Below are 144179 nucleotides of genomic sequence, written 5' to 3'. Positions count from 1 at the left end.
CGCTGAGAGAGATAAGAAGAAAACCAGGAAAGAGCAGAGTTCTGAAATCCAAGTGAGGACAGCGTGCCAAGGAGTAGGCTGTGATCAATAGTGTCAAAAGCAGCAGAAAGATCGAGAAGGATGAGGATCATACATTCTCTTTTGTACTGCCTTAATTTTTCATAATTTCAATTCTTATTTATGGTTTGAGTAATATTCTGCAACGGGGGAATATAAGAATTTGTTTTTATATTGTTTGATGGTTGAATGTGTGTATTTGGTTTTGTTTCTTGATGAATGGAGTAGTTGGTTTCTTTTGTATAATTTTATGGAGTTCTCTTATATTATATTTTATTTTGTTTTATATTATACTGTATACTGTAAACCGTTCTGTTTGCTTTGCAAATAGAGACAGTATAAAAATTCTAATAAATGATAAACATTCTTAATAAAATACACATTGTACAAATGTACATTTATACCAGCAACCAAACTGGTAGAAAGATTTGCAACTTCATTGTAGTTATCATTTTTGCTGCTCTAATTAAGCAATTTTGTAAAGATGCATAGCTGCCTATGTAGCTTAAAAGAGGCACCTGCTTACTTCCCAGACCAGGGAAACTGTTATAAAATTACTCTCACTATATCTTTTCTCATTAGCCAGACACTGATAAACTTGTGTGTGCTAAACAGTGAGGGGTCTGTTTTCAGAGTTGTTGTGTGAAATCTGGAAGTGAGGGGTCTACATTTAGAAGAATTTTCAGTCATAAACTGAAGAGACTAGCTTCAGTGGAAACTCTTTTTTTTTTCATTTATCAGTATATACAAGCAAATATACTTGACAGCAAAGCACAAAAGTAGAAACATAACAAAGAAGAAAATAACAATTTTGAGACCACCAAAGTATGTGCTACTTAGTCCACAAATGCAGAGGAAGCAAGAAGGAAAAACATCCTTGAAGCAACAGGATTATTTAAATAAAGAATAAAAGGAATGTAAAGATGGGAGACAAAGTCCTAAGTAAGGACCCTGTTTACTAAGGCTTGTTAGCATTTTTAATGTGCCTACAATTAGCACGCGTATTAACCATGTAGGTGCCTATAGGGATATTGTAGGTGCCTACACGGTTAATGCCTACACGGTTAATGCGCATACATGTTTAATGCGTGTTAAAGATGCTAACGCGCCTATAACGCAGCTTAGTAAACAAGACCCCAAAATTCTACCGTTCCAAGTAGCAGTTATAAACCTCCAAAAGAGAATTGTACATATATATAAAAATTAAACAGTTAAACGCTTTCCAATGGTTTAGCATCTACCAAAAACCACACATAGTCTGGATCAAAGAAAGCATATCTAGTAGATGATAGGTCAACCATGTATTTACATGGATAGTGGAGATGAAAAGTGCCCCCTAAGGACTGGACAAGTTGTCTATATATCAATAACTTCTTCCTTCTCTCTTGAGTTGACTTAGTAAGGGCTGAGAAAAGCCAGACCTTCTGTCCCATAAATTCTCATTTTTAAACTTGAAGAACAAAACATGATCACAAACTTGAGAGAATGCGAATGTAACAATGAGAGTAGCACGACTGACTGCTTCAGTTTCAGAACTTTCCAAATACCCTGTTAAATCCAAACTATCTTGAGTTTGATTAGTAGCAACTGCAAAAGCGTCCCTTTTTGTCTGAGGTAAAGTTTTAGAAGAACTAAGCAAGTTTTTGCAAAAGGAAGCAACGCTTCTTTAGGAATGTGCAATACTTATTCCATATATTTTTTAAGAACATCTCCAGGCGGGGTCACGTGATGCTGTGAATAACAGCAGACGCACCTGGGATTGCTGCGAGGCCCGAACTCCCCCAAACACCTTGAAATTCGACTTTTAATACCCAGATCGAGAAAGAAAAAGGTGCAGAACGGTCCGAGAATATATGGACAAATTTCTGACTAACTCGCAAACGCTGATGGCTGCTAAACCACCTCGCAGAGGCGCGGACAAGGCAAAATCGGGAGAAGACAAAATGGCGCCTAACTCACCGCCCCGGTCGGCCCAGGCAAATTTAACGGCGGAACTGACGGAAGCTGTAGTTAAAGCATTAGACCCCCGACTGCAGCAGCTTTCTGAACAAATAGCAGGAATTGCGCAGTCCACAACAGATCTACAACGGCGCACCGGAGAGATCGAGTGCAGAGTTTCGGATGTGGAAGACACGCTGCAGGAGTACAAGGATAAAGTGGACAGTATGGAGGCCATAATTAAAACACAACACGACAAACTGGAGGAGCTGGAAAACAGGGCGAGGAGGGACAATCTCAGGTTTGTTGGCTTCCCTGAGTCGTTAGCGGAGACGTCGCTGGCAAAGACCCTGGAAACCTGGCTAATTGCGCATTTCCCTGAGGTGGCCATTCAAGGGGAGATAACAATGGACAGAGTACACCGGGTGGGCCCAGCGAGATCGGATGCCACGAAACCCAGAGTTATAATAGCAAAATTTCATAGATATGCTCAAAAGGCACAGCTCTTAAGTTCTTTTAAAAATAAGCGAGAGTCTGTGAAATACGAGGGGCAACAAATCAGGATGTTCCAGGACTACTCGGCGGAATTAGCATCCAAAAGGAGGGCCTTTTCAACCATATGCTCTCATCTAGTAGAAAAGAAATATCGTTTTATGGTACAATTTCCAGCCATTCTAAAGATCCAGCATTTGAACCGCTGGCATGCATTTACAGAGGCAACAGAGGCAGAAGAATGGGTGAAATCTCTGGAACCTGTGTGAAGGCAGTATTTATTGCAGGTGTGTAATGGAGGTCAGCCGGGAATGGAATTTTTGGTTATAAGTTGGATGGTTTAAGCATAAATGTTACATGAGGGAGAAGTCAATTGATGGGGGGGAGACGGCTCTCAAACACCAGGTGAAGACCCGGATAGGCTAATCCCTCAGAGAGAGAGGGGAGCCCAGAGCGAGACTGGGGAGGGGAGGGGAGAGTTATGGGGGGGGGAAAGAGGATCACAGTAATCGTGGAACAGTGAGAGGTAGGGAAGAACACGGGGGGGGGGGGGAAGGGGAGGGGGGAGGGAGCAAGGAAGAAGAACATTGAGAGTTGTAGTCAAAATAGTAAACAGTCAACACACATTGCGAATTAAGAGACAGAGAAAGGATAGGGTAGAACCACAGGGGATGGGCTGGGCCCCTGGGGCAACTTATCAAAAGGGATCAAGGGAGGATACAGAGAAAGAGCTAGACACATAAGTCCACTTTAAGAGTAATCTCGTGGAATGTTTCGGGCATAACATCTCCCGTCAAGAGGACCAAGATTTTAAATCAGCTTAAGCATCATAAGGCCTCGATAGCCTGCATACAGGAGACTAAATTAACAGACATAGAACATGAAAAGCTAAAACAAAAATGGGTGGGAGAATGCTATTACTCGTCTTCGGGGGCTAAAAGAAGTGGGGTGGCGATTCTAATTAAAAAAGGCTTGATGTGTGGCTCTAAACTGATATATAAAGATGGGGAGGGAAGAGTGGTACTGTTGAGTTTAAACATACAGGGACTGCGGGTTTACCTGTGCGCGGTATATGCCCCCAACTCCCATGCAAACACGTTTTACCAAAAGTTAATTTCTCTGGGCCTCCAATACACGGACGCGCCATGGATATGGGCAGGCGATTTTAATAAAGTCCTGGACCCACAATTAGACAGGTCGGGAAAGAGAGAACTTGAGGAGAGGGCTAGTTTGCAAGAGCTGGGAACAGAGTTGGGATTGGTGGACCCCTGGAGGTTACTGCACCCAACCACCTTAGATTACACGCACCAATCAAAAGCCCATGGGACGTGGTCCAGGCTGGATTATATTCTAGTGGACCAGTCATTATTTTTTAGAATTGAACGAGCAGAGATAGGCCCAGTGGAAGTGTCAGACCACTCACTAATTTGGATAGATGTGGTGCATGACATCCCTGGGGAGAAGGGCTATGCATGGAGCTTTCCCTCCTTCCTGTATAAAGATGAAAGATTTGCCATATACATTAGAGAGCAATGGGACCAGTACATAGCCACGAACGCAGGAACATGCACATCCCCAATTATACTATGGGAGGCCTCCAAAGCCGTAGTCAGAGGGGGGATAATAGCCTATATGAGTGCTAGAGGGAAGCGGATAGCGGCGGGCATAATCAACCTGGAGCATGAGCTGAAGAGGGTAAAACATAAATACATACAGCACCCAACAACTGAAAACCGAGATGCCTTAACGGCCACAACGGTGGCACTTAACTCCCTTATACATGACAAAACCCAAAAACAGATGACAGGGAGCCGGTTATATTTTCATAGGTTTGGGAATAAGGCGGGTAGACTGTTAGCCAAAGTGGCGCAAACGCAGAGGCCTAAGAAACTGGTAGCCTCCATTCTCCCTAGGAGGGGCCCACGGGTTCATAGTATAGAGGGAATCACAGAGGCCTTCCATAAGCATTTCACGGAGATGTATTCTAGGGGCGATAGCCCAGAGGAGCAATTAACCATTGACTACATAGTAGACTCCGGAATGCCGAAATTGACACAGACGGAGCGAGATTTGCTCTCCTCACCAATACAGGCCCAAGAGATTCAAAAGGTGCTCAAAACCCTCCCTCTGGGTTCAACACCGGGCCCAGACGGATTTTCAGCTGAATATTATAAGATTTTGCCGATACAATTTTGTGGGCCATTGGTTGAGTATTATGAAGCGGTGGTGCAGAGGGGCTTCTTTACCCCTGGAGAAAATGAAGCAATGATAACACTAATCCCCAAGCCGGGTAAACCGGAGGATCGAGTTGAGTCATACCGCCCAATATCACTTATCAATGTAGATTTAAAAATTTTGGCCCGAGTACTGGCAGAACGGTTAGCATCGCGACTAAAGGAGTTGATAGGGGAACATCAAGTGGGCTTTATAAGGGGTAGACACTCAGGAATTAATGTGAGGAAGATCCTTATGTCAATTGCCCAGAGTAAAGACACAAAGACCAGGATGCTGATGGCTAGTCTCGATGCAGAAAAGCTTTTGATAAAGTTAATTGGGAATATCTGTTTCGAGTGCTAACATATGTGGGGGGAGATGACTGGTTTTTAAGAGCAGTTAAAACTTTATATGAAGGCCCCTCTGCGAAGATTTTAGTAAATGGGGTCAAGTCCCCAAAAATTGAGATACAGGCGGGCACAAGGCAGGGATGCCCGTTATCCCCACTATTGTTTTTGATTTACTTAGAGCCTCTGTTGCGCACGATTGCAGTGGACCCGGACATAGAAGGGGTTCAGTTTCCGGGGCAGGTGGTGAAGGTACTAGCCTTTGCGGATGATCTATTTCTAACTTTGACAAAGCCACAATCATCATTACCGAGGCTGTTAATGACAATAGAGGAGTTTGGGTTCCACTCAGGGTTTACTTTGAACACCCAGAAATCCGTAGCCCTTCCTGTAGGCCCAGAATTAGTAACAGAATGGGAGGGAACGTTTCCACTACAATGGGCACAAGGGGCGGTGACATACTTAGGGGTCCAAGTCCCGGCTGACCTTAAAACACTGTATACCTTAAATATGGCCAAAATGAAGGACAGAGTGGGGAAAACACTTCACAACTGGCAAGCACTGCCCATCTCATTAATGGGACGAGTGGCTCTCTATAACATGATCCTATTTCCTACATGGATTTATGCGTTTCAAATGTTGCCAATGTATCTGAGTGGGAAAGATGAGAGATGGTTACATCAACAACTCAATAAATTCCTGTGGCAAGGCAAACGAGCGCGAATGTCCATCAAGCGAGTCATGCTTCCGCGAGATAAAGGAGGATTGGGCCTTTTGGATTTGAGGCTCTTTTCAACAGCAAGCTCAATGCGACACCTCTCTGACTGGTTTCGGAGCAAAGAATATTTTACAAACACACAAACAGAGACACAATGGTTTCGACACCAGCACTTTGCCAGCTGGTTACATATGCCCTCCAACACCAAAAAGACTGTTGGGGCGGCGGCTCCAATCTTCAGACCGTTGCAAAGGACGTGGAGATGGCTGACAAAGCATTACGAGCTGAGCACGGCGTCCTCACCATTATTGCCAATCAGAGGCAATCCAGCATTCCCTGTGGGGGACACATCCAAGATATTCAAGAACTGGGAAGACCATGGAGTTAGATATCTGTTCCACGTGGTGACGGAGCAAGGTACGATAAAGCCATTCGAAGATTTGTGCACGGAATTCAAGCTGGACAAGAAAGATGCATTTGCATTTATGCAACTACGGCACTATATCCAGTCACTTCCTAGCTCATCGCTTAGTGTGGGAAGCTGGGAGACATATAACGCAATGTTGGGTCTGGACGATCAAACACGGATACCACTTAAATGCTTCCACTGCCTTCTCCGGGAACGGACAAAGAAATATGATTATGAGAAAGAAGCGGGACAATGGACGACAGATTTGGGAGTACCTGTTACAGCGGAACAGCTGGGAAATTGTGTGCAACGAACCTATAAATTGACTGAGAATGCGTGCTGGCAAGAAACGCAATATAGGTTTATCCTGCGCCTTTATGTATCACCACGCAGGGCCTATAGAGCGACACTAAGAGACAATGATGACTGTGCAAAATGTGGGTTAGCGAATGCTCACTTAGGCCATATGTTTTGGTCGTGCCAAAAGGTACATAAATTCTGGAAATCCCTGGCAGAACAGGTGTCAGACATGTGGAAAGTAAAGTGGCACCACTCCCCGAGACAATTATTTCATAGATTTACAATACAAAGTCATAAACCGGCTGGCATGGAAACCTTTTTACAGAGGACAGTCTTAATGGGGAAAAAGGCGATCTTGCAAGTTTGGCTGTCTACAGAAAGTCCAACGATAGCCCAGTGGAGAGCACTTATGATCCACATGTGTTCCCTAGAACGGAAGAGAATTACAGACTTAGCTTCCCAAAAGGGAGATGACTATTGTAAAATATGGGCCCCATTTTGGGAGACTTTGACTGCAACGACAAAAAGTAGAATATTAAACTCTTGAAATAAAGGAAGGGAGGGAGGAGAGGGGGGGATAGAGGGAGGGGAGATATCAAAGGGGGGAAGGGGGGGAATAAAAAATGGAAATAAAGGGAACAGTTTTGGTTGTAAGGACTGTTATTAATATTGTAACCTACATGTATGTTTTAAGTTCCTTTGTGCACTGATGTGAATAAACAAGATTTATAAAAAAAAAAGAACATCTCCAGGCAATAATACAGGGTGTTTTGGAAAGTTTAAAAAACGCAAATTAAGATAGCGAAAGGAATTTTCCAAAGTCTCCAGATGTCTGTCAGCGAGTGTTTCTTTTACAATAAGTGATTGAACTTTCTGCATGTCAGTAGTCTGACATTTGAGTTTATCTAGTCTCATTTGAACACTTTTCAAATTCTCTGTAGTAGTTTTAGAAATATCTTGATTAGAGAGAACCACCACAATCAGGGTAGCAATATAGCTATATGTGCCACTATCGCATCTCATAGCGATCCAAAAGCTACAGTCTGTAGTTTCTCCAATGGAGGTATTACCACTTTGGGCTTCTGAGCTTCCAATACCTGGACAAGTTCAGATGGCCCCGCCATTATAGATGATCCTGGCATCTTAGAAGCCTTCTCTCCAGCTTAAAGTTCTTCCAATGGTGCGTCAACAATCGATGTGGAACTCCTCTCTGTGATGGGTGCACCATCCTAGGGCAGCTCTGACCACTGCTCGTCACTCAATGACGCCATCCAAGGTGGACCTGTTCAGGGCTCAGAGTGGTTTCAAGCATTCAGAGAGACACCACTTCTAGCACCTCAGCAGAACTCATCCACAGCAAACCGAGCAAACCGGACCTTGGATTGCCGATAGGGGGGAGCTCCCTGGGTTTCAGAGGGAAAATCCTTGGTCTTCTCCTTACGCTTATTCCCCATTCCTGAGGAAAATGTCATAGTAGTAGTAGTAGTACTCTGCAGCTGGGGATGCTATGAGCACTGTCAGGGGCCAACAGGCGCGAATGATCAAAGGAATATGTTTTGTAGGGATAGGCTGTCATTTGCAACAACACGGGAATTTTCAATGACACATCATCACATGTTAATGCACATCATTAGCAAATGAAAATGAGCATAAAAATTACATTTACCAGCTTTGCACATGCATAATGAGATCAGAAACATCAATAACTGGGTGCTAAAAATCAATTACTGGTGTTAATTTGCAGTCTTTTTTGTTTGTTTGTTTGTTTTTGTATTGCATTTGATATACCACTCAAGCCTACACATAGGGCATAAAGTTGTTCACATACAAATATCTGTACAGCTACTTTCTGTCCAAAATGGGCTCACAATCTTAAGCATTATTTGTAGCTGGGGCAATGGAGGGCTAAGTGACTTGCCCAGAGTCACAAGGAGCTGCCTGTGCCTGAAGTGGGAATCGAACTCAGTTCCCCAGGACCAAAGTCCACCACCCTAACCACTAGGCCACTCCTCCACTGTTGCTACTATTTGAGATTCTACATGGAATGTTGCTGTTCCACCAATGTGGCCGCGCAGGCTTCTGCTTCTGTGAGTCTGACGTCCTGCACATACGTGCAGGACGTCAGACTCACAGAAACAGAAGCCTGCGCAGCCTTCTACATGGAATGTTGCTAGCAACATTCCATGTAGAATCTCCAATAGTATCTATTTTGTTTTTGTTACATTTGTACCCTGCGCTTTCCCACTCATGGCAGGCTCAATGCGGCTTACATGGGGCAATGGAGGGTTAAGTGACTTGCCCAGAGTCACAAGAAGCTGCCTGTGCCTGAAGTGGGAATCAAACTCAGTTCCTCAGGACCAAAGTCCACCACCCTAACCACTAGGCCACTCCTCCACTGTTGCTACTATTTGAGATTCTACATGGAATGTTGCTGTTCCACCAATGTGGCCGCGCAGGCTTCTGCTTCTGTGAGTCTGACGTCCTGCAGGACGTCAGACTCACAGAAACAGAAGCCTGCGCAGCCTTCTACATGGAATGTTGCTAGTGGAATAGCAACATTCCATGTAGAATCTCCAATAGTAGCAACATTCCATGTAGAATCTCCAATAGTATCTATTTTATTTTTGTTACATTTGTACCCCGCGCTTTCCCAGTCATGGCAGGCTCAATGCAGCTTACATGGGGCAATGGAGGGTTAAGTGACTTGCCCAGAGTCACAAGAAGCTGCGGTGAGATTTGAACCCAGATCCCTAGGATCTGGGCCCACCACACACTATTAGGCTACTTCTCCACTCCAGGGGCAATGGAGGGCTTAGTGACTTGCCCAGGGTTACAAGGAGCTGCAGTGGGAATTGAACCCAGTTCCCCAAATCTGTAGCCTACTGCACCTAACCACTAGGTCACTCCTCCAGTCTTAAACATTTGCACACACATCTCTCTAGGTGCTATTCTATAAATCTCAATTGCACATATATTAATATGGGCATGGCCAGGGGGCGTGTTGGGGCATTCCAAAAAGTTGCAGGTGGATTTACAGAATTCGCCTGAAATGTGCCTAAGTTGGGTGCTGGCATTTACACGTGCTTTTAACAGTTGTAAGTACAGCGGCCAAAAGATAGGCACCAGATCCTTTTTGAATGCTATTCTATAAAGGGTGCACTCCCTTTATAGAATAGCACTTAGGGTCCCATATTTTTTGGCACCATATATTGAATTATTTTTTGTTTGTTTTTTTCTTTTTCTGATGTGCGCTCTTTTCAAATAGTGTTCACCAGGGGCGGACTGACCATTCAGGCAACTGGGCAGTTCCCGAGGGCCCAGAGGCTGGTGATCTAGTGGCCTCTGCAGGGGGAGGGGCGTGTTCTTTCCTGCCTGGCCCGCTGGGCTGCCGCTATCTCCTGCCCACCCAGCACCACCGTATTTTAAAAATGGTAGCCGAGACTTCCTGCAGAAGTTTTGCAAGACTGTCAAGACCCACGAGACTACTGCAGGAAGTCTCGGCCACCATTTTGAAAACATGGTGGTGCCAGCAGGTAGGGGAATAGTGGCAGCGCAGTGAGCAGGAAATAACATGCCCCCCTCAGAGGTCACCAGACCACCAGGGCCCCTCAGGTAGGACCGGGGCAGCGGGGGCATCAGCGGCAGGGGCAGCAGGGAGGATATCGGACAAAGGCTGGGAGGGGGGCCCAGAGCACCCCCAGTGCCCGGGGGCCCAGACCACCCCCAGTCCGCCCCTGGTGTTCACCCTCTAGGAAGTGTGTGTCCTCTTTACAAATATTGTGCACTCTTTAGAAAGAGAGTGCCCTCTTTGCAAATAACCTGTGCTCTTTAGATAACATTTTCCCTCTGCAAATAGTATGCAAACATCCAAAAGGGAAAACAAGGGACATGGACGTCTGTATGTGTAACCCATGGCTGTCATTAGGGGAGTGACTGGAGGACCCGGGAGGAGCTCAGAGGCATAGGCGGTCGGTGGCCCAACTGTTTGGGGAGGCTAAAGGGGCGGGGTCAGGGGCGGTGCCAGGGGGGGGCTTACATCCATAATTATCTGACAACAGAAAAAAATAAGTAAAAATAAAATAGTAACAAGTAATACCTTTTATTAAATTTAGATATTAGATATGTATCATATGTCAAAGAATAAAGTGGTTGCTCAAACTGTCTGAGAGCTTGATGGCTGAACAGTATAGTTGGAAGGAAAGTGCATTTCTATAGAATAGGCAGTCAGAACTTTTGGATGACACAAAAGCACCAGCACTAAGGTCCAATTTCCAGAGTGCAGAGATACCAAGGGTGTCCCATCCCAAATGTGAAAAGTATCACCCCAATTAGTGAGATTCAAGGTTAGCAAGTGAAAGTTGAGCTACTACTAAGAATGCTATGAGCTAAATTAAGTCCAAATTCTAATATTAGGCATATTGAAAAGTAATGCAAAACCTTAAAAAAGTCACTCAGGACCTATGAAGCAAATTGACTGTAACATAAGAATAGCCATACTGAGTCAGACCAACAGATTTAAATTTCGAAACTGACACATTCCACTCACCAGATTAAAAAATGAATAAATATTTGAAACAAAAATGTATAATAAGGTGATACCTTTTTATTTAACTAATTTAATAAATTTTTTGACTAGCTTTTTGGAGTTTACTAACCTGAGGAAGGAGGTTTAGACCTCTGAAAGCAAGTCAAAAATGTATTTAGTCCAATAAAAAGTTGTCATCTTACATTTTTTTGTTTTATTTTTATTTAGTAACCTGTAAAGTGGACTAACATGGCTACTTTATTCTACATTAAAAATAATTTTACCTTTGCTATCTGGCATCTAATTTTTCTAATTGTGCAGGTCACAGTCTCTGGTTACTTCCTTTCTGTCTTTTAACTCTTTCCATATCTCCTGTCCATTTATTATTTTTCTCTTTGCATGTCTTCTTCACATCTTCTATTACATCCATCTCCGGCACTGATATTTTCTTTTCTGCTTTCTTCCATTTTTCTGCCTCTCTGACCACTCAGACTTATCCATGCTTCAATTTCCCTGTTTTCCATCTTTTTCCCTCACCCAGGGTGTGTATGTGTATCTCAACTCCCCCTCAGCCATATCGGATCTGTTTCTCTCCCACCCCGCCATCCAGAATCTTGTGTGTGTGTGTGTGTCTCTCTCCCTGCCTGCCATAATCTCCTGTTTCTCTCCCTCCATCTAACTTTCTTCCCCCTCCCTGCCATGCAGCATCTCTTCTCTCTCTTCCCCTGCCCCAGGCACCCAGGATCTCCTCTCTCTCTCTCCCACCTCACATGCCATACAGATCTCTTCTGTCTCTCTCTCGCCCCATACAATGCACCTCTGTCTCTCCCCCACCTTCCAGCATTGCTCCTCTCTCTCTCTTCACTCTACACCTCAGCCTCTCTTCTTCCACTGCCTGTTTTTATTTTCACTATCCAGCTTTGCTCCTCTGTCTCTCCCCCCCCCCCCAATATCCAGCTTTTTGCTCCTCTGTTTCTTCTCTCCCCCTAATATCCAGCTTTGCCCATCTGCCTCTTCTCCCCCAAAACATCTAGCTTTGCTTCTCTGTCTGCCCTCCCCTGCCAATATCCAACATTGTGCCTCTGCCTCTTCCCTCCCCCATCATCCTCTCTGTTTCCTTCCATTTCCTGCCTCCTGCATTATCTTCCACCTAGCCGCAAAAAGAAAAAGAAGCTGGAACTTCCCTTCCATGCTGCCTTGCTGCCAAACCCGCTGCCTCTTTGATTCAGTGGCCATCGGTAAACAAACACCATAGAGCTCTGCACGGCAGCGCTGACAGCTCTTCTGGTCCCACCCTCTATGATGCAACATCCTGTTTGGGCAGGAACCGGCAATTTCTCAGCGACGTGCAGAGCTCTATGGCCCTGCACACAGTCTGTTTATTGATGGCCACTGAATCGGGGAGCAGAGAGTCTCAGGCAGAAAGGCAGCGGGGAGGAGAAGCTCCAGTTAATACCTTATGCTGCCGCCAGATTGGGAAGCGCTCCAAAAGAGATTACATTTGGACTGGGGAGGCTTAGCCTCCCCAAGCCTCTTATACAGGGCACCTATGCTCAGAGGTTATAAAAGGGAAACCCTGTGGGAAGGATTTGTCTCTGGTTCTGCCTCTTGACAGAGTAACTAGGGCTAGGCTCTGGGTTGCTAGAGTTGTGTGTTGCTGATAGCCCCCTGCCAGGTGACCCAGTGCAGTTAAGGGGGGTCCTGCAGTGCTGTAATTGATGGATTGAAGTTATAGACTGTGAACTGTTACATTGAATCAGACATTTGAGGAGCCAGAAACCTGGCAGATTGGGGAGTCCAGCCATAACCAGGGCTCAGGTGGAGTGTGGTCTACCCCTTCTGTTTCACTTTCAGGGGAGAGGGCAGGGGACAGCAGCCACTGAGGCAGTGGCATAGCTGGGGGTGGGGGGCTTAGGGGCCCAAGCCCTCCAATTTGGGTTTAATTCCCCCAAAATTGATGCGCTGTCTGCTGGTTTGGCTGGCGGCGGTCCCTAAACCCCGTCAACAGAAGCCCTCCTCCAGCCAACGCGTGTTTTCCTGAGTCACTGTGCTGCCTGCCCTGCCCCCCACCCCCCATGCACATGTTTGGTATTAGTGAAATTGAGCAAACACAAGGGAGGCACGGGGGGGGGGGGGGTGGCTTCCCTTGCGCATGCTCACTTTCATTAAAGCCAAACATGTGCAAGGGGGGAGAAGAAGGACATGAAGTGCGGTAGCTCAGGAAAACAAACATCGGCTGGAGGAAGACTCCCATTAGTGGGGCAGAGAGCGGTGAGAAGACAGGGCAAAATTTTGTCCCCCCCCCCCCCCCCCCCCCCCCCCCCCCCCACACACACACACACACCCACACTTTGGGCTCAGGCCTCTTCCCCCTCCCCCCCAAACCTGAGGTCTGGCTATGTGCCTGCATTGGGGGATTAAGACGGTGTCATGCTTTAATCCATCCAATGGACAGCTGCTCAATCAAGGCACCTAAAAAAGGTCTAAATAAGGCCATCCATCTTTTTAGACATGGCCGTTTCTTCCGCTTCAATAGTCGTCCAGATTTCAGGCCCTCTCTGATCCTGGAAAACACACCTACACATGCCCCCCTCGCTATGTGGATGTTCTGCTGTGTTGGAAATACCTTTCCTGCCTTTGCAAAATCAGTTCTTGGACGTTTCAAGCACATGGATGTCCATTTTGGCCTTTTGAGACCTCCATATGCTTCGAAACTAAGCAGTGTAAGTACTAAATTTGGTCATTTTTTTTATCCTTTACTTAAAGGATAAAAAGAAAAGGAAGGCAGCAGCAGCAGCTTTCCTACTATTACATAGTAACATAGTAGATGACGGCAGAGAGAGACCTGCCCAACAAGATAACTCATATGTGCTACTTTTTGTGTATACCTTACTTTGATTTGTATCTGTCTTTTTCAGGACACAGACCCTATAAGTCTGCCCAGCACTAACTCCGCCTCCCAACCACCAGCCCCGCCTCTGCCATCCAATCTCCGCTAAGCTCCTGAGATACATAGCACTAAGGTGTTGTTTACTCATTAGAGTGCCCTCCTCCAGCAAAATATGAAAATTATGCAGGTAAAGAAAAAGCAGGAGAATCAACAGTTAGTGAAAAGTTAGAAAAAGAGCACAATGAGGCTTGTACTTACAAATTATGAGCTTCATTTCTTGCAGCACAAAACCAGAATGATCAAAAAGAAATCCTTTGTTTACATCAAGAAGTAGATAGGCAGAGGACAGAAATAAAGGAGTAAAGGTGAGAAGCAGCTTGGTGCATGCATTGAATATCCAGGTCAGTGAAAGGACTCAGAAGTTATGCAGGTACAGCCAAATTTCAGTGCCATAATAGCATAGGGCACACTTGGGACTGCTATTTAAGTTGTCCTTTTTGCCCAGTTAGCTTTCTGGGCACCAGCACTGAATAAGTACATAAGTATTGCCACACTGGGACAGACCAAAAGTCCATCACGCCATCATTCTGTTTCCAACAGTGGCCAATCCAGGTCACAAATACCTGGCAAGATCCCAAAAAAGTACACAACATTTTATATTGCTTATTCCAGTAATTAGCAGTGGATTTTCCCCAAGTCCATTTTAATAATGGTCTATGAACTTTTCCTTTAGGAAGCCATCCAAACCTTTTTTAAACCCCGCCAAGCTAACTGCATTTACCACATTCTCTGGCAACGAATTCCAGAATTTAATTACATGTTGAGTGAAGAAAACTTTTCTCCGATTCGTTTTAAATTTACTACTTTGTAGCTTCATTGCATGCCCCCTAGTCCTAGTATTTTTGGAAAGAGTAAACAAACGATTCACGTATACCCATTCCACTCATTATTTTATAGATCTCTATCATATCTCCTCTCAGCCATCTTTTCTCCAAGCTGAAGAGCCCTAGTTGCTTCAGCCTTTCCTCATAGGGAAATCATCCCAGCCCCTCTATCATTTTCGTCACCCTTCTCTGTACCTTTTCTAATTCCACTATATCTTTTTTTGAGATGCGGCTGTTGGTGCCCACATAATTTCAGCAACCTCTCATATTCTGACCCTGGACTACCCTGGGACTGTCCAGACAGTGCCACTGCAGTCAGAGGGTACATTCTGTTGCACTGCCTGGTTAATTGCTACTGAGTATCCCCTCTTGGCCTGCAATTTAATCAGGTAAGAGCCTCTCCTGCCCAGTTAAATTATTTTGAATATCAGGCCCTTTGTGACCTGTACTTGGAAGTAAATGTATTTTCTAAATTCCAAGCTCTCTTCAAAATCAATATGGTCCCTGCAGTGGTGTAGCCATTCAAGGTAGGTGTGTTGCATACACATCCCCTCTCAGCTTCTCCTTTCTCCCTCCCGCTGCATCTCACTCTTCCCTTCCCAGCTCTGCAAAGCTCTTGCAATTCCCTTCCTTCCCCCACTGCCCCCCCCCCCCCCCCCGTGTAGGCTGCAGGTAGCCTAAGAGTGCCATTGGCACTGCCCGGGTAAACACTGGAGATGATTTTAAGGTAAGGGGGGAGTGACGGCAAGAGATACACCCCCTGTTCAAAATTCCTGGCTATGCCTCTGGGTCCCTGTTATCCAAAAACATCAAGAAGGATCTAATTGACTGTTCTAACTTCTATGCCCTGGATGCTATATATGGCGCTTTGAGTTTTGCAGGCAAATTTGGATGCACGTGCAACTAATTGATTAATGAGCCAATCAGTGCTGATAATTGGACAATAGCAAGCAATTAGCACTAATTGGTAATAATTAGAATTTTCACATGCATAATTTTAGGGATATTCTATAGTGTGCATAAATTCTAGTGCATAGATCCAAAAAGGGGGCGTGGCCATAGGTGGGTCAGGGACATTCCAAAAATTTATGTGCTCTGTTATAGAATTAGCAGGACCCATGCCTAATTTATACATGGGGATTTAGATCAGGTTTTCATTGGTATAAATGGTCATGCCTAAATGTAGTTGCGGTTCCCAGCACTACGCACTAGCCTATAAACCGTGCCTAACTTTAAGCCTGGTTTATAGAATAGGACTAAATGCTATTTTTTTCGGCACAGATTTTTTAGGCACCATTTATAGAATCTACCCCTATGTTTCTTGGTCTAGGAGGATAAGTGTCCTAAAAGTAAATATTTTTCCATGTCCCTATACTTTTTATCATTCCTGCTAAAATTTTCTTTCAACCCAATTTCTTAAACAATTCAGGTTTTAAAAAATCCTATTTTAATTTTTAACCCATTGTATATGTGCTTTCTGTTTGTAAGAATAGAAATAGACCAGCCATATCCCCCAATAAGACCTTGGACCCCCCCCCCCCCCCCCCCCGCCCCAGTACCTCCATCACAGCATGAACCTTGGAGGAATCCTCTCCCCCCACCCATGTAGTCTTCAAGTGAAAAAAATTGCCTACCCCTGTTAAAAATGATTTGAATGATCATAACTCTGTCACTGTGTTCAATCTGCAGATATACTGGGAAACTTAGAAGGGGTTAACATAATTTCCTTTTCTAGCTATTAAAAGGAATTAAGTATCAGCCACAAAATGTATTCAAAGATAAAATCCAAAAGCTGGAGGCACAGCATAAGGCATGTTGTTACAAGGATCTAATCTTAGCCAATGAGAAACTTAACACTCTTCCAAACTCCTAAACAGAAAGGTCTTTTAGATACACGAGGCAGTCATTTCACCAACATTGTAAAAAGTGCTGCTCCCTTTTTGGCAAACACTGCTAGGAAGGACGCATTCAGTTTTATTATTAATAGTACTTGAGATAAATCTGGAGAAGTTAGAAATGGATCTAGAGGAATCAACGTTCGGTTGGTTTTTTAGCATTTCCCTTCATTCTCTGCTCCAAGATTGAAGTGCTATGTCTTCTTACCAGGTCTTGTGCTTTATCTGGTTAAATAACTATCAGCTACATTTACCAAAAAGAGCTACTATGCCTAAGACGCATTACTTATTGCAGATCCTATTTTATGCATTGGAACCTATTTACTATAACACACATTATTTATGTATTTATTCATTCAATCATTTAAAACTGCTATAATACATACCATCTACAGTTCTGAGGGGAGTACAAAAGAAAGCAACACAATTGTAAACTGAGCAAAAAAAACAACACAGTTTTTCAAATCTGAATTGCCTATGTATAAATAACGTTAATCTGCTTCCTTGATTATTTTAAATATATGTGACATATGTAGGAAATGCTTTCTGAAATAAACATACTTTAGTGCATTTTAATGTGGTAATTAACTTTAGTAAATTTATCTCTATCTTTGAGATTGATAATGGAATCAAACTTTCACCTGGAGAGAAGTGTCCAGGACCAGATGGCTTTCAGGAAGCCATCTGGTCCTGGCCACTTAGGATTTCTATGTAATTATTGTTTGTTTTTTTCCAAAATATAAAATGATCTGTTTAACTTTGTTAATCATACTATTTCCTTAAACACTCTCTGAAACCACAATTACCTTGATACATAAAAAAGAGAAAGATTACATCATCAATGTATCTTTCCTGAGTAGTAGGTGTCAGCAGGTGTGTCTCAATGGGAATAGTATCCTTACCTGCAGGAGGTTTTGGCCTCTGAAAATGCATTAAATTTGTCTTATAAAAAGGCATCACCTTATTTTCATATATTTTTTTTGTATTTATTAAATTTTAACTTAGGGAGTGAAATATGTCAGTTTTTGAAATTTACATCTGCCATCTTTATATTTTGAACAGAGCAGGAGGGCATGCATAACTATCTCTGATGTTGCACTGTATGCGAATGTGGCTTCAGGTTTTAATTTTTGTCTACATATTTCCCATTTTTAGTGTGTGGTTACTTATACTTGGTGAGGATAAATCTGTATTCCACGTGTGAAAAAGGCCAAGCAATCTGTTAGCACTGACTATCTATAGAATTGATCTGTACTAATCTAGTGGTAGTTCCAGGTATGCTACATCTTAAGTAGAGAGGTGTGGTAGCCGTGTTAGTCCACTCTTAAAGGTTATCAATAGAAATCAAACAAAATAGAAATCAAACAAAATAAAACATGGAAAAGGTATGTTACATAAAGGGTTTACAATCTAAGGACCAGATTTACTGAAGTGTGCTGCCATTTTAAAGTGCACTAATGCTGTTAATGCTGGTTATTAGTAAACAGGACTCACTGTATAAAATAAGCCCTAGAGAAATAATGTTCTGTACCTGAGGCTATGGGGAGTGAAGTGGCTCATCTAAAGTCACAAGGAGCAGCAGCAGGAGAGGTAGGATTCAGAAGCATAGCCAGGTTTTAAGGTCAGGGGGAGCAGACCTGTATGTAAAATAGGCATCAATGTGAAACTGAAGGGCTGATCTGCATAGATGCAATTTTATTCAAAATCTGTTTGGGGGAGCAGCTGTACCCCTTTCACCCCACCTAACTAGCCTCTGGTGTGACTTGAAAACTAGGCTACTCCTCTACTCCTTTAGGAAAGGGGTCAAGGTCTTCTTACTTTCTGTCTTTTTTTTATTTTCATTTTAAATATTGGTTCTGGAGGTTGAGAACTATCTCCACCCCTACCCCACCCCACTCCACCCCCCTCCACCCCCATATTTAAACTTGGTGTTGCTTTAAAATGCTGACCAAGTTGTTTAAACTTTAACCTGGATGTTCAATGCCAAGTCGCAGTGTTGACTGTTCAGTATAAAGTGGCTGCCAGATGTTACCTGGTTACTTCAGCACCAGTTCTTACTTTGGGAAGCCAAAAGCCTGTTGGTAAGAGCAAGGAAACCCCTGACAGCTGCATCCTCTGGCTGGTTCAAACAGGTCCCAGAAAGTTAACTAACTCCTGGCTCGAGAACAGCACAGAAAAGCCACCTAGAGGTTCTCCACTTACAAACCTAGTTGCCATCTCTGTGGGTGCTATTTGAGCTCCCCCAGTATTGAGCAAACTCCTTCACTTGTAAGAAGCATTACTACTACTCATTACAGAACCTCCAATCATTTTGAAAAGTTTGCTTCTTTGCCTACAAAAGTACTCTCGTTGCAGAAACAAGATTCACGTTTAAACTGCAACGTGCAAGTGCCACGACTGCAGTGCTCCAGCCCCCTGCTGCCTTGCCCTTCACGCGCTCGCGCAGCTCCTCCGGGTTTTTGATATTCTGTGCTGGGCAGCACTGGGCTCCCACGCATGCGTCTCCCATTCAGCACGCGCTGTGCCCTGGCTGGCTGCTGAGTAGGGCAGAGGGACTCACTGGGGACTTGCAAGAGGATCAGTCGAAGGAGCAATGACTGAAGGAGAACAGCTTAGCAACCGCCGGCACAGCGGCACACCGCAGCAGCCCCCCACGCCGAATCAGCAGGCAGCAAGAGACAAGGAGCGGAGCATGGAAAACGTGACTTTAAAAAAAGAGATCAGGCTCCTCAGTGCTTGTGCCATCATTATAGGTGAGTTCCAGGGGGCAAACATTGCAACCAGTTTTTATTTAAAAAGTGTGCAATATTTTGTCTCCAGGACAACTTTTGTTTCTTTTAATGTGGTGTTTTCTTTCTATATACTTTATATCTTTGATTTGGAGCACTTTAAGACCTATTAAAAACCTGGTTTAAAAGTTTGTGCGCCCTTTAAGAGGTGGTAAGCACTAATGCATGCATGCATACCGTATGCTAAAAGGCACTACAGCGGGACACACTCAGGCATTTGGCTTCAGTTTTTAATTTTTTCCCATTTTTAGTGTGTGGTTACTTATACTTGGTGAGGATAAATCTGTATTCCACGTGTGAAAAAGGCCAAGCAATCTGTTAGCACTGACTATCTATATAGAATTGATCTGTACTAATCTAGTGGTAGTTCCAGGTATGCTACATCTTAAGTAGAGAGGTGTGGTAGCCGTGTTAGTCCACTCTTAAAGGTTATCAATAGAAATCAAACAAAATAGAAATCAAACAAAATAAAACATGGAAAAGGTATGTTACATAAAGGGTTTACAATCTAAGGACCAGATTTACTGAAGTGTGCTGCCATTTTAAAGTGCACTAATGCTGTTAATGCTGGTTATTAGTAAACAGGACTCACTGTATAAAATAAGCCCTAGAGAAATAATGTTCTGTACCTGAGGCTATGGGGAGTGAAGTGGCTCATCTAAAGTCACAAGGAGCAGCAGCAGGAGAGGTAGGATTCAGAAGCATAGCCAGGTTTTAAGGTCAGGGGGAGCAGACCTGTATGTAAAATAGGCATCAATGTGACACTGAAGGGCTGATCTGCATAGATGCAATTTTATTCAAAATCTGTTTGGGGGAGCAGCTGTACCCCTTTCATCCCACCTAACTAGCCTCTGGTGTGACTTGAAAACTAGGCTACTCCTCTACTCCTTTAGGAAAGGGGTCAAGGTCTTTTTTTTTTTCATTTTAAATATTGGTTCTGGAGGTTAAGAACTATCTCCACCCCCACTCCACCCCCCTCCACCCCCATATTTAAACTTGGTGTTGCTTTAAAATGCTGACCAAGTTGTTTAAACTTTAACCTGGATGTTCAATGCCAAGTCGCAGTGTTGACTGTTCAGTATAAAGTGGCTGCCAGATGTTACCTGGTTACTTCAGCACCAGTTCTTACTTTGGGAAGCAGGTCTGTACCTAGGGTCTCTAGTGCCCCCCTGCAGACTATCAGTTGGCGCCCCCTCCCCATGTGGCACAAGATGCAAAGGAAATAGGAGCTGAAAGATGGAGTGCATCTTTGTGGGATTGCTCCATCCATGCCCAGCATTTCTTCTCTCTCCCTTCCCCTCCATCCATGTGCATCTCCTTCCTCTGTCTTCCCTTCCCTCCCCTCCATCTATGTCCAGCAATTTCTACTCTCTCCCTGGGCCCTGCCCTCCTATCCATGTCCATCCTTGTCCCTCTCTGCCCTTCCCTCCTGCATCCATATCCAGAAATTCTCCTCTCTCCTCCATGTTCAGCAATTTCTCCTCTCTCCCTGGGCCCTGTCCTCCCATCCATGTCCATCCTTGTCCCTCTCTGCCCTTCCCTCCTCCATCCATATCCAGCAATTCTCCTCTCTCCCTTCCCCTCCATTTCCAGCAATTTCTCCTCTCCCTGGGCCCTGCCCTCCCATCCATGTCCCTCTCTGCCCTTCCCTTACCTCAGCTCCTCGCCGCCCTGGGGGCTTTAAATCTTTTACCTCCGATGGTCGCAGCAGCTGAGCAGCATCAGTGAAAGTGCTGCCGACGTCTCCAGCCTTCCCTTCGCACTCGCTCGTTCATTCCCTCAGTGTCCCGCCTTCTTCTGACGTCATTTCCTTGCAAGGGTGGGACACTGAGGGAACCAGCGAGCACGAAGGGAAGGCTGGAGACGTCAGCAGCGCTTTCACTGATGCTACTCAGCTGCTGCGACCGTCAGAGGTAAAAGAATTAAAGCCCCCTGGGCGGCATGGAGCTGAGGTAATCAGCGAGGGTAAGCACCGCAGCGGCGCCCCCCAGAGGTCGGCGCCCCCCTGCGGTGCTTACCCCGCTTACTGTGTTGGCACGGCCCTGTTGGAAAGCCAAAAGCCTGTTGGTAAGAGCAAGGAAAACCCTGACAGCTGTATCCTCTGGCTGGTTCAAACAGGTCCCAGAAAGTTAACTAACTCCTGGCTCGAGAACAGCACAGAAAAGCCACCTAGAGGTTCTCCACTTACAAACCTAGTTGCCATCTCTGTGGGTGCTGTTTGAGCGCCCCCAGTATTGAGCAAACTCCTTCACTTGTAAGAAGCATTACTACTCATTCCAGCAGCTCCAATCATTTTGAAAAGTTTGCTTCTTTGCCTACAAAAGTACTCTCGTTGCAGAAACAAGATTCACGTTTAAACTGCAACGTGCAAGTGTCATGACTGCAGTGCTCCAGCCCCCTGCTGCCTTGCCCTTCACATGCTCGCGCAGCTCCTCCAGGTTTTTGATATTCTGTGCTGGGCAGCACTGGGCTCCCACGCATGCATCTCCCATTCAGCACGCGCTGTGCCCTGGCTGGCTGCTGAGTCGGGCAGAGGGACTCACTGGGGACTTGCAAGAGGATCAGTTGACGGAGCAATGACTGAAGGAGAGCAGCTCAGCAACCGCGGGCACAGCGGCACACCGCAGCAGCCCCCCCACACCGAATCAGTGGGCAGCAAGAGGCAAGGAGCGGAGCATGGAAAAAGTGACTTAAAAAAAAGCAAGGCCCAGTGCCCCCCTCCCCCCTGGGTGCACGGAGCCGCTACTAACATGGCGCCGTGCCCCGATGGGGGGCATGCGCAAAGATCCCAGCGGGGTGCAAGCAGGGAGCGTCAGCACCCCGCTGGGATGGGTGGGGTAAGAAAAGGGGTATATAACCCCGAGACAGAGCCCGGACGTCCTCTTTCGGCATCCGGGCATTCAGCCTGCACCTCACCTGCATTGCCTTAAGTCCCAGAGGCGGCACAGGAAGTCGGGGCACGAGGGCAGGAGCACATGCTGCGGGTGCGGGCCGGTGCCGATCGCCGCGTGGAGTCGTAGGAGGTTGAGCCCATCCAGCCCGGGTCGGAGGCATCCTTTGGGAACCCGCAGTAAGTACAAAAAAAGGGGGGGGGGGGTTAAGAAGAAAAGTAGGGGGTGAACAGCCCAGCGCTCGTGCTGCAAGGTCCTTCCTGGTCTGCCGGAGTCATGAGGCCAAAGCGATGCGTGTTAGGTGTTAGCTTAGGGAGTCCTGACCTAGGATGGCCCCTCTCTCTGCCTTCCTTGCAGCTCCCCGTATGGTTTTTTTCCTTCATAATAAAAGCGGGCGCCCTGTAGGCAAATCTCTCTCTGCCTTCCCCACAGTGGCGTAGCCAAGGGTGGGCTTTGGTGGGCCCAGGCCCACCCACCCACCCACTTTGAGCTCAGGCCCACCAGTAGCAGCACACCTAAGATGTGGCTGGCAGAGATTCCCAAGCTGAAAACTCCCAGCAACTGTCCCTCCTGCATACCTTATAAATAGCAGATCTGCGCCTGCAGGAAGCAGCGATTGATACATACTGCTCACACCGGCCCCAAAGCCTTCCCCTCTGACTTATTCCCGCCTATGCAGAAACAGAAAGCTGCATCAGTGGAAGAATGTGGGCCAACATGAGTACTGTGTATTAGTTGCTGCTTACTGCAGGTGAAATTCTGCTATTTAAAAGGTATGCAGGAGAGGGGGGATATTTGAGAGACCATACAGCATGCAGGCAAGAGAAGGACAGACCACATCACCTGTGGGATGGGGTGGGGTTCTTCTGCCCACCCATCTTGGGTCCAGGTCCATCCAAAATTGGATGTCTGGCTACGCCCCTGCGTCTGGTTTCCCTTCATAATAAAAGCAGCCGGCCTGTAGGCAAATCTCTCACTGCCTTCCTTGCAGCTCTCCGTCTGGTTTTCCCTTCATAATAAAAGCAGACGCCCTGTAGGAAAATCTCTCACTGCCTTCCTTACAGCTCTCCTTCTGGTTTTCCCTTCATAATAAAAGCAGGCGCCCTGTAGGCAAATCTCTCACTGCCTTGCAGCTCTCCTTCTGGGGTCCCTTCATAATAAAAGCGACGCCCTGTAGGAAAATCTCTCACTGCCTTCCTTGCAGCTCTCCGTCATGTTTTCCCTTCATAATAAAAACCTGGATGTTCAATGCCAAGTCGCAGTGCTGACTGTTCAGTATAAAGTGGCTGCCAGATGTTACCTAGTTACTTCAGCACCTGTCCTTACTTTGGGAAGCCAAAAGCCTGTTGGTAAGAGCAAGGAAAACCCTGACAGCTGTATCCTCTGGCTGTTTCAAACAGGTCCCAGAAAGTTAACTAACTCCTGGCTCGAGAACAGCACAGAAAAGCCACCTAGAGGTTCTCCACTTACAAACCTAGTTGCCATCTCTGTGGGTGCTGTTTGAGCGCCCCCAGTATTGAGCAAACTCCTTCACTTGTAAGAAGCATTACTACTCATTACAGAACCTCCAATCATTTTGAAAAGTTTGCTTCTTTGCCTACAAAAGTACTCTCGTTGCAGAAACAAGATTCACGTTTAAACTGCAACGTGCAAGTGCCACGACTGCAGTGCTCCAGCCCCCTGCTGCCCTGCCCTTCACACGCTCGTGCAGCTCCTCCGGGTTTTTGATATTCTGTGCTGGGCAGCACTGGGCTCCCACGCATGCGTCTCCCATTCAGCACGCGCTGTGCCCTGGCTGGCTGCTGAGTCGGGCAGAGGGACTCACTGGGGACTTGCAAGAGGATCAGTCGAAGGAGCAATGACTGAAGGAGAGCAGCTCAGCAACCGCCGGCACAGCGGCACACCACAGCAGCCCCCCACGCCGAATCAGCGGGCAGCAAGAGGCAAGGAGCGGAGCATGGAAAAAGTGACTTTAAAAAAAGAGATCGGGCTCATCAGTGCTTGTGCCATCATTATAGGTGAGTTCCAGGGGGCAAACATTGCAACCAGTTTTTATTTAAAAAGTGTGCAATACTTTGTCTGACTCCAGGACAACTTTTTTTTCTTTTAATGTGGTGTTTTCTTTCTGTATACTTTATATCTTTGATTTGGAGCACTTTAAGACGTATTAAAAACCTGGTTTAAAAGCTTGTGTGCCCTTTAAGAGGTGGTAAGCACTAATGCATGCATGCATGCATACCGTATGCTAAAAGGCACTACAGCGGGACACACTCAGGCACTTGACAGTAGTTCTGGGATCGGCGCTCACCAGTCCCGTGCTAAAAAATATAAAATATTGGTTAGCGCGGGCAAATCGCCACTCGCTGCCGGTTAGTGCATGAGCCCTTACCTCCTACAAAATAGGTGGTGGTAGTGGCCACGTGCTAATTAGGAAATTAGCATGTGGCCATGCATGTGGCCATTAATGGAAAAAAATTAATTGTGGCTATTTCACAGTCATTTTACAGCTGGTTTCAGCCTGCAGGAAACCCACTCACTAAAATTAGCACAGGCCACTTTTTAGCACAGCTCTCTGTAAAAGGGCTCCTTGGTGTTGTCAGATTATTTTTCAATAACATTAAGTACTCTGATTCTGAAAATGTATTCTCTGATATTGGTCTCAGAGCTTCGTTCGTTGAAAGTTGTTATTCTGGGGAGGAGAGAGGGGCGAGACTATGAAAGTGTATATCCTTCCTGGAATTTCAATTTCTGAAGAAATATGTAACATTTTAAAATTTGCAATTAACATTTTGAAGAACAAATCTTGAAAGAGAGAAGTGTCAAAAAAGGTAAAGGAGGGAATAACAAAAAAAATGTGTAAGAAAAGACACCGAATAATGTTAATTTAGCCCATAAAATATGGAAGGACTCAGATCTCAAGTAAATTATACAGAGCAAACGTCACAAATAAAACAGAAGATCTTAATCAACAGACGCAATATTTGTTCTGAATAATTATTCTGGCATTGGGTTTTCATTTTATATTTAATAACTTTCCAAATCTGAGCTCAGTGTAAGGTGCAATTCGGTGCTTACTTGATTATATATAACTTTTTCAAATTCATTTGGCATTTGTTTTCTGGTCATCTCACTATTTTGTGCTGCAGGTGACTTCTGTGTAGAAGGATCTACAATACTAACAGATAAAGTCAACACACCAGGAAAATAATACCTGTCCCCTATAAGATATATTGTAAGCTCCTTTGAGCAGGGACTGTCCTTCTTTGCTAAACTGTACAGCGCTGCGTAACCCTAGTAGCGCTCTAGAAATGTTAAGTAGTAGTATTTGGACGTGAGAGGAACTTCATAAAGTTTTTTCTTTGTTTGGAGTTACGTGGAAGGGTATAATCGAACGGGGACAACCATCTCTAAGGGCATCCCGGCAAAGGGGCAGGGAAACCCGTATTATCGAAGCAAGATGGGCGTTCATCTTTCGTTTCGATAATACGGTCGGGGACGCCTATCTCCCGATTTGTGTCGGAAGATGGGCGCCCTTCTCTTTCAAAAATAAGCCTGTTAGGGGCCCTTTTACCATTTTAGGGGGGAGCACTTGGGTGACGGTAAGGACTCCCATACTAACCCGCGGTAATCAGGCAGTTCACGGCACTGCCCAATGGAAATACATTTCCTTTGTGCTGGAAATGGCGCACGCTGGGGGTAGAATTGCTGCCGGGCTGCTTCAGTAGCCTGGTGGTAGTTGCGGACTGGCATACAGCAAGCCTATTGCCGGGTACCAACCCTTTAGTAAAAGGGCCTTTTAAGTTTCCTGAGGATCTGAGAAAGAATGTAAACTAGTCCCTAAATTTATCCCAGGAGAAAATGGAATGAGTGTTGAATTATACATTATTGGAGATAAAAGTAAGGATCATTAACCTTGAGGATGCACATGGCTCAGTACGATTTTGCAAAGTAATTTGTTGCACTCACACTCAGAATAGGTAAATTAATAATGATACAGTTAATACTGGTTTGCAGACTCAACGGGAGAGCTCAGACAGGAGCTAATCTTGACAGTTTATGCTTGATGGACTCAAAGGAATTAAGGCATTTAATGGGAAAATTCAAATTATGGACCCCTAGAATGGGAAGAGGCCACCTCAACATACAGGAGCAGCTGCAAGTGGTACTGCCATGCATTCCAAGGGTTACTTGGGCAGAATTTACCCCACAATCAGGTCCGGGCTGAGTGCTTTTTATAGAATAATGCTTTGGGAGTGGAGTTACACTAACTAAAACCAGGTGTAAAATCCTGTAAATTAATGGAGTGGAGGAGTGGCCTAGTGGTTAGAGCACTGGTCTTGCTATCCAGAGATGGCCGGTTCAAATCCTGCTGCTACTCCTTGTGATCTTGGGCAAGTCACTTAACCCTCCATTGCCTTTAGATTGTGAGCGAGAAATACCCAGTGTACCTGAATGTAACTCACCTTGAGCTACTACTGAAAAAGGTGTGAGCAAAATACAAATAAATAAATAAGTTGGGTGCACAGCCCACAAATTCTGTAACACTGCATATAATTCTTTGGAATGGCCCTCACCCACCTATGCCCCTCCCATAGCCACATCCTCCTTTGGGCTGTGCATGAGATTTGGGCACAGATTCTTTACAGAATGGTACGCAGCCAGATCCTTGCGCAAATCCAAATTAGAGCCAATTAACATCAATAATTGATTAACAGACAGTTATTGATTGTTAATGGCTCATTAACTAATTTATTTGCATTCAGATCTTTTTGATGCTGCTTTTAACTCTTAACCCTTACTCACTTGTTCAGTACCCATATTTATTATTCCCACCTTAGTAATTCGCTTATCTCTTATTTGTCTGTCCTAATTAGATTGTAATCTCTGTCGAGCAGGGACGGTCTCTTCATGTTCAAGTGTACAGAGCTGCGTACGTCTAGTAGCGCTATAGATATGATAAGTAGTAGTAGTAGGATCGCGCACAATTTTAGACACCCCAATTGGGGCGCTATTTATAGAATCCAAGGGTTGGAGCTTAAATTTAGGAGCTAAGTTATAGAATGACGGGGTAAAGTGCAATCCTGTTAACCATTTATGTGTGGGGTACCTGTGTTTGGAATAATGGCATATATGGCCGTATGTCACACTTACACATGTAAATGAGAAGATTCTAAGCGCTATTATTTAAATACCCAGTTAAGGCTAGATTCTACCACGTTTTTCTTGGTGCAAATGGCGGTGCCTAAATTTACGCACAAGCTCTCCACTTAAGCATTTATTCATGGATTCTTAAGTGAACTTTAAAGCTGCACCTAAAGTTCACTTAAGAATCCATGAATAAATGCTTAAGTGGAGAGCTTGTGCGTAAATTTAGGCACCGCCATTTGCACCAAGAAAAACGTGGTGTAAATGCCGGGACCTAAATTTATGCGCAGTGCACTCATATTCTATCATTACTTGCATAACTCTAAACCATGCCCCCATTGCGCCCCAAAACACCCATGCCATGGCCCTCCCATTTCCACACCCCCTTTTTTGGACCCATGTAAATTTTAGGCATGGATCCCATGCCTAGATTTACATGCGTTAGTCCCCATTAAATCTAATTAATGCCAGTAATTGCTTGTCAAAAATTCAATTATTGGCACTAATTGGCTCGTTATTCTATTATATTGTGTGCAGAAATCGGGGCCATGCTTAAATTTGTGCACGCAATTTTTGGCGACCTTTATAGAATCAGGGGGTTAACTTACATAGTGAATATTTGCAAGGGGGGGAGCATGGTTGGGACATAAGGCTCCCACTTACAAGGGTAATTTACAGAATACTGTAAATTAGGCGCATTCCTGCTGCTCTATGGCTGATCTAAATGTAGATGCCTACAAGTGACTAGTATTCTGTAATGGAACGTATGCGCCTTGGTCCCACCACGCAGTCTCAAAGTACCTACATGGATGCGCCCACTTTTAGATCTGCCCCCTAAATGTCCCAGTTCTAACAGAGATTCCAAATGTTAAATCTGCCATGTCATGTCTCCTGATTTTAAAACCCTGTGGATCTCCTTCAAGAATGTAAACAGACAGTCTGAAAGAGCACTATCTTAATACTAAAAGTTCTCATTTTTGCCACTGTTTGATATTAAAAATGTCTAAGCAAATCATCTGTTACAGTGCATGAATTAGATAACTCATAATATCATACAGAAAATTAGAGGTAAAATCTATGCTTGATAAATGTTTCCGTTCCTCAAGTTAGGGCCAAACAAATCAGCACATTTTAGAATTCTGTTAGCTAAACTTGCTGCTCTGTGGCCTGAGGGCTTGTTGGTGGTGCTGAGCACTATGCAGAGAGACTTGGGGTTGGTTTCCAGCTCAAGTTTTTCTCACCCTGGATCAGCCGGGGACACTGCAGAGGAGCAGAAATTCATAGTCACGTGCAATGATGAGGCCTACTGCCTTCATGTGGGTCCCTGATTACAGTGTTCTGGTAGGAACCCTGGTGATTACCCCCATCCCCCTCCACTCCACCCCTGACCAAAGACTGTCACATCAGTGACTGAGCTAAGTTAACAGTGTTATAAAATAAGGGGAAAATCTTTGGATAGTAGCATAGGAAGGCTTGTGGTGCCAGATTCCAGTCATGGTTTAACTGAGCTGAAGCTCAAAGAAGCAGGAAAAAAAAAGCCCACGTGCTCCTCATTCTGTAATTACTAAACTTGCATTTTACTCTTCTCTCTCTCTCTCTCTCTCTGTCCTACAATAGCAAACAGTCGTGGAGAATATAAAAAGCGCACCAAGCACGATGCTCTGAAGTGTATTCTTTTGTCTGCAGCACATGAATCTGTGGATGTTTGCCTGGCTGCAGTTTAGGAATAGATATATTTGTACTGAGACAGTCAGATGACTGACTGTCAAAGTCAGTGCAGATCTGCCTCTAGGAAAGACCTTGTTTTGATTCTTAGTTTGATTGCCAGGCAAGTGCATTTGAGGTTAATGACCCGGTAACATTCACTTCACATCCCTGTGGGATACTTTCACTATTCTAAAGGTGGTATAATGTTTCACGCCAGTAGCATTCTCGTCATAAGAACATAAGCGTTGCCATACTGGGACAGACTAAAGGTTCCTCAAGCCCAGTATCTTGTTTCCAACAGTGGCCAATCCACGTCACAAGTACCTGGCAAGATCCCAGAACAGTAAAACTGATTTTATGCTGCTTATCCTAGAAAGAAGCAGTGGATTTTTCCAAGTTCATCAATAATGGCTTATGGACATTTCTTTTAGGAAATTATCCAAACCTTTTTTAAACTCTACTAAGCTAACTGCTTTTACCACATTCTCTGGCAATGAATTCCAGAGTTTAATTACACATTGAGTAAAAAAATATTTTCTCTGGTTTGTTTTAAATTTGCTATTTCGTAGCTTCATTGCATGCCCCCTAGTCCTGGTATTTTTGGAAAGAGTAAACAAGCAATTTGTGTCTACCCATTTCATTCCACTCATCATTTTATAGACCTCTATCATATCTCCCCTCATCTGTCTGTTTTCCAAACTGACGAGCCCTAGCTGCTTTAGCCTTTCCTCATAGGGAAGTCGTCCCATCCTCTTTATCATTCTTGTCACCCTTCTCTGTACCTTTTCTAATTCCACTATATCTTTTTTGAGATGCAGTGACCTGAAGATGTTAGCATCAAATACAGAGCCACTTTACTCCTTTGTGGTCATGACTTCTATATTTCCACAGTTTTTTATTTTTATTTTTCCTTGTGTACAGTTGACAGCTGGAGAAATTCACAGACTGCATCCCAGCTTGTCATTCTGCTCTGCCTGGCTTTCTCCTTAACTTTCTAAGGACTAAAGTATCAAGAAACTGTTACTAATTTCCTTTGGTCTCTGTTCATGCTGAAGTTTTAGCAAATGTGTTGGATTATTTGTAGTAAATAATTAGCAGATTTTAGTACACACAGCTTCAGCTTTAGAAATGTTAATTTCTTTCTTCATCTCTCTCTCATTCACCCCTGAATAATTCACTGCTGAGTCACTTTAAAGTTGAAGTAACAAAACATCTGTTTACTCACAGTTTGTAGTTAGATTATAATCAGACAGGCTTATATATACATATTACTATACATTTGTATTATCAGCTCCTTCCATGTGCTTAGATGGTAATGGATGCTCACACCACCATAGATCCTCTCAGGTTAGGAGAGATCATGAGCTCCATGTGCTCCATGTGCTGCATGTGCTGCATCTATCCCCCACAGGAAGTTGCATAGCAGTGTGACCTCTCTAAGTAATTCACATCAGAGGTCACAGAGTAATCACAGAGAAATAATAGGTGACAGGCAATGCATGTAAAATACAATTACATTCCAACAAACCCCTTCTCATGCATAACTGTCATGCAATTATTTATTCATACATAGTCCAAGCTTTATACGCAGATTCACAAAATGTTCTCTGGGTAACGGTTTGGTCATGATGTCAGCTGTCATCTCACTGGTGTGACAATAGTGTAGACTGATGACCCCTTCTTTCGCCAACTCTCGCACGTTGTGGTATTTCGTTGCGATGTGCTTGGTGCGTGACTGAACCTTGTCATTCTGTGACAGTCGGATGCAGCTCTGATTATCTTCCATTATCTGGATTGGTCTCTTTTCAGCTATTCCGAAATCCAGCAAAAGTTTTTCAATCCACATCAGTTCTCTGCACGCTTCCGATACGGCCACATATTCAGCTTCTGTAGAAGACAAACTCACAATACTTTGTTTATGACTGGCCCATGAAATTTGTACATTTCCATACATAAACACATATCCACTTGTGGATTTATAATCAGAATGATCCCCTGCCCAATCTGAATCACAGTAACATATTAGTTTTGGATTACTATTGGCTGAAATCTTTAATTTACAATCAATGGTACCCTTTAAATACCTTACCATCCTTTTAACTGCAGTCCAATCTGATTTGGTAGGTGAGCTGACTCTTCTGCTCAAAATTCCTACTGCATTTGCTATATCAGCCCTGTATGTGGTAGCTAGATATAAAAGCTTACCTATGGCTGATCTATATTGGATGTTATCTGGTAAAGGTTCTCTTACTGTTTCATCCTTCAGAAAATCAGTGATCATGGGAGTGCTTACAACTTGGGCATCTTGCATACCTAAACTTTCAATAAGCTCATTTATTTTCTGCTTCTGGCTTAGAAGATAAGAACCATCATTTTGTTTCTCAATTTCTATACCAAGATAGTATGACACATTTCCAAGTTCTTTTATCTCAACATTGAGGTTTAAATATTTTACAATGTCCTTGTACTCTTGCTCACTTTTGCTTGCAATGAGCAGATCATCAACAAAAGCTAAAATGTATGCATATTGTCCATTTGTGCACCTAGTGTACAAACATTTATCTGCTTCACCTTGCTTAAATCCTAAATTTGTCAATATTTCATGCAATTTATCATTCCAACATTTTGCACTTTGCTTTAATCCATAAAGACCTTTGTTTAATTTACACACTAGCTGTCTTTGTTTTGTATTTATGAAACCTGTTGGTTGTTCCATGTACAAGTCTTCAGTTATTTCTCCATGAAGAAACGCTGTTTTCACATCAATGTGGTTGACTTGCATGCCTTTTGAGACTGCAATGCTCAGAAGTGTTCTGATTGTCGTGTGTTTCACTACAGGTGCAAACACTTCATCAAAATCTTCTCCATATTCTTGAAGATATCCCTTTGCCACTAATCTGGCTTTATACCTTTCCACTTTTCCTTGTGCATTCCTTTTTAACTTGAATACCCATTTGCATCCTATAGCTTTCTTGCCAGGAGGTAATTTTGTAAGAATCCAAGTATTATTTTTATCCAATGCATCAATTTCTTCTTGTGCAGCTTTATGCCATTCAGCAGCTTCTTCTGCTGGCATTTTCTCAATCTCATCCCATGTTAAGGGCTCTTGAGCTTCTGCTGACTTTGTTAGGTAAGACAGTCTTGGGGGTGGAACACCTTTGTTTTCCCTGGATGAGCGTCTGACAACAGGTTGGTCTGACCTTTCCGCATCCTCTAAATCTGAGAGTCCTTCTCCAATTGATTCCCCTTCTCCAACTGTACTGTCTTCTTCAATGATCCTTTCTGTGTCTGCTTCCTCTGCCTGTTCCTCGTTAGATACAGATGAGTTGCTTTCAGACATCTGCCTTGGTATGGCATTTATATACACTGGCATGTCTATTATTGTTCTAGTTTCATATTCTGGATGATAAGGCTCATCTGGGATAATCCAGCCTTTATCAACCCTTTTGTTTTCATCAAAATATGTAACATGTCTTATGCCAACAATGCCAGTTTTCAGATTCAAAATTCTATATCCTTTGTGTCCTGGAGCATAGCCAACTAAAATGCCCCTTTCTGTTGTGGAATCCAGCTTATGCCTTCTTTGCTTTGGTACATGAGCATATGCTGTACTTCCAAATGTTCTTATGTGTGACAGGTTTGGCTTCCTACCATGCCATGTCTCATGTGGTGTGCGCTCAGCGCCTTTAGTTGGCATTCTGTTTTGTAGGTACACTGCTGTGAGAATGGCTTCCCCCCATAGTCTTTTAGGGAGATTGCTATCTGACAGCATACACCTGGTCATTTCCACAAGTGACCTAAATTTTCTCTCTGCAACAGAATTTTGCTCTGGTGTATAAGCTACTGTTGTGATATGCTGAATGCCTTCTTGTTCTAGAAATGTGCGCATGCTTTGTGAAGTGAACTCACCACCATTGTCGGTCTGAAGAACCTTTGGTTTTCTTTCAAATTTATTGCTCACCATGGCTACGTATTTCTTCAGCATGTCTGTGACTTGACTTTTTTCTTTCAGCAAATAGGCCACACAGTATCTAGAGAAATCATCCAAGAATATTAGCACAAATCTGTTATTTCCCAATGATGGGATATTAAACGGTCCACATAAGTCACTGTGTATTAAGTCCAGTACTTTATTACTCCTATTTCCTGTGTATGCAGGAAATGAGGGTCTCACACCTTTTTGAGTAACACAGTCTATGCATTTCTCCATTTTACCAGCATCTGCACTTATCTGAATGCCGGTGGCTAGTTGCTTACTGTAAAGATCCTGGATCACCTTAAAATCACGATGTCCCAGGCGGCGGTGCCAGATTTCCAGACTACATTTACCATCATTCTTCCTTACTTGCGCCATATGTGAGGCTTCACCTGAAATGCTCAGTTTATAAACATCATTATGCATAAAAGCTTCAGCATACACTTCATCATTTTTAGAGATTGTGCACTTACTGTTTTCAAAATGAATCACAAATCCCTTCTTATCTAATGTAGATACACTAAGCATATTGCAAACTGCTTGGGGAATATACAAGACATCACTTACAGGAATTTCTTTAACTTCATTAGACACTTTGCATTTTAAGAATCCAATACCTTTTGCTTGGATCTTAGCAGTCCCTGCGTTTGCAGTTTTAAGAATACCTTCTTCTGGACACATTTCCTGAAAGAAATCCTTACAATTGGTTAAATGGCATGTGCTCCCCGAATCCAAAATCCAAGTACTTTCATTTGAATTATTATTTACCATAGTCAAAGATTTTTCTGCCATTAGAAAGCCCTTGTGTTTATCTTTGTCCTTCATACATTTCCTGGTTTGAGAATTCTTTAGTTCCATTGGCTTAGGTGAGCTAGAGGGAGTGTTTTGTGTTTCCTTACACCATTTAGATACATGTCCCTCCTTTCCACATGAGTAGCAAATCAGCTTGCCCTTGGGTGGAGTTTTCCCATAGCTCCGCCTTCCTCTGTTCTTTGCCAAGAAATTTGTTTCATTTCTCTCTGACTTGCTTTGAGAACACATCTCCTCAGAATCATTTATTATGCATTCCTGCCTTAGTTTTGATGTTGCCTGTTCAAAAGATTGCCCTTCAATGGCTTCATTTACAGACCTAAAAACATCAAACTTCTTTGATAGTGAGGTAAAAAGAAATGCTCTTTTCAATGCATCACACATGGGAATTCCAGAAAGTTCTAACTTTTGAAATGAAGACATAAGATACATAATGTGATCATTACATTTACTTTTATCCCTTAATTTGGTTTCATTCAACTCTGCCAACCAAATTGGTTGCTGCTTTGCATATGTAGTTGCATACATAGTTCTCAGTTTATATAAAATGTCCTTTGGTGTATCTTTTCCCTCCACTAATATGGCTTGTTTCTCTGAGAGAGCTTCCAAAAGCATGCACTTCACATAATAGTTTGCATTGTCCCATTCAGCCATATTTTCAGCTGTTCTGTCTTGGTCTAAGCATATATTTAATCTTTTTGCTCGAAGGAGACATATGAATCTTAGTTCCCATTGCTGATAATTAAACTCAGTTAATCTAGGCACCTTGAGAGAATAGAAAAATGGTGAATTTCTTCCCTCAGCCATTTTCTTAGCCTTCTGTCTGCTGTGTGGGGGGAGAGAGAGACAGACTGAATCTTTCCTTTAAAACTTAAGAGAAAAATGTGGCCTTTTTTTCTGCCTGGTAATATTTCTCTTCTTTTTCAATTCCTGGACCTGGGCCCATAACCCTTTTGTTGGATTATTTGTAGTAAATAATTAGCAGATTTTAGTACACACAGCTTCAGCTTTAGAAATGTTAATTTCTTTCTTCATCTCTCTCTCATTCACCCCTGAATAATTCACTGCTGAGTCACTTTAAAGTTGAAGTAACAAAACATCTGTTTACTCACAGTTTGTAGTTAGATTATAATCAGACAGGCTTATATATACATATTACTATACATTTGTATTATCAGCTCCTTCCATGTGCTTAGATGGTAATGGATGCTCACACCACCATAGATCCTCTCAGGTTAGGAGAGATCATGAGCTCCATGTGCTCCATGTGCTGCATGTGCTGCATCTATCCCCCACAGGAAGTTGCATAGCAGTGTGACCTCTCTAAGTAATTCACATCAGAGGTCACAGAGTAATCACAGAGAAATAATAGGTGGCAGGCAATGCATGTAAAATACAATTACATTCCAACAAAATGGAGGTTGAGTCAGCTTACAGTTGAGAACTGGTTAGAAATCATTTTTCAAATACCTTGAATGTGAAAGATAAACACTTTGCTATATATAATTTCCTTAGTTTAAGAACAAAGTACAAAACTACATTCTGACCAGAGAGTTGACTGATTTCATAAAGTTGACAGTTATTTCCTTGCAAATATTAACGTAGAATTTTCCAAAAACAAGGTGATGGTCTATCAGCATCTCTAACATCCAGAGTCCTCCAACTTAAGACACTGTTGGTTCCTGAAAAGCTTAATTTAATTTGAATCATTGTAAGTGGAAACTAATTGTCCCATAAGAACACTGTTATTAGGGTTCCTCTTATCAAGATGCTCTAGCAGTTCCCTCACGGCAATGACAAGATATTGTAAGTTGGGTGGGTACTAAGCATCTCTCTTCCTCCCTGCCCCCTTTGCAAGTCCAGCATCTCTTTCTCTCTCTCCGCTTCCCTCTCCCCCCTCCCACCACCACCACTACCACCAATGCAGGTGTGGTATTTCTGCGTTACCCTTCAAATTTGCATGTTTTTTAATGGCAGCGAGGAAGCCAAACTACCACTGGCCAGCCTGGAGGCTTTCCCTCTGCCATGTTCCACCCACTCAACAACAGGAAGTTACATCAAAGATGGTGGGTTGCAGTAGAGGGAAGGCCCCTAGGCTCATCAGAGACTGTCTGGCTTCTTCATTGCTGGTGAAAAATAATTTTGAAAGGCAAGGGAGAGATACCAAACCCGTGGGTGTTGGGGGGGGGGGCAGTGGAGAGGGAGACAGAGATATTGGAGCTGCTAGGAGGGGATGGATAAAGAGAAACTGGACCTGTGCAGGGAGAGGAGGCAGAAATAAAGATGCCAGACCTGTATGGTTTGGTAATGGAGAGGCACTGAAGGAAAAAAGCATCATCTGATTGACTGTGAGACTGGATGGGCCTGTGCCCAAACAAACCAGATATGACCTGATGAATCCCTATCAGCCAATCATATGGCTGAAAACATTCTAGATAGCAAAATAAGCACCAAGAGCCTTCAAGATCGGGATACATTTACTTTAATCGTATTACTTGAACACCAACCTTGCATAAATGACCCAACACAGGCCGTGTTTCAGCGCACAGCGCCTGCGTCAGAAGTCAGATGTATTGTAACATCTAATTGATTTGATATGTAGTAATGGAGCTTTCTCCTGACTACAGCTTCTGCAGCTTACACTTCTGCGGTGTAGACATAGGGTCTCCAGAGGAGAGGAGAGGAGAAGCCTATGTCTATTCCACTTTTCACCGATTACCGGTGCACAGGAGAAGGCTTTTTGCTAGAGACCGTTTTTTTTCGCGTTGCAGCGGACATCTTGAACGACACTTCTGTGTTGAGGCATTTGACCTACATTATTTATACACTGCAGAATCAATACTCTAACCCCTGAGGCAGGCATCATTTGGCACCGAAACACGGCCCGTGTCGGGTCACCTGTACTCCTGTTGTCCTAGTCTTGAAGGCCCAGTGTTGCTTTTTTTGTTTGTATACTTTGGTTGTATGTTGTTTTACCCTCTCTGTCTGTACTGCATTAGCAGTATATCAAACTTCCTAATAAACTATAAGCAAATAAAATGAGCAGCAAAAGGTTCCTGTTGGAGATGCTTTAAGTAAACAATGCAATGTCTTACCTTAGTGGCATAGATTCAAAATGAAATTGGAAACCTTTAAAGGAACTTTACTGTATTTTGAGATTTGATTATTCGCTTTGATCAAGAGATCTCAAAGCAAAGTACAGACAAATACACATTCCAAAGTAATACAGTCATGTAATGCTACAAAAAATACTATCATACAGCATAAAAATATTATCAGTTTAATCTAATAACAGAGAACGGTAATTGCACATTAATGATGTTAACATGCATTATTAATAACTAGTAAAACATGCCCGTTTCTGGAGCAAATGAAACGGGCGCTAGCAAGGTTTTCCTCCCGAACCCCCCTCCCTACCCACCCCTTCGGCGTTGTGAAGCCACTGACCGCCATTGCTCCGCACCTCGTCAACGCACGCCACCTTCATCCACTGACGCCATTGCTCCGCCCTCGATTTTTGATGCCATTGCTCCGCCCTCGACGTCATCACGTTTGACGCGAGGGCGGGGCCCAGACACAGTGATTTCGGTGGCTTCACCACCACGAACCCTTCGAACCCGAAGGAAGTGCCCGCAGGAAGTGACACTGACGTCAGTGTCCTCAGAACGTTGAGGGTGAGTTTTATTATATAGGATGACTCCCATATAAGCACAATGCCCCTCATTAAGAGGCCCTTTTACAAAGGTGTGCAAGGGCCTTTGCGCACCCAGTGCATGCCAAATCAGCATTACCGCCCGGCTGCAGCGTGCCCCAGGCAGTAATTCTGAATTTGATGTGCGCCGAAAACACGCAGTACAAAATATTTTCTGTTTTCTACCGCATGGCGCTTACCCGGTGGTAAATGACAGCGGGCGCATGCCTACTGCCCAGGTAGCGTGTGAGACCTTACCGCTAAGTCAGTGGGTGGCGGTAAGGTCTCAGGCTGAAAACGGACGCACCCCCTGTTTTTATTTTGCCGCGTGTCCATTTTCTGGCCCCTTTCTTATTCCAGGACACAGTAAAAACTGGCCCGGAGCATGCCCAAACGACATGCTCGCACTGCGCAGGCCACTTTTTGCTGCGGCTTAGTAAAAGGGCCCCTCTATATCTTAAGTGCCTAAGTGTACGGGCCATTTAAATGCACACTAAAATTATAAAATACTAACAGCTGCACAGGGCAGTGTACACTTACACTCATGTACGCTATTCTATAATTTAGGCAGACAATTCACTTAGGGGCCCTTCTACAAAATGTAACCCAGAACAACCGCTGGCCCAACGCGGGAGGGGGGGAAAAGAGGGAGGCTTTGTCGGGGGACCGAAAGGGGTATCAGGGAGGTTAAAGCAAAAAAGGTTATGCAAGTGCTAGCTGATATTCAACTGCTGGCACCCACATAGCTTACCCACATAGGGCTAGATTCTATATAGCATGCCTAAAAACTTGGTGCCGAAAAAGACATGCCTAGGCATATTCTATAAAGCGCCCATCCACGCAACTAAATTTAGTTACGGGCAGTTATGCCAAGTAAAACTTGGTATAAATGCCAGTGCCTAAGTTAGGCCTGGACTAGGGTGTATTCTATAACAGCGCGCATAGATTTTAGAAATATCCATGACCCGTTCATTCCACACCCTTGGCTACACCCCCCTTTTCAACTTTGTGACTTAGAATTTACGCGCATCACGTTACAGAATATGCGTAGACAGTTCTGCACGTAAATTCTAATTAATGCCAATTAGTGTCAGTAATTGCTTGTATCGGCATTGATTGGCTTTTTAACTAATTAAGTTGCCCTCACAAATTCAGAGTACGACTGGATTTGCACATGCAACCTAAGTCGTGCTATAGAGTTCGGGGGATAACCCAGGGCTCCTCCCTGACACCACCCTTGACTTGTCACTCTTTTTTTTGCAGCGGTCAGAACAATATTCAGCGGCACTGGCTGCTTAAGTGCCGCTAAATGTAGGAGATTGGGCACCAAAAATGATTTAAGGAGGTAGGAGCTTCAGCTACCCGTGTAGATCACTTTGAATATTAGCTGGTAATTTTTTTTATTGAACTAACTCACCTTGGGATCCTTTTACCAAGCTGCGGGAAAAGGGCCTTGCACCAGCGGCGGAGGTCGTTTTTCTCACGCACCAAGGCCCTTTTTACCCCAGTGGGTAAAAAAAGCCCTCACACACATGGCCATGCAGTGAGAGAACTCTTACTGCATGGCCATGTGGTAGGGAACCCTTACTGCCACCCATTGTGGTGGCGATATGGGCTCCCGCACTAACCTGGCGGTAACCAGGCAATGTGCGGCAATGCCCGATTACCGCCGGGTTATTCCCCTGGAAATGGCATGCACTTGGGGCGGCTGCTGGCGCCCACATTGGGCCAGCGGTAGTCCTGGAAGAGTGAGTGGTAAGCCCTACTGCCGCTCTGTAAAAGGGCCCCTATATTTGCATTAAGTTAAGTGCTATCGAAAATAGCAGTAAACTCTATCAGGTTTTTTATTAAATGTAGTGTACCGGAAGTACTAAAGAATACAAAGCCTTGCATTTGTGGCATCAGTATAGGAGACCCAGGAATGATGAATGGGCTAAATCCACAGAGGGATTCCCCACAGGGTGTGGCTGCCCCCCCCCCCCCCTCCAGGTCCAGGGAAAGATATGGCAGGGTCTTCCATCTTTAGCGACCACCTTCCCATCAGGTTGAGCCTTCCGGCATTAGGTCTTCACTGCCCAAACTCAGAATCTGAGAAGAGAATGAGAAAACAGAGGAGCCCCAATCAGGAGCAGACTGAGAGTGGTCTCAACAGCAGATGCAAATTTCAAAAACTGACATATTTCAATCACTATACTATATGTTAACAAATACAAATAAAACAAAAAAAGTTGAAAATATGATACCATTTTATTGGACTAAATACATCTTTTCAATTAGCTTTCAGAGGCCAAAACCTCTTTCCTCAAGTCAGGGCAGTCTGCTGCTGTTAAGGTATTCTGTTCTCGATAAGCACAGAAGAACCAAAAGCCTCCGCGTCAGTACAAAGAGTCAAGCAACACAGCGAAGGAGACAACATAGATGATGAAAAGACATCCAACTGACTCGAAGACTTCACATTAGAAGTTTATTGCACAATAAAACTGGACTCAACACAAATCGTGTTTCGGCCATAAAGGCCTGCTTCAGGAGTCCCTGTGGTTTGATTTCTGAAAGTCCTAATGAAACTGTAAAAGTTGAACCAAAAGGGGGACATATTTGATTGTGCACGTCAGTGGACTGACTGTACATTTTGCGCTATTTAGACTGCATGCTGCTACTTGATTATTCTTTTCCGTGTCAAGTCCAGTTTTATTGTGCAATAAACTTCTAATGTGAAGTCTTCGAGTCCGTTGGATGTTTTTTCATCATCTACGTTGTCTCCTTCTGAAGGTATTCTGTTCTGACATGAGAAAGGAGGGTTAGGTCTCCAAACATTAGTCAAAAATGTATTAAAATTAGTCCAATAGAAATACTACTACACTACTACTACAAATCATTTCTATAGCGCAAATATCTCCTTATTTCTATTTTCTGTATTTATTAACACAGCCACCACACTACTTTATCCTAAACTAAAAATAACATTTATTTTTTCGTACCTTTGTTGTCTGGCCGTTTACTTTTTCTAATTGTGTTGGCCCCAGTCTCTTGTTTCTTCTTTCCTCAAACTCTTCTTAACTCGCCAGCATCTGCCCCTCTCTCTCTCCCCTTTCTATCCAGCTTCTTCTCCCTCTCTCTCCCTTTCCATCCAGTGTCTGCCCCCTCTCTCTCTTTCCCCCTTTCCATCCAGCATCTGACCTTTCTCTCTCCTCACTTACTTCCATTCAGAGTCTCTCCTCTTTTTCCCCCTCCTCCATCCAGTCAGGCCCCTCTCTTTCTCCAGTTCCATCCAACAGCTGCATCCTCTATCCCCCTTCCATCTGGCATCTATCCCCTCTCTCCCCTTCATCCAGTGTCTGTCCCTCCTCTCCCCATTTCCATCTGGCATACGTCCCTTCTCTCCCCCTCATCCAGTGTCTGTCCCTCCTCTCCCTCTTTCAATCTGACATCTGTCCCCTCTCTCCCCTTCATCCAGTGTCTGTCCCTGTCCCCCCCCCCCCCCACTACATCCAGCGTCTGCCACCTCTCCCCCCTCATCCAGGGTCTAGCCTTCCTCTTCTTCCTATAGCCACTTCTGTGGCAATACTCAGCGCCACGCTGCCTGCCCTGTTTTCCCACCCTGGCACACATGCTCGGTTTTAGTGAAGTTGAGCATGCTTGAAGCTCGCACATGCTCAGTTTCATTTAAAACCAAGCAAGTGTGCAAGGGAGAGGGAAGCAGGGCAGGCAGTGCAGTGTTGAATATTGCTTCTGCTGGTGGGGCTTGGGGACCCCCCGCCAGCCAAACCAGCAGAATTTTGGGGCCCAAACCCAAATTGGGGCGACCCAGGCTCCCCATGGCTGCACCACTGGGTCAGAAGGTCACCCTAGCAAAACTGTCCCAGGAGCTTAGCCCCCTCCGTGTTGGTGGCAAAACCATATAATACTGACCTCTTGCAGGCAACATAAATCTCAAACGATAGTGACAAATATATTCGAATAGTTCAATAACAGATATCACTTGCCACTTGTTTGCTGATCTTTATTTCTAATGCCTAAAATTAAGAGGATGAGATTACTCCATACCACAAATGACAGGCTGACCTGGTTTTCAGTTTCAATTTCTTTAAGAAAAGCAGGACTGCAAGTCCATCAGTGTGACAGTGCGATAAAGCCAGGAATACCTTAAACTGCCCATTATGATATGTGGTCCCCTTGAATTTAGCAGGCAGACACAGTGACCACAGTCGCACTACGTGTAAGGAAGACTCTTTGTACTGAACTTTCTGTGCCGGCATTGGATAAGGAGCTTATTTTGGATTCAAGGATAAAAATGGCAACTGTTTCTGCTGTAGACAAAATAAGAAAAAGTTAGGCAAAACATTTGAGGGGACAATAAAAGTGCTGGGCTTCCAGCACTAATGAGCTTATGTGAGGCAATGAAATTACACAGTGGATCTGGAAGACTGTAGAAAGCTTTGCAGACTTGTAAAAAGGTTTTCTCTGAATGAAATCCTAATTGCTCAGCTTTTGCACAAAGAAACGCTGGAAGGAAGGAGGAATGTGAGCTTTTAACCATTCATCTGTGTCTTTTGCACATTAAACAAAAATTACAGACTGCTAGATTTGTGTGCTTTCTGGCAGTAGTGTAGAGGGAAAGGGAGATAAATTGACAGAGAAGCAAACGTGGTAACCCAAATAAAACATTGTCGACAATAAGAGTAACAGTAGATAACTAAATCTTTGGAATGCAAGTGCTATGATACAGATTTTACATTTTTCTACTGTACTTTTAATACTATTTCACTGATCTTCAGCGTTCTTCAGATCTGCCAAGCTACCCAATTCCAGGAGAACACTTGGAGGCCAGGCCTGGGTTTCTCACCACCCAGGTCATGTTGCATGATGGGACCTGAACCACTAATTTCAATGGGTAGAATCAGGGACTACAAATACCACACCACTTTGTTTCCCTCCTGGAACTACTGGGTATCTTGGCACTCCTCCGCTTTTGGCTGTAATCACATGTGAGTTTAAAGTATGAGCAGAGGCAGTCTCTTCTAATCCTTTCTGCTGAGACTGAGAACTAACTTGACACAAGGCACCCAGTTCCCTTGCTATCTTCTAGCCACTAACTGGAGATATCGCTGGATAGCTGGTTATGGGGCATTTAACCAGCCAGGTGCCGACTCTGGGAAACATTTCACTGGTTACTCACAGATTTGTTTTTTGTATTATGCACATGGTCATTCATTGGGAGCTTCTGCAAACGCCAAATCTGCTTTGGATTTTACATGTGTATAAATGCAGCATAAAATCCGATTAGACACAACAAAACTCCAGTCCTAAAAAAAAGTCCACAGACTAGCCAACACTGAATAATGATAGTAATTATTGCCATGATTACGGTTGATACTCAGGGCCCAGTATTCAAACAGATCTGCTATCACCCAGTTCCAAGAGGAAGATTTTAGGCCAGTCCTGGTTTGCAGGCAATTCTGTCGTGTTGCATTATTGGAGATGTAGCGCTGATTTCAATGGGTTTAACCGACGACTCCAAATACTGTGCTGAGAATGTGCATTCAATACCAGGTCTGGCCAAATAGACTCCCTCCTGGAACTGGGTAACTTGGCAGCTCTGTTCAAATAATTTATGCTCCTGCATTTGAGAGTCAAGCTCCTAACTTGGCTTCTTTGAAAATTTACTAGGGTTGAGGGCCTACATTTATACTCAAAATTTCACTGAACTCCTAAATTTAGGAGCATAAAAAGTGGGTGGCAATGGGGTGGATTTAGGGTGGGGGAAAAAGTTTGGAGCTTAACACTGATTTTAAGCACTAAGGGACCTTTTAACCAGTGGCGTACCAAGGGGGGGGGGGCGGTCCGCCCCGGGTGCACGCCGCTGGGGGGGTGCCGCGCGCCTGTTGGCCGAGTCTGCTCATTCCCTCCCTGCTGCTCCCTCTGCACGGAACAGGTTACTTCCTGTTCCTGTTCCGGGGCAGAGGGAGCAGCAGGGAGGGAACAAGCGGACTCGGCCAACAGGCGCACAGCACCCCCCCCCCCCCCCCCCCAGCAGGTAAAAATGCACCCGGGGGGAGGGTGTAATTTCGCCGGGGGGGGGGGTGGCCGCGCTGCACCTGGGGGGGCGCATCGGCGAACCGCCCCGGGTGTCAGGCAGCCTAGGAACGCCACTGCTTTTAACTAAACTGGATTAAGCACTTAGGATGTGGGACAAGAGATGCCTTGGACATTTCCAGCTTCTCTTTTTGGTTTGGTTAACTGGTGGCCTGGGCACAGGTGGTGCCCATTGGTGCCTGGTATGAGAGAAACAAAAATGATTAGGACCCACATGATTAAACAAGATGCCCAGACACCAAAAGAAGAAAACCTTGTTATGTTGATGTTTTGTGATTGAAGTATGTCAGCTTTAGAAAAGTGTGTGTATTATGTATTTCACAAACTACAGGAAAAAGCGTATTTCTCTTTCTCTGCATGCAGAGTCTGGTTTTTAGGGTTTCCAGTTCTGTTTTTGTGTGCATATTTCTATTTCTAATTTGTGGTCATTTATTCTCTATTAAGTTAGGTCTGTCTGTGTTCTGCATGCATGACGAAGGTGATGGATTTAGTAGAGTTTATTTCTGAGTAGGGATCTGTAATAGTTTCACTTACTGGTATTCTGTGGGTCAACTTAATATTTGTAGTTTTGCTTTTCATAGGTATGATTTTTGCTATTTGAGTCCTGAGAGTACTGCTTCAATATGGCAGATTTATTATATAGGTTATGGGGCTCATTTTCGAAACAGAAAAATGTCCAAAAATGGCATAACAGACAGATTTATATCTTTTCACAGAAAAACATCTGAAGTGTATAATCAAACAAAGGGGAAAAAAAGTGCTGAAGACCATAGGAGCCAACTCTGTGGGTGCTGTGGGTGCTTGAGCACCTCCAATATTGAAAAAATTCCTTATATGTTTCCAGGGAGAGGTTATTTCCATTGGGCCTAGCACCCCCAATAATTTTGAAAAGTTGGCTCCTATGCTGAAGACCATTAGTCGTTTACAAGAAAACGTTCCCAGAGGGGGTGTTTTGTGGGCGTGACAGGGGCAATGTTACGTCGTGAACGTTTTCAGCCCATAACAGACAGCAAAACGACGTCTTAGGGGTGGGAAGAAAAATGTCCAGAATTAGACTTGCTTTAAAAGCAAGGCCAAACCTGTCTTTAGACGCATTTGTGATTTTAGTCAGTTGGAGAGTGGAGGGGTTGAAGTGGTCATTTGTGAGAAATAGTGGAGAGTTGCTGAGTGCTTTGTTACCTTTGTGTGTTTGCCCCAGTCTGAACCTTTTGACCCCAACATGACTTGCCTCCTCTGTATCTCACTTCCTCAAGTCCTTGCCCACACTTGCTAGCCCCCCAGCCATATCCATCCCTTCCTCTGTATCTCACCCCTTCCCCCACTAAATTCTCACTGTCCCCAAATCAGGGCCGTAGCCAGAATTCAGCGGGAGGGGGGTCCAGAGCCCGAGGTGAGGGGGCACATTATAGCCCCCCCCCCCCGGCGCCGCCGACCCCCCCCCCCCCCCCAGCCATTATCGTGGGCTACCTTTGCTAGCGGGGGACCCCAATCCCCGCCAGCTGAAGAGGTCCTCTTCTTCCCGCGAAGACTTCGTTCTGTTTCTGACGTCATGCAGGACGTCAGACTCACAGAAACAGAACGAAGCCTTCACGGAAAGAAGAGGACCTCTTCGGCTGGCGGGGATTGGGGTCCCCCGCCAGCAAAGGTAGCCCACGGCGACGGCGGGGGAAGGTTTGCAGCGAGAGGGGGGTCGAGAGGGTCGTCGGCAGGGGGGGTCCAGGGCCAAATATATGGGGGCCCAGGCCCCCCTGGCCCCACGTACCTACGCCACTGCCCCATATCCTCATAGCTCACATTCTATATCCCTACCTGTTTGTCTTCTGTCTCTCATTGTTCCTGTGTTTGTCCAGGCCCAGTTTGTCACTGTGCTCTGTGCTGCTGCTGTTTGTGTGAAGGCTGTATGCTGTTCCTGGAAGAGGAGTGCTTTGTGCTGCTGCTGTGCGTGTGAGGACTGTTTGCTGGTGCTGGGAGAGTGAGTGCTTAGGGCTGCAGTTGTGTGTGTGTCTGGATTGTTTGTCAGTGGTGGGAGAGTGAGTGTTTTGGGCAGCTGTTGTGTGATGACTGGGTGCTGGTGCGGCTGGTTATCAGGAGCCATTTTCAAACAATTCCACAGGGAATACTGGTTAGTCGGCAGGTCTGGGCCCACTCAGCACACCCGGGGGAGGGCCCCTGTATCTATCATGCTTAGGTGCCTTGTTTCCCCCCTACGCCTAGCCTGTCACCTCTGTGTTCCTCTCACTGTACTCTCCGCATGCCTTCCACAATCTTGAGTGGTGTGGAACAGGTGGAGGCAAATCCATTTTTCACTCATTCAAAAAGTACAAAGACCAGGAGAACACTCAATGAAATGATATGGAAATACATTTAAAACAAATAAGAGGCAATATTTTTTCACTCAAATAATAGTTAAGCTCTGGAACTCACTGCCGGAGGGTGTGATAACAGCAGTTAGTGAATCTGGGTTTTAAAAAGGTTTGGACAAGTTTCTGGAAGAAAAGTCCATAGTCTGTTATTGAGATTTACATGGGGGAAGCCACTGCTTGCCCCGGGATGGGTAGCATGGTATGTTACTACTAATTGGGTTTTTGCCACATACTTGTGACTTGGATTGGCCACTGTTAGAAGCAGGATACTGGGCTAGATGGACCATTGATCTGACCCAGTATGGCTATTCTTATATTCTTGTGTAGTTGCATACTCAGACCTTGATTGGGGACAGAAGTGTTATAGGGGTGCTATGTCTCTGGTACTCACTTTGGGCCCTGAGACATTCCTGCATTTTCCAGTTTAGGGCTGCGTCTTCACACCAGATACGCTGGTACCGATGCCGGAGCAACTCAAAGTCCCAGTGTATTCCAAAGCATCTGCAAAACACAAGTTGGTAGAGACACAGTTCATATGATGGGCCTTCTTAACCTCACATACATTATTATTTTTGACAACATGTGCAATGCTCCTCCCTTAGGCTGTGACAGATGGCAACAGGCAGATGGTGAGGTGGGGATGGGTATGCGTTACAGAGGCACAGGTACTGTGTGAGCTGAGGTGACCATGGGGACAGAGGATGGCATGGTGGTCTTTCTGTGGAGCATGTGCACTGTAGTTGGGAGGTGGGGGTGGGCAGCTGGGTAAAGCAAGTATGCCTTTGGGCATCTCAGTATACTTTAGTAAACTGTTGTCAATGTTCCCATCACTATGTAGGCGTGATCCAAGATGGGGGGGAGGGGGGATCCAGATATGTGCAGCCCCTCATTTTAGCTTTGCAAGGAGAGTGGAGGGACCCATAATTACTTGTCATCTCATATTCTGTACATTATGATTTCAGCAATGGATTTTTTGTTTCTTATGAAAAAGCAAAGGGACCTCAGTGCATGTGACCCTGCCTATGTAGGGTGCTTGCCAGAGGCGTAGCCAGACTTCGGCGGGAGGGGGGCCAGAGCCCAAGGTGAGAGGGCACATTTTAGCCCCCCCTGGTGCAGCCGACCCCCCTCCCCCGCCATTGCCACCGACACTGCCCGCCCACCAGTCATTGTCGACCCCGCCACCACCAACTTTGCCCCACCGACGATGACTCACTCGACCCCCCTCCCGCCGCCACAGGACGTCAGAAACAGAAGGAAGCCTTTTGCGAGGAGGACCTCGGCTGGCGGGGGGTTGGGGTCCCCCGCCAGCAAAGGTAGGCGACGGCGGGTTGGCGGCGGGAGGGGGGGTTGAGCGGGTCGTCGGCAGGGGGGGCCAGGGCCAAATCTACGGGGGCCCAGGCCCCACGTAGGTACGCCACTGGTGCTTGCACATGAGTGGTGTTGTGATCCTGGGAGTGCAATGCTTCACAGTCACCTTTCCAGCCTGTTCCTTATGGATCTCCATGCCTGCAGGCAGTGGCGATCCTAAGTCAGCTGCCACCTGGGGCGGATCGCCACTACGCACCACCCCACCCCCCGGGTGCAGCGGCGTCCGTCCCCCCAGGGTGCAACACGACACCCCCCCCCCCCCCGGCACAATGACACCCCTCTCCCCGGCGCATCAAGCCCTCCTCGGCGCAATGACACCCCTTCCCAGGCGAATCAAGGAAGTAACCTGTTCCGGGGCAGAGGGAGCAGGGAACCAGTCGCTTCACTGGCTCCCTATCCATTTTCGCATCCTGTTCAAACTTCTTCTACTAACCTATAAATGTACTCACTCTGCTGCTCCCCAGTTTCTCTCCACACTCGTCCTTCCCTACACCCCTTCCCGTGCACTCTGCTGCATGGATAAATCCTTCTTATCTGTTCCCTTCTCCACTACTGCCAACTCCAGACTTCGCGCCTTCTGTCTCGCTGCACCCTACGCCTGGAATAAACTTCCTGAGCCCCTACGTCTTGCCCCATCCTTGGCCACCTTTAAATCTAGACTGAAAGCCCACCTCTTTAACATTGCTTTTGACTCGTAACCACTCGCCTCCACCTACCTTCCTCTCCTCCTTCCTGTACACATTAATTGATTTGATTTGCTTACTTTATTTTTTTGTCTATTAGATTGTAAGCTCTTTGAGCAAGGACTATCTTTCTTCTATGTTTGTGCAGTGCTGCGTACGCCTTGTAGCGCTATAGAAATGCTAAATAGTAGTGGTAGTAGTAGCCGGCAGGCGCGCGGCTGCTCTCTGCACCCTCCAGCAGCATGCACCTGGGGTGGACCGCCCCCACCGTCCCACCCTTCCTACACCACTGCCTGCAGGGAGACTTTGTGGGGTGGGAGGCGGTGGTGGTACTTGAGTATTTGCCTCCTGTGCAGGAGGAGCAGGAACTCTGTCTCCTCCACAGAGAAATCTAGTTCCCTTCTCAAAGACATAGCTGGGCACTCTAAAGACGTTCCTCCACCCGCAGAGGATGGAAGGGCTTCAGTTTGTCCAGAATATGGCAGCCAGAATTATTATGGGTAAGCCAAAACGGTTGCCTGCCGCTCTTCTGTTACATCAACTGCATCAGTGGCTCATTCAACAGAGGTTACAATTTAAAATGTTGATGCTCATGTTTACAGATTTGCATGACAGTAGTCACTTATCTGTCTACATTGAGGGCCCTGTTTACTAGGCCGCGTTATAGGCATACTAGCAATTTTAGCACACGCTAATGCTAGAGACACCCATAGGAATATATGGGTGCCTGTACCATTTAGCGTGTGCTAAAAATGCTAGCGCACCTTAGTACTAATAAAAACCAAGACTCGTTGCTGCTTCATAAGCCTGGCTAATCGCAATACAGATCCAAATGTCTCTTGTTATATGCAGAAAGATAGAATCAAACGCTTATCTACTGATTGCTTAATACTTTTTTTTTCTTTTATTCTATTTTTAATAAAGAGAGTCCTCAGCAAAAACCACTTTTTTAGGCAATACATTTCTTTGCCAAGTGGTATAGCACTTCTTTCATCAGGCCTCTCTTAATTTTCTGTACGTGCTATTGCCCATCACCTTAGTGCTCTATGCAAAAATTAAATCAAAACGTGAACTTATCTGAAACAAAGTTATGACGACTTGTCGCTTCACTCTCCCCAGGTCGCTATCAACGACCGACTGATAGGCTTCCCCTTGAAACGCCCGACACCGCGGGTTTCATAAAGTCTTTCCTCAGGGACTCGGGTTAAAGCCGTGAAAAATTATGATGTGAAGTCATCTTCTCTGAACAAGAAAGTCTTTAGCACAACCTAAGCGCACCTTAGTAAGTAGGGCCCTGAGAGTTCTAACTAGTTCCCAGCAATAGACCAGATCTGCTTTTGTTTAAAAACAAAACTTTGTTTTCCTCTGCCAAAGTTACCTTTGCATATCTGTGCCACGTATAGGTCCCTTTTACTAAGCCAAAAGAAAAAGCGGCCTGCGGCAGTGCAGGCGCATCTTTTGGGTGCGCGCCAGGCCAGTTTTTGCCGTATCCTAGAAAAACAACCTTTTTTTTTTAAGGGGCTGGAAAATGAACGTGTGGCAAACTAAAACCCAGCGTGCGTCCATTTTCGGCCTAAGACCTTACCGCCACCCATTGACTGAGCGGTAAGGTCTAATGCGCATTAAGCGTGCAGCGCGCATCCACTGCCATTTACCGCTTTGTAAGCACCTCGTGGTATTTTCTACCACATGTTTTCAGCACGCTCCAAATTCAGAATTACCGCCTGGGGCACATGGTAGAAAGGTGATAATGCTGATTTGGTGTGTGCTGGACCCATGTAGGCCCCTAGGCGCCTTTGGAAAAGTGCCCCATAGTGATCTGTTCCAATAGTCCTCTTTAGTGGATTGAACTGCCTGACAACATACAGAATTAGAATAATTTTTTGTCACTTACAAAAGAACTTAAAACCTGGGTGTTTCAAAAATATCTTGAATTGGATCTTGGATGCACTGATTACTAGAGATTTTAGAGTTGAGTTGCATTCAGTTGGAGTTTGATAGGTTATAATTGTAGTTTACAGAATATTTTTGATGTTTGTACATCACATTGAATTTATTGGGATAAAGTGAGATATAAATAATTAAATTAAATTAAAGTGAAGTGATCTGAAAGATAAGTTGTTCTCAGTGTCGGTCACACTCTAGACAGGGAGTTCCATTTCTGTGGAATGACTTTCTGGGTGTAATTAGGCACGAGGCACATTATTTATGCTTTTCCTAAGCAAGTGAAATCATGATTATTTCCTTAACCTGGTAATGTACATCTGCTCGTGAGATCTGATGCTAATATAGAGGCAGATTTTAGAAAAAAAAACATGGAGAAGGAAATTCACACATGAAAGTCAGGATGTGTGGAATTCCCATACTATTTTACAAGAGGCTCCTCCAAACACCAAATCACTTGTAAAATAGGAGCAGAGCTGCACCCAGCACGTCCCAGTCCCTCCACATCCAGATGGAACAGTGATTTTAGAAAGCTGCATGTGGAAGGAAAAATATAAATATCTGTCCCACGTTGACAACTGGAGCAGCTTTCTAATATTGCTGCTCCCTCTGCTAAGGCTCCAGTTCCAGTGTTTCCCCCACCTCCCCCCCCCCCCCCCAGCAGTATAAACCCTCCTCCCTGGCAACATTAGCCACCTTGGCAGCAACAGTACTCAAACCTCCCCCCCCCCCCCCCGTCACATAAACCCATCTCCCTAGTAGCCTAACAGGGGAATTTTCGAAAGAGAAGGCGCCCATCTTCCAACACAAATTGGGAGATGGGCGTCCTTCTCTCAGGGTCACCCAAATCGGCATAATCGAAAGCCAATTTTGGGCTTCCTCAACTGCTTTAAGTTGCGGGGACGACCAAAGTTCACGGGAGCGTGTCGGCACCGTACCGAATGCAGGACTGGGGCGTGATTAAGAGATGGGCGTCCTCGGTTGATAATGGAAAAAAGAAGGGCGTCCCTGACGAGCATTTGGCCGACTTTACTTGGTCCATTTTTTTTCACGACCAAGCCTCGAAAAGGTGCCCGAACTGACCAGATGACCACCGGAGGGAATCAGGGATGACTTCCCCTTACTCCCCCAGTGGTCACCAACCCCCTCCCACCCAAAAAATAAATTTTTTTTAAACATTTTTTGCCAGCCTCTATGCCAGCCTCAAATGTCATACCCAGCTCCATCACAGCAGTATGCAGGTCCTTGGAGCAGTTTTTAGTGGGTGCAGTGCACTTCAGGCAGGCGGACCCAGGCCCATCTCCCCCCTACCTGTTACACTTGTGGTGGTAAATGTGAGCCCTTCAAAACCCACCAGAAACCCACTGTACCCACATATAGGTGCCCCCCTTCATCCCTAAGAGCTATGGTAGTGGTGTACAGTTGTGGGGAGTGGGTTTTGGGGGGCTCAGCACACAAGGTAAGGGAGCTATGTACCTGGGAGCAATTTATGAAGTCCACTGCACCCCCTAGGGTGCCCAGTTGGTGTCCTGGCATATCAGGGGGACCAGTGTACTACAAATGCTAGCTCTTCCCATGACCAAATGACTTGGATTTGGTCGTTTTTGAGATGGGTGTCCTCGGTTTCCATTATCGCCGAAAACTGGTGCCTGTTTCGCTGGTAAAGCTTTGTCAAGGGGGAGTCATAGCACCGGACCTGCAATGATACATAAAGTATACAACATTGACAAAATTCTGGGCCTGCAGGTTATAACGTGTCGGGGAATGAGAGCACACGGGCAGATACAGATAAGTGCTGTGTAGCCGCCAGTATTAACAATGTCACCTTAGAGTGATGATTACACGAGCAAATTGATAAGTAAATTATGACTGAAGTTAAAACTTAAGCAACTAGAGTCCACAGAGAGGAGGAGGGTGAGTCTATGATTAAAAACACACACATGAGCTAAGACTCACCGTGTAGGTGAAGTGAAATCAGCTGTGGTGGATATATGAGATTCCTCCTTGATCATTAAACAGAATAATATCAAAGAACAATCACCATAGAGGTGGCTAATCATTACTCCGAGTGAGTGCTCTACTTCCATAGAATTTGTAACTTAGGCATAGGCATTTACACCAAGTTTTACTTGGCGTAAATGTCCATGACTAAATTTAGTCATGCAGATCGGCACTAGGCGTATTTTATAAACTACGCCTAACTTTAGGAATAGTTTATAGCACACGCCTCCTAGGCACATTTTTTAATGCCAATTTTTAAGGTGCTATATAAAATCTAGCCCTCTATGTGTAGATTATCAATGTGTGCTGAAGGTGGATTTGCAGTTTCCCCAATCGCACGGAGGTAATTTCATTAAACACAAACATATACACAGAGGAACATGCTTGGAGATTTGGGGAGGGGGTATGGTATGTTAAAGGTTCATGTGTATAACCTGAATTATCGCAAACTCATGCATAGAAATTGAACTCCGTCTGTGTGCATAACTTTGTGCTTCATCTTGCGACAGAGTTACATGTGTTTATTTATTTACACCAGTGGCGTTCCTAGGGGGGGCAGTGGGTGCGGTCCGCCCCGGGTGCACGCTGCTGGGGGGCGGGGTGCCACGCACCTGTCGGCTCTGCTCATTCCATGCTCCCTCTGCCCCGGAACTGGTTACTTCCTGTTCCGGGGCAGAGGGAGCATGGAACGAGCGAAGCCGACAGGCGCGCGGCACCCCTCCCCCCTCCGCAGGTAAAAATGCACCCGGAGGGGGGTGTCCTTTCGCCGGAGGGAGATGTCCTTTCGCCGGGGGGGGGGGGGGCGCTGCACCCGGGAGGGGGGCGCAACGGCGATCCGCCCCGGGTGTCAGCCACCCTAGGAACGCCACTGATCTACACAGTAACTCATTTTCCAGTCGGCCTGTACATGTATCGCCTTTGAAAATTTACCTTCTACTGCTTTGTGATATGTGGCCATCCTCACAACTATCACATTTCAAACCTATTAAGGATGTGCTGTCCTTTTGAAACATGTGTCATTCCTAATCCAAAACAAAGCTAACAAAATATAATTTATGATGTTTATCTCTTTATTGTTTTTTTATTGAATATGACTTAAGAACTCATATTCCAATACAACTTTCAAAGCAAAGTACATTTTAAAACACACAATCATACATTTTACAAAACTTAAATATCTTTTAAAAATACAGCACTCATACCAGGCAACATTGCATCGTATTTGTCATTCTAATTATACGTACTAAAACATTTCAGTGCATGCTGCTTGCAAACAGTAGTAGTACAGTGCATGCATTGTAAAAATACGGGGCCTGGTATTCAAAGCGATTTAAACAGGCAGGAGAGCTTCCTGCCCCTTTAAATCACTTTTGACACCCAACCGTCAATACTCAGCAGCACTAACCGAGCAGTGCCGCTGAATATCGTCTCTGACTGCCCGTATTGAAAGTGAGCAAATCGGGTAGTACAGGGGGCGGCTCTTGGGAGGAGTCAGCGATTATGTGGATGTCAGCAATATTCAGTGTTGGGACCTTCATAGCTAACTCTGCCCTAACTTGGCCAGGATAGCTATGCAAGTCCCAGCACTGAATATCAACCAAAACCCGCATAACTTCTGTTTTTGTTTATTAAGCCCTCCCCCCCAATAACCCTGGTAGTCCAGTGGGGTCAATGGAGGCAGGAGAGATGCCCATTTGCTCCTGCCCCTTGTGGATGCCAAAAGAAAATGGCCGTCACAACCTCTCAAGGCAACTCGTGGTACTACACAAGGGTTTCACTCCTACTCCCATTGACCTCACTAGACCACCAAGGATGTCAGGTGCCCGGGGGGTGGCTGCATCAGGGGTAGGCGGAAGATTAGCAGGCTTAAAAACAAAAGTTATGTGGGCCCCAGCTGATATTCAATATATTAGTATATTGATACTAATAGGCATTAATTAGAAGTTACATGCAAAACTTGCTAGGTGTATTATGCAGTCCCACGCTGAATATTCCCACGCTGAATATTGGCTGGGACCCATATAAGCTCTGGTGACCAGGGCTCTTTCAGAGAGCCCTAAATATTCAGTGCTGGTTCCCAGACATGGCCCAGCACTGAATACCCGGGGCTAATCTAGCCAGCAATGGTTAGCCATTTAAAAAAAATATTGACTGCCACTGGTTGAATATCAGTCACACAGTATATATTCAGGTGAAGCAAATGATATATATTCTGGAAATTGGACCAATATAAACACAGCAAGAATGAGATGAAGACAATCCTAAAATCTACTTCTAAAAAAAAAGTGGCCATGAACATGCAGAATAGAATAGATAGATATTCAAGGGATGAATGAATGTATGGTTAGCATAGAAGCCGTTGTATCTTAATTTAAAACAAATTGAGCGGGTAGAATATTTGTACATAATAGAGAATTAAAGAAGAAAAGCCAAAGGCACAATGAGAACCTTAGTAAAGACTTGTATCAAAATGGAAGGCATTCTGAGGGGTGTAAAGGTGATAGAAATATGACCAAAAAGAAAATGAGATGATACCTTTTTTATTGGACAAATATAACATATTTTTGGCAGGTGTTCGAAGGCAGTCTTTATCCTCAGGTCAGGACCATATGAACAAAAGATGACAATACGAGAAGAGATGGTTAAAAGAAATGTAATGCCTCAATCTCCATAACTCATCAACAGATGGCAGCACTGACGTGCTACACATGTTCACTTGTTCTTTGAAATCTCTTCTTTCACCTCAGTTGGCGAGAGGTGTCGGTTTGAAGAGGCTATTGCTTGTGAAATGGAAGCCTGTAGTGAACACTCATCAGCACAATTAAAGTAAGGTGCTGTGATAGTGTTGAAGGAGTCCCTCCAATTGGAATTCGCTGCCGAATGCAGGTTGTTTATGGTGATGACTGTTGATGTGAGTACTGTGTATCACTGGGCCAAAAAATGTAAAGAACGTAGACCGGGAAGGGCTGGTTTATGTGACTAAAAATGAAGTGGATGACCCATGACAACAATGTTTTTGATGCACACTGAGGCTCCCTTTTACCGCAGCAGGTAAAGTTTGTGGGGGTTTTTTTTTTTTTTTAAGAACTGGCCATGCAGCAAGTAAACCACTTGCCTTGTGGCCATTTCAGGGGGGCAGCTCTTACCGCCACTCATTGAGGTGATGGTAAGGGCTCCCGCGCTAACCCAGTGGTAACCGGGCAGCGTGAGATACTGCCTGATTACCGCCAGGTAAAACCGGCACTACAAAAAGAAATATATTTTTGTAGCGCTGGAAGTGGCGTGCTCGGGGGGTGGGAACTACCACCTAGCTGCTGCGGTAGCCCAGCAGTAGTTCCGGATTAGCGAGCGCTATGCCTGCCTTGGATTTACCGCCGCTTCGTAAAACACTCCCTGCGATCCTTCTCCTGGATTAGAAGTGAGGTTCATTATCATCATTGTATGCACAAGACATTGGGGTGCATTCTACAAAGGGCACCAAAAATATGGACACTAAGTGCCAATACCGTAACAGCATTTGCTGTTATAGAATACGGCATAAGTTGGCGTGTGTGTCTAACTTTAGGTGCGATCATTTACGCCATGTCAAAGGCTGGTATAAATGCTGGTGCCTAAAGTTGGCAGTTGCGGGCATAAGGGATGGCATTCTGCAACTTACATGACACATGCCCCTGACCCATCCATGGGCACACCCTCTTTGTAGTTGCACGCTACACCATTTAGGCACTATCCCCTGGATTCTGTATAGCACGACCAAAATTGCGTGCACAAATCCGGTTGTATTCTTCATTTGCACGAGCAATTTAATTACTTAACAAGCCAATCAGTGCCGATGCCACAAAGCAATTATTGATACTAATAGGCATTAATTAGAAGTTACATGCAAAACTTGCTAGGTGTATTCTGTAAAGCGGTGCTTATAAATTCTAATGCATGCTGCCAAAAAGGGGGAGTGGCCATGGACATGGAATGGGTGGACCATGCGGGGCATGGCCATGAGCATGGAATGGGTGTTTGTTGGAGAAAGACGCTCAAATTGGAGCACACACGCTTTCAGGAGCTTGTCTTGAACCAAGAGCTTGGGAAGAACATTTGCCAGACTGGAAGGAGCAAGGAGAACTAGGGTTGTGGCTAGTCTTTTAGGAGACCTGTTGGGTGCTAAGCTGTGGATTTCTAGGAGGATCAACCTCTTTCCCCTGTTAAAAGAAACATACAGGCCTGATGCAGGTCTTACAGGCCGAAACACAGCTGTGTTGAGTCTTGTTCATCCTTCAAAAACAGTTATTTTTATCTGGAGCGTCGTCCACTTTTTGAGTCATCTTCGCTGTTTTGTTTTACGATATATACTTTTGCAGAGACTTGTTTCTTCTGTTTCACATCGATGGAATGGGTGGACCATGCTGCCAAAAAGGGGAAGTGACCATGGGCATGGAATGGGTGGACCATGGGCGTTCAGAAAATCTAGGCATACGGTTATAGAATACACTTGCTCTGTGCCTAACTCAGGTGCCAATTTTTACACCAAGTTTTACTTGGCATAAATGGACGCAGCTAGTTAGGCGCAGGCATGGCTACTAGGCGTATTCTATAAATCACGCCTAAATCTAGGCGTGGTTTATAGAATGCACCTAGGCAGAAATATTTTCAGTGCCGAATTTTCAGGCACAATATATAGAATCTAGTCCTATGTTTACAGAGTAGCGCCTAATTAGTGCCAACTACCACCAATTAACGCCACTTAAGAGCTATTATTGATACTTCATGCCAATTAGTGCCTAATTTAACAATCAAGTTAGGCACACAACTGACACTATTCTATAACTTGTGCACAGTGGTGGCTCTATCATTAGGCCAACTGAGGCAGGGGGCCTCAGACGGCACTCTCCATGGAGCAGCATCTCCCCCTTCCCTCCTCAACCATTTTCCTTGCGTTTACCTTTTATTTTTGTTTTCCAAAAGGCAGTAGTGTCAGCGACAGCAATTCCCATAGGCTTCCCTGCCGCAGACACTGGCCTACTTCCTGTTTCCTCAGAGGCGGGACCCACTACAGTGAAGAGGCCAGTGCAGGTGGAAGGACAGCCACCTGCCACCTTTTGGAAAAGAAAAAAAAGAAAGTAAATGCACGGAAGAGGGTTGAGGAGGGAAGGGGGGAGATGCCAGACAGGTGTGGGGCGGCATCTCATCCTTGACACAGGCGGCAGATTGCCTTGAGCCGCCCCTGCTTGTGCACCCAAATTTGCATGCTGGTCAGAAATTTGGGCACCCAACTTTATAGAATCCAGGGGATTGCCCCAAAGACTTAGGTAGTAGCACAGTGGTACGTTTAGGCTCATGTCATAGTATTCTGTCTAGTGGGATTCGTGTGGACTCTGATACATCACGGAGGAGATTCCCTTAAGCCCCTGAAGGGAGATAAGGTAATTGCTACTTTATTAGTACCCCCTACCAACACAGTGGATCAGACGGGATGGTCTTGGAGTAAACTTTCTCTATGGTTCCTAGCTGGTAAGGGAAGCTGAGTTGCCCAAGCATGCCAGCGTAGACGATAGGAGTAATGAAATGAGATAAAAGGAGGAAGAAAGAAAATGATACAATATGGCAATTCTATAATCAAATTAAGCCATTTTAGGTACCAAACTGAGTTTGGCAAGTTAATGAAAAATAACCTACATGTTTTATTTTGTAATTCTGCCAAATGGCTTGTAAACATCACAAAGCACTTAATCCATTCTGTTTTGCTCACTGTACAGACTGCTGTGTTTGCTTTCAGGATCTCAATGGATGTGTTGAACCAAGTGTGGGCAATTATAAAGACACCATAAAGAGTAGTAGTAGTAGTTGTATAAGGGTTTTCTTTCCTATGCTGACTCCTTTGTGTCATGCCTATTATTTTCTGTATATATTTGCTGAAAAGTTTAAATGAGAGTTTCTGTAGATAAGAGAAATGAATCCGAGGGTTGGCCAGTCCTTATTTACATTTTATGGTTTGTATTAATTTAGCATATTTGTATAGCATTTACACATAAATATCTCCAGGCATTCTGCCAACAGCTGTATTCTAACCGAGAGAATCTGTCTCTGCTGAGTCATATGAGGCATCAGCAGGTGTTGATCTGAACGACTCAGTCAACAGGTCAGACTTAACTTAAAAATGAATCACGCATTACCCGAGTGGTAACTGTCCGGTGCGTGCCAACTGCCGATTACCGGCGTTAACGCCCCGCAGTAGAAAATAGAAAATTATTTTCTACCACAGGTTTTTGGTGTGCGCCAAACTCGGAATTACAGCCAGGTGCATGCACTAGCTGGGCAGTAATTCCAGTTTTGATGCACGCTGCATGCGAGTAGGCCCTTACACACCTTTGGGGGTTTTGGGGGGGGGGGTTTGTTAGAAAAATTGTTGTTGGTTTTTTTTGGTTCCAAAATATGTTTATTAGATTTTAAAGATACAGCCACACAAACAGGAAATACAACAAAACAAAACACACAATACAATACAGAGAGCCGAGTTCAAAACCTAAAATTAGCCAGGCAGTAATTCCAGTTTTGATGCACGCTGCACGCGAGTAGGCCCTTACGCACCTTTGTAAAAGGGCCCCTTACCAGCTTATTTTCGAAAGAGAAAGACGCCCATATTTCGACCCAAATCAGGAGATGGGCGTCCGTTTCCCGTGGGCGGCCAAATCGGTATAATCGAAACCCAATTTTTGGCGTCCTCAACTGCAGTCCGTCACAGAGACAAACAAAGATCATGGGGGCGTGTTGGAGGCGTGGCAAAGGCGGGACTGGGGCGTGGTTATCAGCCGAGGAGAGATGGGCGTCTTTAGCTGATAATTGAAACAAGAAGGGCGTTTTTGACGAGAATTTGGTCCGTTTTATTTGGACCTGTGTTTTTCAGGTCCAAGTCCCAAAAAAGTGCCCGAACTGACCAGATGACCACCGGAGGGAATCGGGGATGACCTTCCCTGACTCCCCCAGTGGTCACTAACCCCCTCCCACCAAAAAAAACCCCACTTTACAAACTTTTTTTCCCAGCCTGTATGCCAGCCTCAAATGCCATACCCACCTCCATGACAGCAGAATGTGTTCTATCCTCTGACAGCCTTTCCCTGGTTCTGATGTGGGTCTCGGGTGATTGTGACACCTTTTCTGTTAAGGGCACTGCAGAGTCACATCAGCAATGCATTGTGGTGGGCGTAGGGTATTGGGCTCCGTGATTCCACTAGCTTGTGTTAAATGCTCACGATGTTGGTAGTTGGTAGGCTCTACTCCCATGGTGCTTTTCCCTCTGATTACTGGGTCAGAGTGTGCCCTGTTTTGTTTCCGGTAGTCCATGAGGTAGTGGCCATTTGTGTAAGACACTTTTAGATCCCTTTCATGGGTTAGCCACGTTACACACTTAGTTCTTACCTTGAATGTTGCTGAAAGAGGGCATTGTACACCATTCTACCTGCTCGAACCTACTGCTAATCTCAGTACCAGGGAGACTCGTTGCCAGTGGGGCACAACCTCTGATCTGCAGTTAACTGTGAGTAAACGTGCTTATTCAAATAAAGGACGTTTTCAGCGAGATTAGTCTTCAGGTGTGAACTGCTGTGCCAAGGTTATACACCAGCAACAAGTCCTGTCCCTGGAGCACTTTTAGTGGGTACTGCAGTGCACTTCAGGCAGGCAGACCCAGGCCCATCCTCCCCCACCTGTAACACTTGTGGTGGTAAATGGGAGGCCTCTAAAACCCACTGTACCCACATGTAGTTGCCCCCTTCACCCCTAAGAGCTATGGTAGTGTTGTACATTTGTCCCTCCCACGACCAAATGGCTTGGATTAGTACGTTTCTGAGCTGGACGTTTTTAGTTTCCATTATCACTAAAAAAAAAAAAAACACCCATCTCAGAAAGGACCAAATCCATGGCATTTGGTCCGTCCAAACCGTATTTTCGAAATGAAAGATGGATGCCCATCTTTTTCGAAAATACGGTCTGTCCTGCCTCTTCACATACACGTTTTGAGACATAGACGCCCATGGAGATGGGCGTTCGCGTTCGATTATGCCCCTCTTAGTGATTTAAGCTAGGTAATTGAAATATAGAGGAAAAAAGGTATGGGATGAGGTAAAAATTAATGCCATGAGTTTATCAGAGAAGAGTGCTTATTTCCTTAAAGGGCTAGACTGAAGAAGTGGGTTTTCAATAGACTTTAAAATAACAAATCATCATCGGTGCATTTGATGGTTTTAGGTAAGGAGTTCCAGATTTTAGTGCCTTGATATGAAAAGTTAGCAGTATGGATTGTTTTGTAGGTTACTTTCTGATAATTCTTATGAATTCTCGATAATTGATTGCTTAATCTACTCTCCTGCTTATAATCGAAAGAGAAAAACGCCTATATTGTGACCCAAATCGGGAGATAGACGTTTATCTCCCAAAAACGAATAAAGCGGTATAATCAAAAGCCGAATTTGGACGTTTTCAACTGCACTCCGTCGCGGATGCGGACAAAGTTGATGGGGGCGTGTCGAAGGCGTGGTGAAGGCGGAACTGGGGCGTGGTTATCTGCCGATCAGAGATGGGCGCCTTTCGCCGATAATGGAAGAAAAATATGCGTTTTTAGCGAGAATTTAGGGCACTTTTCCTGGACCCTGTTTTTTCACGAATAAGGCCCCAAAAAGTGCCCTAAATGACCAGATGACCACTGGAGGGAATCGGGGATGACCTCCCCTGACTCCCCCAGTGGTCACGAACCCCCTCCCACCACAAAATATGCCGTTTCACAACTTTTTATTTTCACCCTCAAATGTCATACCCACCTCCCTGGCAGCAGTATGCAGGTCACTGGAGCAGTGGACTTCAGGCAGGTGGACCCAGGCTCATCCCCACCCCCCACCTGTTACACTTGTGCTGGTAAATGGGAGCCCTCCAAACCGCCCCCAAACCCACTGTACCCACGTGTAGGTGCCCCCCTTCACCCCTTAGGGCTATAGTAATGGTGTAGACTTGTGGGCAGTGGGTTTTGAGGGGGATTTTGGGGGCTCAACACCCAAGGGAAGGGTGCTATGCACCTGGGAGCTGTTTTACCTTTTTTTTTTTTTTTGTAAAAGTGCCCCCTAGGGTGCCCGGTTGGTGTCCTGGCATGTGAGGTGGACCGGTGCAGTACGAATCCTGGCCCCTCCCACGAATAAATGTCTTGGAGTTATTCGTTTTTGAGCTGGGCGTTTTCGGTTTCCATTATCGCTGAAAAACAAAAACGCCCAGCTCAAAAAAAGATAAACGTCCATGTCTTTTCGAAAATACGATTCGGTCCGCCCCTTCACGGACCCGTTCTCGGAGATAAACGCCCATGGAGATAGGCGTTTCTGTTCGATTATGCCCCTCTCTGTCACTTATGAACTTTAACGCAATACCACTTTGTATTTCTCATCCCGGAAATGGGACTTTAGTGAGTAAGCGTTTGTTGTATGAGGTTTTTGAAAGTTTTTTATTATGATACTCAGTGGGAAGTGTGATGTTTGGAGCATTATGAACCAGGTATTGAGATTCTAGTTTAAATCTCTTTATTATTATACATTGTATACAAGCATATCACTTGCAAAAGAAAAATTCCACTATGGTAATAATTCTAAGGGAAATTATCTGTACACAGATTAAATAATTCTATAGTTTCATATAAGTCCACTACCAGAGTCCAATAGTCCTATAAAGGAGAGAAAGGAAAATAATCTTTACATCAAATTGAGTTTCAGACAGGTTTCTATTCGGTTTTTTCTTATATAAGAGCTCTTCTAGCTGTTATAAAGGAGGACAATTGATCAGGATCAAAATATACATATTTCACTGATTGGTAGAAAATTAAACCTTTGCAGGTATTGAGATTCTAAAGTAAATGGATTATTTTGGCATCTGGTAGGTTACCCATATGGATAGTGCCTAAGGGTATATATCACAGGGATATTATAGATGAATTCAAAAGCACTGGTGAAATGACTTGTGTGTCTTGATAGAAAGAGTAAGTAAAGTAACCAGTATAACAAGATTTTTAGCAAACTCATTATACAGCACTGAGAAAAGTGATTTCTTTTTTTAACTTTGCATAATGTAATGTGAAGTAAAGATGGTGAAGAAATGAGATAAACTAATTATACATAAATGAGTTAACAAATAGTAAACTCACTGACATCTGTGCAAGGCCAAGTGTTACACGAAATATTCACAGTTCTAATATCCATTAAAATGTTACAAAAATGTTACAGTTCTAATATGATATTTAAGAACAGGGGGAATTGCCCAGAGCATGTGGTCACAGCATGTGCTGTATTTCTAAGTTTAAGATATATTTTGATTAATTCTCCACCAATTACCTATAAGGTAATAAGATTTACAATTGCAAGATTAAGGAGGAATTAAATGCTATATTTATTGAATTACATTAGCCTGCATTGCCAGGTTTAAGAACATGTACTCAGAACATGGCACTAAGTTTTAAAAGCGACCGTATAACTTTAAAAGATACCATGTGCTCAGAACACAAAGAGACCATATATTTAGCTGCAGAAAAGGTTTATTTACAAAACAGATAATGTAATAGTGTTGCAAGTAAGAGGTAGTTTTAAAATCTTTACAGGAGAAATATGCTTAAACAAGATAGCAGGTTTAAATCATAAGAACAACTTACAAGTCTCTGTTACAGAAGATCACAGGAGTGCAGAAATTCTTACAGCATCCATTGGTGGGGGAGGAGGGAAGAGAAGAGCAGCAGAAGAAAAGAGAGTCTGTCCAACAGGAGCATGCTCCTGGCTTTTTATACTCTTAGTTTGCAGGGAAACATGATTGCATGTCCTGGTCAGTTGCTTCCTGTTTGCACTGGGTCCTGGGTAATTGCAAAGCATTATTGTCTTAGGGTCCACTGAGTTGTGGGTAATTTGCAAAGGCTCATGGTCTTACACTGAGTCTCGGGTAAAGTAGTTCATGGAGGAACATGATTACATCATATGCTAAAAAGCCCTTTTTTTCTGTACATTTTGCTGGCATCCTGTTGTCAGAGGTAGCCAGCAAATGGCCTGGCCTTCTGTTTATGCTTCCTTTTGTCTTTAATAGGTGTAGGTCCACCTCTCCAATCATTCTGTCTGTTGGTGTCTTTGATCTTTGTTGTGTTGATCAGCCAGGCTTTTGATCAGTCCTTTCAGGTGGGAGGGGAAGAGGAACTTGACGTCTCTTTGAAGCAGTTTTTCTGAATAGTCTTTTGTTGAGGGTTAATGGCTTTAGGTAACCACCCAGCCAAGCTTTTGTTATCAGTAGTTACCAAAGGGGGGAAAAGGGGGGAGTAAAATATTTGCAGCAGTACCTTTTATATGATTCAGATCTGATCCAGCAAAATATCCTGCTACATATTTCAATAATTCTAACAATTAACTCATATCATGCTACACAAGTAGTAGGAAATGATGCACTTTGATATTCTGCTATTGTTGACTGTCAGTTCTTAGGTCAGTGGAATACATTTGTCAAGTTACTCTCGAAGTTGCTCACGAAGGGTATCGACTAACAAACTTGGTTCAGAGTCCTTCCGAAGACGCTGCTGAATTCACACATGAAGGGGAGCAAGCCTCAGCAGTTGTAGACAGATTCAAAGTGGAGCGGGAGGTGATATCAACCGTTTGGCGTACCTTCTGATTGGTTTGTTGCAGTGCAGTGATAAAGAAAGGTCTGGTATAGCCTCCTAGGTGGATTTGGGGCTCTGAACTGCAGATACTAATGATGTTTAGATGGCGCAGAGTGGATTTCAATGATTCAGTAGTTGCATTCAAGTTCAAAGAGGATAGGAGACCTTATTAGGTACTAGAATGTGGACCCTTCTTCTGAGGTATCGCACCTCGATAAAGTTTGAAGTAATGCATGAAGGGACACACAAAGGCACGTGCCCCTTTGGCACGCCCCTTCAGTGCAACGTCTGAGGCATGACACCTTAGAAGCAGGCTGCCTGTTCTTGGAGGTGCTTGCTAGCATCACCAATGTCTGCCTGGTTTGAAATTATGTTGTGAAAGATGGTAAATGATGGATGAGGAAAGCCTTCCCCAAGAGCAATGAAGGTTGGAGCTCAGCAACTCTAATAAGAGTGTAGGCTACTTTAAAAACGGGAGCTTAGCGGTTCTAATAAACCAATCACAATAAAGGTTCTGTGCTGATATAATTAATATGCAGCATGAATAACCTCACCCAAGGTGAGGGTGCACATTTTGGCCCGCTTCCCCCAGCCGCCGACCCCCCTGCCGCCGACCCTCCCCTGCCACTTCCGACCCCCGCCGCCGCCACCACAAGGTACCTTTGCTGGCAGGGGTCCCAAACCCCCGCCAGCCGAAGTCTTCTTCAGCGCTGGTCTCCGGCGTGTTCGCTGATCTGTGCTGCTGTCTTCTTGAGTCCTGACGTCCTTCACATTCCTTTAAGTGAAAATAAGTGTGCTCAGTTTCACTTAATGGGACGTGTAGACGCGCCGCGTTTGCTGATCTGTGTTTTCTTCATCCTGACGTCAGCAAAACCAGGGGCCAGGACTAAATCTGTGGGGGCCCATGCCCCCCATGGCCCCACCTAGCTACACTCCCTGGTGTAGCTATGGGATGTGTACGAGCAGATCAGAGGGTGTTCCCAGATGCAATGTTATAGAATGATGGTAATAGCTGTGCCTAAGTTGGTCACCAGCTTTACACCAGGTTTCAGCAGACATAAATCCAGCGCCCAATGTTGGTTGCAAGATCTGCACTAAGCTAGTATTCTGCAAATGTTGAGCACCCTTTCCAGAATATTATTTTACCATGGATCTTTTCAGTGCCTAACTTTGGACGCCATGTACTGAATTTGACCCATAGTACTTTTCAGCTTGGAGAAAAGACAACTAAGAGGAGATATGATATACGTTTAACACCACCTTGAGTGAATTCCTTCAAAAAGGCAGTAAATAAATCCTAATAAATAAATAAAATATTAATGCTTGTTTAATCAGTCAAGTAACATAAAAACAAGAGGACATTCCATGAAACTAATGACCAACAAACTGAAAACAAATCATTCGCAGCCCTTGATTAAGCTCTGGGATCTGTTACCTAAGGATGTGGTCAAGGCGACCAACACAGAGGGATTAAAAAGAGGATGGGACAAGTTTGATGGAAAAGTCCATAAAAAATTATTAGCCAGATAGACTTGGGAAATCCATTGATCATCCCTGTAAATGAACTATGGGAAATAGATCTACCTTTTGGGTTTTGTCAGGTGCTTGCAGCCAAGACTGGCTACTGTCAGAGATAGGATGCTAGGCTCAACGTGGCTTTTTTTTACGTTCTTCTGTTCATATTCAGCCTGCAAGATGAAGAATGCTCCACTCCTAGGAGTCTCTGTTATTTATTTTATTTATTTATTTATTTGATGCATCTGTATCCCACATTTTCCCACCTCTTTGCAGGCTCAATGTGGCTTACAGTACATCTTGAATAGTGGAAATATATTAGAAAATAGACATTTAGTGTTACAGAAGGATCTTGGGTAGCATAATAATGATAAAACATAATAGTAGAATAACAAGCAGATATTGTAAGACATTTAGAGGGGCATAATCGACCAGAAACGCCTATCTCCATGGGCGTTAATCTCCGAGAACGGGTCCGTGAAGGGGCGGACCAAACCGTATTTTTAAAAAAAATAGACGCCCATGTTTTATTCGCCAAGGTGTGAGCTGGGCGTTTTTGCTTTTCACCGATAATGGAAAATGAAATCGCCCAGCTCAAAAACGAATAAATGCAAGGCATTTGTTCGTGGGAGGGGCCAGGATTCATAGTGCACTGGTCCCCCTCACATGCCAGGACACCAACCGGGCACCCTAGGGGGCACTTTTACAAAAACAAAAAAAAAGGTAAAAGAGCTCCCAGGTGCATAGCACCCTTCCCTTGGGTGTTGAGCCCCCCAAATCCCCCTCAAAACCCACTGCCCACAAGTCTACACCATTACTATAGCCCTAAGGGGTGAAGGGGGACACCTACATGTGGGTACAGTGGGTTTGGGGGGGTTGGACGACTAAGCATTAAGCAGCACAATTGTAACAGGTAGGGGGGGGATGGGCCTGGGTCCACCTGCCTGACGTCCACTGCACCCCTTAACAACTGCTCCAGGGACCTGCATACTGCTGCTTGGGAGGAGGATATGACATTTGAGGGTGAAAGTAAAAAGTTGTGAAACATCATTTGTTGTGGTGGGAGGGAGTTAGTGACCACTGGGGGAGTCAGGGGAGGTCATCCCCGATTCCCTCTGGGGGTCATCTGGTCATTTAGGGCACTTTTTGGGGCCTTATTCGTCAAAAAACAGGGTCCAGGAAAAGTGCCCTAAATTCTAGCTACAAACGCATCCATTATCGGCGAAGGGCGCCCATCTCTGTTCGGGTGATAACCACGCCCCATTTCCGCCTTCACCACGCCTCCGACACTCCCCCGTCAACTTTGTCCGCATCCGCGACGGAGTGCAGTTGAAAGCGTCCAAAGTTCGGCTTTCGATTATGCCGCTTTATTTGTTTTTGTGAGAAGAACGCCCATCTCCCGATTTAGGTCGGAACTTGGGCGTTATTCTCGTTCGATTATAAGCTGGTTAGTGTTACAGAAGGATCTTGGGCAACATGATAATGATGAAACATAATAGTGGTATAACAAGCAGATATTATAAGACAGTTCTGAATATATGTGAAGAAGTTGTGTATAATCACATTGGTTAATCTTTGTGGTATGCCTTGTTAAACAGATGGGTCTTCAGTAGTTTGCGGAAGTTCATTAATTCGCTAATCATTTTTAATTTGTGCGGCAATGCGTTCCATAACTGTGTGCTCAGGTAGGTAAAGTTTGACGCGTGCATTAGTTTGTATTTTAGACCTTTGCAGTTTGGGAAGTGCAGATTAAGGAATGTGCGGGATGATCTTTTGGCATTCCTGGGTGGTAAGTCTGTCAGGTCTGACATGTAGGCTGGTGCATCTCCGTGAATGATTTTGTGAACTAAGGAGCATATTTTGAACGTGCTGCGTTCTTTAAGTGGAAGCCAGTGTAGTTTTTCTCGTAGTGGTTTAACACTTTCATATTTTGTTTTACCGAATATGAGTCTAGCTGCAGTGTTCTGGGCTGTCTGAAGTTTCTTGATTATTTGCTCTTTACAGCCGGCTTAGAGTGCGTTACAATAGTCTAGATGACTGAGCACCATTGATTATACCAAGTTACGGAAAACAGTCCTTGGGAAGAAAGGTCTTACTCTTTTTAGTTTCCACATTGAGTGGAACATCTTTTTGGTTGTGTTTTTCGCGTGGCTCTCAAGTGTTAGGTGTCGATCAATGGTAACACCAAGGATTTTTAGGGTGTCTGAAATTGGAAGATTCAGATTTGGTGTGTTAATGGCGGTGAATTTGTTCTTATTATGTTGAGAGGTGAGTATCAGACATTGAGTTTTTTCTGCATTAAGTTTCAGCCGAAATGCATCCGCCCATAAATGCATGATCTGGAGACTTTGGTTGATGTCATTGGAAATCTCCTTTAGATCTTGTTTGAATGGGATGTAGATCGTTACATCTTCTGCGTATATGTATGGGTTGAGGTTTTGGTTTGATAATAGTTTGGCCAAGGATATCATCATTAAGTTGAATAAGGTCGGCGAGAGGGAGGATCCCTGTGGGACTCCACATTCAGGTATCCATGTGGCTGAAGTAGTCGAGTTAGATGTCACTTGGTATGATCGTGTGGTTAGGAATCCCTTAAACCAATTGAGAACATTACCACCAATTCTGAAGTACTCAAGGATATGTAGTAGTATCCCATGATCAACCATGTCGAAAGCGCTTGACATGTCAAATTGTAGAAGAAGTATGTTCTTTCCAGTTGCAATCATCTGTTTGAATTTGGTCATGAGAGTGACTAGTACTGTTTCAGTACTGTGGTTAGACCGAAATCCTGATTGGGAGTCGTGGAGTATTGAGAATGTATTTAAATAGTTTGTGAGTTGTTTGGTCACAAACCCTTCCGTTAGTTTGGTTATTAAGGGAATGGATGCTACTGGCCTGTAGTTGGTTAATTCACTGGCACTTTTCTTTGCGTCTTTGGGTATGGGGGTGAGTAAAATGTTTCCTTTCTCTTTCGGGAAGAGTCCATTTTGTAACATATAATTCAAGTGTTTCGTTATGTCTGTTATAAATTGTTGAGGAGCTGTTGTCATCAGGTTGTTTGGACATATGTCTAGTTTACAATGAGATTTGGCAAATCTTTTGAGCGTTTTGGAGATGATATCCTCTGATAGTGTCTCGAAGTTGGTTCAGGTTCTGTCTGCTGGGTAAATGCCAGGGTCTGGGTCAAGACAGTCAAGGAGTTCAGCATAGTCGATGGTACAGATAGGTATCTTAAGTCGCAGTTGTACGATTTTCTCGTTGAAGTATCTCGCGAGATTGTCTGCTCCTGGTGCGTCTTTGCTGTTGGTTGTGACTGGTGTGGTATCTAGTAATTTATTCACGAGTTGGAAGAGTTTATGTGTGTCCTTGTAGTTTGGTCCAATTACAGTTTTGTAGTACAATCTTTTAGTTTGTCTTATGGTATATTTGTATTTTCCTTGGAGTTGTTTCCAGGCGTTAAGTGTGGGTTCGTCTTTCTTTTTATTCCATGCACGTTCTAACCTTCTAACTTGTGTTTTGAGTTTTTTCAGCTCTTCATTGAACCATGGTATTGAATTTTTTCTATGTGAGGTTCTGGTTTGGTTTGGAACAATGTTGTCTAATGTGGTTCTGCATTTGTCATCCCATTCTAAGAGGAATTGGATTGTATCCGTTTTTGTTGTCCATTCGTTGTAGTATATCTGTTGCCAGAATATTACCGGGTCTATAAGTGGTATAAGTTTTTCGTTCTTGTTTATTCGGTAAGTCTTTCGTTCGCCATTGGAGGTAGATGTTTGCTTTATAGTGGTCGGACCACGATGCGGGTGTCCATTTTGTGTCTCTTAGTATAAGGTTTGAGTCGGGATCAAATTTGTGTGCGACAATGTCTAGTGTGTGTCCTTTGTTGTGAGTTGGTTGCGTGTTTGTCCTGTGAAGATCCCATAGTTGTAGGAATTCTTCGCATTCTTGGGTGCTTGTTGAGTTGTGATCTTCAAGGTGCAGATTGATATCTCCTATTATGATAAGATTTGAGGTAGAGACACAAGTGTTCAAGATAAAGTCCATGAAGTGTGTTTGGGAGTCTTGCCAGCTGCCTGGCGCTCTGTAGAGCAGGACTGCGTTAAGGTGTTCCTGCAGTTTAGGGTGATTAATTCTTACCGAGGCGATTTCAAGTTGTGGCAAAATGGATTCGGCTGTGGTTGTGATGGTGAACTCGGATTTGTATATTATGGCTATTCCTCCTCCTTTTTTTCTGATGTTCACTGGCCCACTATTAGCTGGGTCATTGGTATACATAGCGGCTATTCGTCAAGCCAGTAAAAGTGCCAAGTTCAGCTTTATTTCCTCTCAGCAGAATTTGTTTCTCCTGAAACTAATTAGCTTTCAGTTGAAATAGGCACTATTGCTAAAATAGGATTTTATTGGGGATTTTCTGATGACCTCGGATGTGTCATATCTAAATACTTTGTCCAGTTTTTGCAATGATATAGAAAAGGGTGTAAGGGGTCCTTTTACAAAGGCACACTGAAAAATGGCTTGCGGTAATGTAGGCATGGGTTTGGGGCGCATGCCGATCCATTTTTTGCGCGCCTGTAAAAAAGGCCTTTTTAACATTTTTGCTGAAAATGGACGTGCGACTAAGTGAAAATTGCCATGCGTCCATTTTGGGTCTGAGACCTTACCACCAGCCATTGACCTAGCAGTAAGGACTCACGCAGTAACCAGGCGGTAATGACCTATGCACGCCAAATGCCACTTGGCACGCGTCCGCTACACACGTGTATTGGACAGGCGCCAAAAAATGAAATTACTGCAAGAGCCACATGCTAGTCGAGCGGTAACTCCATTTTGGCGCACATTGGGTGCGCATAGACACTTACACGGTTTAGTAAAAGGGCCCCTAAGTGCAGCAGTCTTTATTCCACTGGGCGCTTTCATATCTAGAACCAAGAACTAGAAAAGCTTTACATTTCTTGAAGGATGTCAATTTTTCTTACTGTGCTCCTATAAGTAAAACAAGCTATGCCATATAAGGCTTCAGCATACATTTAAGCACTAATTTAGCTCACAGCTAATCTTGCAACAACATAACATTCAGCAAAACCTTTAACACTCCAAGAGCAAAAATAATGTACTTTCTTCTGCATTCTGCATATGATTATGTTTGCATACGCCATACACTCGAGTCTTTTGGTTACGTTGCAGGCTTCCCATATCATCATCAATACCAAGTTGTCTTCAAAACATCTCACAGAGTTTTATGTTCAAAGCCATGAAGCTGCTATTTCCTTTCTTAAGCCTTTCACATCATAAAAAATGGACTTTTATTGAGGCAATATTAAGTAGCTTAATTTTTTTCAATTGTCAAAGTTTGGCAGGGTGTGATCCGATTACAAGTTCTTAGTCTTGCAAAATCCAGTTGGAATGCTGGAATTATCATACATAAGGATTGGGTCGTGTTGTTACTTGCTAAGAATTTCAATGTAAATATTTTCCCGACTAATGCTAAAGTCAGTTGTTAAGGTCCATTTTATTCTCTATGGCACAAATTTGCAATAGGCATCACAGGATGGTGAGTTAAAAGATTACTGGCTCCGAGTATGAGAAGAAGGTAACGTGATTCCATTTAAAGTCTTAAAGATTTGCCTAGTCTAATTTCAAGAAGTTGATTTGCCCTTTGTACAGATTTTCCTTCTGGGTGGCACCTGCCAAGGTTTATTCCAAGATGGCCTAAACCAGAACTTCCCAAACTGTGAGTCAGGACCCCACAAAACCCACTTTGGGGTCACAACCTGGGTGGTCTCTCCATAGGTGCATAATTATTCTGCACCTCCGAGGGGTCACACAATTTTTATTGGCCGCTATCATGGAGTCACAGTCACAAAAAGGTTGCCAAGCACGAAACCAAACGAAAACACCAGACCAGCAACCAGGGGCACAGAAGAACCATTAATTAACTAGTCAACTCACCTGCTTCGTAATATAGCCTAATGATTAATGCAGTGGGCTGAGAAGCTGGGGAACTGGGTTTGATTCCCATTGCAGCTGCTTGTTACCTTTAGCAAGTCACTTAACCATCTATTGCCCCAGATACTAAACTCAGATTGTGAGCCCACTAGGAACAGAAAAAGTAAGTGTATATAATATATGTAAAACCACTCTGGTTTTACCCACAGAAAGGTGATATATCAAATCCATGACCCTTTACAATGTACATTTGAATAAAATGTTCTCTCTGTGCAATTTATTTCTATCTGACCAAGCTGTGGGTCATCATCTCCCCCACCCCCATCCATCTTGGGAGTAACTTTTTAAGCATTTTCCATGTATAAAAGGGCTTTTATAAAGTTACCCCAAGACAATGTGGTAACATAGTAAATGATGGCAGATAAAGACCCGTCCATCTAGTCTGCCCAACAAGATAAACTCATTTTACATGGTATGTGATACTTTATATGTATACCCAAGTTGATTTGTCCTTGCCATTCTTTAGTACTGTTCTTGTACTAAAAGTTCTGAGGCTAACGTCAAAGCCCCTTAAAATTTACACTCTAGCCCATCCCTATCTATTCATTCACAATCAGGGCATAGACCTTAGAAGACTGCCCAGTCTGTCCAGCACTGGTTTTGCTTCCCAATTAGCGATGTTGCCACCCAATCTCCGCTGAGATTCTATGGATCCATTCCTTCTAAACAGGATTCCTTTGTGTTTATCCCATGCATGTTTGAATTCCATTACCGTTTTCATCTCCACCACCTCCCGCGGGAGGGCATTCCATGTATCAACCACCCTTTCTGTGAAAAAATACTTCCTGACATTACTCCCAAGTCTGCCCCCCTTCAACCTCAATTCATGTCCTGTAGTTCTACCGCCTTCCCATCTCCGGAAAAAGGTTTGTTTGCGGATTATAGAATAGTACCAAGTGTTCTTTTTTTTTGGGCGCTTACAAAATCCAATCCTCTGTGTAAAATGGGACTTCACACCCATTAACCCTACTTAGAAACTTTTGGGGTCAATGTTCAAAGTGGTTTAATCAGGTAGGAGACGTGATGATGTGGGGTGATCCAGTGATATTCAGCAGCTCGTAACCAGACAGTGCCATGGAATATCAGCAGTAATCTATAAAAGTGAAACTGGCTGTTTTGTGGGAGGTCTGGGAGTAGAGTCAGGGCGGAGTTGGGTGGCTATTAACTGGTTAAGTGATGATATTCAGTCTTAACTGGTTAAGTTTAACCAACCTAATAGGACCACATATAAATCAGTCCTATCTTTGTCCAGTTTACCTTAATTATGACTATCAGCACTTAAACAGTTAAGTGCCAGCTGGCCACATATACCCAAATATTCAGTGCCACTGCCCATGCCCAGACATGAACTGGCATCTGGTCGTAATGCTGATAAGAACATAAGAGATGTCATGCTGGGACAGACCGAAGGTCCATCAAGCCCAGTATCTCGTTTCCAACAGTGGCCAATCCAGGTCATAAGTACCTGACAGGATCCCAAAACAGTGCACTTTATACTGCTTATCCTAGAAATAAGCAGTGGATTTTCCCAAGTCCATCTTAACAATGGCTTATGGACTTTTCTTTTAGGAAGATAGCCAAACCTTTTTTAAACCCCGCTAAGCTAACTGCTTTAACCACATTCTCTGGCAATGAATTGCAGAGTTTAATTACACATTCAGTGAAGAAATATTTTCTCTGTTTTGTTTTAAATTTACTAGTTTGTAGCTTCATTTCGTGCCCCCTAGTCCTATTATTTTTGGAAAGAGTAAACAAGTGATTCATGTCTGTCCGTTCCACTCCACTCATTTTATATACCTCTATCATATCTCCCCTCAGCCATGTTTTCTCCAAGCTGAAGAGCCCTAGCCACTTCAGCCTTTCCTCATAGGGAAGTCGTCCCACCCACTTTATCATGGTGGTGAAAAATTTGCTGACTGCCATTGGCTGAATGTTTACTCCTTTAATTCTTTTCCCTATTCTCCCCATATGCTCATTTGGCTTGTCTGTCTCTCTATCTTGTTTATGACTAGATTTCAAGCTCCACAGAACAAGAGTTCTCTTATGTGTGTCTGTGCAATGCCATATACACCTTGTAACAGTGCATTGTAGCGTTCTATCTTTACAAGACATACAAGTTTGATGTGCTTTTAGTCCCTCTTCCTCCTGAACCAGCATCTTCCGTGACTGTAATGCTCAGCACTGAAACGGTGTTGTCAGAGAGGACAATATTAACGTGCTCTGTGTCCCAGCCAGAAGTTTCAGACAAAGTGAAACCATAGAAAGCAAACTCTCGTAATACAAACTCCTCTTTCAGCTAGCTTTGTTGTCAAGCTAAAAATCTCACCCACTGCTTTAAACAAAAAAAAAAAAAAACAGACACCAGGCCTCAACAGCCGACAGCATCCTAGCAAGGCAGAATTTGAGCCAATAAGTCACCAGAAAGTTTAGTGTTGTGATGGTGTCCCTTTTGTGTTCCTCGAGGCTGAATACCTGGCTACGGGCCTGCATAACAAGGCAAGGGCATCATTTCTCCGAGCGGTTGCCTAGGGTAGCGGGATTGAAAATGTGGCAGAGATGGTTGGGTTGACCTTGTGCCACTGAGCTCAGAGACATTTGCAGTGTATAAAGGGCTCTACTGGATACTAGAGAGTTCCCTTCCGCTAAGGAAATCTAGGACAAGTTTCAGTGTTTATTCACAATGCCGATGCCACTGTTGCACTGTACTTCCCTCTTATGTCTTTTTTCCAAAAGGGTAATTATGTGTCGTCTGCGAGTTTAATGAGGTCAGGTTTGACCTCTCCAGTTTAAGTTATTCATTTGAGTTATGAAGAAACAATTGAGGCACCTGACGTGGAAATCCACTCAAGACATTCACTCGCCTGGTTACTCCATCTACCTTAGATGCTATTTTCTTTTAGGAAATTTTCCAAACTTTTTTTAAACCCTGCAAAGCTAACTGCTTTTACCATGTTCTCTGGCAATGAAGAAGCATCTTCATGTGGAAATAGCAGCATTTAAACATGCAAATGGTGATTTTAGAAAGTTGCTATTTATACTTGGAGATCTACCCCAACTTTCTTAATTTCAGTGTATTATTTGTTTTAAGAACGTTTATATCTCACCAGTCCACAAATTAGCTCCTGGCAGATGAAATTCACCTTGAACATAAAAACAAAGTAACATATAGCAAAGCTCCAAAAGGTTCCTCCCTCTTTTTGGCAATACACCTAATAATGGTATTTTTTTCAGAAAAATATCCCCAGGGCTGGACTTGAGTTTTCTTAATCCCAGTGTGATCAACCAGTCAGGGCAATGTTCCTCCACCCACCAGAATCTTTTTTACAAATTTTTGTGTATCCTCTGAGACATGGTAAGCTAAATTCTCCTTTCCAGCAATGAATGTGAAAGAACAAGAAACAGAACAATAATTTTAAGAAAAGGCATACCTGAATAATATATATTTTTTTTATTTTAAAAACCCAGACAAAAAAAATATCCACATAACATTACATAAGTACATAAGTATTGCCATACTGGGAAAAAACAAAGGTCCATCAAGCCCAGCATCCTGTTTCCAACAGTGGCCAATCCAGGTCACAAATACCTGGCAAGATCCCAAAAAAGTACAAAACATTTTATACTGCTTATCCCAGAAATAGTGGATTTTCCCCAAGTCCATTTAATAATGGTCTATGGACTTTTGCTTTAGGAAGCCGTCCAAAGCTTTTTTAAACTCTGCTAAGCTAACTGCCTTTACCACATTCTCCAGTAACGAATTCCAGAGTTTAATTACACGTTGAGTGAAGAAACATTTTCTCCGATTCGTTTTAAATTTACTACATTGTAGCTTCATCGCATGCCCCCTAGTCCTAGTATTTTTGGAAAGCGTAAACAGACGCTTCACATCTACCCGATCAACTCCTCTCATTATTTTATAGACCTCTATCATATCTCCCCTCAGCCACCTTTTCTCCAAGCTGAAGAGCCCTATCTGCTTTAGCCTTTCCTCATAGGGAAGTCATCCCATCCCCTTTATCATTTTCGTCGCCCTTCTCTGCACCTTTTCTAATTCCACTATATCTTTTTTGAGATGCGGTGACCAGAATTGAACACAATATTCGAGGTGTGGTCGCACCATGGAGCAATACAAAGGCATTATAACATCCTCATTTTTGTTTTCCATTCCTTTCCTAATAATACCTAACATTCTATTTGCTTTCTTAGCTGCAGCAGCACACTGAGCAGAAGGTTTCAGCGTATCATCAACGACAACACCTAGATCCCTTTCTTGGTCCGTGACTCCTAACGTGGAACCTTGCAAGATGTGGCTATAATTTGGGTTCCTCTTTCCCACATGCATCACTTTGCACTTGCTCACATTAAACGTCATCTGCCATTTAGAAGCCCAGTCTCCCAGTCTCGTAAGGTCCTCTTGTAATTTTTCACAATCCTCCCGCGATTTAACGACTTTGAATAACTTTGTGTCATCAGCAAATTTAATTACCTCACTAGTTACTCCCAGCTCTAGGTCATTTATAAATATGTTAAAAAGCAGCAGTCCCAGCACAGATACCTGGGGAACCCCACTAACTACCCTTCTCCATTGAGAATACTGACCATTTAACCCTACTCTCTGTTTTCTATCTTTTAACCAGTTTTTAATCCACAATAGAACACTACCTCCTATTCCATGACTCTCCAATTTCCTCTGGAGTCTTTCATGAGGTACTTTGTCAAACGCCTTCTGAAAATCCAGATACACAATATCAACCGGCTCACCTTTATCCACATGTTTGTTCACCCCTTCAAAGAAATGTAGTAGATTGGTGAGGCAAGATTTCCCTTCACTAAATCCATGTTGACTTTGTCTCATTAATCCATGCTTTTGAATATGCTCTGTAATTTTGTTCTTAATAATAGTCTCTACCATTTTGCCCGGCACCAACGTCAGACTCACTGGTCTATAATTTCCCGGATCTCCTCTGGAACCTTTTTTTAAAAATCGGCGTTACATTGACCACCCTCCAATCTTCAGGTACCACACTCGATTTTAAGGATAAATTACATATTACTAACAATAGCTCCGCAAGCTCATTTTTCAGTTCTATCAGTACTCTGGGATGAATACCATCTGGTCCAGGAGATTTGCTACTCTTCAGTTTGTAGAACTGCCCCATTACATCCTCCAGGTTTACAGAGAATTCATTACGTTTCTCCGACTCGTCAGCTTCGACTACCATTTCCGGCACCGGAATCCCACCCAAATCTTCCTCAGTGAAGACTGAAGCAAAGATTTCATGTAATCTCCCCGCTACGGTTTTGTCTTCCCTGATCGCCCTTTTTACTCCTCGGTCATCTAGCGGTCCAACCGATTCTTTTGCCTGCTTCCTGCTTTTAATATACCTAAAAAAAAAATTTACTATGTGTTTTTGCCTCCAACGCAATCTTTTTTTCGAAGTCCCTCTTAGCCTTCCTTATCAGTGCTTTGCATTTGACTTCACATTTCTTATGCTGTTTCTTATTATTTTCAGTTGGTTCCTTCTTCCATTTTCTGAAGGATTTTCTTTTAGCTCTGATAGCTTCCTTCACCTCACTTTTTAACCACGCCGGCTGTCGTTTGGTCTTCCGTCCTCCTTTTTTAATACACAGAATATATTTGGCCTGGGCTTCCAGGATGGTGTTTTTGAACAGCATCCACGCCTGATGTAAATTTTTGACCCTCGCAGTCGCTTCACTAAGTTTTTTTTCACCGTTCTTCTCATTTTATCATAGTCTCCTTTTTGAAAGTTAAACGCTAATGTATTTGATTTCCTATGTATACTTACTTCAAAGCTAATATCAAATCTGATCATATTATGATCACTGTTATCAAGCGGCCCCAGCACCATTACCTCCCGCACCAGATCATGCGCTCCACTAAGGACTAGGTCTAGAATTTTTCCTTCTCTCATCAGCTCCTGTACCAGCTGCTCCATAAAGCTGTCCTTGATTTCATCAAGGAATTTTACCTCCCTAGCGTGCCCCGATGTTACATTTACCCAGTCAATATCGGAGTAATTGAAATCACCCATTATTATTGTGTTGCCCAGTTTGTTTGCGTCCCTAATTTCCTTTAACATTTCTGCATCCGTCTGTTCATCCTGGCCATGCGGACGGTAGTACACTCTTATCACTATCCTTTTCCCCTTTACACATGGAATTTCAATCCACAGTGATTCCAAGAAGTGTTTTGTTTCCTGCAGAATTTTCAATCTATTTGATTCAAGGCTCTCATTAATATACAATGCTACCCCTCCACCAATTCGATCCACCCTATCACTACAATATAATTTGTACCCTAGTTTGTATCCCTAGGAAAATGTTTCTTGAAAGATAACAGAATTTCTTCACAATAATACTAATAAACTCTTTTCAAAAATCATCCAAAAGAATATCCTATACCTCTGACACCGCCCTGAACAAAAAAGCGGTAACAGAAAGGAAAGATCACAGATTTTTCCACACTGAGCGAAGCCTGTGGTAGGTCGCAAGGTATCTAGTGCAGATCTCCAGTAGGAAATGTCATCTCCAAGACAGGCTCTGAGGACCAAAAGGAGCTCTTTGGATTTCACCTGCCAGTAAAATTGGAAAGTAGCTTAGCTAAGACTGGGGTGATGTGCCAGGGGCGTAGCCAATTTTGGGTGGGCCTAAGTCCAAGGTGGGTGAGCACAGAATTCATGCCCCCATCCCTAGCCCCCCTCTGCTCTGCTTTTTGTCCCTCCCTCCACCTGCAAGCCCAAAATATTAAATACCTGAACAGGAGGGGGTCTACAAACCCCGCCAGCTGAAGATTTCCTCCTGCTCAGGCAGTCAGTGCTCTTCCAAACCAGGGCCGCCGAGAGATTGAGCCTGGCCCTGGGCAGGGCCACCGCTGCCGGGCCTGGGGCAGAATCATCATCGCCTCCGCCGCCCCCCCCCCAAATCGTCGACACCACCGCCGCTGCCCCCTCTCTCCCTCCCACCCGAAGTACCTTGGCTGGCCCCGCCAGCTGCAGGCAGCGCGGTTCCTTCCTCTGCCCAGCATTGCCAGCCCCTGCGTCTGCTTTCCTCAGGTCACACATGCTGAGTCTCAAAACTGAGCATGTGCGACCTGAGGGCCCAGCAGCTGCTAGGCAGGCAATGCAAGGGGGGCCCGGCGCCGGAGTTTTCTCTCTCTCCTGCTCCTGTTGGGACGCGATCACCCAGGTACCATCAGAAGCAGGAGAGAGAGAGAGAGAGACCCCTGCGCCAGGCCCCCCTGGAGGCCCAGGGAATTCCCCCCCCCCCCCCCCTCTTGGCGGCTATGTTCCAAACAGCAGCCAGCAGCACTTTCCTCGAGCTGATGCCACGGACAGCAGGCTGTGCACGCATGAAAACTAAGCATGTGCAGAGATGCTGATGTTGGTGTCAACTCGAAGCAAGTGCTGTCAGCTGCCGTTTAGATCCATCACATCACCCCCTTGCTTAAAACGATGGCCCAGTTCAGAAGAACAGCGCAGCCGCAGAGTTTGTTTGCTTAAGATTTACAGCTAGATGGTTTTGTTCCATCCAGTCTGTTTATAGCAGTCTTTGGACTTCAGCACTTTATTTCTAAATGCTGACTCCATACAAAAAGCTCAGCTTTTATAGTGCCACATGGTCAGTTCATAGTCACACCACTGAACATTGGAGTGCAGAGTCAGGATTTAGAAAACATTCTGTGCAATGCTTTTCTGCCTTTTCTGGTTACGGGAGTTAACCTTTGTAGTCTGTACTTTTTTTAACTTTAAAAGACAGTTATTTATTAGGACTTATTGTCTGCCTTTTTATAGTAAAGTGATGTGGTAGCCGTGTTAGTCCACTTTTAAAGGTAATACGGTAAATAGCAAGAAAACAAAACATAGAAAAGAAAATAAGATGATACCTTTTAATATTGGACTAACTTTACTAACTTTCAAAGGTAACCCTTCTTCTTCAGATCAGAAATAAGCAAATGTTGACAAATATCAGAATATATAAGTGAAACACAAAAGCATTCCAATGACACTTTCACAGGGAGAGGGTGGGGTGGGTTTTTATTTTTGTTACATTTGTACCCCACGCTTTCCCACTCATGGCAGGCTCAATGCGGCTTACGTGGGGCAATGGAGGGTTAAGTGACTTGCCCAGAGTCACAAGGAGCTGCCTGTGCCTGAAGTGGGAATCGAACTCAGTTCCTCAGGACCAAAGTCCACCACCCTAACCACTAGGCCACTCCTCCACTGTTGCTACTATTTGAGATTCTACATGGAGCGTTGCTATTCAATAGCAACATTCCATGTAGACGTCAGCCCTTGCAGATCACCAATGTGGCTGCGCAGGCTTCTACATGGAATGTTGCTAGTGGAATAGCAACATTCCATGTAGAATCTCCAATAGTATCTATTTTATTTTTGTTACATTTGTACCCTGCGCTTTCCCACTCATGGCAGGCTCAATGTGGCTTACATGGGGCAATGGAGGGTTAAGTGACTTGCCCAGAGTCACAAGGAGCTGCCTGTGCCTGAAGTGGGAATCGAACTCAGTTCCCCAGGACCAAAGTCCACCACCCTAACCACTAGGCCACTCCTCCTGAGAAACAGGGAGAGCTGGGTGAGTGAGTGTCTTTTATTTCTATTTATTATTGCCTTTTTGAAGAAAGTCACCCAAGGTCGTGCACCCCAAGAATAAGCCAGACAATAGACAATTACAGCAGTAAAAATATTCCTATTGTACTGACAACTTCATTACAATACACATTAAAACATCTTAATCAACAGAAAGGGGGACGAGCGGAGGTGAAACATAATATAGAGAGATAGTCTGAAAAGGTGGAGCAGAAGGTGGAGCTAGACTACTTGCAGTGAATACTACTGCAGTTGGATTTAGTCATTGTGGGGAGTGATTCTCTGTAGGTCTCCTAAAGTTAGTCACTGGGATGATGCAAGCTAAGCACAAATTCTAGATTGACAATTATGCATGTAAGTCTGCAGTCACGCCTAACTTTAGGCCAAGCAGTTACAGTAGCTCAATGGCTGGTGTGAAACTGATAGCATTCTATAACCTGAATGCATAAATGCTAGTCATGCCTTGACCCGCTCATGCACCTTGAAGGTCCACCCTCCCCCCTTGCAATTGTGTGTTATGGAGTTTGCAGGCTCAGTTTGTAGAATACTGACTAAGAGCAGTTACACGTGCAACTGCAAATTAGTTTGAAGTGGCACCAATTAACAAAAATTACTGCCAATTATTGGGTGTTCACACCAATCAGCATCTAATTTAACAATGAAGTGATGCGTGTAACTGGTGCTATTCTACAACTGCGCAAGCAACTTTGCATGCTAAGGGAGAGATACTATATATATGGCACCTAAATAATCCGCATGGAAAACAGTGCCGACTAAGCATATTCTATAAGCGGCACCTAGATTTAGGTGCAGTATATAGAATACACTTAGTTGATATTATCGCCTAAAACTATGTGCCTCCATTTACACCAACGAAAACTGACGTAAATCTAGGCACGCAGATTTACGCACACTGAGCCATATTCTATATAACTACACATGTAAATTTCGAAATGCCCATTTCCCCACCCATATCCATGCCTCTTTTTACCAGTGTGCATTAGAATTTAGGCGCAGTGCATTATAGATTACCCTTAGGGAGTTGTGCACGTAAATTCTAATTATTGCCACTTATTGCTCATTATTGCTTGTTAAGCGCTGTTAGCAACACTGATTGGCTTGTTTACCCAATTAACTTACGCACACTGTTACAGATTACACTTGGATTTTGGCGCAGATCTCTAGGCGCGTTATATGGAATCTAGGGGTAAGCGTTAAACTGTGCACATAAGTTTATAGAATTAGACTGTGTGTCTGACTAGCTAATTAGGCGCCTCTTCCATTAAAGGCTGCTAACATAGAGGTTCTTTTACTAAGCTGCATTAAGCATTAGCATGGGTTCACTGCAGGTTGCACTCAGGCATCCTACTGTAAGTTCCCAATCAGTGCTTGCTACCCGCATGCTAAATATACAAAAGAAAAGCAGAGACACACAGGGAGCAAGGAAACAATAAATTTAAAAAAAAGAGCAAACTATTTAACAAAAGAATCAAAAACCAATTCTTCAAAACTATATTAAACGTAGGCCTCACATTAGCGCACAATACCAGTAAACAGCGCAAGAGCCGCCAGTTAGCATACAATAATGCAAGCACACTAGCTGGTTAATGCTTCCAGGCCCATTTTCTGCCCACGACATGCCCCCTCCAAAAAAAGTATTTTTAAAAATTAGTAATGTTTTTTTTTATTACATTTGTACCCTTTGTTTTCCCACTCATGGCAGGCTCAATGCGGCTTACATGGGGCAATGGAGGGTTAAGTGACTTGCCCAGAGTCACAAGGAGCTGCCTGTGCCTGAAGTGGGAATCGAACTCAGTTCCTCAGGACCAAAGTCCATCATCCTAACCACTAGGCCACTCCTCCACTTTTGCTACTATTTGAGATTCTACATGGAATGTTGCTATTTCACTAGCAACATTCCATGTAGAAGTCAGCCCTTGCAGATCACCAATGTGGCCACGCAGGCTTCTACATGGAATGTTGCTAGTGGAATAGTAACATTCCATGTAGAATCTCCAATAGTAGCAACATTCCATGTAGAATCTCCAATAGTATCTATTTTATTTTTGTTACATTTGTACCCTGCGCTTTCCCACTCATGGCAGGCTCAATGCGGCTTACATGGGGCAATGGAGGGTTAAGTGACTTGCCCAGGGGTTAATATTCACTAACAGGCAAAAGAGTTTTGTGGTAAGCTATTTTTTTTTGCACACTAAACATGTGCTAGGGCCTAATACCCTTTAATAAAATGGCCCCCTAAGTCCACAAGTCACAATCCGCAATTTAAGGCTTCTCTTAAGACCTATCTTTTCAATAAGACTTTCTGTAGCATCACGTAGACCATGCGATGTGCTAGTGGTATTGTAGTAATGTTGACTCTCCCATCCCCTCCTTTATCCCTTCTTGTTTGTTTTTCATTACACGGAATTCCTAACACATCTTTTCTTTATAACAGGTAATATAATCGGGTCCGGAATCTTCATTTCACCTAAAGGAGTTCTCGAGCACAGCGGCTCGGTGGGACTAGCTCTGATAATCTGGGTGCTTGGAGGAGGAGTGTGTGTTCTTGGATCTTTATGTTATGCTGAACTTGGAGTTACCATTCCAAAATCAGGAGGTGATTATTCCTATGTCACTGAGGTCTTTGGTGGTCTAGCTGGGTAAGTACATCTGACCCGATTTTCATTTGATTTAGCTACTTTTGCTTTACTGTAAAGCAAGGGCATAGTCAGCCTTCTGTTTTGGGGGGGAGGCCTAGGGGTGACATGCATTTCCTCCTCCCTTGCATAAGATGTATTACCTTTGCTGGCGAGGATGCCGAAAAGCATCGCCAGCCAAAGAAATTGGCTGCCCGAGCCACTCCCCTCCTCCTCTTGGTGCTGTAATACAGAGGAAGTCGGTAGCCTGCCTCCAGCCGCCTACACCCAGGACTCCTCGCACATGCTCAGTTTGCGCAGGAACTGAGCCTGCTCAACAAGTGCCAGCATCAGTGGCTGGCAGCAGGTCACAGACTACTACAGCAGAACGAGGAGGAGGGGGCGGCTCAGGCAGTAAATCTCTTTGGCTGGCGAGGCATTGGCATCTCCACCAACCATTTTTTGTTGGTCCAGGCTCCCTGCCCCACGGTCCAGCACTTCTCTTTCCCTCCTGTGGGTCCTGCAGCCTTCCTTTCCCTTCCAGCTCCAGCAGCACTCCTGCCTCTCTGAGTGGAGGAGTAGCCTAGTGGTTACTGCAATGAACTTTGATCTTGGGAAGCTGGGTTCAATTCCCACCGCAGCACCAGGTACAAATAAGTACCTGTATATACTATGTAAACCACTTTGAATGTAGTTGCAGAAACCACAGAAAGGCAATATATCAAGACCCATTCCCTTTCCCAGTCCTATAAAACCATCAAGTCATAGGTAGCACTAAAGACTTGCTGCTTCCATCTGCCCTGGTGCTGCCTTTTTTGATGTAAGTTCCTATGAGAGGGACCAAACAGAAAGAAGCACCAGGGCAGTACGTCTTTAGCACTGGAGCTGGAGAGAATGGAGGAATGCAGGACTGCCTGATGAGCCGGAGGGAGGAAGGGAGGGCAGATGCCGCCGGACATGTGGTGGAAGAGAGGGAGAGCTGCCAGACCCGGGGTACATTGGTGGGGTGGGGAGGTGAGACAGGACTCTATCCATGGGATGGGGGAGAAGGAGAGATGCCAGACACTTGGGATGCGGGGAGAGGGAGAAGCCAGACCTACAGGATGGGGGGAGGGAGAATGGCCAGACTGCCCCCTTGGGGGTAGAGATACTACCCACCAGCCTGCCCGTTTGTCCAGAAATCCGGACAAACGGGCAGATTGGCAAAACCAGCCCGGTTTCCCGGACATGTCCTCAAAAAGAGGACATGTCCGGGTAAATCCGGACATATGGTAACCCTAATCTATCCCAGTATCCTGCTTCCAACAGTCACCAATCCAGGTGACAAGTACCTGGCAGAAGCTCAAATAGTAGCAACATTTCATGCTACCAATCCCAGGACAAGCAGTGGCTTCCCCCATGTCCATTTCAATAACAGACTATGGACTTTTCCTTCAGAAACTTGTCCAAACCTTTTTTAAACCTAAATTCGCCAACCACTGTTACCACATCCTCCAGCAAGTTCCAGTGCTTAACTATACATTGAGTGAAAAATATTTCCTCCTATTTGTTTTAAAAGTATTTCCATGTAACTTAATTGAGTGTTCCCTAGTCTTTGTACTTTTTGAAAGACTAAAAAGTCGATTCACTTTTACCCGTTCTACACCACTCAGGATTTTGCAGACCTCTATCATATCTCCCCTCAGCAGTCTCTTTTCCAAGCTGAAGAGCCCTAGAAGCATATTTTCAAAGGACTTAGACTTACAAAGTTACATAGAGGGGCATTTTCGAAAGAAACATCCAAGTTGCGATTTGGACGGCCTTGCAAAACGTCCAAATCCAGGGGCGGGGAAAACCGTATTTTCGAAAAAAGATGGACGTCCATCTTTCGTTTTGAAAATACCATCAGAGAGGTCCAAATCCATAAATTTTGACGTCCCTAGATTTGGGCATCCCTAGACATGGACGTTTCTGACTTTCGGTGATTTTCAAAACCAAAGACGTCCATGTCAAAAACGTCCAAATGCAAGCCATTTGGAGGTGGGAGGAGCCAGCATTTGTTGTGCACTGGTCCCCCTGACATGCCAGGACACCAACCAGTCACCCTAGGGGGCACTGCAGTGGACTTCATAAAATGCTCCCAGGGACATAGCTCCCTTACCTTGTGTAACAGGTAGGGGGGGTAAGGGCCTGGGTCTGCCTGTCTGAAGTGCACTGCAGTACCCACTAAAACTGCTCCAAGGTCCTGCATGCGCTGTCATGAACCTGAGTATGACATCTGAGGCTGGCACGACATATTTTTAAAGATGTTTTGTGAGGGTGGGAGGGAGTTAGTGACCACTGGAGGAGTAACGGGAGGTCATCCCTGATTCTCTCCAGTGGTCATCTGGTCATTTCGAGCACCTTTTTGTGCCTTAGTCGTAAGAAAAACACGTCCGGGTGAAAACATCCACGTGTTCGTCAGGGACATCCTTGTTTTTTTCAATTATGGGTCAAAGACGTCCAAGTGTTAGGCACGCCCAAGTCCCACCTTTGCTATGCCTCCGACACGCCCCCTTGAAATTTGGATGCCCTTGCGACGTACTGCAATCGGAGACGTCCAAAATCGGGTTTCGATTATACCGATTTGGACGTCTCTGGGAGAAGGACGTCCATCTTCCATTTTATGTCAAAAGATGGAAGTCCTTCTCTTTCGAAAATGAGCCTGCTACTCTTTGGAATGCAAGTAACCTATGGAATTTTATGTCTAAGTTCTTTGAAAATGAGCCTTCTAACCTCTTTAGACTTTCCTCATATGAGAGGAGTTTACATCCTTTTTATCATTTTGGTTGCTCTTCTTTGAACCTTTTCTAATTCCACTATATCTTTTTTGAGATACAGTAATCAGAATTGAACGCAATACTCAAGGTGAGGTCACACCATGGAGCGATACAGAGGTATTATAGTATTCTTGGTCTTTTATTTGCCGACCCATTTGCTAATAATTCCTAGCATCCTGCTTGCTTTTTTGACTGCCGCTGCCGCACACTGAGCAGAAGATTTCAACATATTGTCTATCAATAGAAATCAAACAAAATAAAACATGGAAAAGAAAATAAAACGATACCTTTTTTTATTGGACATAACTTAATACATTTCTTGATTAGCTTTCGAAGGTTGCCCTTCTTCCTCAAATCGGAAATAAAAAAGGTATCATTTTATTTTATTTTCTATGTTTTATTTTGTTTGATTTCTATTGATAACCTTTAAGAGTGGACTAACACGGCTACCACACCTCTCTACTTAACATATTGTCTTCAATGACACCTAGATCTTTTTCTTGGGTTCTGACTCCTAAGGTGGACCCTAGCATAAGGTAACTATGATTTGGATTATTCTTCCCAAGTGTATCGCTTTTGCATTTGTCCACATTAAATTTCATCTGCCATTTGGATGCCCACTCTTCCAATTTCCGAAGGTCTTCCTGAAATATTTCACAGTCCACATATAACAACTTTGAATAGTTTTGTGTCATCTGCTAATTTAATCATCTCACTTGTCATTCCAATTTCCAGATCAGTTGTAAATATGTTAAATAGCACCAGTCCTAGTATGGATCCCTGCGGCACTCCACTATTCACCTTCCTCCACTGAGAAGTGTTTTGAAGTGAGATTTTTAACGGGACAATTTGTTTTGTTTTATTTGTTTTAAATGACTGTATTTAGTTATGTTTTCTTCATGTTAAACCACTTTGGATGCCTGGATGCAAATAAAGTGGTATATGAAATATTGTAAATAAATAAAAGTTTCCTTCCATAAGCATGTAGTTCCCAGGGCTGGATTTCTCATTAGACAGAGTATGCACCTGCCTGTGACACTTTCTGTCTGGAGTGCACCATGCGCCCTTAAGGGGGGGGGGGGGAGGTCTGAGAGAGATCTGCAGAGGAAGAAGGAGGAATGCATGTTTGGAAAGGCCATTCAGCAGTTTCCAAAGCAATGCCCACCATTTCCACTCGGAGGAGCATTCCATTTCTCCAAAAAAATGTAAACAGCCAGATGTAATTCTATTTCAGGGCATGGATTTGTACAGGTGCAGTTCACATACGAGAGCAATTAATATAAAACTGGCTGCCCAGATGGTTGTCAAGAGACAACAGTGTGACTCCATAGAATAAACTGCTCCCTAAGAATAAGAAACAGACTTTCACAATTTTGAAATTGCTAATGAATACGATACGAAGCTATAACTGAGAGTTTCACCATCTTCTCCTTATTCAATAGTAGTAGGTGCTGTAACCCTGTGGCACACCTCTGACTCAGCTCCACCCCAGGGCTTCCCTCACACCTCTCCCAGATCCGGGGTCACACAAACAGAATACTTCTGCCAAACACACACAGCTCCAACTGGCTGGATCAGTCGAGCTGGGCGCAGGCTGGGGCCGGAATAAATCCGGTAAGCCATGGGTGCTCTTTCTCTGGGCACTTTCACTCAAAACATTAGTCAGCATTCTCAGCGTTGAACTTTAACTTGCTTTATTAACAGTAACTTGAAAAAAAAAACCAGTTCATGAACTTGTCATCTTGGTCTGTATAATTCAGGGTGTTTTTCTTCAGTTGGTCAGCACAACACAAAACATAGTTTCCCTGTAATATCAAGGCTTTCAAACTCAAAGTTCAGTTCAATTTTAAATCTCCTATATTTGCAGCCAAAACAAAGTGCTTATCAATCTCCTTTATTTGTAATCAGCATGTGGTAATCTCCACATTGATCCCCATTAGTCCTCAATCTTGTCCACGTTATTTCTTCAATTACTCTCTGTTCCATCCTGGAGCAGGAGTCATTCATACATGCCATGAATGTCCTGCCAGAAGTGAGGCACGCCTGCTCCCACTTCTTCTACCTGGGGTGTATTGTCCCCCAAGCAGTGGCGTTTCTATGGCTGCCACCTGGGGTGGATCGCTCCACCCCCCCTCCCCCAGTGCATTGCCATCCTGGTGCATCACCCCCCCCCCCAGCGCATCACCGCCACACCCCTGACGCATCACCTCCACACGCCCTGGCACATCACCTCCTGGGGGTGCAGGGAGCAGTCGTGAGGCTGTTGGCTCCAAAGGTTCCCTGCCCCGGAACAGGAAGTAATGTCAGAGAGACAGGGAACCAGCGGAGCCGACAACCATGTAACCATGTGGCTGCTCCCTGCACCCCCTTGCAGCATGCACCTGGGGTGGACCTCCCCCACCACCTCACCCTTGGTACGCCACTGCCCCCAAGCACTCTTACTTTGTTCCCAAGTCGGGAACACCCCGCAGGTGCCCACTGCTGTGTAGCAGAGGCTTCCAACCACCACTCACTGCAAACGTCTCCTGCTTTGGTTCCCAGGACGTCCCCCTCACTGCTACAGATCTTGACGGGGGTGGGCTACCCAAGACCAGAATTCTTTCCAAGAAGTCTCTTATACCAGCTCACGGTCCTGCCCCCTACAGCTGGACTTTTTTCTGATTCTCCACCAGAGTGTCAGCTCTGTTTCCTAAGTGACCACCCTGAAAATCCTTCCTCCCACCCTCCAAGCAGGGGCATTTTCTGAAGGGGGGTTCACACTAGCAAACAAGAAAAGATACTGTATCTGTAATATTTATTTGAGATCCTCATAATTTTACAATCCCATTACTCATTTCAAATTAATGTGTAATTATATATAATTTAGATAGTGGTGATATTCATTCCATTATACAGATAACTATCCAGAAAAATATAGACAACATGTAATTAGGACAAATGTTTAGAAATTCTATTACTTTGCAAGGTTGTTGCCAAGGTGCAAGTAGGGAAAATGATTAGAAATTCATAACTGTTTAGAAATTTGGCTGTCTGTCTAAGCTTCTGAAGAGGGGAGCTGGCATGTTTCCATTTTAGATACAACAACACAAAGAAGAGAAATCTCCTCAGGATATGCAAAGGAAACCAAAAAGCGGAGTGGCCAAAAATAGAGGCAAAACCACAGGTCCCAATATGAATACTTAATGACTGACCCAACACGGCCATATGTCAGTACAATGCCTGCAGGGTCGTTGCCTGTATAAGAAAGGGGGTATCTGTACCTCTTTCTTCAGAGTATGCCGTAAGGTCTGCAGTTTGCTTTTATATAGTGGGTTGGGATTTGAGGTGGGTGTTTCCCTCTGAAGGTGGGAGATTTTTGTGGGAAATTTGTTGGTCACAAATTTAAATTGTGGTGGGAAATTGAGGCAGGAAATGTCTTTGTTACAAATTTAATTTTTGGCTATATAAAGATAAACTGCAGACCTCGCAGCATACCGTGAAGAAAGCCACAGCACGATGGCTGAAATGTTGGTTCCACTTACTCGGATGCAGCAAGACCCCCAAAATCCACATCAATCATGACACCAGCTGCAGAAACCTAAACCTCATTAATGTTTGGAGGTTAAACAAAACAAAGTACAAAAGCCTATAAACCATTTTGGGCCCCTTTTACCATGCTGCAGTAAAAGGGGGCCCATGGTGGCATTGGCACACGGGTTTGCCATGCCCTGAGGCCCCCTGATATCACAGCAAGTAAAAGGCGTTTATTTTTTTTATTTGCATTTTCAATATAACAGCAGTACAATTTGAATTAGGATAATGAGCCGTATGCCAATAACATATATACATGAAATAAATTCAAAATATTAAACTAAATTAAATTACAGCTCAATATAATCCACTAAGAGAGGGGGACAAGAATCCCAATTATTCCGAGGAAGCAACAATTTAAAGAAACAACATAAAAAAATTAATCAACAGGGTGAACATCCATTAATTGTTACAGCACTAAAAAAACAGAGATAATTCAAACTCCGCAGCTCCTTTACCTTCTAAGAAAAACTGCAGTTGAGATGGTTCATAAAATATATAGGTATGATCGTCTAAACGAACTATATACATTTACAAGGATATCTCAACTGAAACTTAGCATCCAAATCAACAACCTTTTGACCAAGACTCAAGAACTGCCAATGTCTGGCTTGGGTAGACTTAGCTACATCAGGAAATATAGAAACTTTTCCATCAAAGAAATTAAAATCTTTAGTTTTAAAGTAAAGGTGAAGCAAAGCTTCTTTATCTTGATTAAAGACAAAAATTATCAGCAAGGTTGATCTCGACACGACCTCCTCCTGTGATTTCTCAAAAATCTCTGTCAAAATCCTGACGTTAACAGCGTCTCAGGTGTCACCATGCTACGGAGCGCTGGGTGAATCTGAGATCCATTGGGCTAAGCGATACCTTGCTCTCTTGTGCAGGGCTCTTCCCCACACCCTGCACAATGGATTCGCCCATAGTGGCGTTCACCAAAGCGAACTGAGTAATTTCTGCCTGCTGCATGAAAGATGCCGGGACACTGGAGGGAGCCTGGGTCTTTCCTTTCCACTTAGGCATTTACTAAAATTAAAAAATAAGTGCTAAAGAAATAACGGAATGGCAGTAGAGCTTAGCTCACCACATCCTTTCGGCAGCTATCTTGCCCCCGCATTCATGTCAGGCTTTTATTTTTTTTTAAAGGAAATGACTGTGCAGTAAGTTAAACACTTACCACACGGCCATTTCCCAGAGAAGACCTTACTGCCACCCATTTAGGAGGCGATAAGGGTTCCCATGCTAACCCGGCACTGCCCAATTCCTGCTGGGTAAACCCCTGGTGCTAACCCCCCCCCACCAAAAAAAAAAATTCTGATGCGTTGGGAATGGCGCATGATGGGGGCAGGCACTACCACCAGGCTCCTGTGGTAGCCCGGCGGTAGTGCTGGATCGCCACATGGCAAGCTTGTGGTGGACTTGCTGTGCTTTAGTAAAAGGGGCCCTTTGTTCATGTAGGTATGATACAGCACATCTTGGGGTTAGTGTATGACATGGTGAACAGATGAGAAGGCTGTAAAATGTGTTTTAATCAGACTTTAATCAAATATTTAAATGCTCCTATTTTAGTGCCAGTCTTGGGGACTGCGACATGAAATCATGTTTCACTACTGGCTGTATCAAGGAGCATCCCCTTAAAAATGCATTCATGCTATCTCTAAATACTTAGCTTGATTCAAGATTCAGTAACACAGTATGTTTAGAAATGAAGCATTAGTGAGGACTGTTGGTGCAGGCTACAGGTGAATGTTCTGTGGTGCACGAGCTGCAATATGGGGTTCCGCAAAAGTCTGTGTTTATCCCCTGATAGTGGAGTACTCACTGGCGATTTGGAAACACCATAGGACATGCCGTTTTATGCTGGTTTTTTTCTACGTTTTTTCCTTGAGCTGGTATGTAAGTTGACATTTTTTTAGTTGTTCTTTTCAGAAGGATTCAATCTAGCCCCTGACGCAGCCCTTTGTGGGCGAAACACGGCCTGTGTCGGGTAACTGTTTTACATACGGTATCTTTAATAAACTCCTTTTGATGTTATACTGATCTGCTGGCTTATTTTCCGCCCGCTATTTGTTGTAAAACAGGTCTACCTCAAAACGTCTTAAGTTTTAGTCCTGGACGGTTTTGTTTCGTTACACTCATCCTCTATTTTGGATGTTTTGCGTTTGGACGTTTTTTTGTTTGAAAATGGACCAAAAAATAAAACGTCCAAATCACAAAACGTTTTTCCAAACAGTATTTTCAAAAGGAAAAGATGGACGTTTTTGTTTGTTGAAAATGACCTTTTTTCCTATTCAGATTTTGGACGTTTTTGCAAAACGTCCAAATTCAGACTTAGACGTCGAATTAAAAATGCCCCTCCAGGGCACTTATTTTCAAATCATGCGAACATCTCAAAATGCTGAAATGGATGTCCATGTGCATGAAACATCCAAATTTCAATTTTGCAAAGGCAGGATTTGGATGTCCAGTACTTCCGTATGTTCAAATAGCAAGGGGGCATGTTGTGGGTGTGTTTTGGGTGGGACTAGGGAGGGCTCAAAATCAGGATATCCAACAATGATTACCGAAGGGAAGGAAACATCTAAGTCTTTAAAAAAAAAAGGGGGGGGAGCATCCTTAGTTAGACCCGTTTCAATCACATCTAGGATACAAAAAGGTGCATTGATTGAGTGGCTGGCCACTGGAGGAATTAAGGCATGACACCTCCATAATCCCCCAGTGGTTACTGTCCCTCTCCCTCACCCCTGAAAGTGAAACTGGAACAGAGTACCAGGCTGTATGATAGCTTTAGGTATTAGGGGCATTCTGAACGAGACACATGCAGATCTAAGGAATACCCTAGTGGTAGTGCAGTATAGTAAACCAAGCAACTCAGGTTCAAATTCTACTTTAACTCTTTTTAATTTTTTTAAATTCTGTGGCCTCCTGCAAGCCGAAGGCTATTGAAGTGGTGTATATTCATGTACAGTAGGTATTTTTCTGTTCCTGGAGGGATCACAGTTACAAAAGCAAAGAGTTAAAATGGAATTTGAACCTGGATCCCACAGTTCACAGTCCACTGCACTGATCACTAGGTTGCCCCTCTATTTTGCGTGGACATCTGTGTGGTAATTTTCAAAGACTGCTGCTATATAGATGTCCATGTCCCTTGTCCCCCACTACCCCCGATTCATAATTTGGATGCTCCAGTTTATAAAATGGATGTTTATGCTGGACGTCTCCAGCACACAGACGTCCGTCTCACGCATTTTTGAACAGAAAATCTCTACGTGTTTCCTGTTCAAAATTACACGTGACGTGGACGTCCCTGTTCTGACTGGGCGTCCTTTCAAAAATGCCCTTCCATGTTACTATTTATGAAAATGTTGTACAGGCTACTTTTATCATTTGAAGAACTAATTATTTTCTTAATGTGCTTACAGATTTTTGCTGCTATGGAGTGCCGTGCTTATCATGTATCCCACCAGCCTGGCTGTTATTTCCTTGACATTTTCAAACTATGTTCTGCAACCGATGTTTCCTAATTGTGTTCCACCCTACAACGCTACACGGGTTCTTGCCATGGTGTGCTTATGTAAGTGTCTTTAATGTACAAGGATGGAAAAAGGCTACTGTAGCCCATACTTATAACGATTCCCGTCTAATATTGCCCACAAATGTCAAACCAATCTAGATCCCATGGGTCAGGGAGCACAGAATGGCACCCTGACAAAATAGCCTTGTAACAAAATAACCCTTGACAAAATGGCCCCTCCCACAAAACAACCCTTGACAAAAAGTGAAAGCACACATTGGTGCCTGTTTTCTGCGCTTAAATGTAAGCTTTTCAAGTGGAAAAAAATTTGTAAAGCTTATATTTAAAGGTGCAAAAGAACAGCGCTGATGTGTGCTTCACTCCAAGGTATGTCTGGCTCATGTGCACAAGAGCTGTTCTTACTGCAAAACTCTTGTGCACATGCACCAGGCACATTCGTCCCCCTTATTTTTGGTCTCACAGTGCGCATATAATTTAAATGCCTTCAGCTTTGAGCATTGTAGGGCTATTTTTCTGGCACCTACATTCAGGGCTGCCGAGAGGGGGGGACAAGGGGGACAAAATTCCCTGGGCCCGGGCCTCCAGGGGGGGCCCGGCGCCGCAGTCCCGCCCGCCCACGGCTCCATCGTCTGACCATCTGCCACCGGGACCCCTACATTGAACTCACAGCACCTCACCTCTGAAGGCACAGCAAGCAGCGGCAGATCGCCTGCCTTCGGCCCTCCTTCCCTCCCTGCAGTGTCCCGACCCTCCCTCGTCTGACGTAACTTCTGCGAGGGCGGGACACAGCAGGGAGGGAAGGAGGGCCGAAGGCAGGCGATCTGCCGCTGCTTGCTGCGCCTTCGGAAGTGAGGTGCTTTCAATGCAGAGGGCTCAGCCCGGGGGGAGGGGAGCAGCGGCGGCGACCTCGTGGAGGAGGAGCAAGCAAGCGACGGTGACCTCGTGGGGGGGGGAGCGAGCAACGGCGACCTCGGGGGCGGAGTCCCGGGCCCGATCCAGTCTCTCAGCGGCCCTGCCTACATTCCCTTCATTACCCACCTGTACTTTCTGTTTTACGAGGTATATTATTTTCTTTATATCCATTTGCTGCAGTACCTGTATTATCTGTTTTATCCAGTGCTTCTGACGTGGGTGAACTGCTCCAGTGTTCGATGGGCAACTCGCATCCAGGACATATTTACAGCAGCAAAGCTTCTAGCTTTGGCTCTCATCATCGCCGTGGGATTCGTGCAGATCTTCCAAGGTACTGCTAGCTCACAGAAGTATATTTGGGGTATTTGAGACTTCCATTCTAGCTTGTTATATATACCCACAACACAAAACTGCATGGAAGGTGTGAGAGCTAATAGTTGTTGCAACGACAAAGAAGGCAGTAATGCATTTTCAGAGAAAAGCATAGCGCTGTGGGTTGGGGTGAGGGGAGGGAAAGGTTTTAACCCCTAACCTTTTACTGTAATAATTTATATCCCCTCTCCTCCAGATCCAATTGCAGGGGAAGAGAATATAGGCTCAGTGACTATGGCGCTCATATTTGAAGCAGATGGATGTCTCAAAACGGCCAAAAAAAGTCCATCTGCCGAAAACATACAAATCGCGATCTTTGAAAGGCAGAATTTGGATGTTTTCCACTGCAGTTCATCCAGATAACAAGGGGGCGTGTTTTGGGTTTGACTAGGGCTGGACAAAAAATAGGGCATCTTTCAGCGATAATGGAATGGAAAGAAACATCCAAGGCAAAAAAGGACATTTTTACCTAGACCTGTTTTATACACATCCAGGATGCAAAAAGGTATCCTGATTGAGCATCTGACCACTGGATAGATAAAGGCATGACCCCATCCCCCCCTTCATCTCCTAGTAGTTACTGACCCTGTCCCACTCCTCTAAGAAGTGAAAGTGACAGTGGATACCAGGCTCTATGACAGCTTCAGGTATTACAGCCATTCAAGCAAGTGTTAGGCAGGGCTGCCAAGGGGGGGGCAGCAGGGGGGACAATATTCCCCGGACACGGCGCCACAGTCCCACCCGCCCTCTGTCGTCAACCGTCTGCCACCAGGCTGGGCCCCCTGCATTGAATTCACAGCGCCTCTCACCTCCATGTGGATCGCCTCCCTTCGGACCTTCTTCCCTCCCTGTGTCCCGCCCTCATCTGACGTAACTTCCTCGAGGGCGGGACACAAGGAATGAAGGAGGGCCGAAGGGAAGTGATCCACTTGGAGGTGAGAGGCGCTGTGATTTCAATGCAGGAGGCCCGGCCCGGTGGCGGGCAGAGGGGGGAGCAGCGGCAGCGACTTCAGGGGGGCTGCGGGGGCAGACAGAGGGGGGTGGGTGGAGGGGGGAGCGGCAGCGACCTTGGGGGCGGCCTTGCCCCGGGCCCAGCCCAGTCTCTCAGCGGCCCTGGTGTTAGGGACATCCTAGTGATCTGTGCGGTGGACTTTGAACAACGGGACTCCAGTGTAAGTCCCACCTGTAATCTTTTTACTTCTGTACAAATATGTGAGCCCTCCTAGGACACAGAAATACTTACTGTAGCTGAATTTATAAGACACCTGCAAACGTGATGGCTATTTTAGTGGTATACCTTTAGGTACCGTAGGTTTTTATCTGTTCCTGGAAGGCTCAGAATAACATATAAGGTGGGATTTGTACCTGGGTTGTGTTGTTTAAAGTCCACTACACCGATCACTAGGCAGCCCCCTCGGGTCTGCAGAGACATCTGTGTGGCCATTTTTGTACAGATGATGCCAGACAGATTTTTTTGTGCCTGCTTTTTTGGCGTTCATATTTTGAGCATTTCATTTTGGAAAATGGCTGTTCATTTTGGATGTTTTTAGCGCAAGAACATGTATTTTCGAACAAGGAATACCAACATTTTTCCTGTTTGAAAATGATTGTGAGATGGATGGGTTTTTTTTGGATGTTATGAGCAGGACATCCCAATTCTGACTTGGATGTTCTTTTGAAAATGCCCCTCCACATGTCAACTGGCCTCTCCTTCTTTCTTCCCTCCAAAACGTATCTACAAGAAAACATCCATTTCAGAATCAGTTATTCTGGCTTCTACTGCAGAACTCTTTACAGACAATAACATAAGCTTAAAACTTAGAACAAACTAATTCAGTGAAGGCTAATTACTTCCTTCCATCTTCCATTCATGGACTGATTGTTGGAAGTTATAAAGTATTTTTTTAAGTCAGCAATTCCCAAATCTGTCCTGGAGAACCCCCAGCCAATCGAGTTTTCAGGATGCCCACAATAATATTCACGAGACAGATTTGCATGCCCTGCCTCCATTGCTTGCAAATTTCTGTCATTCATATTCATTGTGAGTATCCTGGAAACCTGACCACCTGGGGGTTCCACAGAACAGATTTGGGAACCACTGTTATAGGTGACAGCTCAGGGTTTTCTTGTGGAGGAAATCTTCAGTGAACTGTCATACTGGAAAGGCGATCGCCTCAAGGTACTATGTAAGCCACATTGAGCCTGCAAATAGGTGCAACAAATAAATAAATAAATAAACTCTGGATATGACATTAGAAGTTGCATCCTTCGACAATCACACAAGGTTTGGCAACAAACCCTCCTTCTAAATGCTGAACCACCTTGCCGTCCAGTCATGAGGTGTGTTTCCCATATCGAACAGTTTTTTTGATGCTTTTTATAGTAAAGTCATGAACATTTTTAACGTATAGATTCATGTGAACAAGTTTCTTGCATTGAAGAAGTTCTGACTCCTTTCAGCAGATTAAACTCTGTTCCATAATTTTTGCTTGCAGGAAATTATGAAGAGCTAAGCCAAGCAATTCATTTAGTTTTTGGATGACCCCCTCTGTGGGACAGATAGCTTTGGCCTTTCTTCAAGGGTCATTTGCTTTCAGTGGCTGGAATTTTCTAAATTATGTAACGGAGGAGTTGGTTGACCCTCGCAGGCAAGTATCTTATGTGAAGCACGTTCTACCTTGCTGTACCTTGCTGGTACATGTGAGATGAGGAATGGGTTGCAGTAGAACACCGTGAGCCCGAATTCCTATTCTTGCCTATGGGAAAAGGCCTGGATGGTTCAGACATTAGGTTAGAAAGTACATTTTCATAAGAACGGTGCTAGCATTTGGATTGGATGAACATGTTTTCTTGAGGGAAAAATATATAAAGGCATGCCACACTGTACAGAGAGTAGCATGCCTGGGATGAATAGATTATTTACATCCAAAAAGAAACAGGAAGTGTCCTCTATGAAAGTCCAAAGACAAGCTCAAAAAGTAGAGGATACCACAAGAACTTCCAACGAGGAGCGTAGTCAAGCACATTCTTTATTAGGCACCAGAAAAGACCCTCCTGGTGCCTAATAAAGAAGGGTCTCTTCTGGTGCCTAATGAAGAGCACACTCCCCATTAGAAGTTCTTGTGTTATCTTCTACCTTTTAGATCGGTTAAGACCATTCACATAGGCAATTTCATTTCCTCTGGCCCACTGTAATATATTGTTTTCCTTTTTATTTATTTTAGCAATGACTATGCCATCATTATGTCTCCAATAAGGTTGGGCAGCAAGACTTGACTGCTGCTCAGAACTTCCCCTCACCACCACCAACATTGTAATTTAAGCTCATATTCAAGACTTCACACCTTAGCCAAAGGCCAAATATCAAAACCGTATATCCTATATCAGTGTCCTTTACTCCCAGTCATTGATCAGATTTTCAGGACATCTGTAATCAGTATACATGAGATAGAACTGTGTATATAATCCCTTCATTGTATGCAAATGTCTCATGCATATTCATTACATTTTTTATGTGTGTATATATATACCACAATTCTAACCAAGGTTTAAACATTTCAACTGGTTTTACATGAAAATCATAAACTATCAAGCAGCCGTAAAATATGTATCAAAACAATTCAATCTTTATTAGATATCAAACATTATCAAAAATTCTTATAATAATACTAGTAAAAAAGGCCCGTTTCCGAAACAAATGAAACGGGTGCTAGCAAGGTGATTATTTTCTGCCATTAATGTTTTGAATTGTATTATTTTCTGTATTGTTTTTCCATATTGTCTTTTTTGTTGTTGTTGTTGTTGTTGTAGTATTGTGTAATATAATTTTGTAAAATGAGCTGTTACACATTTGCATCTGTGTGTTTTTGTGGTTGGGGGGGAGGGGAGGAAGTTCCTTTAAGCAGTTGGGTACGTGCCTGTGAAGTGGTTAATATGTATGTTCTGTATAGCTGTGTTTGCTTGTGGTTGGTGGGAATGTGTCTTTGGAAGCTTCTTTATGCACTTTGTAACCTGCCTGTTTGCTATGTTTAACTTCATTTGTATTTGTCAGGTTTCCTGCTTTTGTGGAAGTGTCCATTTAGAATTTGGTTGTTTGGGGGGGGGGGGGGAACGGGGGTGTGAGTGGTTAGTTTTTTGTGTGTGTTTGTTTCTTAGGGTGGCTGCACATACCTGGAGCATGGGCATGCAAATAGTTTTCTCCTTCCAGCAACGTCTTTCTCTGTGCTGCACAGAAAGTTAAGTGACTCGTTTGTGCTGAGTCTCCTCCTTTGTTGTCTTGCAGTTGCGTGTGATTGGTCCGTTCCATGATGCTTGTGTCATCACGTTTCGTTGCGTAGCAACTGTTTTGCGATCCTCCCCTCCTTTGTGCTATTGAGTGTCCTCCCTTTTTTCCATGCAGTTTCGCGTGATTGGTGCATTTGACGATGCTTCTCCTCCCCTTTTTTGTGCTGCTCTCCTCCTTTTTTGCCATGCTTTTGCGCATGATTGGTGTGTTCCATGATGCTGCTCCTCCCCTCTTTTGTGCTGCTGAGTCTCCTCCCTTTTTGCCATGGATTTGCGCATGATTGGTGCATTCTACGATGCTTCTGAGTTGACATTTCATCGCGTAGCAACGTTTCTGCGGTCCTACTCCTCCCCTTTGTCGTGCAGGTTTTTTTGTTTTTTTGCGCAATGCGTGTGATTCGATTCGTTCAGTGTGTGCTAGTTGCGCGTGATTGGTGCGTTCTACGATGCTTCTGAGGTGACATTTCGTCGCGTAGCAATGTTTCTGCGTTCCTACTCCTCCCCTCTTTTGTGCAGGTAGTTTTGATTGTTCCGCGATGCGTGTGATCCCATTCGTTCAGTGTGTGTTCTCCGCCCTCGATGTCATCACGTTTTGACGTGAGGGCGGGGCACAGAGACTGCGATCTTATAACTACAACTTTAGAACTTTGGAAAGAAATTTTTGAGGCTTCATTTAGGACGTTGGAGGTGCGTTTTATATATAGAGATTGTCCTATCATCCTATCACTTGCACTCAATCTCAGGTGACGTGGCGAGCCTACGTCTGTCTATGATGATATAGTAACATAGTAACATAGTAGATGACGGCAGATATGCTTAGGACCGCTGCATATCTTTATGCAGGTGCTTACGCATTTGATATATGTCTACTCTGCTATATGGTGTGATTTTAAATAGTGTATGTGGGTTGTGAATGAGATTGAGTGCAAGTGATAGGATGATAGGACAATATTATTATAAGAATTTTTGATAATATTTGATATCTAATAAAGATTGAATTGTTTTGATACATATTTTATGGCTGCTTGATAGTTTATTATATATATATATATATATATATATATATATATATATATATATATATATATATATATAATCTTTATTTCTCTTTACCTTTAACATTTATTCACTACAATGGTACTCCGTGCCTCTTTATCTTTCACACTTATCACACATACAGTCACTCATCCAATTTCTCTTGACAGCACCCCTTTCCACCATATTTTCCACATATTTTCCTCATATCTCAAAATTTCTTATCCATCTTTTCCCATCCACCTTACTTAATTTCACAAATGGATGTATAATCCTATATGTGGATAACAAGTCCAAAGTCTATTAATATAAACACCGTCTTGTGTCTTCTTCTTGATCTAAATCCACTTATCTGTTAGATGTTTTCTTATCAGTCCAATTTATGGTGCTTCGGGTGCTCCGTTGTGTTTATGCCTTACACGTCTCCAGTGCTAGTCTCTCTCCTCGCTGTTTAAATCTTGTCTTCTTTGCCACTGGTCTTAGCAGTTAAATCACTTGTTTCCATTCGCACTTGTAACGCTTAATCAACATGTCAAGGCCCTACGCATTTCACTCTTAGCATCTTCAGGGGCTTCAACTCTTACTGCTTGTTCATACTTTATTCTGTGGCTTCTGCCAGAGTGGGCCACTCTTCAGTCTTCAGGAAATGGCGTCTGCCTTCTTACTAACGCTACTCATGCGCAAAGGTAAAGAGAAATAAAGATTATATATATATACATTAAAAAAGTGTGGAACTGTTACTAGATGTAATAGAATATAATTGTGTAACCAGTTGAAAGATTTTACAACTCATTAGAAAATTAATGCATATTCATTAGGGATATCCTGAAAACCTGATCCCCTGGCAGCCCTCAAGGACTGGGAATGAATACCACTGCCTTGTAAATCCAATCAGCAAACCTTCATAAACTATCTTCATTTGGAGTGCACAGTGCCTTTAGGTGAGAGTTCTGAACTCAACTGCACATACTGCGTAAAGCCTAGTGCTTTAATATACAAGTTCACCCAACTCATATTATTAATTCTGCACCTTTATTGTAAATGCAAATTCTGCCTTTTTTTTATTAGGAATCTACCTCGTGCCATATTCATATCCATTCCATTGGTGACATTTGTGTATGCATTCACCAATATAGCATATTTCACTGCCATGTCCCCTCAAGAGCTCTTGGCTTCAAATGCCGTTGCGGTAGTAAGTAAACCATTAACATGCACATCTAAAATATGCTTTTCATTTCTGTTCTGTAATTTGCAATATATTTCAGTTTCTCTGCCTTTTGTTGCTTTAGACATTTGGTGAAAAGTTACTAGGCTATTTTTCCTGGATCATGCCAGCCTCAGTGGCCCTTTCAACCTTTGGAGGAATAAATGGATACCTCTTTACCTCATCAAGGTTAGATGAAGTCCGGTTGTTATCTGGCTTTTGCTTTTTGAGAATAAATGCAACTTGTGGTCTCATCAATTGGAATATGAGCAGAGCAGAGCATTTCATCTTGTGGGTCTCCCACACAGCTTTGTTAGATTTGGCCCATAGACAACTTCAAGCGACATATGTGTACTGATGTAAAAAGGACTTTCAGTTCAGGTTATCGAAGGACACTCACTGGAAAGTGTGATTCCATATCGTGTAATCAATTCTTGCTCTATTTGTAAGCTAGAATCGTCATCTGAAAAACATTTATGAGTCAAAGGGACAAATACACCAAAGTTCCATTCTAGAGCAAAAACAGTTCCAGATCCATCCATGGAAATATCTTGGCATTTTGAATAGGAAAACCCTAGTAGAGGGAGAAAGGCTGAAAAAGGGCCAAATTGAACACACTTTGCACACTGGGGCAAACGTAGCAAAGGTTTTCTCCAGTGCAAAATTTGGATTGAGTTTTTGGCCCCACTTTCACTCTCTCGACAGTCCCCATGATTTTTTAGTTTACTACTGAGAATGTCGAATATTTATTTTCAGCGATGGATCTGGAGCTGACTTTCTACGAGAGCAGAACCTGGGTTCATCTGTCTCACTGACTCATAACTATTTTTCTAATAAGAAATTTAGCTTGCGCATAAAGAAGTAGTATACAGATAGCAAAACCCACAAGATATGGACTTAGCTTTCCATGGAGTATCCTTTAATAAGATGAAAGTCCACCCTAAGGGGAAGGTTCTATAAACTAGGAACAGTGGTGTGCTGCTAAATTTGTAACAACGGGCCCTCTCTCTGGGCATAGCCAGCCCTGCAATTTGGGGGGTGGGGGGGGGGACACATTCCTCTCTCTCTTTCTCTCTCTCCCCCTCCCCTGTGAGGGTGTACTAGGCATACCCTTGCTGAGAGGGTTTCGAGCCCCGCCAACCAAAACATTGACTGCCACTGCTCCCCTTTGCTTGTTTCTGGCTCTGAGCAGCACGCTAGGACTTCTTGCACATGCTCAGAGCTTGTGTGAGAAGTCCCAGCATGCTGCTCAGAGCTGGAAATAAGCAGCGGAGACAACCAGTAGTCTATTTATTTGGTTGGCAGGGCTCAGCATCCCAGCCAGCATAGGAAAAAGGAGTTCAAGAGGGGGCCCTGAACCCAAATTTTGGGAGCCGGTTGTTAAAGTAGCCACGGGAGGCCTACTTTAACAACCGGGTCTGAAACTTCTTTAAAACGTAACAGCTCTCACAAGCCAGTGCCAGCCAGCTCCAGCACACCACTGACTAGGAGCCAGCATTGACTCATGTGTTACATACGTACATGTTTAGAATACTAGCATATACGGACATGCCTGTATATTCCAGCATGTCACCTGAACACGATTTTGCAAATACCCACTTAACTTGCATAGCACGTATTTGCAAGGGGACGTACAAAGGGGTGCAGCATGGCTTCCACTTATGTGTGTAATTTAAAAAAAAACCACTGGGGTCATAAGTACATAAGTACATAAGTACATAAGTAGTGCCATACTGGGAAAGACCAAAGGTCCATCTAGCCCAGCATCCTGTCACCGACAGTGGCCAATCCAGGTCAAGGGCACCTGGCACGCTCCCCAAACGTAAAAACATTCTGCTCAGGTCCTTCTGCTCAGCTGCCTTAAGCGGTAACGTGTGCTCACCACAGATTGAAAGGGCTTACTGCGGGACGCGCCGAAGCATCCTGCAGTAAAATCCCAATGCGCGGGCACAAACCAAGCACTAAAAAAATACCCGTATTTTTTTCAGAAGGAGGGGCCTCTGTCTGGGAGGGGAGAATGGGTGTGTCAGCTTAAATCAGTCAGTGCAGCCACATTACCGCACACTAACTGATTAGTGCAGGATTAACACTTGAGTCCTGACTATCTACAAAGTGCGTGGCATAAGTTTGCGTGCACTGCCTCCAGCGTATGCAAAACTATCTCATGCATATTCATTGTGGGTATCCTGAAAATCTGACTAGTTGGGTGTGTCCCGAGGATTGGGTTGAGAACCCCTGGTCTGAAACGAGTACAACATTTTTAAAAGTGCTCCTTAAAGCTAGGGCTTATCACAAGAGAGTGTTAATGTCCTTTATGCCCTATGTATTTTTTTTTGTCTTTAAGTTTTAAAAAATATATTTTTGCAGTTCAAGGGAAACTGCAAAAATATATTTTTTAAAACTTAAAGACAAAAAAAAATACATAGGGCATAAAGGACATTAACACTCTCTTGTGATAAGCCCTAGCTTTAAGGAGCACTTTTAAAAATGTTGTACTCGTGCCATATATACATGTGTTTTTGAAAAATTGGCACTATGAATACCAAACATACACATGGAAGCTGCAAACTCTCTACCTCTATATAGAAGTGATGGCAATTATACATGGAGGCTGTTGAGTGATGCCATTCTTGAGTTCTACATGCAGCTCTGGAAAATCGCTGCTGCCTCTGTGCATGTATTTACCAGCATCCTCCTATATATTTTACAGAAGGGTGTACGTTTGGCAGAGCCTTTTGTAAAATACCAATGAAATTGTGAACATTGAGACCTGGACATTCCAAATCCTCCCTTGACAACCTGTGCAAAATGGGGCTTCACGTATACTAGAAATAAGTTGAAAGAAGTTAGCAAGTTTTGTTTGCATGAGTGTCTAAGTGCTCTGGGTTTATTTCCTGATCATGCCGATTAGTACATCAACATATAGTTTACAGATCAAAATTGAATCTGCATATAAGATTCTCATGTCAGAATCAATTCTAACCGAATGGTCAGAATTGATTTTGGAGTGGCCTAATGGTTAATACAGTAGCCTAAGGAGTAGGAGCACTGGGTTCAATTCCCACTGCAGCTCCTTGTAACTCTTGTCAAGCCACTTAACCCTTCATTACCCCAGGTACAAAATAAGTACCTGTATATAATATGCAAACAGCTTTGATTGTAACCCCAGAAAGGCAGTATATCAAATCCCATCCCCTTACAGAGTTGAAGATGACTGGATATTTATGGGTCAGTATTCAAATGCTGTGGTCAGCATTTCTTTAATGCTAGCTACGGCATTTAAGCATTTTATATATATTCAGTGCCACTAATTATAGAAGCGGTAGGGCTGAATCTACAGCAATGAACACTACTGCCATATGGTTAGCTGGAGATATGCTGCAGTATGGATAAGTATAGGACAACCTTTATGCTGGGCTAAATGTATCCATATACCTATATGCATAGCGGTTCAATATCACTGACTATCTGTAGACTTGGGTGGTCTGCCCACATTTCACCTTTGCTCTCTCCCAGCTCTATCCATATATTGCCTGGGTTGTCTGTAAGAAATTTTGATGTGCTGCTGAAATTCACAGACAGGACGCTTATCTATCTAGAAGCTGGTGTTGTAAAGGGAAGAGCTTTTTAATTTCATCCTCAACCAGGCCTAAACTAACCAGGTATCTGCTCTGTCTGTGGCTGAAGGAACTGAATATCATGACTATCCAGTTATGTTCAGTCTATCCCAGCAAACCTCCTGGACCTCCTTCTCCTAACTTTAAATGCTGTGCAGGGGAGAATTTTCAGTCCAAGCTATTTATCCAGGTAATTCCTGAAGTTAACCGGATAAATGGCTTAGAATATCAACCACATGTGACCAAACCAGGGGCAGATTGACAGTGGTCGTGTCCCCCGGGCTGCACCGCCACCCCCTCCTGCACACTACAGCCCCCCCTCCTACCGCTGCAGGTGCTGCCCCCCTCCTACACACTGCAAACCCCAGAGCCAAGGTGAGCCCTTCTCGGCCCTATCTTGAAGGGCCCTGACAGTCTAGTGGATTCTTCGAGGGCAGAAAAGAACCCCACTCTTTCCTGCCTACTATTGTTACTATGCCCAGCACTGCCATGTTTTCAAAATGGCTGCTGAGACTTCCCGCGCTAGTCTTGCAGGTCTCAGCAGTTTTGGCAGCCATTTTTAAAACATGGCAGCATCACCAGGCAGAGTAGCGACAGCAGGCAGGAAAGAGTGGGATTCTTTCCTACACCCATAGAAGCCACTAGACCACCAGGACCCTTCAAGGTAGGACCGGGGAGGGCCCACAGAGGCTGAGGAGGGGGCTGTAATATACGGTGGCGGTGGTGGCAGCAGGCAACTGGGCAGAGCCTCTGGGCCCTTAGAACCTCTGGGCCCTCAGGCATTGCCTGGTTGCACGAATGGTCAGTATGCTGCTGGACCAAACGCTGGGATTTAGTTAGAGGAATAAGGCAGAATCATCCAGAATTAATTGGCCATTTGTGTCTTTTCCAGAGAATAAATCATAAGATCATAAGAATAGCCATACTGGATCAGATCAATGGTCCAACTAGCCCAATATCCTGCTTCCAACAGTGGCCAATCCAGGTTACAAATACCTGGCAGAATCCCAAACAGTAGCACGATTCATGCAACTGATCCCAGGGACAAGTAGTGGCTTTCCCCATGCCTATCTCAATAGCAGACTATGGACTTTTCCTCCAGGAACTTGTCCAAACCTTTTTTAACCCCCCTCTCTGTAGTCTTTCATTAGCTGTGCAGAGAGTATGAACCAGGCTCTAGATATTTCACATTGATATTTTTGTTCACTTTTACATAATAGTGTGATTAGTTACAATATTAACACTATGAGCCATCTAGATTCCAAGGAGATAGCACAGAAATATTTTTTAAACAAATACTTTTTACTTCTTTTCTTTAGGTTATGTTTTTCTGGAGCTCGAGAAGGTCATTTACCGAGCTTGCTTGCGATGATTCATTTTAAACATTGCACCCCAATCCCAGCCCTTCTTGTCTGTGTAAGTTACACTGTTTTCATGGTAATGTCTTTAAACTTCTTAGGATCAATAATGAAAGAATTGATGTGGTCAGTGGCATGTTTTTTGTTTGTTTATTTGTTTGTTTTTTATTTGCAGTGGTGGAATGTAGAACTTTGGATGAAGAAATTGTTATACACCCAAAATTATGCATCCATAAAGGAGACAGGATTTTGGGCATCTTGAGTGTGGCTCCACTTAATCATATAACTTATACATGTGAATTAAGGTTGGAGACAAACTATAAATCTGGTCATTATTCAAACTGATTTAAGCAAGCAGAAGAGGCTCCTTAAGTTGCTGTCAGCAGGCCAGCCACCAATATTCAGCAGCGCTTAACCAGGCAGTGCCACTGAATATCGGTACTAACTGGCCATTTACAAAATTTATTTATTTATTTATTTATTTGTTGCATTTGTATCCCACATTTTCCCACCAATTTGCAGGCTCAGTGTGGCTTACATTATACCGTAATGGCGATCGCCATTTCCGGATAGAGAAATACAAGTGGTATTGCATTGAAGTTCCTGAAAGATAAGGTGAATTATAAAATAAATTAGACAATCAACTATAGAAAGTTCATTTCCGGTATATGAAATAAAGTGGTAGTGCATATTGCTTAAATTTCATTGGTGGCTCGTAGGTTATCAGTCTAGTGTGCAGTTTTCGGTTTTGTCTAGTTCATGTAGAGTCTAGTTGGCTATTATTTAGGATGGATCATTATGGTATGCCTTTTTGAACAGGTTGGTTTTCAGTAGTTTTCGGAAGATTGCTAGGTCAGTAGTGGTGTAGAGGGCCACAGATGAAACAACAAGGCGGAGACAGGAGGTGGCAGTAATGCAAAAGTAGGGGCGGGTGGTTCCTGATGCATCAGGCCTTTAGTGATGTTCCTCCAAGGAGCATGAGGAAGCAGTTTTGGTGGGAATTTCCATCACTCTCGTCTTTCCACAGAGTAAGCTGAATGTGCCTTCCGTACTATGCTTGCAAGATGTAGGGGCAGGTGACTCTTTCTTCTCTCAGGAGTTTGTTTCACTGCCCATCAAGCCTTTGCCTCCCATTTCTAATAGAAGCTCCTTGACTTCAAGAGGCTGGCTGGCTATACATCTCCACATACTCCAGGCCTGTCCGATCCCGCTTGCAGTTGCCATACTTTGGTGTCAGTGGTAGCATCAGAGGTAGCGTACAGGCGGTACCGGTAAGGAGAAATGCTGGTCACTGTGGGGGGGAGGGGAGGGGCAGCAGGAGGGAACAGAAAGACATGCTGGCCATTGCAGAGGGAGAGAATGACACCTGGAAAACATATTGGACCACTCCCTGCACTGCCTGAATAGCAGTAAAAAGAAATGCCAATCACTGTGGGAAGAGGGGGGAAGAGAAAGACATGTCAGTCAATGCACGGGAGGGGAGGAAGACCAGAAATGTGTGCAGACCCAACTATAAGCCGAGATCACAATTTTGGGGCTTTTTGTTTTGGCCCCAAAATGTTGGCTTACCAAATGCTAGACCTGGCCTTATTTTCTCCACTCCACATAGAGGCTGCATCCTATTGCTAATTTTTTTTTTATAGTCTGCCAAAGAGCAGGCCTTTCCTACTAATCTCTCTTAATATACTTAATAGAAAAACAGACATTTTTAAATACAGTTACATTATCCCATATCTTAAACTTGGCCAGGCATAAGTCTACAATAATGGCAAACATTTCAACACACATGACAGGATCCTGCAATATAATTAAAGCAATGGCACATGTCCTTCAAACTTTGCTTTATAACAAATACCTGATTAAATAATCTTTGAAGTCTTTTCCCCTTCCTCTGGCTCTGCTCTTTATCTCCCTTCTGATGCTGACAAAATAAAATGACCACAGTGTGGCACATATCCTTCAACTTTGCATTATAAGAAATATATATGCCTTATGCTGTATTAATCATACATTTAAAATTTGGTAAATATACCTTTGAGGACTTCTTCCTTTTCTACCTACTGTGGATTTTGTAGCAGACAGAACATAGCTAGAATGTTTCCTCTTATAGCTTTCCATAGGAAAAATGTATTCAAATTCTGGTAGCACCTCAATAATAGCAACACAAAACCCCTTCACCGCCAGGTACTTCGTGAAGTAACAGTAAATTCTGCAAAGAAGCTTCTTAGAGCCTATGTTGCAAACCTTAACACCAATTCTGAATACCAATAACAGTACTCTTAAAAAGGCAGCAGTGAATATACACAACAGCAATATGCATCCTATTGGAAAGGCCAGACAAGTAGATCCCCCCCCCCACAGACTACATGCCAGCAAAATCTCTCACCTGCTCGCTCACATTCAGAACACAGACCAACCCTGATCAATTCCAGAATTAAAGACCAAAAATCTGAAATTGTCCTGTAGCCCAATACAGTTTTAAAGTTTAGGAATATTGAGTGAATCCTGGGTGATGGAAGGGAGTAAGAGGCAGATGCACTAAAGCTTAATGAGCCTTTAACGACCCTCCAACAAGGAAATTTTGATCCGTTGCATGCATCAAAGGGCTTTTATCGAGGAAGCTAGCAACTAACGAAAACGGAATGCAGATGAGCAATTAGTGTACAAACCCCATTGAAACGAGATGCACGAACCTTTTCCGATTGCCTTTACGCAGGAAAAAGGCAGGAAATCTAACGAGAGGTCTGTACCTCTCGTTAGGGCTGTCTGCTACAAGTTTACAAGTGAAATCTATTTAAAAAAATAACTAGGGGGCGAAAACGCGCGTCAGGGGCGTCCTTTATTGATGACCCAGGTCGCCGCTGCTCCCCTCTCCCTCAGCACCAAAAAAGAAAAAAAAATCGGGAGGGGGCAAGGGCGCTCGTCATGAGCATCTTGTATGGACGCCTTGCCCCCCCGCTGCTCCCCGCTCCCCCCCCCCCCCCCCCCCACCGCACGAAAAATCTCCAATTTTAGCAGCCCCGGGCCGGCCCGCCTCCCTTCCTGTGTATTCTCCCACGTCAGAGGAGTTTACCTACATCTGAGGAGGCCTGCTGAATCGCCGATCAGCTGTTATTGCCCGTGCAGCAGAGGTGAGAGGCACTGCACGGGCCGGTAAGGCAAAGGGGGGGTCGTTGGAGGGGGGGAGCGGCGGCGACGACCTAAGGGGGGCGGCGGGGGCGGGGCATGGGACCGGAGCATGGCGGGAGGCGGAGCAAGTGTGGGAGATTACACAGGAAGGGAGGAGGGCCGGCCCGGGGCTGGGGCTGCTAAAATTGGAGTTTTTTCGTGCAGGGGGGTGGGGGTGGGGGGGAAGCGGGGAGCAGCGGGGGGGGGGGCAAGGCGTACATACAGGACGCTCATGACGAGCGCCTTTGCCCCCTCCCGAAACACACGTTTGTGGGGGTTTTTTTTTGTTTTGACATCTGTGACATCTTTGTGGAATGCGCAGAGCAGCCAGCATAATGTTCGGCTGCTCTGCGCATGCTTTTGGTGCTGATTAACGACGGGTTTAACGATTCTGTGATAAATCCTACTTTGCAATACCGATCCGAACATTTCTGGAGCGTTTTTGTACTGCATTCCTCGTTTTTTTAAAATCGTTAAGCACTTTTACGTTTTTTATTTTTTAACGTTTGATTGATGCATCTCCCCCTAAGTTCCATAAATGAGGCACAAGGAGAGCGCGTGAAAATAAGAAAATGCCTGTTTCATATGAGGACCACAGAGAAGTGCCTGAGGAACCGAAGCACGGAGAAGGTAACAAGAGAGAAAGCAGAGCAGAACTATGGATGCATCTGCATGTTAGGAGGAGAATTTTGAAGTAGAAAGCAAAATCTCAGTGGAAGCTAATGTAAATCAGCAAGGAGGGAGAGTTGTGGGAGAAAAGAGGCAGCAGATGCCAGGAGAATCTGAAAAAGGTGGAGGGTAGAGTTAGAGAGACCTGCTAACAAGCTTGTGCAGTAGTTGAAATGGAAAGAGATTGGCAAACATTAAAGGCAGTGGCGTAGCTATGTGGGGCCACAGGGGCCTGGGCCCTTGTAGATTTGGCTCTGGACCCCCCTGCCAATGACACTCTCAACCCCCCTCCCGCCGCCAACCCGCCACCGCCGTCACCTATCTTTGCTGGCGGGGGACCCCAATCCCCGCCAGCCGAGGTCCTCTTCTTCCGGCGCAAGGCTTCGTTCTGTTTCTGTGAGTCTGGACGTCAGACTCACAGAAACAGAACGAAGCCTTGCGCCAGAAGAAGAGGACCTCGGCTGGCGGGGGTTGGGGTCCCCGCCAGCAAAGGTAGGCGGCAACAGGGGAGGGTTGGAGGCGGGAGGGGGGTCGAGAGGGTTGTCGGCAGGGGGAGTCAAAGTTGGTGGTGGCAGCGGGGGGGGGGGGGGGTTGGCAATGGCGGGGGGGCTAAAATGTGCCCCCTCACCTCGGGCTCTGGACCCCCCCCCCCTCCCGCCGAAGTCTGGCTACGCCCCTGATTAAAGGTAAAGAGAAGTTTCATTATCAGGTCAATATTCAAAGCGATTTAACCAGCCAGAAACAGCTCCTGGCTTGTTAAACTGCCTCTTCGGGGCTGACCGGTTGTTTTTGGCGGCACTTAACCAATTAGTGCTGCTGAAAATGTCCAGTTAGCACCTCTCTCAAAACTGGCTATTTTGGGGGCACAGTCAAGCACTTGGCTGATTAAATGCCAATATTCAGCACTTAACCAGCCAAGCAGGGGCGTAGCCAGACAACAGATTTTGGGTGGGCCTAGGCAAGAATTGGGTGGGCACCAAGTGTTCTTCCCCCCTTCAAAAAAAAATCTCAGCTGATGGGAAAACATTTATTTTCATCTTGGCAGCAGGAATGCACTGAAAACTGAGCATGCGCAGGTGTCATGGAGAGTAGCATTTTTGTTACCATCAGGGGAAAATCTTCCGCTGGCGGAGCTTGGGATTTCCACCAGTTACCACTAAACGTGTGCTACTGTTGGGTGGGCCTGAGCCATAAATGGGTGAGCCCTGGCCCACCTAAGCCCACCTGTGGCTACGCCACTGCAGCCAAGGTAACCACATCAATAGGACCGCATAAAATTCCTATCTTTATGCAGTGCCCCAGTTACCGGTTAAGTGCTGAATATCATATTTAACCTGCCATGCACACAAATTCAGTGCCAAACCCAGACGTGGCCTGGCATTCAATTTCCAGGCATTACGCCAGTGGCAGTCAGCAAATTGATAAGTGACGCCAGCTGAATATTTACTTCTATCAATTTAGCTGTTAAATTTCAGCTAATTAGGATGCAAAAGACAGGCGTTTGAGTTTTCACGGTGTGCAGACACTTTAGCTAGGTACGTTTTTGGGGGTTATTTCACAGTATTCTTCAACCATCATGTGAGATTTCATGCAAAATAATGATATGATGGCTTGTTCATCAGTGAAAGTGCCTTCTGGGTAGATCTGACTGACTTTCTGTATTAACATTGTTAGTGATAAGGCTGTTCCTAGCATGGTCGCAAATGGTATTTGAGCCATTTACTTTGTTGAGAATGTGGATGTTACATAAATATTTTGTTATAAGCAGACATTGGTATGTATTAATGGCCTATTGCAATGTTTATTTATTTATTGGGATTTATTGACCGCCTTTATGAAGGGATTCACCCAAGGCGTTGTACAATCAGTGGCGTTCCTAGGGGGGCTGACACCCGGGGCGGCTTGACGATGCGCCCCGCCCCCCCCGGATGCAGCGCGACCCCCCCCCCCTCCCCGGCGAAAAGACACCCCCCGTGAGAGAACCCCCCCCCCCCCCCGGGTGCATGCCGCTGGGAGGGTGCCACGCGTGCCTGTCCTCCGTTCGTTCCATGCTTCTTCTCTGCCCTGGAACAGGTTACTTCCTGTTCCGGGGCAGAGAAGAAGCATGGAACGAACGGAGGACAGGCGCGCGCGGCGCCCCCCCCCCCCCCCCCCCCCAGCGGCGTGCACCCGGGGCGGACCGCACCCACCGCCCCCCCCCCCCCTAGGAACGCCACTGTGTACAATAGGTACAGTTTGACATAATTTTGTTAACAGCATAACAAAATTAAATAACCAAGAATAAACAAATGAAGTAAACTTGGAAATTGTAACTTGAAACCTAATAATAGAATTACAGTGAAAAAGTATCTAAAATATATACATTTAACAGCACTGGAATTCAAATACCAGAGATATAATACAATGTTAGCATAATATTAATGATACACCTTAATAAGCATTCATTAGAACATTCAGTTGTCATATATATGAGGTTGAAGAGTTTCTACAATATGGCTTTTTACCATATAGCTGAGGGACCAAGAGCAGTTATATGATGGAAACAAGATGCATGGTACAGAGTCAGTTGAGATAATTTGATGGTTAGCTAAACTCAAGGCATGCTCACTGTATAGTTAAGAAAGAGATAAGAAACTGATCTACGTTACAGTGTGTGTAGCAAGCTAGTCCAGGTGAAGAATGAGTGTGTAGTCAGTCGTCCTACTTATTAAAGGCTTGGGAGAAGAGCCAGGCATTCACCTGCTTCCTGTAGTAGAGGTAGTCTTAAGTTATATGTAGACCCTCTGGGAGTAAATTCCAGAGCGTGGGGGACACTCCTGAGAAGGCTCGCTGGCAGGTATCACATCATACAATTTCTTTTGAGGAAGGTACAGATGGTGATGATCCTTGGGAGAACCTTAGAGATCTTAAAGGTGTGTAAAGGGCTAACTTATTCTTTAAGTACTCTGGCCCATTTTGTCTGAGGACCTTGAAAATCAAACAGAGTTTTAAATTTAGCCCTGTAAGGTACTGATAGCCAGTTTAGCTTTTGCAAGAAGGGTGTGATGTGGTCATGCTACTTGCAGCCTTCTATCAGTTGTGCTCTTGTTTGTTTCTTTGTTTACGGGATGGCGGTAATCTATTTTCTTATTGTTCAATAATTTCTTTTTATTATTTTAAAAAGAATAGATGGGGAGGGGTCAAGTGATGTGGTGAGCAGGGGTTTTATGTATAAGTAGAGAATTTTTGACTTCAAAATCCCATCAATAAACCAAGCTTCATGGAAGTATAGTAAATAGACTCTGGCTGTGCTGAAGCTACTTGTGAAGGTGTAGCCCAGTGCTATATCCATCTTATAATTGAAAGAGAAAAACGCCTAGATTTTAACCCAAATCGGGAGATAGACGTTTATCTCACAAAAACGAATAAATTGGTATAATGGAAAGCCGATTTTGGACGTTTTCAACTGCACTCCATCGCGGAAGCGTACAAAGTTGACGGGGGGGTGTCGGAGGCGTGGCAAAGGTGGAACTGGGGCGTGGTTATCGGCCGAGGAGAGATGGACGCCTTTTGCCAATAATGGAAAAAAAAGTATGCGTTTGTAGCTAGAATTTAGGGCACTTTTCCTGGACCCTGTTTTTTCCACGAATAAGGCCCCAAAAAGTGCCCTAAATGACCAGATTACCCCCAGAGGGAATCGGGGATGACCCCCCCTGACTCCCCCAGTGGTCACTAACCCCCTCCCACCACAAAAAAATGATGTTTCACAACTTTTTATTTTCACCCTCAAATGTCATACCCACCTCCCTGGCAGCAGTATGCAGGTCCCTGGAGCAGTTGTTAGGGGGTGCAGTGGACTTCAGGCAGGTGGACCCGGGCCCATCCCCCCCCTACCTGTTACAATTGTGCTGCTTAATGCTTAGTCGTCCAACCCCCCCCCCAAACCCACTGTACCCACATGTAGGTGCCCCCCTTCACCCCTTAGGGCTATAGTAATGGTGTAGACTTGTGGGCAGTGGGTTTTGAGGGGGATTTGGGGGGCTCAACACACAAGGGAAGGGTGCTATGCACCTGGGAGCTCTTTTACCTTTTTTTTTGTTTTTGTAAAAGTGTCCCCTAGGGTGCCCGGTTGGTGTCCTGGCATGTGAGGGGGACCAGTGCACTACGAATCCTGGCCCCTCCCACGAACAAATGCCTTGGATTTATTCATTTTTGAGCTGGGCGCTTTCATTTTCCATTATCACTGAAAAGCAAAAACGCCCAGCTCACAAATTGTCGAATAAAACATGGACGTCTATTTTTTTCGAAAATACGGTTCGGTCCGCCCCTTCACGGACCCGTTCTCGGAGATAAACGCCCATGGAGATAGACGTTTTCGTTCAATTATGCCCCTCAATATGTCCCTGGTGCAGTAAAAACTCTTAATTCAGGGTGACCTTGTACAGTGTTCTAATTAAAAAAAAATATTTGAAGGAGGTGTGCAATTGAGACTGGGGACTGATAAAAGTAAGTAGTAGTGATTGTTTAAAATCTGTAAATATTCTGACTGATTGAAAGTTTGTGCTGAGTATGTACACTGAAAGGACATCATGCCTGCAGGGAAGTATGCATGGCAATTATCAGGAGACAGCTAAAAGCCATTTGAGTGGCAGTAGTTTCAAAGAGGACCTTTAGCTGAGATGGTGTGGAAAGAGTTGGTGAGTGAAATTGATTGCTTTTTGGGGGGTAGGGGGTTAAAAGAAAAACAGGAGAGAGTGTGTGTGTGCTGAGAAATACTGATTCCTGAATAAAACATTCTTCTTGGATAGGAAGGGTGAGTGATTTGTGAAAATACATTTTGCTTTAGGGGTCCTTTTACTAGGGCCCTAGAGTAGCGGTAGGGGCCGTTTTTCCCGTGTGCCAGGGCCCTTTTTAGCAGAGCGGGTAAAAATGCTCCAAAAACAATGGCCATGCGGCAAGATAACTCTTACCGCATGGCCATGTAGTGGGGTGCTCTTACCGCTACCAAATTGAGTTGGCGGTAAGGGCTCCCATAGTAACCCTGCGGTAACCAGGCAGTGCACGGCGATGCCTCATTACCGCCGGGTTAGCGCCGCAATATAAAAACAAAATTTACGGCATGCCAGAAATGGCACACGCTAAAGCCGGAATATCGCCAGCAGCCGCATTGAGCTGGTAGTAGTCCCGAATTAGCATGCAGTAAACCCGTGTTGAGCTTACCAACACTTTCTAAAAGGGCCCTAAGTGATCTTGCCAAAGTTTAATCCTAATATACTGAAATCTGATGATTTAGCTGTTTCCTTCTGGCTTTAAGTCTGTTCTGACCCTGTTGAAACTGTGGGCTATGGAAAGGGGAGTGGGTTTGGGAAAGGTTGGAGGGGAGGGTGAGAGAAAGGGAGCAATGTTGGACCCGGAATTGGTGGGAAGGGAGAGAGAAGGAGCAATGTGGGACTCAGCCTTGACTTATACAGGGGTCACAGCATTTTTGGCCATTTTTAGTCCTAAAACTGCTCTCAACTTCTGCACATGATTGACTTATAGATGTTTATATACAGTATATCTTGCATCCATGCCAAGAGTTTTTAGGCAGGTGATGCTCTTCCAAGGAGTTCAGAAAAGCATCAAGAAAAATTTGTGTGAGTTTATCCATTCAACTGAGAGTAAAAGTGACCTTTGCCGGGGTTACAAGAGCAAAGTTTTAAGACTTGGAAGGAGAAAGGAATTGACCAAGTGGAATAGTTGATTAAAAAAGATGGAGTGGTGTGGGGCTTTGAGGCGGTTCAGGGGCAGCTTGGCTTAAAGGAGGTGAATGTATTGCCCAATTTGCAAGCTCAGAAATATATTTGGGGCCTGGGAAAGTAACATTTGTCAGATTGGTTCTGTTCAGAATTAGAGGAGTTTTTGCTGTGGGGGAGGTCCGTCAGAAGAAAGTCTCTCAGTTGACAGTAACGTTGCAGGATTCAGCGGTGCCTTCCGAAATTAGAGACTAGATTAGCCTTGAGTAAGGTGCAGTACAAGATGGTCCACAGGACTTTTTTCTTGCCTGCAAGGGCATTCAAGGCAAAATGTGCAGCATCATTGATTGATTTGTTAACCGCCTTTATAAAGAGATTTACCCAAAGCGGTGTACAGCAGGTACAGTTTAACATAAAACTTACAATTTTGTTAACAGCATAGAAATAATAAAAATGGCCAAATATAAACATGAATACAATAAATGAGGTAAACTTGAGAGCAGCAAATTAAAACCTAATAATAGGACTACCATGAAACAGTATCAAAAATATACACATTTAACAGCATTGAAATTCAAATAACAGAGATATAATATGATGTCAACATAATAACTAATGAAACACCTAATAAGCACACATTAGAACATTCAAATAACATATTGATATTAAAGCTTTTCTACAACACAGCTTACTGTGTAGCCAAGGGGCCAAGTGGAGATATATAGATGGGGACAAGATGGGTGGTACAGAGTTAGTTGGGATAACTAGATGGGTGGCTAAACTCAAGACAAGTTCTTTGTACAGTTAACCAGGATATAAGGAACTGGTCTAAGTTGCAGTGTGTGTGTAGCAAGCTAGACCAGGTGCAGAGTGGTGTATTAAAGGCTTGGGAGAAGAACCAGGCTTTCACCTGCTTCCTGAAGTAGAGGTAGTCTTGAGTTAGAAGTAGCCGCTCTTGGAGTAAATTCCAGAGTGTGGGGGCTACACCTGAGAAGGCTCATTGGCGGGTATCACATCTTGCGATTTCTTTTGATGAGGGGTACAGATAGTGATGCTCCTTGAGAGGACATGGAGATCTCAAAGGAGTGTAAAAGGCTAATGTTGCACTAATATGTGGAGATGGATACATCCCCTGCCCTGTGTTTTGGGCTTGCCAGAAGATGCATGACTTTAGGGAAGAAATTCAGGGATTTCTTGGTAGGATGTAGATTGGTAATGGGGTATGGGCAGTGCTCTTGAACAATGTAAGAGTCTTGGAGTTGGTAGGTAGAGGTAGGAAGTTGCAGGTTAAGAGAGCAGGGTTGCTAGCTCTTCGCTGCAAAGATCCGGTTAAATTAACTGTGCCTAATCTTTTGAGTCAAGGCTGCCACTGTTCCAGAAACACAACTCACAATAAGAGACCAAATTAATGAGCCGCATGAAATAACAGTGCATTGAGCTTCAGTGTACTGTTGCATGTGCTGATAAAAACATTTACTCCCGGTGCAATAAACTAATAACAGAGAAATGACCATGGTACTGAAAAATGTGCACTGACAGAAAAATCAGCATATACAACCACAGTGACACGCAGTTATTTAGGGATCGGGTTTAAGGTGCAGGGATTGGCTCATGCACTGATAGAAAGGAGACAAAAAATCCCAATGAAAAATTACTGGTGCCCCAATGGCCCTCATCCTGCCAATGTTATCCTGAAGTCCAAGAGAGCCCCTTGCCTGGAGCAGGATTAAGACATAGACAAATTAGGCATGTACCTAGGGTCCAAATATTTAAGAGAGGGCCTTCTCAGTTGTGCTAATTCAGTGACTCCCAAGGCAGATTCTTGCCCTGGAAAATCAGCTGCTGGTAGAAAGATAAATGTGGGGGATGGGGAGAGGGTGGTATTCAAAGCCACTGTCACCTGCAGAGGTCTCTCTATTCTCATTCTCCTTACTTACCACCCCCCCCCCTCCCCCACCATGCATTGTTATAAAGTACTATGTTTCACACAGGGCCCGCTGTGTGTGTGCGAGTTTAAAAGGTATTCGTATTATAATGGGGGGAGGGGGGGCAATGCAGGATTGCCTAGTGTGTACCAAAGAGTTAATCCTGTCAGTTGCCTCCCAGCTTGATTATCCTGGTGGATCAACAAACCCCTTTCACCCCCAGCTCCCTCCACAACCCTCCATTTTGGGGGAGGGGGGCAAGGAGAGGTTGAGGTATGCAGGGGTTCCAGTGGACCACCACGGTAATGTTTCAAGATGGAGATTGGGGTGGGTCACCAAGGAAGCCTTCCAGAAAGGGTCGCCCAGGGTGCACTTCCTCTCACATGAGCTTTTTGTTGCTGTGCTGGTTTTTACTCTACTCTTCACTCTAGTCCAGTAAAGATACAGTATTACCAGGTAAAAACTATGCCAAAATATAGCACAGTTTATTACATTGGGAGCAATCAAATAGGGTCCACTTAACTGACAACATTCTGCAGATAGATATGCCTTTCACGCTGAAGTGTCAAGATAATGGTCACTTATATGTGTAAGCACCTTAAGCCCCATTGTATAAGGGTGTACATACATACTATAGCATACAATTGCAAGGGGGGGGCACGTGTGGGTGGAGCATAGATGGGCCTGCAGGTTCCATGCGTAACTTACAGAATATTGTCAGTCACATTAAGCTAGGTCTGTGCCTGGGGCAGCTATGGGTGTATAAGTCTAATGCGGACGATACCAGGTTACAAAAGTGTTCTATAATGGAACGCTATTATAGAATAGATGTTGTCTATGCAGAATTGGGGGACCTAACAGGAGACACCACTTATAGAATTGCCCCGTTGGAGGGTGAACTGCCAGCTGCATGATTCAAGCGTACGTGTTTCCGAGCACATGAGAGTCACATGCATGAGGGAGGGCTGGGGGAGTAAAGCAATAAGCAGAGAATGCTCATTAGAACAGAGATCTTCTAATTCCTCTGAAGTTCTCACTAAAAGCCAGATTTGAAAACGCACGTAACTCTCTCCATGAATAAAGTTCTTAATACCTTATGAACATTCTTTATAAAATTCTATGGGTGAGGCCGTAGCTTGCCACCTTACAGTATTTAATCTGAGAAAAAGCACCAGCCCTGAAAAGGGAAAATTACTGAAGCCCATTCACAGAGATTTAGCAAAGCTCTATCAGTAAGGACCAGAATTTTATTTATTAGGATTTATTTATCACCTTTTTTAAGAAATTCACTCAAAGTAGTGTACAGCAAGAATAACTTGAACATAGGCAATAGACAATTACGGCAGTAAAAATATTCAAATAACAATAGAATTTATGGCATATTATATACTACATTACATTGTCAACACAATACACAGTAAAACATTTTAATAGAAAGCATAGTGTGTATGCAACGATGGAACCTATAGATAGATAAGACAGAGTTAACAGGAGTTATAAAATAAGGGGAATACTATAAAGAAAGTTGTACATGAATTCAGAAAGGTGCATGAATATAATCTCAGCTAGTTTAAAAGTGGATAAGCAAATCCTGCTACAGTTTGTGCAGCGCATGTGACTCCTTGTGTGTGCGACTAGCAAGTTAGTTACTTCTACCATTAAAGGTCCGGTTGAAGAGCCAAGCTTTCACTTGCTTCTTGAAATAGAGATAGTCTTTCAAATCAAGCATGGTACTGGAAGATTGGAGGGTGGCCAATGTAACGCTGATTTTTTAAAAAGGCTCAAGAGGTGATCCAGGAAATTAAAGACCGTTGAGCCTGACGTCGGTGCCAGGGACAATGGTAGAGACTGCTGCTTTTTAACATATTTATAAATGATCTAGATGGGAATAACTAATGAGGTAATTAAATTTGCTGATGACACAAAGTTATTCATAGTTGTTAAATCATAAGAGGATCATGAAAAATTACAAAGAGGACCTTACGAGACTGTGCATCCAAATAGCAGATGACTTTTAATGTGAGCAAGTGCAAAGCAGGAGCGTAGCCAGACTTCGGCGGGAGGGGGGCCAGAGCCTGAGGTGAGGGGGCACATTTTAGCCCCCTCCCGGCGCCACAGACCCCCTCCCCCCGCCATGGACCCCACCGCCACCTTTGACCCCCCCCCCCCAGCGCCCCTCCCCTCTCGACCCCCTTCCCTTTCGACCTCCCCTTCCCCCCGCCGCCGTCAGGTACCTGTGCTGGCGGGGGTCCCCAACCCCCGCCAGCCGAAGTCCCTGGTACAAAATAAGTACCTGAATATATGTAAACCGCTTTGAATGTAGTTGCAAAAACCTCAGAAAAGGCGGTATACCAAGTCCCATTTCCCTTTTCCTTCTCAGCCGGTCTCCAGGCCGGCGCGTTGCTACAGCTGATGTGGAAGCCTAGGATTTTGTTTCTTCTGTGTGAGTCGTCCTGCACGTTCAGGACGACTCACACAGAAACAGAATTACAAAGAACACTCACATCTGCAGTTAAAACTCAGCACACCTATTCTTCAGCAGCAGCTGACACAAAAGTGAGATAGAGAATGACCATTCTAGCACAAAAAACTAATCTTTCAAAGTTTTAAATTTCCTTCAAGGCCTCTGTGAAAAAGGCATTTGTGCAACCAACATATCCACACATTTACAATGACAGATACATGTCTAAGGCCAAGAGGTACTGAAGCAGTGATCTTCAGCTCGATCCTAGCAAATCCCCTAGCCAGTTGGGTTTTCAGATGATAAATATTCTTGAAATAAATTTCCATGCACAGCTTCATTATATGTACATCTCTTTGCATATTATTATTATTTATGACATTTATATCCCACATTAGCCCGAATAGAACTGAGGTTCAATGTGGCTTACCTAACAATTAGAAAATCATGAACATGTTCAAAATATATTAACAGAAAGTAAAGTACATCATATAATGTTAGACCAGTAAAACTTGAGTTAGGAACAGATGTAATTAAATACTTAGGGGGTCTTTTACATAGGCAGACTAGCGATTTTAGTGCACACATATTAACGTGAATAAAAACACTAGAGACGCCCATAGAACTATATGGATGTCTCTAACGTTTAGCGCGTGCTTACTTTTAGCGCTCGCTAAAATGTTACCGCCTTTGTAAAAGGTTCCCTTAATGATTTATGCTAGATAATTGAAGGAAAAGGTAAAGGGCTAGGACTTCCCTATGAAGAAAGACTAAAGAGGCTAGGGCTTTTCAGCTTGGAGAAGAGACGGCTGAGGGGAGACATGATAGAGGTATATAAAATAATGAGTGGAGTGGATCAGGTGGATGTGAAGCGTCTGTTCACGCTTTCCAAAAATACTAGGACTAGGGGGCATGCGATGAATCTACAGTGTAGTACATTTAAAACAAATCGGAGAAAATTGTTCTTCACCAACGCGTAATTAAACTCTGAAATTCATTGCCGGAGAACGTGGTGAAGGCGGTTAGCTTGGCAGAGTTTAAAAAGGGGTTAGACGATTTCCTAAAGGACAACTCCATAGACTGCTACTAAATGGACTTGGAAAAATCCACAATTTCAGGAATAACATGTATAGAATGTTTGTACGTTTGGGAAGCTGCCAGGTGCCCTTGACCTGGATTGGCCGTTGATGGGGACAGGATGGTGGGCTTGATGGGCCTTTGGTCTTTTCCCCAGTATGGCATTACTTATGTACTTATGTACTGGGATAGACAGGATGGTGCGAGGTGGGATGAGGTAAAAATTAATGCCATGAGTTTATTTGAGAAGAGTGCTTATTTCTTTAAAGGCTAGACTGAAGAAGTGAGTTTTCAATAGATTTCAAATGGCTTTAGGTAAGGAGTTCCAAATTTTAGTGCCTTGATATGAAAAGTTAGCAGTATGGATTATTTTGTAGGTTACTGCCTTACAATTCAACAAATGTAGGATAAGATATTCTCTAGATGATTTAGAGGCATTACCTGAGAGTAATTCAGTGAGGTTACTCATGTATATTGGGGCCAAACCATACAAAATTTTGTGAATGAACGTACATGGCAACCAATTCAAATCGTACAAAAGAGGGATTGCTTTGGCGAAGTGTGGTCGTCTGAATATGAGACGTGGCAGTGTTTTGAGCGGTTTGTAGTTTTTTTGAGGAGATCCCCTTTAACTCCTGCATAAATAGAGTTGCAGTAATCAAATTTTGTTAGGACTAAGGATTGAACTAGGGTACGTAAGACTGATTTTGCAAAGAATGGTCTTAGTCTCCTCAGTTTTCATAATGAACTGAAGACACTGAGACCTCTTTGGAAATTTGGTTATCTAGAATGAAGAATTGGTCAATTGTGACTCCTAAGATTTTCATAGTTGAGTCAACGGGATATGTGATGTTCTCAGTGGTAAATGATTTAAGATTTATAGTGTGATGAGGATTAGTAACTATTAAGAATTTAGTTTTATCGGTGTTGAGTTTTAATTTGAACTTGGTTGCCCAAGATTCCATTAGAGAGATACCTAATCTGATGATATGAGTAATTTCATTTATTTCTTTAGTGAATGGAATATAGATGGTAAACATTCACTGTGGATGTCACAAAAAAACCCAGTGGACCTGGGGGATCTTCCAGGAACATGGTTAAGGACCACTGCACTGCACTATAAGTTATCTGTGGTATTTATCATACTATATGGGGGTCAATATTCAAAAGGGTTTAAATGGGGAGGAGAGGCTCTGACCACCAAAACACTAACCAGCTAGGTTAGGGGCAGTCCAGGAACAGAGAATGGGCAGTTAGCAATGATATTCCGTTAGGACAGCTGAAAGGTTGGCCTAACATTATCCGCCAGGCTAACTGCACACCTGTCTGAATATAAGCCGGTAAGCAGTTAGTTCTGGGTTGCTGCACTAACCTGGATATTTAGTGCACAAGGCCTGATATGCCCCAGCATTGAATATACGGGGTTAACTCAGCCCACGACCAGGAGTGGCTTACAAGCTGCTTACCACCTTGGGCTGAATATTGACCCCCCCCCCCCCCATGTTTCTAATGTAGTTGTGTTGATAATTTAATCATGCAGCAAACTGCATTTTAAAGTTGCTTCTTTCTGTTGTAGTGTGGGACCACTGCAGTCATCATGCTGATTGGTGACCTCTACACCTTAATTAATTATGTGTCCTTTATTAACTTCCTCTGCTATGGAGTGACAGTTATGAGTCTAATTGTACTGCGTTTCAAGAAACCCAAGCTCTACAGACCTATAAAGGTGAAAATCAAGTTTGTTTTATATACTAGAGGACTTGCTTACTTTTGGTTTCTGGGTTTGTTTGGGGGTTTGTTTGTTTTTTCAAAAAATTGTTAAGCTTGGATGTTTTAATCATGTTTTTGTTGTTGATCTTAGTAGTATTATAGTTATTTGAAAGTGTTTTGAAATCTTGAATATACCTGAACAAAGTTTTCCACCTTTTACCTTGGTTTATTATGTTCCTGGGAAAGAATTGAACCAGACAACTGAAAAGCCGAAAGTGTTTTATTTACTTTTTATTTGATGTCTTATATTGTTCTGCAGGGGTCAGAAGGGGAGAGGTCATTCTCGGCGCTGGAATATGCGCACAGATCAGAGATCTGTGCACAACTTAATTGCATAATCAAGTCAATTATTTAATTGGTGCAATTATTACTGTTAAGCAATTAATTGCCACCAATTGGAGTTACATGCAGATCTTTGATCTGGGCGCTTCTCCACCCAATGCACTTAACTGGTCTTGTATGGATCTCAAAAGGGGGCGTAACCATGGGAGGGGGCATGGGCAGGCCAGGGGCATTTCTGAAAGTTAGGAGTGGTTTTTTCAGAATTAGGACTACCCACACCTAACTTTGGGAGCGGGAATTACATCTGCTTTTAAGAGGTGTAGGTCCATTTCTCACAGTTAGGCATAATTTGTGCACTGCACTTGAATTCTGTAAAGGTTGGATCATTTCCAGAGCCAGTCTTTTGGTGCCATATATAGAATCCGGCCCTAAATGGGGGTGAATTAGGAGTTATATACAATAGAAAGCAACACTGGGCCTTCAAGAAAGAGACAATGGCAGTCCTTTATTGTGAAAAAGTCCCGACACGGGCTGTGTTTCGGCGCACGAGCGCTTGCCTCAGGGGTCAAAGTGTGTCTTCACAATATATGAGCAGGAATGTTCAGTCTGAGTAAATTGCCAGCCATCACTGAGCGTTTGTTCAATCCTACCAGACGCTGTCTGTGTGAAAACCCATGTCGGGTCTTTTTCACAATAAAGGACTGCCATTGTCTCTTTCTTGAAGGCCCAGGGTTGCTTTCTGTTGTTTATATTGTATGCTTGTATGTTGTATTACCCTCTCTTTTGTGATTATGGTGAATTAGGAGTGCCATTTTTAAAGGCTTCAAGCACTGGTCTTCATGATTGGCATTTCTGCTCACAAATTTATGGCAACTGAACCCTTTTTTGTGTCTGTTACCCAGGGCTTAATTTCTAGCAGAACAACCTAGCACAGGCCTTTTTTCCAGGCCCCCGAAGAGCTAGCAGTGTAAATCAGTTCTGGCTACCCCAGGGAAACAGAGCAGATCCACCAATTAGCATGGATCATTTCTGACCCCACTGTCTCTCGGAGGATGCAGAACAGAACCGGAAGAGTGGGAGCTGATTATCCTTAGATGGAAGGAGGAGAAAGAGAGTACAGAGAATGGGTACCTTGATTTCCACTCACAGTTGAGGTGGTTGTAAGGGAGGACAGGCAAGGAGGGGAAAGCAAAAACTTTGGATTTAGCTCAGACCTTTTTCAGTAGTAGCTTGGAGCAAGTTACGTTCAGGTTCAGTCAGTTTTTTCTTGTCTCAGGAGGACTTACAATCTTAAGTTTGTACCTGAAGCAATGCAGGATTAAGTAACTCGCCTAAGATCGCAAGGAGCAACAGTGAGATTTGAACCCTGATTTCCCTGGTTCTCAGCACGCTGCTGTAACCATAAGTGAATGAGAGTATGTGGTGATAGTGCTGCACCTCCACAATGCTTCCTCCCTCTCCCCAACCCCTTGAAAAGGCAAAAAGCAGGCCATGCTTCCAAAGTCCAGAACCTCTCACTCATCTGAGGAAAGCAGGCCATGTATCCAGCCTGCCCTGTCCTCTGTGGCAGGGGAGAATTGACTGATTCCAGCTTGAAGAGGATGTGTCTGCTGTACTGACTAATGAGAAAGAGGGTTGCTAGAGAGGACGAATTTCCAGGGAGGTGAAATTAGTGACCCTCCAAGGGCTCTAGAGCAGTGGTTCTCAAACCTGTCCTGAGGGACCATCAGCCAGTTGCGTTTTTCAGGATATCCAAGTTTGCATGTCTGTCACCGCCATTATATGTAAATCTGTCTTATGCATATAATGGAGGTGGGAGTTGACAGTATGTATGAATGAGGACGTTGAGCTCAAGTGACAGCGAGGAAGAGGGCTGTTTTGTAAGCTTTTTCTGGTGGCGCACTTCAGATTGACAACGAGTTGCAAGGCGTAAAACTGTGACGCAATGGTGAATTGAAAATTTGTGCACAATTTGGGATTTTGAATTAAAAATCCAGCGATTCTGTATTACAGCTTTGAATGGATTAACACCTTCCAATGAGATGAAGATGGGACTTTTAAATGTTGAGCTGGACTATTTATTTAGCTTTAATGTTTGATTTTTTTTGTCAGCTGGAAATGAAGAGATACTGAAGCTATATATATCTGAATTAGAGAGCTGCACGGCTTCCATCCCCGCGGGAATCCCACGGAACCCGCGGGATTCCCGCGGGGACGGAGGCAGTTCCTGTGGGGTTCCCGCGGGGATGGAAGCAGTTCTGCGGGGTTCCCGCGGGGACGGAGGCAGTTCCTGTGGGGTTCCCGCGGGGACGGAGGCAGTTCCTGCGGGTTTCCAGCGGAAGTGTAAGCTGCACCTGCACCAGCCTCTCATCTACCGAATACCAATTTATTTGAGTGCTTTCTCCTCCTCCTCTTCTTCCTTGCTTTAACAGCATAAATGTGGAAAGCCTTCCATTAAGGAGGTGGTAGAGTCACAAATGATGACGGAATTCAAAAAGGCGTGGGATGAACACAGAGGATCTCTAATTAGAAAATGGAAGTTATATGAAAGCTAACCTTAAATGGCTGCATGTGTGTGGATATGTCAAGTGACACTTAGATGGCGACTCTGGCTGTGATGAACTAGAGCTGATACCTGGCAGACTTGTATGGTCTGTGTCTCATACATGGCAATCTGGTGTAGGATGGGCTGGAAAGGGCTTAGACAGCAACTTCAGTGGCTAGAACATGAGGACAGTGCTGGACAGACTTTTACGGTCTGTGTCCCACAAATGAGAACATGAATAGGCTGGAGTGGGCTTCGATGGCAACTCCAGCAGTTGGAACATAAGGATGGGGCCAGATAGACTCCTGTGGTCTTTGTTCCAGAAACACGAAAGAAAGACCATAATCAAGTATATAATATCACACTCGTTGATTTAATGATGAATTGATCATGAGTGTGACTATTGGGCAGAGTGGATGGACCGTTCAGGTCTATTTGCTGTCACTTACTTTGTTACTATTAATCCTCTTTGCTCCCAGGCTGGTGCATAGACCTCAGCTCTGACACAGGCACAAGAATCAGATGTCACCTGACCTACTGGCGCGTGCATGTGGCGGCCTCTCAGCACACACTGCCAGTGAATCAGAGACAAATCTTACATGTGCGCACCAGAGTGTTCCAAGTTCCAACTTCCATTCCTTCCTTGCCTACAGTGCTGTGGCTCAAATCCAGAAAGAGACTGAGGGAGCTGACTGGAACTTTCTTTTATGTACTATTAAATTCTTACGGGGATGGGGTGGGGATGGGTGGGGATGGGTTAAATTCTTACGGGGATGGGTGGGGATGGGTTAAATTCTTGCGGGGACGGGTGGGGACGGGTTGGGATGGTTTATATTTTGCGGGGATGGGTGGGGATGGGTAAGATTCCAGCAGGGCCGGGCGGGGATGGGTTAGGATTTTGTCCCCGTGCAACTCTCTAATCTGAATAGAAATATCCTGATCTGTAGCTTTGAAGAGATATGCTGAGTGTAGTATGAATGAGGTATAGTGAGTTGTGAGGAGATTATTTGGTTTTATATAGTTGTACACATTTTGTAAGTGATATAAGAAGTGCTTAATAAAGTATATTTAATAGATTTTAAGAGTGGATAGTGGTTATTAATAGTGCAATGCATATTCATTAGGGGTTTCATGAAAACCCAACTGGTTTGTGGTCTCCCAGGACAGGTTTGAGAGCCACTGCTCTAGAGGATCACCATGGAATGGGAGTTTAGACTTGGGAGCTTAGGATAGAGGACAAAGGAACATAAGGGCAGAAGGAGAATAGACAGAAAAAGACCAATTTTCTCCTCCTCTTTACCTCGTTGGTCTTCCATCCCCAGCCTCCACCAGAACTCAACTTCCAGCCATCCTTCATCCACCAGTGGTCCAAGAGGATGAGGAGGAAGAGTATGGAAAGTATGTTCACATATCTGTGTATAGGGGGGGGGTGGAAAGTGAGAATTCACACCCACCCTTCCCCACCCCCTTCCTCTACTCCAGTTTCATTTCCTTTTGGCTTACATGTTAAGCCTTGGATGCCAAAGGTTGGCAAGGGGGAAAAGAGAAGGGGAGGTCTCCATGTCATTCATCATCAAAATCAGTCTGGTGAATTTGACTAAATTTTTATAGCCACGTTCATTTTATACAAAAATTCCCTATCCCTTCATAATGCAAATATTGTGAATGTTTTGTGCTCCTCCTGTGTTTGGCTCTGAAACATAGGTGGTATTTCTGAGCAGTTCATCCACTTTTCTCTCTTTCAGGTTAATCTGCTTATTCCAGTCACTTACCTGATGTTCTGGGCATTTCTCTTGATCTTCAGTTCTATTCTGAACCAGTAGTGTGTGGAATTGGACTTATCATCATATTAACAGGAGTGCCTGTGTTTTTCCTGGGAGTGTATTGGAGAAAAAACCAAAGTGTATAGATAGGTTTGTTGGTAAGAAACCAATTGTTGTTGCTTGACTCAACCATTGTTCTAAGTATTGTTTATAAAACTACTAGTAAAAAAGGCCCGTTTCTGACACAAATGAAACGGGCGCTAGCAAGGTTTTCCTCGGAGTGTGTGTGTTTGGGAGAGTGTATGTGAGAGTGAGTGTTTGAGAGTCAGAGTGAAAGTGTGAGTCCAATCCATGCTCCTCTGTCACCTGGCCCCTCCATTCATCCTATCCAGCAATTCCGCTGTCTCCCTGAGGCCTGCCCTGCAATCCATATGCATCCATGGCCATCTGTCCCCTCCATTCATCCCTATCCAGCAATTCCCCTCTCCATGACTCCTGGCCTTCCAATCCATGCCCATCCATGCTCCTTTGTCACCTGGCCCCTGCATTTTTCCCTATCCAGCATTCCCTCTCTGCCTGAGGCCTGCCCTGCAATCCATATCCATCCATGGCCATCTGTCCCCTCCATTCATCCCTATCCAGCAATTCCCCTCTCCCTGAGTCCTGCCCTTCCAATCTATGCTCCTCTTTCACCTGGCCCCTCCATTCATCCCTTTCCAGCAATTCCCCTCTCTGCCTGAGGCCTGCCCTGCAATCCATATGCATCCATGCCCATCTGTGCCCTCCATTCATCCCTATCCAGCAATTCCCCCTCTCCCTGAGTCCATGCCCTTCCAATCCATGCCCATCCCTGCTCCATCTGTCACCTGGCCCCTCCATTTTTCCCTATCCAGCATTTCCCCTCTCTGCCTGAGGCCTGCCCTGCATAATCCATATCCATCCACATGGCCATCTGTCCCCTCCATTCATCCCTATTCAGCAATTCCCGTCTCCCTGAGTCCTGCCCTTCCAATCCATGCCCATCCATGGCTCATCTGTCACCTGGCCCCTCCATTTTTTCCCTATCCAGCAATTGGCCCTGTCTCCCTGAGGCCTGCCCTGCAATCCATATCCATCCATGCCCATCTGTCCCCTCTATTCATCCTATCTAGCAATTTTCCCTCTCTCCCTGAGTCCTGCCCTCCCAATCCATGCTCCTCTGTCCCCTGCCCCCTCCATTCATCCCTTTCCAGCAATTGCCCTCTCTCCTGAGCCCTGCCCTCCCAATCCATGGCCCATCCATGCTCCTCTGTCCCCTGCCGCCTACCATTTCATCCTTTTCCAGCAAGTCCCCTGTCTCCCTTCCATGACCCCCCCCTTGCATCATGCTCCTCTCTCTCCCATGTCCCAGCCTGGGCCCGCCCTCTTCTTCCCCCCCCCCCCCCCTTCGCATCCATGGTGTCGTTTCTCCCCTGCCCTCCCGCTCCCATTGTTTTTTCTTTTGTGGCCACCCTCTTTGCTCCCCCAACATGGTTTTATTTTTTTTCTGTTTTTAAATGTACCTCCGTGGCGGGGTTCCGGCAGCGAAGCGTCAGGGAAGGAGGCGGTGCTCCCGAGTCTAGGTTTCCCTTCGCTGTGTTCCGCCTTCTTTTGACGTCATCCTTGACGTCAGAGAAGCGGAACACAGCGAGGGAAGGCTAGACGGTTGAGAGCGACCGCCTCCCTTCCCTGACGCTTCGCTGCGAGCGTTGCGATTGGATGAGTGTCATTGCCTCCGCCCTCGACGTCATCACGTTTGACGCTGTGGGCGGGGCAGACACAATGCGATCTCACCCCTTCACTTTTGGCTAACAGAGGCTTCATTCGAACGTTGGAGGTGCGTTTTATATAGAGAGATTAGCTGTCTTTATCTTTTTTTTTTTTTCAAATATTCTATGTTGACTCATTGCTTTGCATTCAGACCATTTAATTTCATGATAAATTAAATCACATTTGGGCATGGTCTATCAATTTATGGCTGCAAATCCAACATGCTGTCCCATGTGAATTATAATACCATATAATTCTCAAACATCCAGTTAAAAATACAATATATAAAAATATAACAGTATAAAACAAAAAATCCAAAGCAAAAACATAATAACAATTGTCATAGTATAATATCAATATATTTTAAAAATTAATTCTTTTAAGAGTACTTTTACTACACTGTTACTGTGTCCTGATATACGCTGCCTTGTGTGAATCCTTCATAAGGGTGGTTAATAAATTGTAATAAATATATTAATTAAAACACATAAAATAATTGTGTCAATCGACAGAGGACTAGAGACAGGTCTCCTTGGTGATCAGAAAGCAGTGGGAGGAGCAGGATGGTCCCAGATTAGGGCAACTTTAAAATTTGGCCCTAGGGGCTCATTTTTTGAAAGAGGAAAAACATGTAAAAGTGGCATAAAGCAGTATTTGGACAATTGCTTACCAAAACATTCAAATCACTATTTTCAAAACTATTTGCAGACGTTTATCTATGCAGTTCGTCTGCAGTGTGTTCAAATGACAAGGGGCGTGTTGGGGGCGGGATTAAGGCATTCCTAACCACTTGGACTTTTTCTGTCATAATGGAACAAACAAAACTGTCCAGGACTAAAACTAAGATGTTTTGAAATAGACCTGTTTTAATAACGACTAAGCCACAAGTGCCCTAAATAACCAGATGACCACTGGAGGAAGAAAGGAATGACCGCCCCCACCTCACCCTCCACCCTGCAAAGATGTGAAAGAAACAGTACATAACCAGTCTCTATGACAGCCTCAGATATTATAGCTAGTCCTATTAGGGCAGCAAGCAGGTCCCTGGAGTAGCCTAGTGGTTGGTGTAGTGCACTGTAGAGAAGGGGACCCAGGCCCATATCCCACTCTGTTACACTTGTGGTGGAATGTGTGAGCCCTCCAAACTCACCAAACAAGCTACTGTACCCACAATAGGTGACACCTGCAGCCATAATGGCTATTGTAGTGGTGTACAGTTGGGTATAGTAGGTTTTTTGTGGGTTTCGGATGGCTCACCATACTATATAAGGGGGTAATGGTGAGATGTGTACCTGGAACTTTTTATATGAAGTTCACTGCAGTGCCCCATTGCTTTGCTGGGTTGGCTGTGCGGCCAGTCTACTAAGAATGTTGGCCCCTCCTACATTCCAATGGCTTGATTTTGGTGCATTTTTCACTGATCATTTTTTTTTTTTTTTTTTTTAAATGGGCCAAAAAGAATGAACACAAAAACATCTAGCAACTGACCGTTTTTGTTTGCTGTTTCAAAAATCAGTATATTTCTCACTTGTATTCTGGACGTTTTGAGAAAAACATCCAAAGTCGGATTTGGACGTCATATCGAAAATGCATCTCCATGTCTCTTACCCTAAATGCTGACCTAGTTTTCATACCAATAAAAGTACTTGAGCATTTTACACAATAAGAGGCTGACATGCTAATGTGTTAACACCTTTGCAAATGCAATAATGTGCACAAAAATTGTAAGTGCCTCATAGCTTTTATCAATTTTGTGCATGCTGTTTTTCATTTTTGAGTATGTAATTTTATATTTAAGAAAGTAGCAAATATTATTCATAATTGTTAATGAATTTGAAGTCATACAAATTGAATTAATAGCCATGTTCACGTTTTAAAAATTGTGCATGGAAAATGCTACAATTATGCAAATTTCTGTGAAATTCAACTCAGGAAAGTGTAATACCTTTTTCATTTTTTAAAATTTTGTAATACAGTCCACAAATTCTCATGGACTATATTGCAAAATAAGAGCTTCTTTTACAACGCCGTGCTAGCGATTCCTGCGTGGCAAATAAGAGGAAGCCTATAGAAATTAAATGTTTCCTCTCATTTGCCACACCGAGAGGAGTTACGGACCAAGAAAGGGATCTGGGTGTCATTGTCGATAATACACTGAAAACCTTCTGCTCAGTGTGCTGCTGCGGCTAGGAAAGCGAATAGAATGTTGGGTATTATTAGGAAAGGTTTGGAGAACAGATGTGAGGATGTAATTTCCATTATTCATAATGTATTGTAAGCCACTTGAGCCCGCAAAAAGGTGGGAAAATGTGGGATACAAATGCAATTAAATAATAAAAATAAATAAATGTTATAATGCCGTTGTATCGCTCCATGGTGCGACCGCACCTTGAGTATTGTGTTCAATTCTGGTCGCCGCATCTCAAGAAAGATATAGTAGAACTGGGAAAAGGTGCAGCGAAGGGCAACAAAAATGACAGCAGGGATGGGACGACTTCCCTATGAGGAAAGACTAAGGAGGCTAGGGCTTTTCAGGTTGAAGAAGAGACAGCTGAGGGGAGAATGATAGAGGTATATAAAATGATGAGTGGAGTGGAACAGGTGGATGTGAAGCGTCTGTTCACGCTTTCCAAAAATACTAGGACTAGGGAGCATGCGATGAAACTACAGTGTAGTAAATTTAAAACAAATAGGAGAACGTTTTTCTTCACCCAACGCATAATTAAACTATGGAATTCGTTGCCAGAGAACGTAGTGAAGGCGGTTAGCTTGGCAGAGTTAAAAGGGGTTGGACGGTTTTCTAAAGGACAAGTCCATAGACCGCTACTAAAGGACTTTGGAAAAATCCACAATTTCGGGAATAACTTGTATAAATATTTGTACGTTTTGGGTAGCTTGCCAGGTGCCCTTGACCTGGATTGGCCGCTGTCAGGGACAGGACGCTGGGCTAGATGGACCTTTGGTCTTTTCCCAGTGTGGCATTACTTATGTACTTATGAGAATCACTAGCACGGTTTAGTAAAAGAGGCCCTAAATGCCATAACTCAGTTCCATAATATTTAAATGAGTTGCTATCATGAGAAAACCTTCCGTGGTACTAAGCCATTTCTCTCTAGACTGCAATATGTCAACAAATTAATAACATTTCCTCTTTTCTTTCTTTTTTTGTGTACACACAGAATCCATGACCTACTGTGGACAGAAAGTTTGCTACGTCGTTTACCCTCAAAAGGACTCCCTAGAAGATGATGTACCTTGCAGTAATTCCCAGCTACCAGAAAACGAAAAGACTTTCATAAAATAATGGCATTTTCTACAAGACAAAAAGTAGCTTTTGTTTACATGGTGATTTTTTTTTTTTTTTGTCAAATACTTTTTCTCAAAATATATTTTTTAGAGATGGTGATAGTTCTTGTGCTTCACTAAGGTGCACTGTTAAGTGTGTATAAAGGAGCATCAACTTTTCCGGTTTCTCGTTTCCTAAAAAATAAAAAGGAGCCGGTTTTAGTGTAGTCATTGAGGGAGCAATTCTATTACCGGGTGCCTCCACTTAGGTACCCCAAGGGCGAGCAATAGGAGCCTATTCTATAATGGAACCTAGGTAACTAGGATCCATTATAGAATACTAGCTTAATGGTACCTAACATTTAGGTGCCAGCACTTACAGGGCCAGCCCAAGGAAATCTGAGATCCTTGGTGAACCTTCAGACATGTGCCCCCTATCCAAGGGTAGCTCAAGGCCCTCTTCCCACCCCTCTCACTTCTAGCATCTCCTCTTCCCTTCCATAGTTCAACATCTCCCCTTCTCTACCCCTCCCCCCATGGTGTTCTACATCTCCCCTACCCCCAATGGGTATCCAGCATCACTCTCACTCTCTTTCCCCACCTCCCTTCACCATGGTATCTGCATCTCTCTCCTTTCCCACCTCCCCCTCCCTCCATGGAGGCAGCAGCATATCAGTCAGTTTCCCAACACAACACTTGCCACACCTGGCATGGCGCCTTGAGCTTCTGTGCATGCCTCTAGGCCTGCAGGTCCTACCCCTTCTGAACAGGTAAGTTGTGGAGAGGGTACGGAAGGGAAAGAAAAACCACTGAACACCTTGGGTTGAGAACTGGGAGATGCTGAACAGACACATTGATTGCTATTCTATCCCCCAAATTGTGTACCCTAGAGAGACACCTAGTCTGTAGAGGGCAGCAGAAACCGAATCTACAGCTGAAATTCACTGCTCCAAAACCATTGCCTCCCCTCCCTGCCCCACAGAAAGCCTGTTCCTCCAGGTCAGCCTGTCCCATGAAAAAGCCCATCCCCCTGGGCCACCCACCACCCCCCTCCCTTGACCACTCTGTGCCCCCTCCCACCACCCATAGGCCCTCCCCGGCCTACCTTTGAAGCCCTGATCTAGTGGCCTCTTCAAGGCTGGAGCAATCCCAGTCAAAAATGACTGCTGCAACTTACTGCGGCAGCCATTTTGAAATTGGAACCATCATGAGCATTTTCAGCCACAACTGAAGCATGCCGAATCCAGATTTTGAGCTGGTTTTGAAACCAAATTCAGTCATCCTTTACTAGCCTGCCTAGTGGTCAGTTTGACCATACACCAACCATTGAGCAGGCACCCTAAATGTGGCAGGGATGCATGCAGCTTCCAGCATTCTGTAACTTACTCGTGTAAGTGGGAAGCATGCCCATGCTCTGGCCATGTATGCCCCCCCTTCCAAATATGTGCCATGTAAATTAAGCAGGTATTTGAAGAATAGAGACTAGGCGCTTGTGCTAGTATTCTAAACATCTATGTGCGTAACACACGCAGAAATGTGGACGCCTAGGTTATAGAATTGATCTTTAAAGTATCTGATTCAAATCTTATGCAACCACATAGGAAGACTATATTAAATCAAAAACATCCAAACTAGTCAATTCGCCCTTTTCCAGACAACAAAATCACAAACTCATTATAAGGGAAATTCTATAACGTAGTCCAGGGGTGGATCACATGTGGCCCGCCACTGAATTTTTTATGGGTCCACGAGCCCATGGGAAGTATACATAGTAAACAGCCCGCACAAACGTCATTAACAGAGTTGTGTTGGCAGGGCAGGCTCAAGAGGTTGTGGCACCCTAGACAAACTTTGGCTTTGCACCCCCCCACATGTCCCTACCTCATACCTGTCCCACACTGTACCCCACTTTCCTTCCCATCCCCCTGTCCCAAAATGTTTTCTCCTCCCTTTCTTTCCCCATAATGTTTTCTCCTCTTCTCCAGCTTTCTTTCCCCTCAGCCCCAAATATTTTTCCTCTTTTATCCCTCCAGCCCCCTGAATACTTTATTTTGTTCCCCTCCAGCTTTTATTCCCCTGAAAATTTTATTCACAGCTTTAAAACTCCAGCCCCCCCCCCATTTTTTCTCCTTTATTTTCCCAGTTTTTCTTTTGCCACCCCAATGCCCTATATATTCTTTCTTTTCAACAAACTGCCCCCAGCCCAGCTCTCACTAGAAACCTTCAGCATTAATTTACAAATTCTCCCCCACATACACACACACAGGTTTTCACCATCATCCCCTCCCTGCCTCAGCAGTCAGCCAGATTCTCATTGCCTACTTTGGCCCCCAACAACAATTTTCACAATGCTTCCCTCACCCCCCATCTCAGCAATCAGCAAGATTCCTGATTGTTCCCCCCCAACAGTAATTTTCATTATTCCACCCTCCAGTCAGGAAGCTTCCAAGTTCCTCCCTCGCTCTCACCCCCAAACAGCAACTTCCACAATTCCACCCTCCCTCCTCCTGAACGAGACCGGGCCCCTTACTTGTAGTGCTTAAACGCTGGCAATGCATGATTCCCCTCCCCCCATCCTGAATAAGACTGGGACCCTTACCTGAAGTGCTTAAAAACTGGAAATGCTGTTTCCTTCAGAAGACACGCTTCCTCAGGTCCAAGCAGCAAGCAGCGGTGGTGTGGTAGTAACAGCAGGCGGTGGCGGTGACAGTAGGACACGATAAACGTTGAAGCAGTTTAAATGCTTCAGAGTCCCACTCCTCCCTGCAAGACATGCTGGGATTGGATGTTGGGTGTCCAATCCAGCATCTGTAACTAGCTTGTCTTCCAGGAGGGAGGGGCAGAGGCGATTCCAAGGTGCTTTGTGCACCTATCAGAGACCAGCTCCAGCTAGGGGGCGGGTCTAAACAAGCCTCACAGGCCAGCTACCGTGAGGGGGAGGGCCTAGGGTGGGAGGAACGCACCAACACTGCTGGTGCCTCCTGTGCAGCTGGGACCACAGCGCGGATCATTGTTGCTGGTAAGAAAGAAACCAAGCTTAACCTATGGCCAGTGACATCACGGGCTTGGGCGTTGGCACCCTTTTGCACCAGCACCCTGAGCCAGAGCCTCACCTGGTCCATAGGTTAAGCCGGCCATGGTCAGTGGAACCACTGAAGAATACAACAGGACAAGATTTGTGTGACAATGATAGCAACTATTTGAAAAGACAGAAGTATGTGGTAACAGACCATTCTAGCAATAATTTATGTTCATTCAGTCATTACACTGAGTTTAATTGGCAGTGAAATAGATCGTGCTTTAGTTAATTGTCTGTGTGCAGCCCACCAGGGATAATATTGACATTCATGCAGCCCTTTGTGTATAAGGGTTGCCCACCCCTGACCTAGGTGCCCACATTTACAAGCGTGTTACGCATATAAATGTTTAGAATACTATCATTTATACGCATATGTGCAAAGTGAGGGGGGGGGGGAGGCCAAATGTTTTCCTTTGCCTCTCAACCCTGAACACAGTGGCTCTTTCTATATATTCTGCAACTCTAATCAAGAGCAATAGGCAAGAACATAAAACCACTGCCTATCTTTCTGACCAGTCTAAGGGTCACACAAACTGATTCTGAAAATGTGTTGTGGGTAGAACACCCCAAAAAAGGTTGTTATGGGGACAGACAGACACAAAGTGATCTGATACACATTCTTTTCCTTTGGAAAGTAGGCCAAAAACAGTATTTGTCGATGCCACATGAAAGCTAGAACCCTGCTGGAACTGCATAAGAAGTTCCTATGACAAAACTATGAGGAATGCTAGCTACAGCAAGAGGCATTTGATTTGGAGAGGACTATCTCCTTTTTGATAGCCTAAGGGGGGGGGGGGGACCCTTTGATGAATTCAGCCTGAGGTCTTTCTCCAGGATATTTACATAAGATAAGTTAATTCAGTCCATGTGTGTAAATATATATATATATTTTTAATTTCTGGATGCCAAATTGGGAAACCATGCTTTTATAAAATCTAAATTACCTTCCAGTTCCCAACCGTAATTGTGGATTCCTCAGTATGTCTTGAGGAATGACTAACTATGATAAACAGCTGTCAGCACTATTATCTCACTGTAATTTGGGAAGTTGGTGAAAAATATGGTAGTCTCATAGATATCTTAGTGGAAATCATTTCTGAAACTATACTATATATATATATATATATATATATATATATATATATATATATATATATATATATATTTGGTCTAAATGCGTATGCCATAGATTCTAATTTGTCCAGATGGAGACACTTTATTTCAAGGTAGTCAAACAACCCTGAATTATTTAAACTGTATTATTTCTAGTGTTCATGCAAATGTTTCACATTTGGTACTGTTTATACATTTCTTTGTATGGCTTGCATCTCTATAAAAAAAAATGTGATTACTAGTATACCAAAGAATCTTTGTAGATGTGAAATTACTTTGAGCAGTGGCAGTACTTGAAAAATGCAAAATACAGTGGAACAAAACTTGTTAACAAGTCACAATGGAAATATAAGTGTTAATTGTGTTTCATTATTCATTAGACAGCAAAGCTCTTACTTACAAATTTGCACTGTGACACCTTTAAAACAAGATGAGAGTAAACCGTGTGCTGTATTGCTGTGAAAGTGTCATGCATTGTAGGAAGCTCTTGCCCAAACGATGGAAATGCAGTTTAGATGGACACACTACAGCCTTAGAGGTCACATTTATACCGCAAGACAATCATAACCCCTTGCCAGACCTAGGTAAATATATTCCTCACTTTTAATGAAGATCACAGCTCCCTGTAGATTTGTAGTTCTCTGCCTCCCCACACACATTTTCTTTCCAAAATCTTTGTGACTTCTGTTTTTGATGGTATGTCAAATTAAACACACTTGCAGAACAGGAGCGCCTGCTGCAGTCTTTGCAACCTCCTGTAATGTGATTATAGCCAAGGACCCAGCTAGAGATGTTCTTGTTCTCCTGCTTCCAAAAATGAAAACATGCGTCTAAAAAAACCTGCATCCAACAAACCAACATCTTGCTAAGCAGAAGTCAAGAGATCATTGTCATAATAGTCATTGCCCATCCTTTTCTTTCTAGCTAACCTGAAAAACAACTTATTCCTATCAACTGGGGGGTGCTTTCGCCATCGTTTCCTCTTTCATCAATAAGAAATGGCAGCAATAATCTTCTATCAGCCAGCCTAAGAGCTCGGTGGTAGTACGCTGCACAACCATGAGCGAGAGACCTGGGTTTAATTACCAAGCCCTTGGGCTGGTGTTCACAGCCATCACATGACAGCGATACCCAGTGACCCGAATCAGTATACATGAACACTAATTTATGTTTATTAAAAATTTTGATATACTGCGATTTCCCAAATAATAAGGATCATAGAGGTTCACAAATAATTATAAAAATATTAACAAATAAAGACAAGAAAAGGAACACCATTATTAAAAGCAAAGCTAAGTAAAGGAAAAGATAGACAATAAAAAACCACAAATCATAACATTAACAGTTCAACTAGAAACACGAGTTACAGGAGTCTAACAGCTCAAGGCCGTCAAATCTCTAAGGATGTACCAAAAGTACGTTGGAAAAAATGGGTCTTCAGCAGAATCTTGAACTTAACTCAGAACAAATCTCAGGTAGGAGATCATTCCAGAGCTTAGGGGCTGTAAAAAAAGAATGTAGATTTCTGAGTAGTCTCACATTGGGAACGTTTTGGTGGGGGGGGGGGGGGGAGGGAGAGAGAATGAAATGATTAGAATCAAGCAGCTCAAGCAGGTGTAGATGGAATAATTACTGAGAACAGGTATGAGAGGGCTCCTAAATGAAGAATGTTATGAGCCAAGGTTAGGACTTTAAAGCGGGAATGACAATCAACGGGCAGCCAATAAAAGGCACATAACAAGAAGTGATACATGGTCAGATTTTTTTTGCCTTACAGAGAAACTGTGCACAGGTATTTTGCTATGTTTGAAGCAGACGTACTTGGGAATGTGGAAGACCCAGATAAATAGAATTACAGTAGACGATCTGGGAAATAACCAAGGCGTGAATCAAAGTGTGAAGGGAGAGAAAGTCAAGACAATTGTGAATGGCTCACAAATGACATAGAGAAAGAAAACCACATTTAAGCACCTACTACTACTACTACTACTACTATTTAGCATTTCTATAGCGCTACGAGGCATACGCAGCGCTGCACAAACATAGAAGAAAGACAGTCCCTGCTCAAAGAGCTTACAATCTAATAGACAAAAAATAAATAAAGTAAGCAAATCAAATCAATTAATGTGAACGGGAAGGAAGAGAGGAGGGTAGGTGGAGGCGAGTGGTTGCAAGTGGTTACGAGTCAAAAGCAATGTTAAAGAGGTGGGCTTTCAGTCTAGATTTAAAGGTGGCCAAGGATGGGGCAAGACGTAGGGGCTCAGGAAGTTTATTCCAGGCGTAGGGTGCAGCGAGACAGAAGGTGCGAAGTCTGGAGTTGGCAGTAGTGGAGAAGGGAACAGATAAGAAGGATTTATCCATGGAGCGGAGTGCACGGGAAGGGGTGTAGGGATGGACGAGTGTGGAGAGATACTGGGGAGCAGCAGAGTACATTTATAGGTTAGTAGAAGAAGTTTGAACAGGATGCGAAAACGGATAGGGAGCCAGTGAAGGGTCTTGAGGAGAGGGGTAGTATGAGTAAAGCGACCCTGGCGGAAGATGAGACGGGCAGCAGAGTTTTGAACCGACTGGAGAGGGGAGAGGTGACTAAGTGGGAGGCCAGCAAGAAGCAGATTGGCAGTAGTCTAAACGAGAGGTGACAAGGGTGTGGATGAGGGTTTTGGTAGAGTGCTCGGAAAGAAAGGGGCGGATTTTACGGATGTTGTAAAGAAAGAAACGACAGGTCTTGGCAATCTGCTGGATATGAGCAGAGAAGGAGAGAGGAGAGTCAAAGATGACTCCAAGGTTTCGAGCTGAGGAGACAGGGAGAATGAGAGAGCCATCAACAGAAATAGAAAACGGGGGAGCGGGGAGGTGGGTTTGGGTGGGAAAATGAGAAGCTCGGTTTTGGTCATATTTAATTTCAGGTGGCGTTGAGACATCCAGACAGCAATGTCAGACAAGCACGCTGAAACTTTGGTTTGGATGCAAGGTGAGATATCAGGGGTAGAAAGGTAGATTTGGGAGTCATCAGCATAGAGATGGTAGGAAAAGCCATGGGATGAGATTAATGAACCAAGGGAAGAAGTGTAGATAGAAAAGAGGAGGGGACCAAGAACAGAACCCTGAGGTACGCCGACAGGCAAAGGGATAGAAGTAGAAGAGGATCCACCAGAGTGAACACTAAAGGTGCGGAGGGAGAGGTAGGAAGAGAACCAGGAAAGGACAGAGCCCTGGAATCCAAGTGAGGACAGGGTATCGAGAAGTATGCTGTGATCGACAGTGTCAAAAGCAGCGGAAAGATCAAGAAGAATGAGGATGGAATATTGACCTCTGGATTTAGCCAGTAATAGATTTGATCAGCAAAGGTGAGGCGAGAATCCAAAATAACCCCTAAGTAGTGAAAAGAACTAACTGTGGTTATAGGAACACCAGAGAGAACTGGGTTAAGTGATGGAGGGGTTAACATAACTGAAATCCAGCAAGCTCTGGTCTTAGAGGAGTTCAGGACAAGTTTATTGTCAGACATCCACTGAGAAAGTGCAAATAGACAGCATTGTAATGGTGAAATATCAACAGAGCCTGGGAGAGTAGGGAAGATCAGATGACTATCGTCAGCATAAATAAAGAAATGGATATTAAAGTTCTGAAGAAGAGTTACTAATGGCCCGACAAAGATATTAAAGAGAAGAGGCGATAGCAGGGGACCCCACACGATTGAGGGTAATGGGGAGATGAAGACCAACTAACCTGTACTGAAAAAGAATGGTCAGAAAGATTAGAGGACCATTGCACAGTAGTTGCACTACTCATCAAAGAAAACTTTTAATGTTAACGTCATATTATACTTTATTTCAGCAAAAAAAATTTGAAACTGTGAACTGCCTAGTTGTAATATTTATGATTCACTGTATATCAAGAAGTAAGTAGGCCACAGGGGAAGAGAGTTAATTATCCATGTTGTGAATTAGGGCTTATGACGTTGTAGCCACCGTAGGGGAAGGATATGATTGGAGATTCAAAGGAGCAGAAGTCAAAAGGGAAAGTGTAATCTAATGTAAAGCCCAAATAGGACCTTTCTTCTACCACAAGAGAGCTTCAACGGAAAGTCCAGTAAGTTGGAACATGAGAACAGTGCTGGGCAGGCTTTTAAGGTCTGTGTCCTGCAAATAACAAGACGGATTCAGATAGGATTTGACAGCAACTCCAGTATTTGGAACAAAAGGACAGAGCCGGGCAGACGTCTACAGTCTATGGCCCAGAAACAACAAAGAAAGACCACGATCAAGTGTATATCACATTCATTGTTGATTTAATCTAGAATTGTGAATGAATGTGACTGTTGGGCAGACTGGATGGACCGCGTCACTTACTATGTTACAAAAGTCTTCAGTCTTTTCTACATTACAAGTTGACCCTTCATTCCAATAGTTTCAGAAAAGACTCAGCAACAAAGTGTTGCTAATATGTTCTGTCCATTATTCAATGAAAGACGAATCTGCAAATGCTTATTTGGTCATCTTTCTCTTTGGTGTTTTGAAGAAAGGAGTGTACAAACTACCAATTAAAATAGTAATCTATGCATCTCCTTAATTGCCTGCATTCTCTAATAATTGGGCAGTATATATAATATACAATATATCAGGGGTTCTCAACCCAGTCCATGGGGCACACTCAGCCACGTCAGGTTTTCAGGATATTCACAATGAATAATGCATGAGATAGATTTGCATACCAAGGAGGTGGTGCATGCAAATCTATCTCATGCAAGTGCATTGTGAATAACCTGAAAACCTGACTGGCTGGGTGTGCCCTGAAGACTGGGTTGACAAGCATTGCAATATATAATATATAATGCAGTTAATCATAAGCACAATGTAAATGTATTATCTGTTTAGCAGCTTTCACCATTAAACAAATGGGACTAGATTCTATATATAACATCTAAAAAAAAAAAAAAAAATCTGTGCTGGTTTATAAAATACTACTAAAAGAGGCCCATTTCCAACAGAAAGGAAATGGGCGCTAGCAAGGTTCCAGGGCTCCATCCCTACCTCCCTCCCTCCCTCCTCATTCCAGGCCCCCTCCCCCTCCTCCCCTTCCCCCTGAGTTCCTGGACCCCCTCCTTCCTCCCCCTGCTTGAGTTCCAGGACCTCCTCCCCCCTCCTCTTCGAGTTCCAGGACCCCCTCCCCCTGCCCTTCGAGTTCCAGGACCCGCCTCTCCCCTTCCAGTTCCAGCCCTGCTCTTCCGGTGGAGTTCCAGGACCCCCCCCCCCCCCCGGTCGAGTTCCATGATCCCCTCCCCCCTCTCTCATACCAGGACCCCCCCCCCATGTCTCAGGACCCCCCACCTCTCGTGTCCGAGTGCAAGCAGGACGTGTGCTGCTGCCCCTCCCCTTCGTAAGTGCCGGCTGTTGTTTAAACTTTTTGCCTCTTGCTCCGCCAGGAACAGTGAAGTCCAGCACGCACAGATGCCGCTTCAGACTGCCTTCGCTTTTGCTTCTGTTTCAGCTGTTCCTCTGGTCCCACCCTTCCGCAAACAGGAAATGAGGGCGGGACCAGAGGAACAGCTGAAACAGAAGCGAAAGCAAAGGCAGTCTGAAGCGGCGTCCGTGCGTGCTGGACTTCACTGTTGCCCGCAGACATCCTGCTTGCACTTGGAGGCCACAGAGAGAGAGGGAGGGAGGCGTTGGGCAGCGGAAATCAGAGGAGAGGGGGGGCGCGGAAATCGGAGAGGGGTCGTCGGACTGGAGTGGGCCCATGAAACTCGGACGGACGGGAGTGGAAGGAGGGAGGGAGGGAGGTAGGGGGTCATGGAACTCGGGGGAGGCGATTCTTTACTCACCTCCGGTGGCTGCTGCTGGGTTCCCTTCCCTCTCACTTCCCATTGGTCCGCCCTGTGACGTCATCCCCAGGGTGGACCAATGGGAATTGTGTTACGAACCCAGGCATCCAGACGGAGGTGCAAATTATTATATAGGATACTGATTGCCCGTCCACACAACTACATTTAATCGCGGGCAGATAGCCAAGTAAAACTTGGTGTAAATGCTGACGCCTAAATTAGGTGCGGACTGGGTATTAACGTTTGCTTTAATCTGGTTCTAGCCAGTCTAAAGCAAGCGATTATGTAGCTAGTAATGCACAAAGGAGTTTCCATGGCTCTAACGTGTGCTGTGAGCAGCCACCAAGAACCCCATGCGAATATATCACAATGAGCTCATTAGTATTCTAATGTGAATTCCAGCGGATCCACAGCTCCAGAGCAGCGGTACGTTGAATGTGTTGCAGAGGAGAGAAACACAAGCAGGCAGATGCAAAGGCTGTCTGCTTGTGCTTCCTACTTCTCACCTTCCGGCGCCCCCCACCCCCCCCCCCCCCCCCCCCGGATTTTTTTTTTAATTTCCCCCTGCGGGCACTGAGCATAACCTGGGCACTGCCATTGTGTTCCGGGTGGGCCTGAGGCAAGAGCTGTTGCTCCTGTCCTCCTGCCTACACCTTGTAAAGGTACATGGAGAGGTGTGGGTGGAGTCGGGACCGGAAGTGAGCGTGTGCATCTCGAGGGAAGGTGTCTGGTTCTCTGAACCACCAGGGAACATTTAAAAGGGGGGGAAGGCCGCAGGGAGGTGGGTCAGGGTCCATTGGAAAGCCAGGAAAAATTTTACAAACATTTTGGAGGAGGGTCAGGGTCCACTGGACCACCAAGGAAAAAAATTTTTTAAACTGTGGGATCAGGGAGGTCTGGTGCATCTGAGCTGTCAAATGGATTTGACAGCAAAGTCAAATCCATTTGACAGATCAGACTTGCAAAGAGCAAGCGATGCACAAAGGGGGGTCCTTGCAGCTCATTTGCATGCGATCCCCTTTGTGCATGGCTTGCTGTTAGCAAATTGATAAATTTTACCGAGCCTTTGTGCATCGGGCCCTTGGTCCCTACTAACCGCTACGTGTCACATCTGCCACAGCATCTACCTTTCATTACTTATGTATTTATTAGGATTTATTTCCTGCCTTTTCGAAGGAATTCACTCATTATATCATTCATACTGGGGAGGGAGGCAGCTTTTAGAGAACAGGGGTACTTCTGGATGTGATAACATAGGGCCATTGTTTTTAGATGATTTTTTGGTATTTCTGGGAATTACAGACTTGATTTCTTTTATTGCCTCTCTTAGGTGAGGAAATCATATATATTGGCTCTGTGGCCATGTATATTTTAATCCTGAGTTAGTTACAATATTTGCATTTATTCTGTGCAAGTGAATTATGTTACAGCTTATCATTAGGTTATTTATATAAATGTTATGTTTTACAATTTTAATGTAATGCTGATGTTATGGTGTTTTCTTTGTTGATGTAATCTGCACTGAACAAACATTTTTTGTGGAAATGGGTGATATAAGTATATACTCATGACATTAGTAAAGAACCATCTGCATCTTAATCTATTACAAGATGTCCAGCAATGCAGCATGGATTATGTTGAAAACATTTACTTCCTTTATAAACTGCTTTGTGTACAAACTAAGGATATAAGAGAATTAAAATGAGTTTAGAGGAAAAAAGAAACTCATAATTAAATGGAAATGTATTATGCCTTTCATATTTCCTTGCTAACCTTAATGTATCATACCCCTTACTCAATTTCAATTAGATTTATTTCCCTATAAATACTGTTCTAGTATTGACAGTGTGGTTTCAGCACAGCCCTGGAGACACACAACTCTGTTAATTTAATGTACTATATAATGAAAGACCTTACAAAAGTGGAATGTGCATTCACAAGCAAGCTAGGGCAGTAAAACAGTAATTAAAACATTCCTCTGATGGTCAGTACTATAGGCTGCTAAGTAAAAGATCTAGGTTTGCTTCCCAGGCTGGCCAGGAATATAGGGAATCTCAGTCAAAGAACAACAGTGACACTTACTGGCTAGACTCAAGGTACACGCATATCAGCTTTCAGAAAGCTATGGTCTGTGGCCTCTGACCATTACTGATGCTGTAGTAACCCACTGGGGTATGTGTGTTTGTTTGGCTGTTTCTGAGGGTCAGAGAATAGTTGTGTGATCTGAATATGGTACATATACAATACAAAACTCATCTGTAACTCTTTTATGTATATATAATAAGAACATAAGAGTAGCCATACTGGGTCAGACCAATGGTCCATCTAGCCTAGTATCCTGTTTACAACAGTAGCCAAGCCAGGTTACAAGTACCTGGCAGAAACCCAATTAGAAGCAATATTCCATGCTACCAATCCTGGGGGCAAGCAGTTGCTTCCCCATAAGTACATAAGTATTGCCATA

The 144179-nt window shown here is 44.2% G+C and overlaps 1 protein-coding gene across 1 annotated transcript; it reads left to right on the top strand.

The window, feature by feature from the left end:
• The first annotated feature begins 23655 nt into the window (after positions 1-23655).
• Positions 23656-136129, top strand: SLC7A10 (solute carrier family 7 member 10). Its single transcript, XM_030204433.1, is given in 14 exon segments — positions 23656-24367; positions 82387-82591; positions 92358-92509; positions 93588-93713; positions 96250-96261; positions 96264-96402; positions 100142-100265; positions 100363-100466; positions 105214-105310; positions 121843-121992; positions 126609-126663; positions 126666-126752; positions 126755-126784; positions 131594-136129. Coding segments are annotated over 14 exon segments (1566 nt in total). The 5' UTR covers positions 23656-24207; the 3' UTR covers positions 131719-136129.
• Positions 136130-144179: the final 8050 nt, after the last annotated feature.

The sequence above is a fragment of the Microcaecilia unicolor genome, chromosome 5 (genome assembly GCF_901765095.1).
Source record: "Microcaecilia unicolor chromosome 5, aMicUni1.1, whole genome shotgun sequence".
In the NCBI taxonomy this organism is placed as follows: Eukaryota; Metazoa; Chordata; class Amphibia; order Gymnophiona; family Siphonopidae; genus Microcaecilia; species Microcaecilia unicolor.
The sequence above is the reverse complement of the archived record's forward strand: the minus strand, read 5'-3'. Positions and strand labels throughout refer to the sequence as shown.